This window comes from Salarias fasciatus, chromosome 1 (genome assembly GCF_902148845.1).
Source record: "Salarias fasciatus chromosome 1, fSalaFa1.1, whole genome shotgun sequence".
Taxonomy (NCBI): domain Eukaryota; kingdom Metazoa; phylum Chordata; class Actinopteri; order Blenniiformes; family Blenniidae; genus Salarias; species Salarias fasciatus.
In genome coordinates, this window is record NC_043745.1 from 22,833,600 (window position 1) to 22,970,875 (window position 137,276).

Below are 137,276 nucleotides of genomic sequence, written 5' to 3' on the forward strand. Positions count from 1 at the left end.
TAAAATTTCTGTAATTAATTAATCGTAACTAACGCGTTAAAGTCACAGCCTTAATAATTTTATTTTAATGTGTGCAAAGTACCGTGAGATAATTGTGTTGTAATCATAACGACAGCAGCGCCTGTACACTCAAACAATTCACATGTGGGCAAAACTGTAATATCGCTATAAGTTAATATTCATCAGAAGGCTGAGCAAAAATAGAATAGAACTGACAGACTTTATTTAAGTAGATGATGTTTTTTTTTCCTTTTACATTATACATGTGGGATTAGTAGTTTTCTTTCTTTCTGTTCACGTGGTGCATCAGTGAAGGTGGTGCTCAAAGCCCTTCTGCTCTTGTCTCCACTCTGAACCCGGGATAAAACAGGACAGGACCTGTTGTCTAAACTGGCCCTCTTTAGGCAGTTTGGCTTCCTGCCTGTATCCTACTCTGACCTGGAAATGAAAAGTGTGGATTGAGGGCTCTACAGAGATGACAGAGCCGTGTCCCCGTCTTCCTGACAGAGCTGATCTCTAATGCCGCTGCGCCTCTCCTCAGCTGTCAGTCTGCTCCCCCTCCAGCCGACAGCAGGTTGCTCCTTCCTTCTCTTAATTGTGTCTCTTAAGCTTAAGTTTGTCATAACATATTGGTGCATGGCATCGAGGCGCTTCTGTGCCTGGACAGCTCTGACTGCTCTGACAGGGTGCTGCTTGCCAAGCTTATGCCTCAGATGCCCTGTAGAGAATTTTTTTTTTTTTGCTGGATCCCTGTCCATATTTCACCAGTTTATTCCATAATGCAGCACCGGTCCCTCACCCCCTCACCCCCGCCTCCATTATTCTACACTGTCACAGCAGTCCAGGTTCGTAGCAGTGTCGTGCACAGCAAGGCTGCACTTTGCTGTGGTCTCGGGCTTTCAGGAGTCAGTTATCTCTGGGACATTGTCGAACGAGAGAGGCCTAATGACACATTAAGCTCAGAGGGGAACGGCTGTCATTAGATTGCAGAGGATGAAGCTGGCAACAAACTGCTTGTTAGGTTATTGGTAGGTAAGTAAATCGATTTAAAAAAAAAAAAAAATTGAGAGCAAAGCGTGACATGAAAACTTCAGTCACATTGGTGGCGACCGTACTCAGCTGATTTACTGCAAGCGTCTATGAGTGGAAACTGCATCTCTCAGCCTGACAGAAACTACACATTAAGAGTGAAATAATTAAAGGAACTGGAGCAGTGTTTGTGGTTGCACACAGAATACAAAGCAAGGACCACATGTTAAAACTTAAAAAGATGAAAATGTCTTGCGATGCAGCAAAATCAATGATATTGAACTGTAGAGAAAACTATGGAAGTGATTATGGTGGAATGATGAGCAAAACTGGCAAATTAGGATTCAAACAGAAGAAATTAATTTCAGTGTTGAAAGTAAATACCAAAACTAATTTAATGTTAACAAGCTTTTTAATGTTCTGGGTCTGTACTTCATGGGAAACAGGCTGTCCTTTTAAGAAACATTTTTTAAAAATGTGTTTTAAACAGTTCTATATTATTCCAGGAAAAATCTCAGTTTACAGGTTTGTTTAGTTTAAAGCACTAAAATGAAAGGTTGTATTTTAAAGAGTCATCAACTTTTCAGTTGAAATGAGTAATTGCTGAATAAGTCTTCTGTCCTGGTGATCATTATCTACAGCTGAATCAACATTGTGAAAATGTTGTCAAAATTCAAAAACTATAACAAAAGAAGTGAAATAACATAGTTAGGTATGAATTGTTGCTTCTTATGTTCTTCTAACTCAATCACTGTTGGTATTTTCTTCATCGATTGTTTCAAAATTCTTCAAGGTTTGTCACGTCTTGCAGTAGTTTGAGCTGCTATTTTGATTGCGCTCAGATATTCCCTCAGGATGACAATGAACCCAGGCATACGCATACATATCGAGAGCGATCTCCATCCACGAGAAGTAAAATATTCATGCAGCTGATGGTATGGCGCCCACAGATCACTGATCTGAAGATCATGGAGTCAGTCGAGGATTACATGAAAATATAGAACAAACTGAGACGCACTAAATCCACATAACTCCAGATTTGCTTTGGATAACCTACCTGCCAAGTGCTTCCGCAGTCTATATGCAAACAGATCCCTTCACGGTAACGATCACACTGACGGCTTGTTTGACTTGAAAATAATTTTGTCGTATTTGAAGCTGTTGTTGGTTGGAGCGCTCCACTGTGTGTACGCAGCATTTCCCCTTTACAGTAACTTGGATATAAATCCATAATAAGACATGTAACTCTTCAACCGTGAACTCCAGCATGTCCCTTTGCGCAGGGCGGAAATCTTGTTGCTGGTTTAAAAGATTGTTCTGTGCTTACCGTGCAGAACAGGGCTAGGCCTCGGATATCGCTGGATTTGCGGCGAGGCAGACAACTGAATGAACATTTGATAACACTGTTTGGCCCCCTGTTCCCGCTCGCATATTTTTATTTTTTTTTTATTTTATTTTTTTTTAGGGTGCTTGTGTTTCAGACAACTGTTGTTGTTGAGAGCCTGTTGTATGTACAGTATATTAGTGCTTGAGTGTGATTGGACAACTTTTCTTTTGCTTCACAGCAATTTGTCTGTTTATCTCATGCTATTACATATAAACAAACAAGGTACAACAACAATGAAACAAAAAAACAGGGAAGAACAATATGAAGGATATTTGTTTTCCATAAAGCAATGAGAGAGCATTCTCTGATGACTGGGCAGCTCTGGCTCAGCATGTTGTCCTATAAAACCCGAGGTTGTTGGCTCAATCCCCATTTTAGTCTGTCCATGTGTCGAAGTGTCCTTGGAAAAGACGGAGTCGTGCTGTTAAGCACTCAGTGATTAATTTCATAGACAAAAACACTGCACTGTTCTGTAACCCCTTTATCTTTCCCACAGCACCTCTGTGGAGGTTACAGCTTTGACTTTAAACTCATTGTTTCTGACAGTATGAGTGTGACATTTCTTGAGTATCAGACGAGACACTAAAGTTAAAAATGAGTAAACTTCACTAAAAGCATCACATTCTAAAGTTTTACTTGTTCCACTTTGGACCTTGTATCAATAATATCATTAACTTTGTGCTTGTGTGGACAAAACTCCTATGGCTTTTGTGAAGCTGCAGACTTTAATCTAGTGCCTTCCAAGGTGTAAAATTACATTTTCGCCACTGCTTGGGATAATAAATGAGCAGCAAAGACTTGCAATCTTGCAGGGTGACAGCTTAACCTTGTTGCCTTTCCATCTATACAACATCCAGTGTGGGATTTAGTCATGGTTTCTTACCTATATTTCAAAAACCAAACATGCAATCTGTGGCAAAAACTGCTCATACTTACTCAACAACCGAAACATCCATTTGTCCACAAGTTTTTCAATTTCTTATCTCTGTATTGGATTTTGTTTTTTTATGGTGCGACAGTCTGAAAGCTTTGCCTTATCTGTTCAGACTCACACCCGGTATTAAACTGTGATTTGTACCCTCAAACCTTCAATGGAAGAGGGGAGTCTTGGTAAGGTGAGCTTTAAATATGAGAACACTTTGGGAATGCACTAAAATCAACCCGGCAGCACCAGAGGCGATGCAGATCAAACTGGAAGGATTTTGGAGATCTATATCAAAAATAAAACACGCTTTATAACAATGCACATTTTAGCCAGTCTTTCTGTCTTTGACTACAAATAATTCACGTTTTACAAAAACTACAGCGTTGTGCGTGTATTTCTAATATAAGCATGTGCTCATCTTCTGATTCCAAGGTGAAGAGAGCTGAGAAGGGCTGAACTGATCGGACTGTATTGTTGATTGAAAATTTTTTCAACTACCAGGGAGACTTCTTATCACATGCAAAGCATGAGTCAGGATTAGATGTACTCTGCTGTTCAGTATATTAAAAATGTTCTCACTGCAGCTACGAGTGTTTGGACAGATATGATGACACACTCAAGGATATGATTGCATGCTGTTATTCAAAAAAAGAAAACCTGAAGTTTTCCACACTCGGGGGTGTTTGAGCATCTCATAAATGTGATTTATTCAGTATCAGCTCTGGCTGAGGGTGTGGAGACCAGTGGAGCAACTAGTTGCCCACAATTGTTTTTCATTAAAACCTTTAGGGCTAATTTTGGGTCATGAATTTCTGGTGACATGGAAAATAATCAGTCTGGTTATTACTATTTATGTAGCTCATTAACTTCATCCCCACTGAAGTCACGCTTTTCTACTTAATGTTCATTTTGTGCTGCCAGCTTCACTTGCTATTTTGATTCTATTATTGCTATTTAAAACTGTTCAATTAAATTCTATTGTCGTTCTGATTCTCAATGATAATGTATGCATGCTCAGTAAGCATAAACTAACATCATCGGTATCACATGTATACATGCATGACCTATGTACAGCATTAACTGATTAATTAATCTTGTTAAAAATGTCACTTTACTGTGGTTTAAGCAGGAACAAAGTTTTATTAAGTGAATACAATCAAAATTCAGAGGATAATAGAAGCCATCAGGGTTTAGTTGGTGTTTACATCTTGTATTGATGAGAGTTTGAGTTGGAGAGAACAGATTTACTGTGTGAGTAAGAAAAAATATACAAATCTATTGGTATAATAAGGAAAGTTAGCTGCCTTGTTAGTGAACAGTGTCTTCTTACTCTTTATTACAGTCTAATCTATCCTCATCTGTCATATTGTAATATTGTTTGGGGGAGTACATTTACAACCACTCTTAAAAAAATTTTAATTCTCCAGAATCGTTTGGTTAGACTTGCATCTCGATCTGTTTGGGACGCTACTGCTGCTCCCTTATTTAAAAAGCTCCAGATTCTCACTATTTGTGATATTAACAGTTATCAAACATGCATTTTTATGTACAAGATATTTTCTTCAGCAGAAAAGGTCCCTGAGCTTTTTAGGACATACTTTGCAGCAAAGTCTCATTTTCATTCTTACTCAACACGACAGGCCTCAGCTCTACATCCGCCCAAATGTCTTAAATCTAGGAGCCAATTTTTGTTTAGGTATAGAGGTGTCAAAGTTTGGAACAGTTGGTACCACATTGCCAAAAATTGTAGGTCTCTATCCATCTTCAAAAGTCGCTCAAGAGAGCATCTAATCCGAAAGCGTAGCCAAGAGAGCTCTGTACTTTAGCTTTTCCCTAGACTGCTAATTTGTTTTCTTTTTAGTTTATTTTCAGTGTGCCTATATTTGATCAGCAAAATGCTCATTTTCTTGAGCATGTCCTTATAAGGTCAACAGCGTTTTTCTTTTCTTTTGTCTTTTTTTCTCCTTTCTTTCTTTTAAGTTTAGCATGAAAGTTTATGTTGCTTTTTGTCATGTTTTGTATTTATTTATTTTTTTCATTTTAACGATATCTGTATAATTTTATCAGGTGGGGGCTCTTCATAAGCCTTTTGGCTTGCTCGCTCCTCCCTGCACTGTTTCTTTTAATTTGCACTTGTCTATGTGATATATTTTATTGTATGTGCTAAATAAACTAAACTAAACTAAACTGGGAACAACAAACAAATGCCGCCTGCAGTCTGCTGCATTATTGTCAACTAAACTATATAGGACGAAATGCCGTGAGTGGTTTTCATCTAAATCTGCAATCGGCGGATTAAGAAGACATCCCTGGTAAATATGAAGCTACGAATTTCTTTTTCTTGTCACTTTTAATGTTTTATTATATACCTCTCCTGTCACTGTCAGAAAACTTGGCATGTACAATGACAGAATTGAGTGTTGTGTAGGAGTGGAATGAAAAATATCAAGTGACTTGAGTGAGATTCAGTGCACGCTCATCCCCGTCCCCTCAGACACGTTCCTGCATTTAGAACACAGACCAGAATGATACCAGTTCACCAGCTTGCTCACTTTGCTGAGACAGACTGATCATCCTGCCTTCGGACGATACTGTGATTGCAGCTATGTTTTGGCTTTTGTTGTTATAATTATTGCTGCGACACATTTTTTTTTTCAATGCAACATTGCCTGCATGCGGCGGTGGTTTTGTAACGATGCTGCTGTAGTCTTGAACTCATGCGGTGTGTTAGTAACACATCAGTCATAGATGCACAGCGGGCCTGATCTGGAGCAGGTGGATACATGCACGATATCACAGATCTGAACGCAGCAGCAGATGAAGTCCAAGCAATAATCATTCATCCAGCCACAGGTTTTACAGCCACAGCCAGGAAAAGGAGCTGCAGCTGCACTCACAATAAGCAGCTGGATACTGTCAGATTTTAAAAGTGAGTAATGATCAATAAGTACAACAGCATCACAGCAGTCTTTTCTTCTTTCTGCAGTACAGAGTGTTTCCTTTAACTTAAATAGACAGGAGACATGTGACCTGTTGGCCAAAACCAACCTGCAGGAGAGCTCAGTCAGGATCCATGGGATGAAACTGCAAAAATAAAGGATTAATTACTGTTTTACACTAAAGGTGATCAGTGTTCTTGATTTTTCTACATTATTTCAGTAAGATAAAGGCGCAACACCGAGACCTAGAAGTGAATGTCTGAAGGCAACATCCCTCAGTAATGCTGCAAGGATCCGATCTCCCTGAGAGGAAAATGACATTATCATCAAAGACATGCCATTGTGAGAGTTTGTGAAAATACGAGAGGCCAATCCATCACTGAGCAAACACACACACACACACACACACACACACACACACACACACACACACACACACACACACACATATTGGGGTCATCACTTCAACATAAACTGAAGTTTTGATTGCAGGAGTCTAACCTCCCCAGACAAAAACCCTCAGATGCAAAAGGAGAACATGCAAACTCTCAAAGCACTAACCAGCTCTACATCATGCTGCACCGCAGAAGAATTCTAACCACTTCACCACTGTGAAAACACAAAGAAAGTTATTACATTGAGTGTGTGGAGACTGTGTAGCAATGCAATATTCAGTGTTTTACATGGCTCCATCATCAAATATGTATTGATCAGAAACATCAATAATGTGCTTACTGTAATGCGAATGCGTTTTGTGTTACTGCAGACACATCAGTCAAGCCTTTGTGTAGTTTTGAATGGTTTGAACTTGAATGGGGTTTTCTCCAGATGGCTGCAAACACTGCTAATTTTCACACTATTTCTTAACCAGCCATTTGTTTCCCTAAATTAATTATCTTCATTGAGGTAAATTGCCCAGCCTGAGACACTGTGTGGTGTCTGTTAGGACGCTGTGGGTGAATAGGAAAGGGTTTGAAAGGGAAAAAGCTGGCAGATAACTGAACAATAGAATCCTTGAATGCAATTAAGCAGAAGAATTAGAAGTGTCTGCAGTGAGAAAGAAATGTCCTGCCTCAGTAGATCCTCTCGTTCATGCAAAGAAAACGAACTCCGGTGTACAGATAAAGTAAAGCCTTTGATTCCCCGCACCGGGAGCTCATGGTGTCCAAGAACTGAGGAGAATTTCTGACTTAATTTTCATGCTGTGAGCTCAGTGTGCATGATATTAAGAGCACCTTCGTCACTCTGCAGCTCTATATTTTCCTCTCAAAACAGCAGGCGCTCTTCGAGAGAGAGAGGGAAAAAAGATTTTACAAGATGTTCCACATGACTGGCAGCGTATCGTGACTCGTGTGCCTTTCATGTTTCTGTTAAGTTTTCTCAAGGCAGGACTCGGCTTCCATCTGTCACTAATCAGACTGAAGGTTAAACCATTTGCATGTTTATTGAACCATTCTTGAAAACAGTGATAACTGAAAGGTGTGACATGAGATTTACATTTGAATCAACCATCATATTGGCTAATTAATGAAGATGTTATGATGTGATGAGACATTTAAATGTTCCGCTGCTGCAACCAGATAGATCGGCACAGCGTGAGTAATAAGAACACTGGAAATTGTCAATGTTATGCTTGTGTTGTGTTATGTTATATAATAATATGCATTTAAAATGATTGCACTATGTCGAGAAATTGCCCACAATCTATGGTTTATTATCTATATCTTTTGTCTCGAAAATGTGCCATTACTTCTCTCTCATCCCCCTTTAATTTTAGACCAAATATTTCAATTAAAAGAAAATCAGTGTTTCAACATATGGGGAAAAAAAAATAAAAGAAAACTTTGATGGAAGTCATGTTTTGTACAATTTTTTTTTTAAATTGTCCTCTCAGCCCGTATTGGGATGTAAATGGAAAAACAGACTCATCAGTGAAATGTGAGATATTGTTAATGGCAACACATTTTCCATTCACACTCATCTATCAGTGCTGGCAGCCATCTGGGGTGTCGAGCCAGGGTTTGACAGGATGAGATATTTTAAGCTCAAACCACCAGCACTGGGATTACAATCTAAAAGGCCAAGATTTCAGAGGTTTGCTCACCTATGCTACTATTCAATTATTAAACTTAACAATAACTTTAATTCAGGAGAGATTTATTTGGATGCAGAAACAACAGACTGTGTTTGTGCATATTCATTTTATTAATTCAATCATATACTCAGTTTAGGACTATTTATTTATCCTGTATACATTTCAAGTGCATCACCAGCAAGAGCTAAACTCCATCTCACTTGTTTGAAAGTCCGCTTATTCATTTGCTTATTTAAAACTAAAATGCATAAAACACGATCATAAACCTCAAACTGCTGTAATAAACTGAATATTTCATGGGCAGCGGGTTGCATATTTCAATGAAATCAGCTTCGAATTATTTCGTTTCTAAATATGGAGTAAGCCACTAAAAGTGTGGCCTGAAAGGCAAAAGGAGTGTAAATACCAAATTAAAGATGAAGCAGTGACGCTTTGCTGTGAAGCTTTTTCCACCGCAATGAATTAGCCGACAAGTCTGATTTACTGACATATGAAAGATTCAACTAATTGAAAGTAAGCATGGTCCCATTTATGAAACAATAGCTATTTCCTGCTTCCATAACCACTAGAGACACTAAAACTTTGACTGATTTACTTCAAAGCTTCATCTGTGTTTCATTCATTTGTCGACACCAAGAAGTGGAGGCGTAACTTTCAAAGCGCACTATGTGAGGTTTGGAGGGGAAAAAAAAATCAAAGGAGGGATTTTCGCCTTCACATGTCGCAGTTTCACATCATCATTAATTCTTCGTACTTTCTTTCTCACTTAGCAGATGACACTTTTCAAGCGGAGAAGCAGATGCGGGAGCTGATTGATGTGATTTGCGGAGCAGGAGCCCGTCATGCGTGGAAGATTATATCACACACTTTTTTGCACAGTTAGGTAGTTGGTGGAAGACAGATGCTGGGAGGAAACAGAGGATAGCTTGACTTTTAAATTATCTCGTCATACTTCCAATCTTGTGGGCAGTTTAGAAACAATAATGTCATAATTTGCAAAGTTTCTTTCTTTCTTTCTGAGCAGGAAAACCCTTTAAAAACAGCATTTGTCACTATGGGACTGACACATTTATATTTTAAAGATCCTTCATCCTTCACAGACATTTTTATTTACTGTTGTTGCCACTTTCTCACAACATTTAGATTTTGAGCCATTGTTGATGAGGATCTTGTTAATCTGATTGAGTGCTGCTTCAGAAACATGCAGGAGAAAATTATTTTTCCTTTTCAGCGCAAACAACACGGTCTTGATCGATGTGCTTCTACAAGCCAAACTATATCCTTGTATTGGTCTCTGCATTGTTTGTGTGAGAACTACAATAAACTCTATATCCTTCGCTGTTAACTTTATTGCATTGCAGCAGGCTGTATTGTGGTTCAATATAAATTGTATGTATGAAAAGTTATTAGAGGCCTTCAAAACAAAACCTGAGCTGGATGCTATATTAAACTGGTGCAATAATGTAGTGTTTGCTCTCAATGCTGCGGCGAGAGAATTGGTGAACTTTTCTAGAAGAGGAGTGCACACACAACCTGAATATATGAATAAAAACAGAAGGAAATAATTTGCTGTTTTAATTTACCCATAATTTATTCACACTGGAAGACACACAACATGCCGAAAGACATTTTAACATTAAAAAAAAAAAAAGATTGAAGGGAAATTTGATGGTCACAAGACATCGATGCAAAGTTGATGAAGAAGTAAGAATTAGACTGGAAAAGGGGAGGAACGCCTACATGGATGACCACTAACTTCCTCGGACAGAAGTGTAACCCTGCATACAATTGCAAGAAAAAGAAGTACCAAAGACGTTTTTCTTTGTTGTGGTGTTGAGCATACGCACGTTTTGAAAAAGTCAATGTTTCTTCAAAATATTTGCAAATAGCTAAAAAAAGAAATACTAAAATGTAATTGAAAATGTTCAAAAAACTTCTTCTTGCTGTTGCATTATGCATGTTTTTACAAACTCACCCTCACAACGTTGCTTCAAGGCTCATGCTAGTTTTCTATCGTGCACATCGCCAGTATCTCTGCTCAGGTCTCAGTGTGATGTTAAATCTGCAACTCTTGAGAAATCTGTGCAAAAAAAGTTCTTCGCAGTTTTTGAGCCTCGTGTGTTCCGGTTTCAGCCGACAGGCCTCGTGTTTTACATCCATGATTGAAAGGCTTTATGCCACGGGAAAAGTTCTGAGAAGTTCAGCAAAGTTCAGGTTGTGCTGCGAGCTTCTGTGTTCAGCTGTAGTGATTTTGAAAATGTTAACAAAAGCTATTTATTTTTCATCATGCAGAATGAGCCAATACTGATATGCAATAAAAAAAAAACAAATAATTTAAATTAATTGAAAAACACCTAAAGGATCATATTGAAATTAAATTATTAATAAACTATTTTTCTTTTTTTTTTTTTTAAATAAATCCTACTATCAATTAGAAAACCAGGGTTATTGGATGTCATGATAAGCATATTGTTATACATAGTTTTTCAAAACTGAGCAGGATGAAAGCTGCAGTGAGAAACCTGCAATGGCTGGGGCTCTCTCCCATAAGTCCCCGAGAGATCTGGGAAAGGAGAGAGGAGGAATTAACATGGGGGCTTTTAGCTATGCAGCTATGCTATCTGAAACAAGACCAAACAGGAATACAGGTCAGAATGGGCTGATGCACAACAGGCAGAGCAGTTTTTAAACAGCTACTACACAGAGTCAGAATATCATTTTGTTCACCAGACAGAAATGTCATTTGTAAGTATTTTCTGATCAAAAACCAAAACCAGGTCAACTTCTGCGTTTGCTGCTCCGTCAACTTGGCAACAGTCTCACCGCAGCCTCGCTGAATACATTTCAAGGTACAGCACTGATGCATTTCTGGATTAATAATCCTTCCCTCTCTGTTACTCGTGTTGTGACAACAATGGATGGATGAGCGAAAACATCTGAGCGTCTGAGCGTGTTGTTTGTTGCCTCAATGCTTGACAAAGCCCATTATATGGAGGGTAGCCAGTTGCCAGTGCGGTAATTACCAGGTAGAGAGGCGGCAAATGTGCTTGCTCTACCATCAGATCCAGTGTTCTCCTCTGTGCGCTTGTTTGTTTATCAAAAAGCCTACAAACGGAGGGGTTTATTAGTTTAGCTAAGAGAAAAATCAAGAACTGCACAGCAGAGGACATGCAGTGAGGAGATACAGCAGGTGATCAAGTGCAGACGGCGTAATGCATATGCAAACAGCATTAAAAGAAAAACATTTCCCTGAAGTACTAGATGTAAGCGCTATGCATAATCAATTTTAGTAGCCAGAGGCAACCTTTAAACATGGACCCCATCAGGTTTCGTCAGTACATATCAGGTGATGTGTTTGTTCAGATGTCTGAGGGCTAATACCAGCGTCTGACTTCCAATCACAGTCACACTTTGAAAGTCACATCCTGCACACATCCATTCAGCACAAAGCCTAAAGGACAGCCTTTGTTCAGGTGCTGGGCTTTAATACCCCACACTTAGGGGATTAAAGCGGGTGTGTGGGTGGAGGTGCAGGTAAGCGAGACTGAGTTTCAGAGAGGGCCACACCTGAACAAAGCCCCGTCGGTCAGACGCAGGGTACTGGGCGGAGACACGCCGAATGATCAGTCCTGGAGGGGTATCAGCACTCACTGCCGCACCAGCAGCCGAGGAGGCAGAGAAAGACCCAGTTTGATGGTTCAGTCAGCCTCAACCAAGGAGTCACTTCCTTCTTCATTACGCTTCCATTTTTTAAAAGTGTAACAAATGCATTGAACGAAACTTTTGGAAGCAATCAAACAAATTCCCCTCAATGTTGCTTCAGTCTTGTTATTTTGCAGCCACATGCTCCTCTCTTGAAGAGCTGGTGTATTTTTCCGCTTTATATTTCATGCTTTGTCTTGGCTGAAGCACTGAGGGGTTTCACTGTGACAGTCTGCAGAAGGGAGGCAGCCAAAGTCTCAGACATCCAACACCATCCCGTCTAAGTTTCTCCTCAGTTCTTTTTAGTAAAGTATGTGGATGAAGCACTACTGAGCTTTGAATCATATGGAAAAACTAAGTTTTCTGAAAGGCATGGAGGAATTTTAATCAGTCTTTTTAGATCAGATTGTAGTCTGTGATGGTGTAAATCAATCTACAATCACTTCTCAGCAGATTGCGTTGCTGAAAGAAGCAGAAAACCCTTCTGCTCATCAGGCTCCTGTCAGCCTCAACAACACAACGGCGTTTCGTATCAGCAGTTATACATGAACACAATAGATTGTCCATTGCCCTCTACATCTGTTGCCAGTTGGAGAGTGACAGGCTGATTTATGGGATTTGGAGGAACAGTAATGAATTAATTACAGTGATAAGATGCACTACTCAAGGTCACTGTCCAGTGATTTCCATGCATCAACTCAGTGACTGTGAATATTACTCACAAACTGAGAAATGGTTTTCAGCAAGTGACCATGAAAAGACCTGACGACGGCCAACATCATGGGTCCTTTTCCTGTTGGGTTTAGCCTTTTATCCAGTGTCCATTGATTACCTGATACCCAACTGAGGGTGTGAAAATGTTCCCAGTTATAAAGTCCTTCAACATCATACACTATTCGCTTAAAGAAATTATAAAGTTTTACTCAACTGTACATGAATCCTGATGTAAGAAACATATTTGTAGTTTCTTTGGTATTTCATATTGACATTGTTTATCAAAGTATTGAAACATTACAACCAGTATAAGGAAACACTTGTTAGGAGACTTGAAAATAAGGTAATATATCATTATTAAACTTAATTCCACTCAGTAAGAAAGAGGAAAGTGTGCATACGGTCATGCTTGATTGTGGTTTTCCACTCATCAATGGAGTCACACTCATAATGTTTCTGTTAATGGAATCTGTCCTCAGTTAGAAAATAGACTCATTTCTTTGAAGGCTGTTGAATCAGTCTGTACTTATTGTGATTTAAGGTTGTTTCAAACGTGAGGGAAATGAAAGGTGTGAGATGATGGAGGGTGTTTTGTTTTCGTCATGGCTGGATGGTTTCAACATTGAGCTTTGACTCATTAAAAGGTTTTGTTTCTCCATGTTGAGCCACTGCTGCGCCCTTTTATTAGATTGTGTGTTTTAGCAGATAATGTATTTAACTTATGAAGCCTCTGTTGCTGAAAACAGTTTTTAAAAACAATTCATACATCAAATATTAACATGCTTTACTGTTATGACCATGATGACTTCTGACACATTTACTTATTCAGACTAAGACGAAATGCTTCACGTAGACAAAATATGTACACCATGAATAAATCATGCTTTTTTTATCTTAGTTGTTATGTTTGATTAAACATTATTGTTCTATGAAGCTGTGAGTAATTTCCAGACATTATTGTCAAGGTGAAAATGAGCCGGAGTTCTAAACAACATATAATAGATTTAGACTATCGGTTAAAAAAAGGCTTCAGTTCTCTACCTGTCTGGCAGGTTATTAAAAAGTGAAAGAATTGTTTTGGAGCTCAAGGAAGCTGATCTCTTATAGAGCATCAGCTTTTAAGTTGACGGAGCATGTTTTTCCCCCCTCACATCCAAACTGTAAGGAACAGAATTAGCATTCATCCAGAGCGGTGTTTTCCAGCACCTGGCGGCTCTCTTTCTGCACGTGTTTTCAGTCTTTACAAAGTCCTGAGGGAGATCTCGGGTTCTCAGCCGCTAAATACTCTCCCATGCTCATCAGACACTCACTCGCTGTGACCGTTTGCCTCTTAGCAGGTATCGTACAGTGACTTTTATCAGCGCCTTTATTTCGGCGAACATCTGGCTGCCAGCTGAGCTGCACAGTTGCAGAAAAATAAAAAGCAAAAGAATGCTCATTATTATCAGCTGATCAATGATACCCAACCATTATCAGAGAGGAAGCAAATATTGGCCCTCTTTGCCAAATGGTGAAAAAAACAAAAAAAAAAACAAAGTCAACAAAAAAAAAGGATCAAAGCCATTTCAATTATTTCTCCAGGAAGTGAAAATCTTTCTTGATCGCTGAACAGTTTCTAAAACTTACAGAAAAGACGATGCACAGGCCTCTCTGAGACACACAGGGGATCCTTTTTTTCTCCCCATGGGCTCCTTCAAATGGTTAGTACACTATCCACTTCCTTTATTTCTGCTACCTTGTGAACCGGGAAACCAGATTTAATTTCGTCCCAAAATGAATCTGTCACCTGCCGTCACCAGCCAATTCCTTCAGAGCAGCAGAGGCACAGGAGACCGCGCAGCTCCCACTGTTGGTCACAGGAATTTAAGAACTTCCACTTTGCTGAGCAGAAACACCTCTGACTCTCTCCTGCGGAGGCCATTAGCTCTCTGATCAGAGGGAGTTAAGACGGGCAGGCTCCGCCCGGGCCCAGGCTGCGGCGCAGCGCCGGCCCGCGGGTTGCAGATTTCACTGATGATGCTGCCGAGCGTGCTCGAGCTGCAAGAAACACCCGCAGTGACCCAGCAGGGAGCTCAGAGGGGAGAGACTATTTCGCCAGCTCAGCATGTAAAACCAAGCAGGCACCATTACATCCCATTTGCAAACACAGGAATTGGGTTTGGATGTGGCTGTTTGAGGGAGCGAATTTTAATTTTACTGCTTACAATTCCTCAAGGGCAATATCAGTTAGTCAACACAACGTCTTTATGGGGTTTATGTCGTACTGTCACGTGTGTTTTCATCTCAGTGTTGGTTATTTAGCCATAATAAGCCAGCAGAGAAGAAACGCAGTTTAGAGAGAGGCTTCATCCCACTGAGGCAGGCTGGTGTGAGAGCAGTAACAGTCTGTATTTATTTATTTTTCTACAACTGTCTAAAGAAGGAAGCCAGATGTTGGTATTAATGGTGTCAATGGAAGATAAAACTGTGACATGATTCGTTATAAAAGTGACTCCGTTGAGTAATTGAAAGTATATACAATAGACACAGTATATGACAGTACACCTCCCAGGTTGAAAATCATATCTGAAGTGCAGAACAAGTACGTGATGTAACAGCAAAACACACACATTACATTGGCTGAAGGAAAATGAAAAACAGGTTTGAGTTAAACCTCAGTCTCACCGTGGTTGCATAAGGGTTTTTTTTTTTTCCAGAGTTGAGGAAATGTAACGAAAAAAAGGTATCCTTTCTTCAAAAGGGAAATTTTTCTTTATGTGGCATGAACCTGGCCTTTGTACTTCAAGCATGAAAGATCGGCTCCTTTGTGAATTGCGGGGTTGACTCCTTCCATCCTGTGCAAAGTACAAACAGGAGCAAAAAAAAGCAAACAGGAAGACGTTGCCATGTAACCTCACCGCAGACAAGAGTCTGGGTACGAACCCTTTCTGCATCATCTGATCTGTAAACCCTCCGTATTGCTCCACTTTTCCCTGAGGGCAGTCACAGTAGCTGTGCTGTTTCCCCTCCAGCAGCCAGTGGTGTTTATCACCCTGGAGGCTTATTTAGCTTTTCTAGTTTCAATTTATATGACCAGTGACGTATTTACAGGTGAACAGATGTTTCAATTTGAAGATGCTTGCACACATTAACAGCACATAACACGCCGGTAATAGAGGAGCAGGGTGGTGTGTGTCTCTGTATGAGAGAGAGAGAGGAAAGCAGCACGGTGTTGTTGGTTCTTTGACACTTCCGATGCTGACGCTGCTCCTGCACGTCACAGAGTTGTGTCTGTCGGGTTCAGGTTTATGTGTCCCTGGACACGTGCTTTGCAAAGTTTTACAGCGATCTTGTTCATTATGTCTTCAGACAATAAAAGAATAAAAACAAAGCATGAAGACTTTAAATATTTAGAATATGTAAGGTCTCCATTCGCAGCTACATCACAAGGAAGACTTCCTTTTTTATGTGAAAAACTAAAGAACGATTTTAAATCTCGAGAGATTTACAAAAAGTCAAGACTACCCTCTGTGAAAAGACAATTTAAGGTTTAAATGTTCTACGAAAAATTAAAAGAAATGCTTAGATCATGACAAAAGACTGATCAATGTCGGCGTGAACTCTAAAGATTGGCCGGTTTATCACTGTGTTGGTATGATAGTTTGTCAGATCAGGTTTTGTTTTGTTCTGAAGCCACGTCGGAGGAAAGTGGCCTTCCAGTGATATGAGCACGGTCGAGTGCTGAGGTTCATGATCTACACCTGACTCAGCACGGCATTAAAACAACTTTGATCCCAAAGATCAGAGCTACATTTTTTTTCTTGCTGATATGCCTCTGTCTTGTCTGGGTCCATCCCTCCGTCGTCACAGTGTTAATCCAGCATTAACCCGCACACCAGTGCACACAGGAACATACATGTAACCAATGGATAGATAATAGTGTGTAATTAGATACTATTTTTTCAGTGCGTAGATATGTAATCTGAAATTTGCCTTAATAATGGTGAAGCAACGTTTTTGTGTAATTAAGATGTGTGTTTTTATAACCATTAGGACAATGACACACTGTCTTGACTGAATGTAAGTTTTATAAATGCTCATATTTTCATTAATCTTGATCAATACCAAAGATATTGATTAGTTTTCGTTTCTGCAGATTTCAATATTCTTTCCTTGGCACATGATGCAATAGAGGTTTTCTCTGCTGCTTTTTGAGTTTATCATGTGAATTCATTATTGTTCAGTTTCCACAAAGCCGTGACTGTGAGCCAACATGCACAGTGGAGCAGGCTCAGCTGCAGTCATGTTTATCTGTTACATTAACGTGTTTCCTGCTGACATGTCAAACCGGCTGTTGTGGAAGCGATTTGTCTTTTAATGGACTTAAAAAGGCATTTGGGCCAATAAACAACCCGCTCATACATTGTGCTGTATATGTCCTTCCCCTTTTGATGAATGCCTTGTGGCTTGATGCCTCTGTTATGTGACAACATTGCTTGTCTGAGCTTTGCTAAGATGTTTGAAGTAACAGCTGTCAAAGAAATCTGATGGCTTCAAATAAAAATGACACCACATTTTACATTGTCAAAGAAGATTACCTGACAGCAAACCATTACGATTTGGTAGAAAAATTCCAAATGAGTAATGTTCCTGAAAGTTTTCAGAACTGATCTGAACCTTTTGTGCTCGGGTTACAGTTAAACAATCCTGGTTGGCTGAGTTACAGAGATGGTTTCCTTCAGTCCTCCGTTCCATTCCAATGTACGACCTTCATGTGTTCTTTGTGGCAAAAAATGCGAACTCGCAATGCACTGCTTTGAAATCATAAACCATTTCAACTCCTTCAAACTTTCATCCGACCAAGGACTTTCAGGACTTCATCTCAGTACATACCAGTTTAAGGATTTGAAATTTTTCATTTAGTACACAAAACAAAAAAATCCAAAACATGTTTTTCATAAAATCAAGAGGAGAATAAGACTTCAGTGGTGACTGAAACCTGAAATATGTCCAAGACTAGCAACAAAGTGGATTAGTGTTTTTTCCTGTAGTGTCACATATTCGATCTGGTTACCGCTGAGGCAAAGAAGATGCCACTGACTTCCACTAAAATCATTTTGTATTTTAAAGGAGCCCATATAGATTACTCAAACATGCAGAAATGAAGAGAAACAAAGATTTCACTGAAGTTTTTTATGAGGTAATCTCACACTAACAATGTTAACAGCTCATAAAAATCAATTTTTCAATTCAGCGCAAACTATCAGAGCTGTGCGATTTGCTTACTGAAACTGAAATCTGGGATTTCTCTAGTTACATCTTATACTTAAGACAAATAAAGAATGAAACTTGCTGTTTCAGTGGGGTTTTCTAACCATCTTTCATTCACAGCAACACAAGATTTGCAGTGAGTGAAGTTTAGCAAAAACAAATAAATGAGTGCAAATTGCTTGCTGTCACTTCTGTTTCCTTACAGAGAATAACTTTGCCCATCTATTGTTTTCCAAAATTTGCACTCAATCAAAATGAGTTCTTCTGTATTTTCCTCCTAATTCCGGCAGAAGAAACATCTGTGCATCACTGTAAGCTGAATAGTCAGCATATGGCACCATATTGGTTGTCATGGATGGATGGGTAACTGTAAAATAAAGGCTGTTGCTGACTTAATTAATGAATTTCAAAAGGAGGCGTGACTTTGTGAGTCTGTTGTAATTTGAAAATAAGTGCTTGAGTGTTAACAACAAACTGAAGTGCATTGTCTGTTTGAAAAAAAAAACAATAAGACTCGTGGATTTCACCCTGAAACCGTGAAAAATCTGAATCTCCAGAGACATCGGAGGCTTTTCAGCATCCCGTTAACTCTAAAGTAAATAATGTTTGCTATTTTAAGTTATGAGAATGAGGTCGGAGCTATTTTCAGGACTCGGTGCCGCACCTTGTCTTCTCAGAAGCTACTTCGTTGTCATGTATCAAAAAAAAAAGCAGGCAGTTCACAGAGCTTCGTCTTATAAAAGGAAACCCTCACAGAGGCAAAGGTTAGCAGCTCACGCCCTCCCCGAGCAACAAGGAAACAAGGGAGAGACAGACAGAGCAGCGTGATGGAGGAACTGCAGACCGAGTCGGTAATCAAAGCTGCGCCTGGATCTGAAACTTTCCAGCTGGGCGCAGAGAGAACTTTCCTGGCACTGATAGCAGAGGAGCCCCGACCTGCAGCAACCAGAGGGGACCCAGATTCACGCTTTAATTGACTTTACTTTTATGTTCTCTTGCTTAATGAAAATCAAATCAAAACTCAGCCATGGGCCACTCAGTCTCCCTTTCTTTCTCTTCCTTTTTCCTCCCTCCCCTGTCTTTTCTTCTCTCCCCTATCCTTTGCCGAGTTGCTTTGAAGTGTAAATCAGATTCCACTGATGTATGAAAGTAAAGTGCAGACTGAACACTAGAGACCACTTTGCAGCGCTGAGGGCACGGAGGGTGCAACCAGATGTAAGTATCTCTTTTTCATCAAATGTATAGGTCAATAATGCTTTATCCAACCTGGTGTGCTTGTGTGCGTGTGTGTGTGTGTGTGTGTGTGTGTGTGTGTGTGTGTGTGTGTGTGTGTGTGTGTGTGTGTGTGTTTGTGTGAAGTGACTTTCCAGAAAAGCTGCTCATTAAAATTCAAAAGGCTGCTTGAATGAGTGATTTTTTTTTTTTTTTTTTTAATGTAGAAACTGTACACCTGCAGTTTGTCCTTGATCTTTGTTTCGGCAGTAGAGAAAAATACAGTGAATACCAATTGTCAGGTGCTTTAATAAGGCACATCTATTCTTATTGTGGTCCTGTCATGGAAGTTTTATCTTAAGTTGTTTGTACTGTATTTCCTTTGGGTATTTCAGAATATAATAAATATATCCCTGAATCAGATAAACTCATCAGACAAAAACTATTACAGAAGTGTACTTGTTATTTAGTTTGGTCCTTTTTGTCTGATATCTGGTTCCTTTCTTGTATATCCCCTCCCATTATGTTTGTCAACAGTCAATAAATAAATCTGTTCTGGGTAATTGCTTTCTCAATTTAACTCTCCAGTGCACTTTATGAAAGGAGTCGTGTTTATCGAACATTTCAAGTCATTGTGGCAGGTTCAGATCACATTTTCTAAGCGGCATATGTTTTATATTTCTGTCCTGGTTGGACTGTAGTTTTGGTAAAATCTTTCAATACTTCTCATATGTTAATCTGCTGATGCTGATCTCAGCTTTCATTATGTTGCTGAACCCGAGCTTTTCTGCATTCAGACACTTGATCAGCAATCAGTTGTCAGCTGGTGTTTCATTATCAAGCCAATTCATAAAACCCAAGTACGATAAGGAGTATTTTAATAAAGGTTTTTTATCCATCCATGTCTTATCCACCTCAGAGTGCCATGGAGCATCAGACCCGATCCGAGCTGATTGTGAACAAAGGCGGCGTAGAGTAGACCATGAACAAGTCACCGGTTCGTCACAAGGCAAACAGAGAGGTACAGATAGTTACACACAGATACACACAGATACACAGCTGCACCTCAGAGAAAAGCCCACGCATGCACAGAGAAAACATCCAAACTCTGCAAATAAAGGCTAAAAGTGCGAACCACCACATCAGTATGAGATAACTGGATCATGACCCTTGAACTGGAAAAGCATGTGTCATGTTGTAGCGCTAGATGTTCATTAGTGAGACTCTTCCACCTTAAAAGTTTACGTGCAAACCGGAGTGTAACAAGAACTTGGCCGATGTAACGCCAAACGTTTGCGGTGTCACATCAGACTGAATGTTTGCACACAGTTATTTCATTTTCAAGATTTCAGGGGTTAAAAATAGACGTTTAAGATTCATTAAGATCAGAGAAAGCTTCATCGTGAAACCCGTGCAGTCGTCTCACACAATAGAGTGCTGTCGTCTTCAATATCAGTCAAAAGCTGCTTGAAGGGGATTTGTCGTATGACTTCCTTCTTTTTCTAACTCTTGTTGTATTTTTTATTTTTTCATTCAAAGTTTTCTCAATAAGTGTTAAATGCTGAGTCTTTTCAGAAATGCGACTCATTCCCTGCTTAAAGGCTTACAAACAAAGGGATTTAATCCAGATTAATGCTTTTTACTAAGCTCATAAAATAGGGCTACACTTAAATAGCCCCGGGGTTAAAACATTATAAAAAGAACACACACAATTCACTGATAAAGACGTGCTTAAGAGCACTTAAATGGTTACTTTATTCATCCATTGTGATAATGACAAAAAGAGACCCTTCTGTGGATTATACTGTTCGAACAAATGTGCAACGAATATTCACTTTAGGGTGATTGGATGTGCAGGGAAATGTTTTAATTGACTTTTAAATCATCCAAACCCCTGAGATGCCACACACTGCCTTAAAGAGATTTACTCATCTCCACCGTCATAAAAAATGACGTGCTGCTGAGGCTTTGGGATTCTCACTCTCTGCCATATATCTTTCTGCATAATGTCAAATACTGGGGTCTGTTTAGCTCAGTTTCATCAAATTTACTTCATTCCTGAGAGATGAAAAGTTTCTGAAGCTAAAATGGAGAAAGTAGGGCAAAGAAAGGAGATTTTATTCCGGGCATTAGTCTCCACTATTATAACGGTCACTGATGATGGCTTCATTTCTGCTCAGCAGCCGCTGAATAAAAGGCCACCAGACTTTGAAAAATCCTTCCTAAATACACTTTACTGAAACTTGAAAAGCATGAAGCTGGAAACACGGGGACAGAAATATGAATAGAAATGTGAAGTTTATGTGGCAGGTTCGATTTATTTGATGTTTTTCTTTGACAACACTTTTTTTCTTTTTTTTTTTTAGTTATCAGTGATTACAAGTCACGATTGCATGTTTGTCTGTCATTTTACCTGGATGGAAAAAGCTTATCTGTTATCTACAGTAAATAAAGAGAATGCTTGTAGCCCTGCTGTGTTTTGCTGTAGTTTGGTATTTGACACTTCAAAAACATCCACAAAAATCTTAAAATCTTCATGGTGGTTATATATGTGCACTTGTCCTTGTGCTTAACAGCTTCACTCAGTTTAATAAACAATTTATTTGGTTATTAAAGTATTTATTTGCACAAAGTTAAAAGTAAGGTTGCTTGCACGTGCACTGAAAATCCAATAAAAAGCACAATGCAGTGATTTATCAGATCAGATAATCAGATATCTTATCTGATTATGAGAAATTGGATTAACACACATTTATCATCAGTGCTCGATGTCTCTGAGTGTCTGTACCCGATAATATCCTATGTTTTGTTCTTTCACATGCATACATGTGCTTAAAAGGATTAGATGATATAGGAGTGACTGGGTCAAAACAACAAAAAACAGTAAGCGTGATCTCCAGAAGCGGTCGGTCGACAAGATCTAATTCTGCAGTGAAGAGGAGACACGTTGTGGAAGTCTTCTAGAATCTCAAACCATTAAAATGAGAAAACTGTTAAAGAATTGTTTTCTTATAAAAATTTCCAAGTTGCTTGCAGATTTGTGTGAAAAAAAAATCTTTCTGAAGCATTTCCAAAAAAGAAAATCCTGGTCGTTTAGAGAAATATTCAAAGCCACGGCAAACATTTAGTAGAAAACTGCACACAAAGCTTAAACGTAGGCTCAGGTTTTTCTTTTTGACTGCTGCTATGCACACAGATGGAGATAATCTAACTTGATTCCTCCCTGCTTGCATGGAGAAAGTCCTTTGACTTCACTCTCAGGGCGCCAAACTGAGCCTGTGAACTCTATTTCCTCTGAAAGCCCTGTTGACTTCACCCATTTCTTCCTTCAACATTCTGCCAAGTGAGACTTCTGCTTATCCTCAAGCACACTGACATCGCTGTCTGATACATCAGTTCGTCTTTCTACATCAGAAAAGACTCCGGTGCCTTCATCTGAAAAAAGAAAAAAGAAAAAAAAAAAAAGGTTTCTCCCAAGTTGAGAAAGTTATAACCAGTCAATTAATTTCTTACCCTCTGGATTCGGTTTTTAATATGCAGCCGTAGTCTGAGTCCATTTACTCAGCAAATACTCGTCAAAATTAAAGCTCCACATATTACTTTCTTGGTCGATTAAAGCCGTGCACCTTCTCGAGACCTGTGGCTTCTCATTTTTGGTGGTTTCACTTGAAAAGGCGAGTTGCCTGGTTTTACATGCAGCCTGCAGAGCACAGTGTGTCAATAACACCCAGAGCATCGATCCAAAATGCACCAATAGGTCAGATTATTAAAATCATCCCAAGCAAGATGAAAATACAATTTGAATGAGGCTTTATAAAGTCAATACCAGGCAACATGCACACAGATGAGCTAAACATTAATGCTTGACTCTCTGTGGGACCCTGGAATACAATAGATTCTTACAGATACTTCTGATAATGGACCCACCTCTTGTTAATTATGCGGATGCGGCTACTGTGAGGTGGGTGCTTTGTTTGTTGAGTTGCATTTCAATCGTTTCATCATGTGTTACAACACTTCATTCCGTCACGTGAACGATTGTGATTGGAGAGATCCGGGCAGGTCCACGCGTTCTCTCCCCGGAGTTCTTTGAGATGCACTTGTGATGAAGGGCTCTATAAATAAATGAGCTTGAACTTGATGTGCTTCTCATCTCACATTCCCTCTGTCCACCTCACCAAAAATTGTTTCGCAGCCACTCACCCTGATGTGAAACATTATTTAAAAGTACAAACATTCCTCAGTCTTTAGTGTGGGTAAAATTAGACTACTCTGATCTGTGTTTCTTTTTCTTTTTTTTCTTTTTTTTTTTTTTTTGCTGTTTTGCAGCAGCAAGTGAAAATGAGTAAAATCTCTCAGGTACACTCAAATCTTTTAACAAGGCGGATGATATTAAAAAGTCAGCTGGAGACCAGAAGTATGTCTGCAATGTCTATAAAAAATGCATGTGTCTGCCTGATTCCTGCGAATCTCTCTGGTTGATCCCAGATTGGATTAAGAGTTTAATGCTACACACCTGTACATGGAGATAAATCACTGAGAGACACAGTTTGGTATTCAAACAGAAATTGCTATCAGGTAAGACATACGTGGTTTATTTATCCATATATGTTGTTCAACTTTGATGTGTGTGGGGATTTCCTCCAACACTTTGAAAGCTTTTTTTGTGATCAGTAATGGTTTCGAGCACAAGCAAAGGCCCATTTCTAGTCTCACCTGCGATATTCTGGAATAAAATGCAGCGTTTCTTTAGTAACTTCATGTACACTCCTTTCCCTCTAGTGCAAGGGGATGTGCAGCCTATTTTAGTCATAACCAGGTGCATTGAATCATAAACTGGAGTGTTTACAAGCATCACTGATGTGTTTTTGCACCTTGATTTATGCATGTGTGTTTCTGGATAAATACACAGACATGCCTGAAACAACAATACTGGCCATCTGCTTCATGCCTGCACCAGATTGTTATTACAGCAGGTGACTTCAGAGTAAAAGATTTATTACAAACTGGAGAGTAATTGATTTTTGTTTTTTCAGGATCCTGTACGGCGATTAAAATCCATTAAAATCTCAAAGAGAGCGCATATTTATCATCATTTACAGAAGTGATTTAGAAGACAATATTGCAAAAGGGGAGGTTTTCAAGCAAATGTAAAATTTCACTATTATCTGCTTATCTTTTTGTACCAATTCTTTCATGTCGGACGTGCGGTTTTGTTGATTAATGGCCAATCTCTTCACAGCTAAGGAACTTAACTTGCCTTTGTCTCTGGGACCTCACAGTGATGATTACAGGATAACCTCCTGCGCACTGCAATTAATCAGCCAGGAAGAAGCACATCGGAGCACACTGCATGTGGCAGTTGCCTTGGTGGGATGGATCATTCGGGGGGAGGATCAGAGGTCTCTAATAGTGTCCTCCTGTCCCTGAGCCTGACTCCAGCTCAAAGGAATCAACAGCTGCAAGTTGAGCTCCTGCAGATGCTTGTCATTTATGCACAAGACTTTGAGGTCAGTTATGCCAGGAGATCCAGGAATCGTACTCTCATCCGCCAGCTGAAATGATGCACTTTAAACCGAGAAGTGAAATCGGAGCTGAAACTGTACACTCAGGATACTCGATACCGCCGCGCACCATCAAGTCAGCAGGATAACGCTCTGACTCAGTGTCTTCATCGTGACTTGGTGAAAATATACATTTCCGGAATCATCTTTCAGCTGCACACAGTTTGCAGCCACCCCTCACTTTGATCCAGTGAAATTGTAGTAATCAGAGTAATTAAACACTTCATATTTTAATACATGCCTCAGATACTGACAAAATAGTTAAGATGGTCCACATGTTCAGAGGAAAGGAGCAGTTATTTCATGTGTTGATGGCACAGTCGTCTCAGGAACTGAGGTAATACCGGAAATGGAAAACCTATTGGTGCAGCACGTATTTGGTTTTTTTGTATGTGTTCACAATGCAGTGTCAGAATATTACAATGAATGTAAGATGTGGCTAATTTAAAACAGACTGTTGTCACAATATAGTTTAAATTAAGCCATGATATTAAGCTAACACAGCCTCACACCTAAATATTTATTAGGACTAAATTCTGAATGATTAATTTCTTCTTACAAGTATTAAAGCTCTACATAAAGGTTTTCATTAGAAATTTAGTTTTCAAGTTATCAATCAGCCAAAAAAAAAAAAAAGGAAAAATTGGAAAAAAAAGCTGCATACATTGCAAATAAAACAAAACTCTGAGTGCTGTGGCAGGTCTGTTAGCTGAGACAAATGGGCTGCGTGGTCCTGCATTGATCAACTGACAGCCATAAACGGCTGCTGCTGAGCAGACGGGACCGAGGGGGAGAGTGTCATTGGAGCTGGGTTATCACATCGGAGGCAAAAAAAACACGTTCACTTGTAATGAGTGTTCAAAAAAAACAACTGAATAATCAAATCCTCTACAAATGAATGAAATAAAAGCAGTTTGCCACTTTTCTAGTGTGTCAACAAATGAAAAAGTAAATGAATATTTTACATTTTTGAAATTTTCTTTTTTTTTTAATCAAGCCATGCATGTTGCCTGGATGCTCCTAAATACCACCAAGCTGAACGTGAATTAAACTGCCGAACTCCTTTAACTTTCAAAGCCAGCAATACCCAATGTGAAAAGGTAGCCTACAATTGAGAAGAAACGTTCACATCAAATCTTTTGAATAATGTAAAGTTCAGATGAAAGTATCGTCAGTGAGAGCATTGACCTGCACAACTTAGAGAAAGTGGTTTGGTTTGTCACCAGTAGTTTGTCACAGGTGTGACAAATATAAACTTTTTTTTTTATATAAAACATATTTAGCCTCCATTTGCCAACATAAAGCAAAAGGGAAGACCTGCAATAGCAAATGTTAAAGTTGAAAATAATTGTTATCCAAATGGTGAATGACTCTCAGATTCTAATCTGACTGTAGCAGGTCACAAAAACATCTGTTCAATTCCATTTCGCTGGCAAAGTGAATTATTTTGATATCAATGCAAACAAAGGAATGTGGCAGCATTTGCTCTGTTGTCTTTCCGTATCGCACTGCACAAACATTCTTCAAGGAAAATACAGGGAATCAAGTGTCACAACAGAAGCTGTTTATTCCATTATAAATGTAATTCTCAGATTGATGTGCTTTATTTATTTTTTCATCACTCATCATGATAGTTTCACTCTGGCAGCCCGCTGTGCTCTGGCTGTCAGGCAGATTATGACAAAGCCTGTTATTAACAAATAATCATCTGGCAAAGACGATACTGCAAAGTACTGTCAAAACATGATCAAAAATACAAAAGCCCAACATTCACTCAAACATGAAGTTTTTATGTGCATTCAGATCATGCAGTGCAGGGAAGAACATTGTGTTACAATAATGTGATTTGATCTTCTTACAAAATGACAAAGAAACGACAAATCAACCAACCTTGGCTCCACAGGATAAAAGAAAATAAACCCGATAAAGCTGACAGATCTTCAGAATAATGAAAATGTTCTCGCATGTAGCCGTAACAGTTTTGCAAATTCGGGAATCAGCACACAGAATTATAAGAATAACCACATGGAAAACATTCTGCAGAGGTGGTGTATGTCAGCTTTTTCTGTGCTAAGTGTTATTAAAGAGTCCATGTTTTCATGAGCTGTAAAAAAGGACCTTCGTTATGCCAAAGAAGCACCTGTAAACCCTGGAAGCTGTTCTTGTGCTCACTCTTATTGAATATGAATTCAAATATGTAGCATTCACAAGACAGGCATGACATTACGTGCACGACAAACTGTTACCCCTGAGAAACAACATGAAAAATGGCTGTTAGTGCAGGTCTTGTTTTTTATTCACATTATTTACTTTTTTTGCAATTTAAGAGCTTTTTTGGAATCAAATCATTATTCTGGGAATAAATGATCAAAGCAATGAAATTGCATCTTTAAAAAAAATTGTACGTTAACCACAACACATCAGGGAAAAAATTAAACTTCCTTCAACTGAAACCAAAGAAACACACATGCAAATAATCAATCCATGTACCTGGCTGGCTGAGAAGCAGAGCAGCAGGATATAAACTCCACCTCACTGCTTCTCATGCAAGCATGGGTGATCCCCCTCAACCACCAGTCTGCCAGCAGGTACAGTCAGGTGGGCCAATCAACTGGAGGGCAACTCACTCTTTCAATTGCATTTCACAGTCTATTAGCTGCTCATTAATTGAGAAAAGCACAAATAGAGAACTTTAACTCTCAAACAAGTCCAAACTTGGCCATAAAGCTGTGCTCATAGCTGGTGATTACAGATGTACTTGTCCAGTAAAACAGCAGTAAAACACTGCAGTCATTCTGTGGACAGCCAGCTGGAAAACAAAACTATGGATGCTCAAGGTGCAGTAACGTTTTAAAAGTCATCCTAAAGGATGCAGATCTTTCAAGACTTCAGCTCAGATAACCTCACTGCATTTACAACAACACTAAGTATTTTAATCCTATGATCAATACTGTGTTTCTGCCTGTAACTTGATTACAATGACTTGCTGAAAAGATGCTGCAATTCATCTGAATACTGGAGAAGTTTAAATATCCATGGCGAAAACAATGAAGCTCTAGTTTCGCTGAAATTGAATCCTCTGCCTAATTTCCCGGCCTGATCGGATATTTTTGATCTGATCCATAGTCAACGCAGAATATACAGGTAATGGAGGCGGATGTTGTTGGCGGTGTGTTGGCTGTAGAGATGGAGAGTCTTCCTGTCACAGTGCAGGTAGTGAGGACCCACGCGCAGGCAGCACAGGGTGTGTAGAACTTCTTTTATTCCAAAGGAATGCAGGAACACAGCAACATAGGGACACAGGAACACAGGAACGGCCAGAGCTGACGCAGGCAAGGACACACCAAACAGAACACGTGGACAGACCCACAAGGAGCCGACAAGACACACAAGGGAAACAGGACTTAAATAGATGGGAACACAGGTGTCGTATATTAGGGCGGTAAAGAGGCAGCAGTGACTAGACAGGAGATCAAGAGGAGCAGGCAGGTGACTAGGCAGGAGAACTAAAGGAGCTAACAAACACAGAATCAGCCCTGAGCGCCCCCCTCTGGCCACAGGGGCACTGGGTGTAACACTTCCAGAACCTCCCAAAGCCAGATTGTCTACATTTCAACTATTAACTCACCTCTCAGGAAATGAGATATATGTGAACTTTATCCAAATCTTTGAGTTGCTCTCAGAATTTCCTGCAGTCAGTCTGCCTGCATTGGTTGTTTCTGCTGAGGGGAGCTTTTACAAGTTCTAATTAATAAGAATAAGAATAAGAATAAGAATAAGAATAAGAATAAGAATAAGAATAAGAATTTAAAAAAAAAACTACCTGAGATCATCAATTGCCCAGGAAAGACTCATCAGACGTGCAGTTGTCAGCATTAATAACAAAGCTGGCCAAGAGATAGATTACAAGGACGTCATTGCTGCTTTTGCCTCCAGGAAAGCTTGAAAGATTGTGAGAACATTGAGGCAATTGAGAGGAAGCGGTGATCATAATGTCCAAGTAATGCAGATGTACATTAGTTTTTCTGAAGAATAGCCCAGAGTCTGAAGCCGATGCTGAGAATTCCAAGTATTCTTTTCGTTGTTTTACCCATGGTGTCATTTCAGATTTCTGCCCTAATGTCAGGATTTCAGTACTTTATTTGTATATTTAATGTTAAAACTTAAAGCAACACTAAGGAACTTTCAGTTTTCGTTGATTTTGGCGGCGCCAGTGGACAAAAGCGGTAGTGTTTTGCCTGAAGGAATACTACAGTTCCCATGAGGACTAGCGCGTGACGTTGTAAAATGCTGCTCCCGGTGGCATGCTGTCGGACTGAACTCGCCTACATTTGTTTCCAGTGGCTGTGTGAAGGACGGATAGCGACGAGGTAATGAATCTGTTGGCTAAACAATGTTATATCATGATGTGACGCATGCCGCAAAGCAGTCTGCACATATGGAGTTTTTAGTGTGCAGGGTTCCTACCACCCTCCTCACAGTCGCTTAGTCCAAGTGAAAGCAATACTGACGCCCTCAGCCCGTGACAGAGGGGTCATTCAGCTAGTTGCAAGTCGATGTATCATCACAAAAGATATTAAAATGTTTTATTATGGTTTAAAAGTTCCTTAGTGTAGGTTTAAATAAAAATTGTATTTATTTACTTTGTTTAAATAAATCAATGTTATGTTTGTCAGTTTTCCTACCTATTCAAAAATGTGTCCAAGTATCATGAATATCAAGTTGTTGATTTAATTTTGTGGTTGATGTGTGCTCATTTATGGCACATTCGCACTTAGTTTAGTTTAGCTTATTTGTTCAGCACAACACAATTAAAGCAGTGCAAGGAGGGAACGAAGCCCTTCTGCTTCCATTATACTGGTTCCCAAAATAAAAGCCTTTAAACATGACTCCTGGATCACAGGATGCAATTTCTGCTGTTGTATTTTTACGTTTCCAGAACACTTTCAGAAAATGCCACCCGAGCGCTTTGAAAATGAAGCAAAAATAACACAACTAATGATTCATTTTCTTAATGGTCAAACTCAGATGAGCTCTAGGTGTTGAGAAGGGGCCCCAAAATGAACATTTGTATTTTAGGATCCCTCAGGTTTGGACCTGGTTTTCCTGTGAAGGAATCTGACAGAGGTGGAGCAGACTCCACCCGCCCGCTGTCTCTATCTCGTGGTTTGATTCAGTATTGCAGAAAGTACAATTACTCCTTCAAGCTCCTTTACATAAAAATATTTTCCTTGCGCTCAAAGCATCATCTACTCACGCAGGAAACATTAAAACATCTCCAAACACTCGAGAAGATTCGGCAAAAAAAAAAAAAAAAGCTTCACTTTGGATGGAAGAAGAAACCAGACAGCCGGAACAGACACGCAGCTAAATGACGGGGCGGTGCGGCTTGTCAGTGGAGGTGAAGGGGAGCAGGCGGTAAGGCAGTGTCCCGGAGTGTGGAGGCAGTCCGCTCCTCAGAGATCCGCTTTCACGGTGATCCAGCGCGCAGCGGGGACGCGTGCGGCGCCGCGCGGAGCCCGTCGGTCCTCAGCGTCCCTCCCATTGGCTGCGGCGGGATGCTCGGTTCCTCTCCCGCTCCCACAAGCCTCAAATGCAACCGGAGCCGCCGGAGGTTCACAATGGAGAGAGAGGGAAAGAGAGAGAGGGAGGCTTCACCTGTAGATATTTGACAATCGCCCGTATCTCTCTGAAACTATTTTGAAGCGTAACTCTGCGCGCTCTGGATTTCGCGTCGCTGCGCAGTCACTGGAAATAACATTACTGCGTGTTTTTTTCTTCTTTTCCTTTTATCGTTATTATTATTTTGCGGGCGACGATCGCCACGCGCTCCTGTTTGACGGGATCCTGCAGGCTGTATGGAGGGATGTCGGCATGGCTTGTACCAGGAGAACCAAAACTTTGGTGTCCACATGCGTAATCCTGAGCGGCATGACCAACATCGTGTGCCTGCTCTACGTCGGATGGGTCACGAACTACATCGCCAACATTTACATCAAGGTCCCGATGCCTCTGCCGGAGGGAAAGTTGGAAGGCGACAAGAGGGGTGACACTCTCCGGATCATGGAGAGGCTCGATCGGCTGGAGAACGTGGTCAACCAGCACATACAAGGTACAACCTCTGCTGCCATTAACTTAATGCTGTAAGAAAAAAAACCCACATAATTCCACATACAACTGTCTGATCGTTGTTTTGGAAAGTTTTAGCTTTGAGCAGCGTGCTGCATGTGCAAGGTGCATAGTGTTGCAATGTGTGCTGCAAATGGGAACAGCTGCACGAACTTGTTATTTTTTTTTCCTGCTGGAGATCGGGTTATTTAGAGGGTGTGTGAGGGAAGACAAAGCACGGGAAGACACGCTGCGTGTCCCCCCAGGCTCAGTACAGTGAGGCAGTAACCTGACATTACAGGAGTCAAACAGTGAGCCATAAGCAGGCTGCTGGTCTGCTGTAATCAGATATAATACATTCTGGTGAGCGTTTCTCTTCTCAGTCACACAATTAAGTGATCTGTTCTCATTTATTAGTGTGTTAAACATATGCTGGTCAGCTTGGTTGCACTGAAACCTACACACTATTCTCTGTATTTCTGGAAAAAGAAAAAAAAAACGGCCTCATGCTATGGCCCAACCTTTATTTATCTTGAAAATGTGCAGCAACATGACATAATGACCCCCTTTGAGACCAAAGGTTCCCTACTGGCTGCTAAGAAATCAGAATGAAGTAGAATGTTATCTCCACAGATTCATGGATTTACAGCAGCAGAACGTTTTAGAAGCTTGCAAAGGCAATTTTCTGATTTCCTCTCCCTGTAGATACCTCATCTGAGTGAGATGGACGAATAATTTGATAGAAACTTATTCTCTGCTCCCTGAACACGTTGGACTTGTCCTTATGCTGTTCGGAATGCCAGGAATCCCTTATACTGAGATTCCTAGCTGGTGTGCAGTTACTTTACACATGATCACACACAGTTAATTTCTTTCCACTCTGTTTCTTTAAAAGAGCTATTCTTGTCATCACAGGGGGGGTGGGGTGTGGTGGGGTGGGGGGTGCTCATTTTGGGCAGGTCCCAATTTGAAATGGCACAAGGCTGCTGCAAAAACTGAACTGCAGACAGAAATCTACTCATGCTCCTTTGAGCAATAAGGCTCTGTGCTAAGCCTGGGTAAACATTCCTCCTGGAGGCAGGTCTCTATTTCAGCTTGGCGCCCATCGACATGCGCAGGGCGGAACTTTATTGCAACGCCCCCAGCGACCTGTACCTGCAAGGTGCATGTTTCGGCTTCTTCTGTTACTCCAACAGAAGCGATAATCTCATGCGAGATTTGTGCACCCCCTAAAAAATCGCCAGTTTGCATGGTGACTTCAGTGATATTCCTCTTGAGCAAGCCTTCGCCTGTGACTAAAGAAAAAAGATTTTAGTCTTCAAAAGATCACTTGCAAACATATATAACTGGGACATCTCACTGGTGCTTAATCTTTATTTGCCTTTTCTACATATTTTGAAGTGCCAGCTTTAACAAAAAGTTTGACATCCCCATGAATGTGCTTATTAACTCTCTTGCATTAAAGTTTGATGAAAAGATTGGAAATCCTCTCTTTTCTGTAACTACGAGACTAAAGCCAGCCGCTGCTTAGCTCAGCTCCACAGGAAAGCGAGGAAACAGGGAAACAACTTGGCCGGCTCTATCTAAAGGTTAGAAAAGCCTGCATGCTGTACCTCTGAGGCTCACTAATTAACTTGTTATACCTCAGAAGTTTCTGTGCAGGGGTCTAAAAATACTCCCACATATAACCTTGTTTAAACCATACCATTTTGTCTGTACATTTTGGATTCCTTACAGATTAAATAAAACCAAGCACCGTATATAATCTTAATTGCTAACTTTTTAAGGTGCTGGCCGGTGGATTCTGTACTTTGCCAGAGATGCCGGCTTTTAATGCCTTTAAGCTGAGATATCTGGCTGCTGTCTGTAGCTCCACACTGTGTTCATTAGTTTTGTATCAATCCTCTCTTCGAACTCCACAAAGAGAATAAATGTCTCTCCCAAATGTGAAACTCTTCCTTTAGCAGCTGACTGCAGCTCATTGTCTTTTCAAGCTTCCTTTAAAACTGGGACAGCCATTCTTTAATTAGTTTTAAAAACGTCATGCATATCAAATATTTCCACATGTTCTGCGCTCATTCCGTGCTCAGCTTCTGCACAATCACCCAGCATCATTACAGACTGCTTCGGGAGTTCCCACCCACTTCCGTTTGGGAACCTGTTTTCAGGCCCCCAATATAAACCGTGGGGACATTAAGTCGAATTGCTGGAAGGAGACTATTCATAACATATTATTGAACGTATAGCATCAACATCTTAGATGGATGTTTTGCCAATTTAAGTGCAGTCTATATTTTCATTCTGTTGCCATATAGGTTGATTTCTTTAAAAAATTGCTTTGCAATTATCAAAGGAAGCAAATGCATTCAAATTGCAAAGTAAATAGATTCATATTCTGACTTTTAAAGTGGGTGTTACTGCTCTCAGTTTGAGACGAACCTGAAAGACATTAAAGCATCTTTGATCCCTTAAAAATTTGATGTTCTTCTTATATCTTTGTAGAAGACAAGCCATAAATTAATTTTCAGACTGACGCCTCTTTCAGCTTTGTCCTGGCTCTGCATTTACACATCCTGGTACACAATTCACACAGCCGCAAACAGTGCATGCACTTAGTTTTAGTGCACCGGCGGCCAAGTGGAGCTCCCGAAGCTCCACAGAGCATTACTGCATGTGAGAGTGAAACATTTACTGCGGCTGACTCACTGCGGACGGTCAAGACAGACGTCTCTGGTGTCAGCGTCGGACTCGGGACGGGATAGAGAAGATCAACCAGTGGAACTATATAGAGTAAAGTTTCTTGTTTCCAGCACAAAACAACACTGCAGTAGCACAAAAATCACCAGGAGTCTTTTCATACATGAAGTACAGTCAGCTGCAATGGATTTATTGGTTGGTTGGACTAAGCAGGTTCAAACATGCTCACCACGAGGTTTCCTGCTCACTGCACTCTACGCTTTTTCATCCCAAATTGAGGCTCATTTAGTTCAGTCTTTCAAACTGTAATGATTCATTTCTTTATGAGTGATTTCATCCAGTGTAAACTGAATTGTCAATGCTATAATTAGTTGTTCAAACTACTTGCTATGGTTTTTGCTTTTTTTATGCAAAAAGCAAGTGTCAAAGCCTTATTTCAAATTGTTAAACAAAATAAATGCTATTTTAATCTTATTAAATGCTTATTGAATAAAGAATGTATTTTTTTTTTTATCCTGACTAACAAGGTAATGCACTAAAGATACAATATACTCAACACTGAGCTTAATGCAGTTCTTGGCACATAATTTATGTGGGTAAAGCTAAAATAGTCAAAAGTTTGTTTTTCAGTGGTAATGGTATTGGACACTGGAGCGTTCTCCTGGAGAGGCCTGGAGAACTCAGGTATGGAGGAAATTTAAACTTTGTATAGAAAAGCGCTGCCTGAACTCTCTGAAGCAAGACTGCCCGGCACTACACCGCTCTGCACAACTGATATAATCAACATAAACTAGCATCACATAAAAAGAAAGAACCCAACAACGGCGAGGTTCACCTAAATGTGTGCCATTACAGACATGCCAGTTTAACAAAGTCAAGGTTTTTGTTTTTTACGATGGCATGCATGAAGAGGCAGCTTGTTTCATGGCTCAGTTTGACCTCTGTGATTGCGCAGTAGAAGTGTTCTGCCTGACTGAATGACCGTAAAGCCTGTGAGAGATAGTGATTAACGCGGTGATGATTTAGCTTCAAATGATTGTGACAGCTCCCACGATGGCTGTGAGCAAATCCAGCCGCCAAGTCAGCCGAGGAACTTGGGGAATCAGCATTTCTGTTGACGCTCAGAAGACAGTTGTATCTGGGTATTTATCTGATGTGAGTTTTGCAGAGTGGCACTGACTGCAGCATCGGAATAAATGAGTGAGGGAGTGGAACAGGAGGTGGGATTACGCTGGCCTCCGTGGATGTGTGCAGGTGTTTGTGTGCATGCTTCTGCAGGCTGTGGTATGCAGCTCTGGAAAGTACGCGCTATGCCCACACATACTTGTGAATTCTCATACCCCTGGTGTGGAAGCAAACCAAAGGACCCATTCATCCAGTCTGAGATGAAGGTTGGCTCGTTTACTGCAGTTATTCCTGAAGTTGTACACAGTAATATTGCGCCCGTTCTGCAGATATAATGGAATGCATTACGACTTAAACAAATTACCACACATAATTAACAGATCTGTTTCAATATATCTCCACTACACCACGGAAATATCTTTCTTTTCACGGGCTACATTTTCAGAGGTGCTTACCTCTGGCAGTGGTTGGCCTTTTTCAATTTATCATGTAACTCCTCCTGAAGCAGACTTTCATTTGGAAACTCTGAGCGCTCATTATCGCAGCAGGTGGCAGTGCGGCGCAACGAGCTACACGATTGGTGCTGCCGCGGCGCGGAAGAATAATGCGGCGTTTTTCCCGTTTTCTTAATTTTTCGTGAAGAAGACAGCATGGCGTCAGGCTACGGTGATCATTTTACTTGCAAATGTAAATGCTGGAGGTCTGAGCACATGTTGTGCTGACAGGGGATGCCTAATAAACAGAGCCAGGGATGCCCCCTTGTCTCGGCAGTTCATTATTTGCTTCTTTCCTCTGGAGCAACACAATAACACTGCGGAGGACTAGTGGTCGCGGGCTTAAGCTGAGTGCCTAATTTGGATAATTAAGAGGCAGGTGAGATGAGGTGAGATGAAACTTTACTGTTCCCTCTAGGAATTCCTGTGTTGACCAGGATGGCAGCAACAGACGAGGCTCTGGAGGGGAGGACAGACTCTGAGCGACGGAAAAAAATACAAAGACGTCTTAGTTTGGAAATGTCACCCTGGCAATGACTTCTGTTGTGATTGATTGGTTACGTGTCTGACAGAAATTGTGTATAAATTAGCGCATTTTTAATTTGAGACTTAAACTGTTCAGCTAAGAGGGAGCAGTGCTGACTGTAAGCTGACTGTCAAATGATACGATGGAACAAAGGTGACCGAAAACCTATAGGCTGATATTAAATTTGTTTAGAATGTCCATTATTTTCAACTGATTCATGCATTTTATTGCTGAAAAACACCACAAGTGCTAAATCAGCTTCATAATTTTAGTGATTTCAAGGATTTTATTATTATCAATGATGAAACTGTGGAAAAAATATACACACAGCAGGCTGCTGTACCTGCTCCATTCATAAGGTACCATAAGGATCTGCACCTTAGCACTAATCTCCCTGCTGATGGACTTTAGTAGCACGCCATTGCCCTTCACTGACTGAAAATGAAATTTAGGTTCGAGCTGAAACCAGCAAATGATTCAACAACAACCACATGATAATGAAGTTCATAACCCCGCTAAGCTGCAGAGCAACGCCGCCACATCCAGGAGTCTTAAAACGCCGTTTGGAAATCCTCCAGTCAGTAGAGGGTAAAATGTTGTAGCCCTAAGGTATTCAGACTAGGATGGATATTTTTTGCCAGATTTCCTGCACCGACAACCTGAGGATGCATCTCCAAATGAACTTCCTGTTTGAGCTCCTGTGTTCACAGTGTCCTTACAATACATCCACATTATTTGGGTTTATATGTTTTCGGATTATTTAAGTTTGTACAGCAGTTCTGTAGGGATACTTGACATTTAATACACAAGGATTATCATGTGGCAGTCCACAAATTCTAAGTCGAAATAAATTGATAAAAATCGTAATATTGATCCGCTCTTACACAGATCAGAGTTTTTCCTGAAAAGATGATGTAAATAAAAAAGCTACTCAATTGTTTTGTTCTCTACAAACTTCACAACGTATTCAATAAGCAGTCATGTAGGTCACATTAAGAGAGGCAGAGAGTTGAAAATATGAGTGCTTATAATAGCTCAAGCCCCTTAAAGGTTTTTGTGAATCGATCGTTGTGCAGTTTTACCGCTTCCTGGACCTGAGCATCTGTTGAAATAGAGCAAAGAGAATTTTTACTGTACAACTTCGCTGCGCGGAGCATTACCGTCCTCCGTACAGAAGTAATGCAACTCCGGCTATAAACATTTTGCTGGAGATTTATTATGAGCCAGATTCATCTGTCAGTGCTTACTGTGTCTGCAGCCTGTAGGCAGAGCCGGAGACGGCGTGTGTGAGGGAGAGATTGTGGGGCGAGGAGCAGGGATATAAAGCACAGGAATATTCTGGGTGGTGATTCCAATAAATAGAGAATTTATTGAAATACGGGGTTGGGAATGCACTGGAGGATGTTCGGTAATAAAAACAATTAATTATTATGACTCCAGCGGGCTAAATTGTTGTGAAGAGACAAAATTAGACCGAATAAAACCTTCCTACAAGAGTGTAAATTCAAAGGCCATCCCTTGACAATGCATATTAAATTGATCAATTCCCTATTGCAAATGGTGTGAATGTGTTCTTGTTGGTTTTATCTGCGCAATCATGTGCTGTGATTTATTGATAGGAACTTATATAAACTAACATAATGACTTTTTTCATAATAGACGGACTATTTTTTCGATCAGTATGCAGCAGACAGTCTCCAGAACAAAAGATGTTCCGGGGATTTGTTGACTGACATCCTGTTGTCAAAACAAAAAGTGTCTGCACTCAGCAGACACACACTTCCTATTAAAGTCAACTTTTTCTGTTTTTCCTGGGAACGATATCTGAGTCATTAGCATGCTAATTACTCAACTCTCCAAAACCAGCTTCATGAAAATTGCATTCATATACATATTCTAATTCGGCTTATTAAATGCAGCATGTTCTGTGAAAAACATAATACTTCACCAGCAAAAAGAAAAAAAGAAAAAAAAAAGAACAACAAGAAAAAAATAGCATTGTGTTATAGCGTTCACAAAATGCTCAGAGCCAAAACAAAATTGAGTGCAGCTGAAAAAGCATTCCCATTGAACCCACTGATGGAAACTAAATGATGTGAAATATGGTGGCTATATTTGTGGATCTCAAGCCACTCAGGAGAAAGGTTGTTTTAGGTACAATATGTTACTTTGGATAAATTGAATGAATGAATAAATGCACTAACAAATAACAAACAAACAGAATACCATCTGGATCTGGATGGGCGGTGTGTATGAGACAAGAGGTCCCACATCATGTTTGAGCTGAATTGGGTCAGATCAGTAAAATAACCTGTAAGTAACAGTTTAAACTGTTGATCTTTGTTTTTAGTGTAAAGAAAGTTTCATTAAAGATTGTTTTTGTTGTGATTTTTAATCACTGCAGCGTCGTCTCACGGGCTGGGTTGAACCTTGTGGTGATCCACAGTGGAGTGTATGTTTGACACTCCTGGTCTAGACAGAGGGTTCTCATGCTGGGGTGGAGGTCCAGGGCCACAGGGCTGACTGAAGAATTTGCCGCTGACGAATGTGCCGGGCCCGCCACACTTTGGCTTCAAACCAGAGATCAGGTTAGGGTCCACAGCCATTTTTAGAGGGACCGAGGGAGGGAAAAAAAGTTTAAAAAACAATGGTCCAGACTGCCCCTCATCACCGGTGTCTGCTAACTCACTGTGACGGTTTTACACCTTTGAGCTGCAAAGGCATGCTGAAGCAAAATACTTTGTCACTACATGCTTTCAGGCGTTGTCAGCTGTGGGTTTTTTCCCCTCCTCTGCACTTTTTCATAATTAATGGAGCTAAATGAGGAAAGTGTGCTGCGGTTGAAGCACGCCCATGACATTATGTACAAAACATTTTCATCTACTCTTTGACCAAGTGTGATCTGGCATTCTCTTACGCAGTTTCATCTTTGCTGAACTTGAACCTGGAACAGCCTGATCTCAGTCAGCACTTTCAAATTTCTGAAGTTACTTTAGGATTGGACAGGAAATGCTTTTCCTGTAAAATGGTCAAATGTTTCATTGAGAACTTATTTCATGCCCATTTTTTTTTTTCCCTTGAGATGTCCGTGCACATTTGTGGAGTGTTTCTACTGCACCAGCAGCAGTGCCAGCATCAAATAACAAACCCGGATATTTGATATGTTTCATTCAGCTCTAATGGCTTTTGAAAGTCAGCATGCTCCGTCCTTCTCTTGTTTCATTAGCCAGCCGCTATATGGGATCAAATCTCTCTGATGTCCATTTTACAAAGTCTTCCAACAAACAGTTAGTGTAAAATGGATGAGTGAATTAAAAAAAAAAATAACAATAATTTTATTTTACTATAAGAAAACAGTGATAATGGCAATTCATGGCATTTAAGGTTGAAATGCTATACCTTGTTGGGCCATATAGTCAGAAATTCTGAGGGTATAATCAGGTTGTAATGTATAATTCCAGTTTTTTGCTATGATCTATAATGTTTTTGCATAGTTGGTCAGACTCCATTGTGAACAGGGAACATGAGCTGGGGGTTAGGCTGCCATGAGACAGGTTAGCTTTACCCTACTGACGATGTGTTGTTGCAACAGTGATCCTGAAATGGTAAGCCTTAAAGCGAGATGCATGTGAAGAAGCAAACTTGATGCAGCATGTTGGGGAAGGTGATGTCAAATCTGAGTACAAAACTGGATTTTTCATGTTAATAGGTCTGAAAAAGTGGAGTCATTTTATATTCAACTCCTCCAGAGTCCTGCACGCTGCCAGCAACAGTAAACCCCAAAAACAGGAGGAACATATTGGATCCGATCTGCAGACTCTCTGACTCAGCCGGTCAGATCAGACTGAGGATGCTGCATGTGCTGGACACTGTTGTGAACAAGTCGTTCAAAGCTGGAGCAACACTGGCGAGGAAGGAGATCTGTCAAGTTACATTGTGGCATAAAAACTGGATTTGGGTTGGAAAACCTCGTCTGTTGAAAAATTATGATTCATTAAAGGCCATTGGGGGATAATGTGCTATCTCGCCATTCAGACTGAGTTTTCATTGAGAAAAACATCAGATTTTTAGCCAGTAGCTTCAATTTTATTTGAAAAAAATAATCTAATTCGCGCTGTACAGATGGTCATTTTAGAAAGATAAATTTAACAAACAGCCAAAACGACACGCTAATTCACCGTAAACTGCCACGCAATGCATATTAAAAATATAAGTTCTTGTTCTCAGTGAGATGATGTTTGTTTTTCTTATTATTAGTGTTAAAGATGAATTTTTCTGCTGATCAGTGAAGATTTTAATTTCCTCATGTTCCGATGAAAGCGAGGTCGATCATGGAGAAAACAGTCTTGCGCTGCTGGTGGTGCATTCAGTGTCAGTCTGGTGCTTTGTGTTCCCATGCCAGTGCCTCGACTGCCAGCTGCTCGGGTCTGCTGTCATGTACCATGTGGACCTGCGGCACGGTAAATGTGTAATGCGGAGTGCATATGTGCAGTCGGTACACAAAGCCAGCCTGCTCACCATTCGACTGAAACTTTCAGCAAACGGAACGAAGCTCTTTCAACTAAACTCCCCAGCTGTGTTTGAGGGAACCGTCATTTTCACGCATTGACTGAAGAGATGCATTTCTGCCACTTAGCTGGTCTGTCTGCAAGACGGTGGACTTCTTCTGTCGGGGTTCGATTTGTCTTTATTGGGTCAGCTGCGGTGATGGCGATGGTGGAGATGGATTACTGGATGACGCTCCACAAGAAAGAAGTGAATTACTGTAGCTTCGAAATGAGATTCATCATACCAAGCTGTAATTGAGATCTTCCATCAAAACACATTTTCCCAGCCTTCACTTCTAATTTATCCATCACACACACAGAAAAAGCTGCAGTTAGTGCCACAGAAATGTCACACCATTCACAGCCAGAGAACATTAAATTACAGTAATTCAAAAAATCAGAGTTTTATCTTTGCTTCCATTAAAAACATAGCAATTCGACAGCTCTCTTGCCGTGATTGTATCTATAAAAGCACTTCAAATCTAAGCCTTGTTAGGATTTCTCTATACGAGTGAACTGAATGATGATTTGTTTTTTTTTTTTTTTTGGTAGTTGAGCAGCATTATAGCTTTTATATTTCTACTTGGAGCCAATTAATATCTTGTGACTGAATTACAAAGTTTGTTTGAAAATATATACATTCACGTTTGTTTCATGTTTCCATTTGAAAAAGAAAAGAACAAAAACCCTCAAAAATCAGTCTTCTAATCACTCCACCCTGATCTGATGTTTTTTTGCCCCGGTTCATTAATTTTGCATTCAGTTATTCAGGGCTTTTTTTTTTTTTCCCCCCTCACGTCTTTTTCGTTCCTTCACAAACTGCGGTGTTTTTTCAGGTCCAGAAGCTCCAATCTGCCCCTCAGTAACCCCGACCCCTCCCTCCTCTCCTGATCACCTGTTCTCTTTTCCCTCATTAGCTCTCAGAGTCCTGGTCCACTTCCACTTGCCCTCTGCCAGATTGTCTATTGTGCTTTACCGGCTTGCAGCTCTCAAGCCGCTCTCCCTCTTTCTCTGGGCTCCAGCCTGTGTTCTGCTCTGCCTCTTGCCTTCCCCCTTTCTGCCTTCGGTCACCTGATACTTTTGCCTGCTTGCTGACTTCGCCCCTCACCCAATCCCCTCTGCTTCTGGATGCATCACCTTAAATAAAGGGTGAGCTGCTTGAGCCTGTGAGTCTTGTGTTGTCTGAACTGCGGCAGTCGGTGTGCGCTCTTAAAGTTTATCTCTTCTGTGGATTTTGAACTTGCATGCTTGAGTATTTATCCACCTGGAGACCCAGTGCCTCACGCGCTTCAGATGTCTCCCTGCTCCAGCACGTCCGATTCAGATGAATGGGTCATTAACAAGCAGAGCTTAATAATGACCCATTCATTTCAGTCAGGAGCACTGAAGCAAAAAAACATCTCACAGATGTAGTACAGTTGTCTTCTTTGCTACAGACGTCTCGTTTGTACAAAGACCATGAGGTTCGACATGTAATCTACACAATTTGCTTCAAACACAAGTCAGCCTCTATCATTTTAATTCCTCCGTGAAATATTCTTGAGGAGAAGGCAAACATAAGCAATTCTGAGCGAATGGTCTGCTGTATGTTTTTTTCTTAAATCACTATAAACCTCTGATGATCTGTCATTTTCTCTTAATAAAACAGGTTCAAATGTTTTTCATGCATATTGCATGACAATAACTTGTCGATATGGACTGCATATCAAGAGGAGAGTTTAATCCTCATCTGTTGCCATACATTCAATAAAAGCTAATGCATGTAGGACTATTAATATGCAAATAAAATCTGACGCTTAGGAGAATATCCCATCAGAAAGGTTTTTCTGTAGCGATGCATCTGCAGTCGGTTTTTCCTTTAGCCCTGCTGCACGTCTGGTCGTCCTTAAATAAGCATTCAAAGACAGATCCAGAACGATGTTCTGAAGTTTTTATTGCTCCATTGAGGTATAAATCAGCGACAAAAACTTCCTGTCATGTTCATGAAATAGAGACGTTATAAAGGTGTCTTTTATTCCCAAGTTGTCAACCACTCAACCTTTACCACACATCACTCTGGATGACATTTAAGGCTCTGGATGAAAGCTCTGAGAAGATCATTTTAGTACCTGGAAGTGGTGAAAAGAAGTTCTCCTGTCTTGTCTGCTATTTCTGGCACGTGGAATGCCACATTTCTCATGTTCATACCAAAGTGAACGATCTGAAAGCCAGTCGTGTTTTCCTTCAGCTGAGAGAAACTTGCTCACTGTGGTGAACAGATCTGATCCAAACGATTCATCAAACATTAAATCTGCAGACAAATGAAATTCTTAGCAGTTTTGTAACTTGTACATCATGCACATCACACGTGATGAAAAAAAAAATCTTCAGAATGATTAGGTTTTTGCCTCTGTTGTTAAGATTTCCTGTTTGTTATTAGTCTTTTCTGATGGTAACATTTTGTATACTTGTTTTTTTGGGTCAACGTCTGTGAACAGAAAGATTTTTATGAAGATGTTGCACCGAGTTGCTGACAGCTTAAAGCATTATCTGGTGTTATATTGGCCACATGGTTTTCATCTAACGAAAATAATCACTTATTGAAGGATTCATTGAACTATTGACACAGTTTTTTATGCGAACTGCAGAGAATTTTCACATTATTGAAGCCACACAGGTGAATGATCAGTGCCATTATGCTCTGTAAATAAAGTCAAACTGCTGTATATTCAGAGTTCACAAGATTCCTTGAATAAATAAGAAACATAAAGTCTTTGCTGTGCATGAGGCTTTTGTGTGAGAACTTCTCAAAAGCAAATGCTAAGTATGATAACAATAAAACCAAGTGATTTTTTTTGTTGTTGTTGTTGAAGTGGCTCCTCAAAATGACTGTTTCCCTGAAGCAGCCATATTCTAAAGAAAACTGCATACCTGCAGAAATTCAGCTCTGTCATCTAAACTCTGACGCCCTGATGCAGAGAATACAAATAAAAATTTAGTAACATATTAATAATTGATCCCACAGTAAACAAAAGTGTGTTTACTTCAAGTTCCCAAAGACGGGATTCACAGTCATGAAACTGAATGCATGAAATAAATATAACAGGGGGAAACGGTGGAATAGAAAGGCTGCATTGAAAAAAAAAAAAAAAGGAGAAAAAAGAGCACACATGCCTCTGTTTGTACAGCTACTGAATCCCTCTTTGCATTTCATTAACAATAACATGAGCATGTAACAGATTTTGGTCACACTGATGCCTAAAGCGCTGCACCGGCATCCCCAGCATGTCTGAGCCGCTTCCTGGTGCAAGTGCAAAGCTATAAAATATTCACAAATGCCTCTTGAATGCAAATGCTTTGCATAAAAATAGACCCAATTCTTTTAAGGAGGTAATTCGGTGCAGAAATGAAGTCATTACATATTCTCCCAAAAGATAATACCCGGGAACTTGGTTGATATTTGCACGGGCACGTCTCTTCTGAGTTGTACACTGAGGAGAACAACAGTTGGTGCATCACAGCCACAGAGTTGTTTCTTTACGGCATGTTTGGTTGCCATCTGTACTTGTATGAAGGATCTGCTCTGGGCTGCAGTTAAAAAAAGGAGAAGTGGAAGGTTTGTGAATTCAGCCTTAAACCGTGATCACAGTTTAACTTGTCATATGTTGCATCTGCACATTTTCGCAAAAATGCAAGAAATGGAAGATATTACAACTTTTTCCACTGAATCCCAGAGAATCTGAGGACTTACAGACGAGGTGTGTCTGCTGACATTAAGCAATAACTGTTAACCTTTTTCAGAGGGCGGCGCTCTGGAAGGCTTTTGATCTTCTGACTCGACATGATAGGACGGGTGCGGCGTTTTGTCAGCCTGTCTCAGAGGGCAGCGGCTGCCATCAGCAACAAGCCGGCAGCCGTTCACTGAGCCTGGCCTGAGGTGCAACCCGGCACTGTGCAAAAACTCCCCTGTTGTGTGCTTTTCTGGGGCATCTGCTGCGTGGCGATAAGGGCTCGGCTGCTTCACTTTTTTTTCCCCCCCAACAAAGCGCAGAGTTTCGGAGCTAATTATATATCTCATTGTATTGTGGGTAGAATTAATGCTCAACCTATACACCCGGCAGCAGAGTCATGACTCGTGATAGTGCGACGACAGACACGGACGTGAAGCTTTTTTTTTTTTCCTTCTTCTCCTTCTTCAAAATGACGTGTGAAACATAAGAGCAAGTCTGCTCCGCTGCGATTACTGAGCTGAAACACAAAGCAGCTAAACCTCCGTATTTCTCGGGTAGTTCGTGTGAATCAGCAGCCTCGGGTTCCTCACATGGACTCGCCGGACTTCTCCAAGACCGCCGTGGCGCCGCACGCCGAAACACTGTTTAATAGCTCCTGGGACAGATTACTGGCGCGCTGAAACAATACATCCATCCCCTGCCTGAAGCCTCCAAAACATTTAGATATGTTTTTAGCTGTTGTGAAGACAATAGAGGCTTTGTGTGTTTGTTGGTGTTTTTGCAGGTCCTTAAATGACTTCCCTTTGCCTCGTCTGCTCATTTAGTTTTCGCATATGTGGTGTTTATTTTGCAGCCATGCACTGTGGTACTTTTGTTTCTGAGCAATACTTTTTTTTGTGTGTTTGTAATGTCTGCATCAGCGGGAAACAAGGGAATTTTTCATGTTACTTAAGAGAGAACTGCCACCCGGGCAGCGAACAAACTGAGAAATGTTGTGTTAACTGTTGCTTATTTCCTTCAGGACCTTGGACATTACTCAGTGTCGCGGTTCGTATTACTGAATAATGAGCAACCGAGTAAAGATTTTCTGGTTATTGGCTCTCTCTATTACTGGAGCTGTGAAAAAGAGGCTGTGAACGCTTCTTTGTATAATCCAGGACAAACACAACACTTGGTGTGTGAGAGCTGCCAGTGAGTCAACATGTGCTAAAACGACATGCACTGCAAACTAGCCTCATACGGGACGTTTAACAGGTTCGGCTAACCAGCGGCAAAATGACACTCTCTCCAGCCGCATGAGCTCCCAGATGTTGTGAAAGACTCCATATTCTGAAGTGTTTGTCTACTGACAGGCGGTGGTGGGATGAGCCTTGTTCCAGTTCTGTCACAGGTACAGTGTATCTAACAGTGTCAGGTCAAACGTGTCTGGAGTATTTCTAAAGCTCTTCTTTAACTTTAAAGAAACAGTGTCTCTTTAGTTTCTTCCTCGCATGAGGAGACTTGGAGCTTCAATGTGTGATTTTCCTCCTTTGAATAACAAACTGTTTGCAGATGAGTCACAGCTGATGAGATATTGTTGCTGTTTTACTTGTTTGCTTGTCACTGGAAACCCACTTGAGGCTTGACAAACCTCAATATGGGGCTTTTCTTCACCCTGAATAGAGGATGTGAAAGGTGCCACACATTTATCCAGCTGGTTTTGCAAAAGAAAGACAGCCTGAGGCTGTTTTCCTCTCCGCGGGCCTGACAGTTCATGTTTATATCTGGACTGTGAAGGTTTTAAGTATCTGAGGTTAATGACACCTGTGATTATAACATTTATTCATCTTGATGTGATGTTTATTCCTACTTTCTTTCACTTCCTCCCTTGTGTTTTTATCATCTTTTGTTTATTGTTGACGGCAGCTTTCACTAATCAAACGTTTGTATGAAACCGCTGAATCACTGCATCAATCTTTTTGTCCTCTTTCCTTTGGGATGTGCAGCCCCTCAGATTCTTTCTTTCTTTTTTTTTTTTTCCATTTTGTAATCTTTGTTGTTTTTGTGACCTCTGTCTCACCTTCATTCATCAACAGATCAGAAATGCATGGTTATTCAGACTGTGTCGCATCCTTCCGCCGTGCAGCAGAAAATTGTTCCGTACGGAGTATAATCAAAGCTCCACACAGCCTGGACGTTTTTTTTTTTTTTTCTTTCTTTCCAGCCAATCACTGCAACATCTGATTTATTGATCTTTCACCTCCCCTCAAAACATGACAAGTAGCAGAACAGAGTGCAGCCAGTATAGCAAGTCTATTGTTTAGCTTTCACGCAGCGAACACACTTTTCATTGGTTCTGTGCGGCGCGTAGCAACACTAAGTCCTCAGTCCATGATTTTGGATGCTGTTAAATTTCACAACCCCTAAGTAACAGGATGCCATTTTTATTCCTACATGAAAGCTGTAAAACTGAGGCGAGGGGAGAAAAACAAATCCTGACGAGGCACAAAAAAGAAAAGACACTTTACTGGGCTTTTATTTATTTATTTATTTTTTTTCCCCGAAAAAAATCTCCCCAATAAAAGCAAGGGCAAAAAAATAACAGAACACAGATTGAACTGAAAGCAAGGCTTGTGGAAGATAACAGCAGATCACACTGGTCCACACTAACTGTTGACCATCAGACCGTACCATTCAAAAATGGCCTCAAATCAGAGAGTTGAACTCAAAGCAGAAGTGATTATCGTTACATTTTCTTATCATCAACATTTCGAAAGATTCTCTGCACATTTGGGGTGTTGTTTTCAGGAATACTGAGGGGTGATGGTGCCAAATTCATATCTGAAGCAAAGACCACCCTGGCTGATGGGCGAGATTGGCAGTGATATACTGACCACATCTGACCCTTTTCTGAAAGCAGATCAAAGTCTGTGTGATTTAAAATGATCTGTTTCCTCGTGATCAAAGCTGACGCGCCTAATTCCAGTCATTCATCAACAGTGTGAAGTGGAGACCGAGGCACGGTCAGAGGAAATAAGCTGACCACTTTAGTCCGTGAGTAAATTAGAGCGGAACAACAGCATTAAAGGGGAAAATAAACAGTGGAAAAACCCAAGGGTGTCCTCTGATGGAATTTGGAGCTCCTGGGTTTGACAATAACATCTGAGCGTTTCGGCCTGCTTTTATTCCTCCTGCACCAGCAGCTCTGCAGCCTGACCTCAAATCTGCTCTCCTCTCAACAGAGAGAGAGAAATCTTGATTGAGATCATTGTCCAGGTCTTCAGCCTGCTTGCAGATGTTGGGAATGGATGGTCAGTGATCAAACTTTAAGAGCTGGACCATTACCGGTCTGAGCCAATCTACCCTGCGAGCCCATTTTCTATTTCCCAGAATTTGTCTCAATCTATTTCCTCTCACGTTCTTGTCACTATTTTCACCCACAATAATGTTGCTGTTACTCATTTCAAGGCTGACGTTTTCTGCATTCACTTTTGGTGTGAAAACGTCTCATTCATATTAATATTTTCCAAAAAAGCACATCCATCTTCCTTTTTTTTTTAACAGTAACAATTTATCATTCACAATTATGCTGCATTTTGTGCTGAAAGACCATAAAAATAATTGGATTACAACATAAATTACACCTGGTCAACATAGCAGCCATTAAAAAAGCCTCAAAACTAACTGAAACATTTAAAACAGGCATATGCAAGTGCCAAGTTGTTCAATATCCCATAATATTAAATATACGTATTTGTCATTGTTACTTTTGTCTTACGGTGAAATGGACTTTTTCCCCTCTGCCAAATGATCGTAAAACAACAGCAGTGTTTTTATTGTCACCTGCTTATTTTGGAGACATGGTTATTTTCTAGTACATATAATAAATATGATGAAGATTTAAGACAGTTGGCCTAACGGCATTGCTCTTCCTGCAGCTGCCTCCACTCTGACGCTGCACAGGCTTCATCTGATGCCAACTAGTAAGTTTTTCTGTAAATTTTGTCCTCTGTTGTTTTGGTGGAATTGTTGTCTGTTGGGATCCATAGTCAGTAGGAGGCATCATTTCAAATATCTTGGATGTTCTTATACACAGTTGTAGCTGTGTTATGCTTTTGTAGTAAATCTTATTTTAATCGTTTAATTGTTTTCTAAACTACTCAAAAAGATACAAGAAGAAAATGTGTGTTCAATGGCTAATTGGTTCACCCTCCATATGTTCCTTTCCAGAAGAAACTATGACAAAAGATTTGTGCTGGGAAAAGACATCCTGACTTTTGAGACTTTCCCTGGTGTGACAGAAACTCTCAGGTGTGTTTTAGGAGAGAAGCGGCTCACGCTGTGAATACCTGTGATGCAGGACAATGCCTCCTGGGTTATTCTTTTACTCAGAGTTCAGTTTTTTCAGTACTGGTTAGTACAGCGTTTTGATAGAGGGCACTAAATTTCTTCAAAAACTGCCTTTGCAGTTGCAGATTTTGAGTATAATGACTCTGATTGGAGAGTGCTGATGGAGCGATTAGAAAACATTCTCTGGTAGAGAGTCCAGTCGTATTTACAGTTTGGTTGATCCTGAATTCTGCACAGAGTAGACTGTTCCGTGGTGGAGGCTGACGTACCAGGATGCCTGGAGGACACTTTTTGTTTTTGAGTCATTTTTTCTGGAATGATCTGACTCACGAGGCTGTGTGTCCTGCTGCGCTGCCGTCACACTCATGAACAAGTGTACATTTAAAAATCTGATTAGAGGTCTGCTTACATGGTTGGAAAAACTGATCTGGCATAGTTACATTTCTCTATTTCCCCAGACTGATTACTGTAGGGCTTTTTACCAATGTGTTATTTCAGAATCCAGGCTACTGAAGTATTATCGCTTTATATGCTTATTCAAATATAGCAGCTCTGACAGTAACGCCAGAGAAGTCATCACACGTTTCTATTCAAGCCGCTTTGGAGAGTGCGAACGGCACATTTTTAGACGCCGTGTACTATTCACCGGCTCTTTCATTTGAGAGGAATCATAACACAAACCGCTGCGCGGGCCTCTGGAGACGAGCAGCAGTTTGAATAGCGATCGCACAACGCTCCAGCTGTTAAGTGACCTGTGCCTTGTTTCCCTCAGAACGCCCCTGAGTGGAAAATCAAGGAACCGGTCACCTGAATTATTGATACGGACTTCTCACCAGCCGTCAACAGAGGCCCTGATCAAAAATTAAAGATGAAATGAAATACGGGATGTCTGTATCTGGCGTCTAAATCCGCGCAGGATTCATTAATGCGGTGCGGAGATTTCCAGGCGACGGTTAAGAAAGGGACGAGCTCAAAACTCAGGCCGATTCTGCCACGATACTCAGCAGTGAAATATTAAATACGGTGTGTCGCAGTCCCTAGAACTCTTTGTATTCATTAAAAAATATCTTTTTGTGGAGCTATGTGAGGTGGACATTTTTGTACATGCAGTCGAGATTAATTTTCATAGCTAGAAAAATATAAAAACGTTACAAAACAAGAACTGCGATTCTCTGAGGAGCTTCTATTGAACAAGAAAAACCTTTTTGTTGTACAAGTAGCACAGCAGTTGATGACAGAGCGACGATTCACTGTACAACAAAAGAAAAACTACTTTTAATGAGATGACGACACTAAAGTTTTGTCTGTGATTCAATGTCATCAATTTGAATAAAGGACCACCATGGAAAACTCAATCATGTCTTTATTGGTGGTGATATTTTGGTACTTCAGCCTCATTCTGTCCTTCAGCAGGCTTTCAAACTTTTTCTCTATTTGGTTGGAATTTGCGATGATTCAGAGACTAACCTGCCTCTTATAGACACCAGTGACTCAATACATTTTCTGGTTCAAACTTGTATTGCACCAGTTTTTTTTTTGTTTTGTTTTTTTCATTTTTACTGTTTCTGTGTGTGATCAGGCTTGAATTTTGGTTTTTTGTTGTTTATTTTTTCCTGTTTTGTGCGTATGGATGGATCAAATTTATCTGATCAGACTCAAATCATATGCCCCCCAATCAAATCTGTGCAATTGTCTCATTCATCTGATTGTTTTTTTAGGAGATATTGGTTCACAGAAAACTAAACTATTACTTGTGGTGCCTTTAAAAAGCAATTTCAAAAATCTATTCGTGTAGTAATTTGACATTTTCCATGTATCACACAATCACAAATTGTTTTTTTCTTTTCTTTTTTAACTCATCTTGTGGCTGTGAGTCCATGAATGAGACATCTGTTAACAGCCGCTGTATTGTTTGTTGTGAAATTTGTAGCACATGAAGGCGGGATTGTAAAAACTTCGCTGAAAACCTGACATTTCCGCTGCAGTGACATTTGAAGGAAGTGTCTCAAATGTTTCACAAAGATTACATCTGAGACGGTACCTCCGCTACTGCGCCACAATCCTGAAGAAAATAAACAAACAAGCAAAGATCTCCAGTCGTCCACTGATTTGAGATCAGTCTAATAACCCATCCATGTATATTTTAAAGATTTGGTATTTCCTAGAAGCATGCAGTTTCAATAACTGAGCGATAACGTCGTCTTTTCTGGAGGTTTCATCATGTTAGTTTCAGGAGTGACTTTTCCAATTAAACTTTTTCGTGTGATGTCGCGCCGCTTGTGAAATTCAGCCCCGTCAAACATACTATTTCTCACTTCAGAATTAACTTCAGAAGGATCAGATCAAACAGGATGGTGGTGTAAACACACTGCGCTGAAGGAATAAACCTTGACCAATCATGTGCTGCCAATCGATAACATGCATCCGTGTGTCTGCTGAGCTCGTTTCAGTCTGAGCTGAGACTGGCGCCGCCTCACACTGCAGAAAATTGTGTTTTTATTTCTAGTTGTTATTAGCCGTGCTCCACAGGGATCTTGCCTATTTTGCTGTAGTCACTCGGGGATGCTGAAACATTTAATTTATTAAAATTTTATTCCATTTGAAAACTCTGATGAAATTTTTATTTGTATTTTAATGTTCCCTCTCGGAACAAATGTCATCAGATGTAATTAATTTATCAGTTTATCTTGTATTTGTTAGGGCGTGCAGCCCTTTTTGTGTGCGACTTTTTTTAATATACTCGGAAAATTCCCCAAAAGCAGCAAATCATTTTGATGGAGAGTTGTCTGAATGGTAGATCTTATTTTGATAATTCCATGGGTTATACTTTAAAACTTGGTTGGCAGTGAATGATTGGTATTGGCTCAGAAAGATAGATGTCCTTTGTCAGAGATTAATACGATTCTTCACCCTGTACTTTTCCGTGCCTTGGGCCAGATCAGTTTATTTTTCTGCTTTCAGCTCTCCGAAATATTTGTGATTTATATCCAGGGCCGATGAGAGTCTTTCCACGCCCCAGACTCCCAGAAAACATCTCACTGTAAAGGACAAATGGTGTTAAATGCAAGGTGCAGATAAGAATTGGAAAATAAAATGTAAAAAGATAAAGAGAAGAACCTTTTCTCTCACAGCTTCAGTGCCGAGGATGTGAAATCTGATTGGAGGTTCTAGAACAAGCACCACAAATTACTGAATTTAAAAGAACGAACAGCAAGAATGAGAAATGCATCTAAGAAGCAAAATGTCCAGAGCTTGAAATCAAACAATGCCGACACTGCTTCGTAGTATCTGCATTTCTTCAGAGGAGGGAAAATATTGCAGCTAGTTGCTCAGAATTTTTTGGCGTTAATGACGTTGAATATCTGGAGGAGAATCCATTTCATGAGGGATGAGGAGGCACAGAGAAAGCCTTTGTAGCCTTCTGAAGGGCATGGGTGATTTCAGCGCTTTAATGAGGAGAAATGAACAAAAGGGGGAGAAATGACAAAGGCTGCTCCGAGTAAACATGACCCTCCTCCTAAATTCTGCCACTGCATACCGCCTCTCGGGAATAAACAAAGAAACAGACAAAGCCAAACTCCCCTCCACTCTTTGGGAGAGGAAAATGTCAGCGTGACGTGCCAGCTACTGATGCGTCCTAATGAGAGAGTTTCCCCTTCCTCAAGACACGGGGGCCCATACTGCACCTATACGGCGGTGGGCTCAGCCGCACGCCCGGCAAACAGACTAATTGCTTATTATCTTTATGAACTGTCAGGAACAAGAGGCTGTCCAGTGAGAGCTGAGTTCTAGCAGTAGTTAAGTGTAGCTGTGTTGTATATACATGCCGAGCTGATGGTACTCTATAAGAGCTGCTGTGTTCTGCAGACATGAGCAAATTTCTCATAACAGGCTTATGCTGGTACGACATTTTGCAAGCAACACATACATACTAAGTTTTAAACAGAGTATTATTTGACCAAAAATGCATTTCCAGTTCAAGAACATCCAATTATATTGAGCTGTATTATTCTATATTTCAACCCCGGTGATAGAGGACAGGGGTTTACAGCAGTCTTGTTCTCCTCCCACAGCTGAGAGAAGTATCAGCTGGCGTTTCAGCAGCTGAACCTTGAGGGAGATGCAGCTTCAAGCATTTTTTTCAGTGTGTGTAACCGACACCATTTACATGGCACTTGTTCCTCGACCTAATCCATCCATCCATCTGCTGCACTGCTTGCCACACACACTCACACACCTGGGGCCAGTTCAACACCACCAATTAGCCCCACATACATGTCACATGCAGCTGTGCCTCCTGAAATGTCCAAACCTGAGACAGAATCCTGAACCCAACTCAAACCCTGATTTCCTTGAACAGAAGCATATTCCACATTTTAAGAAGATTTAAAGTAAAAAAAAAAAAAAAAAAAAGGAAAGTACCAGATTTAGGGCCAGAAATGTGCTTCTTTCCAGAGGGCAGTGCCACACAGTTAAGGTCAGTGTTGGCTTGAGCCGATCCGAGCCGACTGGGTGGACAGCGGGTCACATCCTGGTCACCACTCTGTTACACAGAGAGACAAACACATTCACACCTGTGGGCAATTTAGAGTCACAAGTTAACATCAAATGCATGGTTTTAAGCTGTGGGAGCAAACCAGGGTACATGCAAACTTCATCCTACGACATGCAAAGTCAACGGTACTAGAAACCACATGACTGAGCAAGTCTTTTCAACCACACATTACTCCTAAAACATCGATGAGTGAGTGCCATCTCTTCAAACCAAAACCTGTGAACAGCATATTGTGCAAGTTACCAAAACAATTGACCACAGTTTGTAGTTACTCATATGAGTAGTGGTGAGGTTACTTCACTTGTGAAAAATAAAAACATACACACATTTGTCTTCTTCCATTAGGTGTGTCCATTTAATGGCAAAGTCGCTGTATTAGTGAAGTGTTTCTGTGACTCAGTAGAGGAACTATCGGAAGTCATTAAGCTCAGCTGAATTCGGCCTGCGGACAATGCTCCTTGAACTGGACATTAGCAGTTGTTTAAAGACAAAGATTTAGAGAATAATGATGTAGAAAATCATCAAGAAAACAGCTGAGATAAACTACTGATCAGCAGTCGACAGATAAACTGTTGTCTTAAATGCAGCTTGATTGAAGATGTGTTTCTGGCAGTCGGAGGTCCTACCTGTTTCTGTCAAGAGAAACAAGGCAGTGCTCTGACAAACAGGAGTATATTGAAATAGTAACATTGCTATCATCACATTTGTGTTCCTAAACAAAGAATTGCAAACCATCATGTAACCAAAAGTGTGAGATTGACGTGGTACTTTACACGTTGTTCCACTCAGTGATTATTATGAGCCTTTGTTTAGTTGTTTTTCCAATAATGAATGATTATCTGGCGTGTTTCATTGTTCTCTTGTGTAACAGCAAGCCTTGGAAAAAAAATGAAAAATTAAATTTGTGACCCTTGGTTCAGTTAATAATGATCCCAAAACAAAACCACTCTGGTTGTCAAACTGAATCCTTGTAAATGCAAAAAAAAAAAAAAATTCCAAGTCCCAATTATAAACTCAATTCTGTGTTTTTCCACTTATTTTTTTCTGTTTGCATGTTTTGACATGTAAGGCACTGATTTCAGGCTACTAATTGGAGTAGCCTGAAATCGTCGGCAGGCAGAATTTTTTTAAATTTTAGCAGGACTGACAGCCTGCACAAATCTTTCTTTTGTTTCTCCTGATTCAAGGAGCCTTTTTCCTTTCAAGTGTGCTCACATCCAATCAACATGCGAACCAGAGAGAGTTTGAGAACAATAATTGCCACATTGCTGATTAAAAGCAGAGGTCTGTGTAGGAGAAAGATCTGACACTGAAGGCCAAGTTAATCTTCAGTCGAGACTGTGGACACGTTTTGCAGTTATTTCCCAAAGATCTGAGGCCCATGGGCCCGGCTCTTTAGAGACCTGCGAAATGGTTTTGAACCAGGCAACGTCAGAATCAATTACCTCGTTAAACTCACCCTAAACCTCAGAGACAGAAAGTGCAATGATGATAAAACTGAAGTAATACGGCTGTGCCATTTGGGTTCTGCTAAAGATCGAGCAGAAATATTTCCTGCGACTCACAGCTGAAGCAGCGAAGACGGCAACCGAGCGAGTTACAAAGAGATGAAAGTCTCAGGGTGACCTTCTATATGTCACTGTAAGATAAGAGCAGTCTTATCTTAACTGTATTTATATGCTGGAATACAGATTACACAGTTCTCTATTCATCTACTGATATGTCAAGTCAGGAATAGAAAAAAACCGGACTTCTTTGGAAATCGTATATTTCGCCTACAGTGTTAGAAAAATGTGTGAAGGACATCATCGGAGTCAAGCTGTTATAAAATCCTCGCTGGCGTCCATAATGCGAGTCCCTGTTATATTAGTACTTACATGTTGAAGGGGTATCTGTGATTTGCTTTCGGGAGAGAAGATAAAGATGAGCAGACCAAGAAAACGTGCCTCAGCCTTGGATAATCTTGTGCTGCATATGCGAGCACACAGTCCTGGTAGATTACTTGGCGATATAGACGTTGTATTCCTGTTTAGTTTGCAAATTTTAAGGCGAAAGATACACAGAGATAACCTTTACGTCTTGGATGACGTGTCTGCCGTGTGTTGTTTGGACAAGAAGCTCATCAATCTTCGACTCCGTCTGGATTTCCTGGTTCTATTGTTTAACTTTACAACATTGAATGTTTAACTGCCTATTGGAGTGTTGCTCGTTTCACTCATTTATGTTGGAATTCTGATTATTCAGAGGAATTTACACCTCTTCTCGCTTGAGAATCAGGTGTTTAATTAGTGAAATCTATAGTCCCTCATTAGTATTCAGTGTTTGTCTTTTGTGCTCACTTATGGATGTGGAAGTTCATCTTAGATAGCCCACTCTGAGTCATGGAGATTATTTAATAGAAGAAAAAAACATCTTGTAATTTTCCACAAAAACCCCCACATCAAAACAACAACAAAAAAAAAATACAGCTGTTTATAACATATTTGTTGGTAGATCAGGAGTGGGCTGTTAGTTTCCCAGGGTAGATTTGAAGGGTTGAGTCAGTTGAATTCAATTCTGTTCAATATTGATAAATAATTTCATTAATCTCAGTACATTACATGGTTTACTTTTAATTGACTACATTTCCAGCTCTGCATCTGTCAAGTTCTTGTATTTCTTTAGATGTTATTTATAATAATATTAATTCAGACTTGAATTTGAAAGATCCTTGAAGTTTCAATATACTTCTGTAGAAATTCAGAAAATGGTTTTACCTCTGACTTCTCTTAATAAGTACTTAGAGGCTCACATCATGCTTAGAATACTAAAATATTGGGTCCCAATTCTTTGTTTTGCTTGCCACCAATTTAAAGATGTGTAGAAGTGTTACGACAAATTACATCCCTGAAATCATTTTGATGATTTAAAACTGAAGGCAGAGCAGCTAAATTTCCATTACTTTCATAATTTTGCGTTTTTCCCTGCAGTGACGTTTAGCTGGAGCTGTGTTTTCTTATCTTAATTGTTTAAACCTTCTCCCCTGTATGTTCCAGCCTTCTCAATACACCTGATTCATGGATTACTACAGAGATCTGCAGAAAGCGAGTATTGATCCAATTGTGTGAACTGGCTTTTCGCTGCAGCAGGAAGACATTATAATTTTGTCCTGGAGCAGAGGTGAGCTCTTCTGGCTCGGCAGGGGAAACGGTCCTGGACGCTTTTAATACATCGACACATGTAATTGTAATGAGCGGCATGTAATCAGTCATTCTGCAGAGCTTAATGACGACTGCATTCATTACATTTTCATTTCGGAGCAGGTTGACACTGGAAACATGGACGACTGTGCCCTTCTGCTTGAGAGTTTTAGTCTTATTTACTTATTTATTTTTGACCGAACTGCAGGTTTTAGAAGCAGGTAAACCGTTTAAGGCTGCTTCATTTATGACTGTAGCAAAGATACCGTTTTTATGGCTACAGTGTTATTTCCATAAACTCTATCTGAACCATGTGAACAATGGGAATCATAACAGTAGGATCCTCAGTGAAACGTGGAATAAATGCTGCAAATGATCATAATATTAGGTATTATAACCAGTGCTTAGCCACGTGCTGTGTGCCTTCCCACGTGCTTCAGTAAGTGTGACTAATACCGGGCAATATTTAAAACTGGAAATACAACAGTGGGAACATGCTGTGATTTTTTTTTTTTTTTTTTTAACTTTGAACTTCAGTCAAAATCGTCTTTAATGTTGAAAGTTTAAAGGTGCTTGTTCTCTTTTATTTGACAGCTTCTTTGATATCAACTTGTATGAGTGTCAGTGTAACCTAAAATTTTCATGAGGATGATGAGACCTCCTTTTTTCTTTTCAACAAACTGTAGTTTACGTCAAGATCTTCTCCTTCCTCTCATTTGCGATCGTAATGAATATACAGCAAATGTTTCTGACTGCAACACGGCGTTTGATGTTCTGGCTTCGCACTCTACTCTCATTATGTCAGATGTAAAATGACACAATGACTGAGGATAAATTGCACGCTGTCTATTTTAATTGGATGGTATTTACAGACGGTGAATTCACGAGAGCAGACAAAGAGCCGCGGAGCGGTTTTGAAACGCCTGTCTGGTGTCGTGGCTGGACAGGGATCTCAAACTGATTAAAGCATTATGCGCTTGTTCATTTTAGTTTGAAGTTAAAAACTCGTGACTTCATCTATAGCTGCTTTTGAGTAACTCTTCTTGCCATATTGAGGATTGTGATGCTCTGTATCTCGGTGAGAGCTCAGTCAGGATGCAGGGGTTTATTAAATTATTGAGGCGGCGCTCAGATGTGAACTGTTCTTCATGGTGGACTCAGAAACACTTACAGTAAACGGAATAGTGTAACAGTGTATGCCCGATGGAAGTGTACCGCAAACCTTTAAATCACACTTAAATAGCATTAATAGCACTAATAAACAAAAAGATATTCTTTCCAGTAAATTGACTCATTCAATCAGAGTTAAATATTCATGATTGCTTTATACGCCAGTTAACATCATACCACATTAGCATCCATGAGAGGATCTGAACATTAGAAACATGAAAGTGGTGAACCTCAAACTACACTTTAAATCCCCCCAAAAAAACCTTTTTTTTGATAAATGCCATCACTGGGTTATGCTTAATTTTGCACATCCATCCATCTTTTTTTTTTCTGTTTTATCTAACTGAGGGTTGCGGGGCTCTGTAGCAGGTCCAAACAAAGGCATGATTCACTCTGGACTCGGTCCATCACAGGGTGAACACAGAACGACGGAAGATCACACACTCAAATATTCAGACGTAGGAGCAAATTCAAAGTGACCAGTTATTGTATTTTATGGACTAAGAGCCTCTCATTTCTTTCTCTATTTACGTGACTTGTATGTAATAAGTCGCTTACTAAAGCAACATATAAATCAAAATACACCTGTACTTACTATCCGGGATCCAGATATTAATGCGTAGGAAACGTCCCTCAAAGTTGTACCACCTCAATTATTCCCATATCTGACTGACGACAGCAGAATTTAAACTGAAGGCTATAAAATATGAAGCAGAAAATGGAAACAGGGCAGCACAAAGAGAGTTCACTGTCTTAAAAAGTTGAGAGAGAAGAGTGCTAGGCTCGCCAAAAGCAGAGAAAACCAGTGTTCCAGTGATGAAGTAAACAGAAACAGCTCAATGATGGCTTGAAGCACAATGGCCAGAGTCCGAGGAATGAATTCTCACGTGGTTCTTTAACAGCAGCTGCTGGCCAAGAGTTATCAATGGTGCAGTAACATCTGGGCATGGAGAAATAAATGTGTCTTGTACATCAGGGTGACCGGGGAGGTTTTTTGTCTCTCCTCATGGTGTATTTTTTTGATCGATGCCACTCATATTCAGTGTGATTTATAGGTGTGGTTGATATTGTGGAACATACCTTATACTCATAAATGAATGTTTCTAGACTGTGGGAGGAAACCGCACTTTGGAAACTGGGCTCTATATATTTTCAGTACGTTACAGAACTTTTAGGCGGGTGTGATATAGTGATACTGATTCATCACGTTGTACCGGGAAGAAGGCATCTGATTGGCCGCAAAGGAAAAACAACCACAAACACACAGCCACTGATTATTAGGAACTACCGTCAGGTGAAGGAGTCCTGAAAACGACGGCCTGGCCCCCGCAGAGCCCTGATCTCAACTTAATAATGTCTGTGTGGACTTGAAGAGATGGAAGAAACTGATCCAGAGAACATCCACAAAATATCTGTGCTTACATCTCCAAGAAGTTTTTTAAACAACCTCAGTGCAAGGTCCTTTGAAAACTGTGTGCAAGTGTGTAGCAACAAACTAATGCTTTGAAGATGAAGCATGGGAACACCAGATAATGATTTCTTTCCTCATATTTCACTGTGCAGTTTTCATTTAGTGATAAAAAACTGAACTTTAGCCACATCATTTCTGAATCCTCTCACAGTTTATTGCACAAATACTTATTGACACAAATGTCAGTTTACACCATTATTCTTTATTTAGATGTCGTTTGAAGAGACTGGAAACAGTTTTGTTGGTTAATATCAGATTGTATCAGTGGACCTAATGGAGTGGTGGTCATTTGAAATGGTTGTAATCGGGCTCGTGTTTTGGGGCCGGTGGGCTCTGCTCATGTGTTCAGCACATCAGCACTGGTCAGTATCTGAAATGCTCATAAGAGTCCCACAAACACAATACAAACCAAAACATTTCAACCTCTTTGACATATTGACTGTAAGCATATCGATGTTGATGCCGACTTTCCAAGGTTAATGAGGATGATCTATGTCGCCGCTCCACTGACTCTCATTGTGCGTTTGACAATTTGCTGGCCGCGTGGTACAGTAAGGATTTATTGACTGAGATTTTACCCTTTCATTGATGTTCACTAAATCACTTACAACAGCCAAATGTTCTCCCTCTACTTTTACCTTAGAGTTTTTCGAGGCATGTGATAAAAAAAAAAAATCTAACTGCCTGCAGCGGTTTTATCAAATGCCTACATCCATACCGCTGTGAGTTAGCATTTCATGGAATTGCTTTATCTCGAAGGTGTCAGAAATGATAATGGCTTGCATTTGAAATTCAAAACGTTTTCCTCTGCACAGGCCAGGATGGAGTGTATAAATATAATTTGATAGTCTTTGTGCATTGTGGTACGGTTTCATCATGAGGAAGTATCTTTCATGAGATCAGAATTAATAATTCAACATGTTGAGCTCCGTTTCTGAAAAGTCAGCTCATGCAGGACCTGGAGGTTTAAGGTCCTCTTCATGTTTCTGTTGAACATCGCTTGTTCTTTGGTTCTTGTTTTGTAGTTGGGTTAATCATAAGCAGGTTTTGGTTGCCTGTGCATTTCCCTTTTCTCCGCTGACCACTGGGAGCAGGCAGCCATACAAGTGATGCAGCACACCCAGTGAAAGTGCACTTAGTGTTGCACTCCACACTCGCCTGGAGTGATGCTGTGAAGCCTGGGGAATACTTTCTCTGTCTGCACACACACACACACACACACACACACACACGTGTCCATACGCTTTCACGTGCGCTCTGCGCCTTCCCTCAGGTGCTTGGCTCTGCTTTACTTGAGTTAGCACCAAGGTTAGTTGACTGAATGTCTCCTCAAGAGAAAATCACTCTGCAAACACAAGGTTAAAGTACATCACATGATCTCCTCAATCAGAAAACAATTCGTCTGGCACGCTGTGATGCTGCCGTTGTGGCTTTTTATGTGATTTGTTTGAACCTCGGCGATGAGGATGTGCCAGCATGTCAAACATCTGCTTTATGTTCACGTGTAAAACAGAGCAATTTTCCAAACTTTGCCCTGTCTAAACAAAACCAACTTGCCTTCGCTGCTGCTTCTGGGATTCACCACTGAGAAAGCTCTCCGTAGACTTAATTAATCACCACCACAAGCTGTCAGAGGAACGGGCCTGCAGGCGTACTCGCCTGGATTGAAAGACTCACAGAACTTTTATCGTGTCCTCAGTCTAATCACAGTGTTGTCTTATCAAGAGCAGAAACTCTCCCCCTCTGCTTCACAGCAGTGGAAGTTTGACTGTGAATGTTGAACGCTGACGTTTTCTTGCCTCAGGCTCGTATCAGTCATTCCGCTCCATCATCTCGACTTAAATTTTGGTTCACATTTTGATTTGGTGAGGTTCACAGAACTTTTTTTTCCCCTAAATCGTGCTACGCAGGAAAGATAAATGCAGTCAGCTAATACCTTTCTATGCACTTAAAATAAATACATTATAACCTGAGATTATTATATTATAATACACTAAATTACATAATTTAAAGGTTCCTATTATCAAAGTTTTAAACATAAGTAAAAATTAAGATAAAGGTAACATAAATATAAATTGCTCAGGTAGTAAATTATAGAGACAAGGAACAGAAGGCACATAGCAGAATTATAAATGCTTTAAGTGCAGTGAAAATAAATGAGTTTATACAATTAAAATGTCAATTGTTTAGAAAAATTGTTCAATTCTTTAAAAATGTAATCAACATTATTATGGCCTCTAGCAAACAATTAAAAAAAAATTTAAAAGTCTGGCCTTATGAAATATTTTATTTTTTTAATAAATGGAAAGGAAACAGCAGGAGAATTTTACCTGAATTAAGTTTTTATTTACACCCTTTTTTGTTTATTAAATAAATCCATATTTGTTTATTTAGACTTTTGACTTTTGAAGTGAGAATTTACAATGTAAATAGCGAAGAAAATTAAGAAAAAAAAATTGAAGGAGAAGGCATGTACAAACATTTGACTGATAGTGTATTTTAGGGCTGAACGATATGGGCAAAATTTCATATCTCGATATCCATGCCAGATATCTCGATATTGATACAATATATTACAATGGATTCAGTGAAAGTTAAGCATTTTTCAGAAAAATAAAAACATCATAATACGGATGTAAAAAAAAATGCAGTTTTATTTATGAGAACTCACTGCCACTACCACCAAACTCGTTTGTGCAGATTCTGCAGCCGCCCTCTGCCATCAGCTGTCAACCAGTAAAGGAGGTTTGTGGTTGGCTGGCCTTACCTGTGCATGGGCAAGCTTACATGCAGGGCAAGCAGGGGAAATCTTGATATCATTGATTTTGAGAAACTAATGTCCTGAATGCTCATATCGCGATATCGATATGATAACGATATATCGTTCAGCCCTAGTGTATTTTATATATCACTTTATACAGCTTAACCATAATAATCAAAATTGACACAAGAGCCTATATATATTTTATATATAAAAATTTGAGTGTATGAATTAAATTGTGAATATAATAATCGTTATTTGTTTGTGATGTGTCAGGATAAGGTCTACAGCTATCAATCTTGACCTTTTTACAGATCATGGCCAGTTGCTTTAACACCCCAGTTTTAATGCACATTAAAAGAAGAAGAAATAACATTTCATCATTACACTACTGTTAGCAAAAACTTTGTTGACCAAGGAGAGCGCCAGGCCATGTTTCCACTCTTTATTTTAAGTTGTTCCCTGGTTGTAAGTTTGCATTTAGTGACTGTGACATGAGGCGCGAGGCTGGTGCTGATCCCCTCATATAATTCTGTAGAAGCAAAACAATATTTTTCTCCACAGTTCAATATTTACGATGAATCCAAACATGCGCACAGTGCTGTCAAATCACTAGCGTTCAGTGCTGCCATTGGTATCAATCTTTTAAACACTATGTATTTTTTTGCTTTTCAGTCTGCTGGTGAAAGAACTTTAATTACTGTGAAAGAGGTGGATGCATGTTTCCCCCTGAGGTGAGAATAATTGTGCAGAAGTGGGGATGTATCAGGTTGATCCCTTTATCCCAACCAGCAAATTGCTCCTTTTGTATGCAATGTTGTATTCACTGGGAGAGACACCGTTTTCCTCACCATTCTAGTTAAAGAAAGTGTGATATTAACTTGGACTATTCTATTCTATTCTATTCTATTCTATTCTATTCTGTTCTGTTCTGTTCTGTTCTGTTCTGTTCTGTTCTGTTCTGTTCTGTTCTATTCTATTCTGTTCATGCTCTGCATATCATCATTCTTATCCAACCATTCATTGTCATACCTGGGACCTGTACTATGAAACTAGATTTTCTCTTGTCCAGGTACCTTTAGGAATCAAGCTAGTTTCCCATACTGTGACACTGGTTCTCTTCTCACCAGGGTAAATCACCATGGTAACTTACGCTGAACAGAGTACCACCTCCTGACTAATCAGTTCTCATGAACGATGGCCTGCCCATTCTTGTCGCTGAGCAGAATGTTTTAGAGGAATGTTTTTGTACTTGTTCTTTACTTGTTCTCAAGTCCGTTTCGCTCCACTAAGATTGCATCTGAAACAGTGATGTAAATAATAATTGTCACACATGGCGTAGCTGCAGAAACATGAATTTATGAACACACAACTGTTCATGCTGTCATGGTGAGGAATTAATATTCCAACACAAAATGCACTCACATGAGGAGCTGAGCCTCAAAAGAACTCAATGGAATATTTAAATGAAAGGAAGGCCACTGAGGAAGCTCTCTGCCTGAAATATCTGTGCTGTAGTAAAGTGAAATTGAGTGATCACAGTGTTGTCTCTTGAATTAGCATCGTATAATTTCACGAAGCTATGCAATGACAGAGTCTGCCAGCACTTGTTCCTTGCTTTGGCTGCGGGGACTATGGTGGAGTTGTGTATGGTTGAATTGAGTAAGAAAAGAAATAATTACCTCTTTTTTGAAAGTGCAAATCAGAAATTACATCTTAATCTTATATTGTTTGTTTATTTAAAGTGATACAGACATACTCACCAACAAATTGCATGCAACTTTGCATTAAGTGTACTTAAATGCTTTACTGTGTTTACCTGCTCTGTGTTTGCTGAGTATTTGAAAAAGAAAAAAACAAAGTTTACATGCTTTTGAAGATTACTGAGTGTTTTGTACTTATTCTCTTATATAGAAATATAGGAGAAAATGTGGAGAATGTGGGACGAATGGTTGCTTAGAAACCCCATATGTATACTGATGTATACTGAGTAAAAAACAACTACTCTCACTCAGTACTGAAATATCCTAAGGAGAAAACTACTGTCACAGGTGGAGATTGATGAGGAAAAGTGTGCCTTGTCCACGGTACAAATATGCTACAGCAAGGAGGAGTCAGGATGCTAGGTCAATATGGTGAATGGTGAGTTCGTCATCACCCCCAAACGGCGAATATGGGTACCAAACTCCAATAGGAGAACTGCTCAAGGGGAGAGCAGCTGACCTGAAAGAGAAGTTAGTCATGCTCCCCTCGTCGGGGAACATGACTAACTGCTTGCCAAGACTAAAGAACAAAGTAGCAGAAAGAACTCTATTAAACGATGTAAAGAAAGCACTGCTAAGTATCCCTACCTAGAAAATCACTGAGGCCAACCTGATGATCTACACTATGGCATCAGTCATCCCTGAGATACTTGGCTACAAGGTGAACAGCATGAGTAGCCAGAAGTCAGAGTATCCATGGAAAAGAAGGCTAGAGGCAAAAAATCAAGGCAAGACGGAAATAAGTTAGCCTCCTGACAGAACTGAACAGAGGTATGAAGTTTAAAAAGGAACTGCAGCATTCTGCCCACAGCTGAGGCACTGGAGACTGCTATAAGCAAAGATTCACAGCCCGAGCGACCCACCTAAAGAGATATACAAGAAAGGTGTAATCCAACAATCCTGTAAAGGTATGCTCTCAATGGCAGGGCGGTAAGACCACAGCAGACCCACCCAGGACAGAGACTGAGCAATACTGGGAGAGTATCTTGGAGAAAGAGGTGCCACACAACACTAGTGGACAGTGTCTGGCAGACCTGCTAGCAGAACATTGTAACCTCTCAGAACAAGGACCAGTAGTCATCACAACAGCAGACATCCAGAAAAGAGTGGCAAAAATGAAGAACTGGACAGCTCCAGGTCCTAACAGGATTCACACTTACTGGCTGAAGAAGCTAACTGCACCCCATGAACGCCTGGCAGCCCAAATGACCCAGCTGGTAAGAGAAGGGAACCACCCACAGTGGTTGACACAAAGTCAAACTGTCCTCATCATGAAGGGCCCCTTACAAGGGAACAATATCATCCAACTATCGGCCTATAACCTACGTCACTACTACATGGAAGCTCCTATCTGGCATCACAGCAGCTAAGATGAACAGGCACATGGAGCAATACATGAGCAGAGCCTAGAAAGGAATTGGCAGTAACAGCAAAGGAGCCAAGCCCCCATTACTGGTTGACATGTTGCTTTGCACAAGACTATAAGACCAGAAACACCAGCCTGTGCACTGTCTGGATTGATTACAAGAAAACCTATGACTCAATGCTGCGCACTTGGATGCTGGATTGATTGAAACATGGAACTGAGAACTCTCCTGGGAAACTTAAGAAAGCTACGGACGACAACTCTGGAAGCCAACTTGAAGCCAGTGGCAGAGGTGAGCAGAGGTGAGCATCAAATGTGGCATATACCAAGGAGATGCTCTGTCCCCATTCTGTTCTGCGTAGGCCTGAACCCCCACTGCCAGATCATTACCAAGAGTGGATACGGCTACCAATTCCGCAGTGGAACAATCGTCAGTCACCTCCTCTACATAGATGGAATCAAGCTGTATGCCAAGAGTGAGCAGGACATTGACTCCATGATTCACCTCAACAGGATATTGGTGACATTGGGATGTCATTTGGACTAGATAAGTGTGTGTGGATGGTATCATGGAGATGGAAGGTGATCACAACTGAAGGGGTTGAAGTACCTGAAGGCAACATAAGAGATGTGGAAGACAGCGACAAATACCTGGGGGTTCCACAGGCAATTGGCAACCACAATGAAGGAGCCCAAAGGTCAGCCACAGCCAAATACCAAAAGAGGATGAGGCAAGTCCTGAACAGTCAACTAAATGGCAAGAATAAAATCCAGGTCATTGACATGTATGCCCTTACCAGTAATCAGATACCCAGCTGTAGACAAACCCCTACCCGGCATGTACCACCGACAAATTGAAGAAGTAGCTGCGGACATAGAAAGAGCATACCAGTGGCAGGACTAAATAAAGCCATCATCAAACAGAAGATTAATAGAGGCTGGGGTGTATTACACTAGACAAGACCCCAGGTGCAGACTGTGCAAGGGAGACCATGAAACAGTACAGCACATCACAGCAGGGTGCAAGATGCTGGCAGAAAAGGCAGCCATGGAAAGCCATAACCAGGTTGTGGGCATAGTATACAGAAACATCTCTGCTGAGTACAGACTGGAGACCCCAGAGTCTAGATAGAGCACAACCCCGGAAGAAGTGGAGAACAACCAAGAAAAGATCCTGTGTGACTTCAAGATTCAGACTGACTGACAAACTGGTGATGGCCAATCAGCTTGCCATAGTGGTGGTGGATAAACATGAGAAAAGAGCAGTAGTGATCGATGTAGCGATCCCCAGTGACAGCAACATCAGAAAGAAAGAACATGAAAAGCTGGAGAAATACCAAGGGGCTGAAAGAACAGCTAGAGAAGATGTGGAGTGTGAAGGCAACCGTGGTGCCAGTAGTGACCCGTGCACTATAGGAGCAGTAACCCCCAAGCTGGATGCTTGGCTCCAGGAAATAACAAGGACAACATCTGAGATCTCTGTCCAGAAGAGTGCAGAACCCTCAAGCTCCCAGGCCTCTGGTAGAGGACTACAGCTTGAAGGAGATACAGCCCAGGAATGGCAAGAACAGAGGGATTTTTTTTTTCTTCAGTTTTTTAGATGTATATATTACTTTTCTGTGATATTTAGTGTAATCTGGTGCTGTGAGATTAAGTTTTTGGGGCTTGGCTCATGATGTAATCCTATTACACCTGCCTCCTCGCTGTATTGTTGTTTCAGCTCTTACTTGGCTGACACGGTTTGTCACTCCAATGTTAAAACAATCTGCTCATGAATATTAACCATTCTCAATCTGCTTAAAGCACACACATACACACACACAAACCTAACCTTGTAATTTCTGTGCAGTGTCACTAAAGATTCAAAGCTTCTTGTCTTTCTGTATATCTGAGGCCTCTGATAGTTCACATCGTCAACTCTCACTCGTTAAAGTTTTATGTCACTTTAAAATGTGTCTTGGTCTTCATTAATTTGGGTAAACTAGGTCATTCGTCTGTCCCGGAGGTTGACATTTTAGACACGTTTATTAATATACTCCTAATCCACAAAAACAAAAAAACTGCTGAAAACACCACAATGTTAATTAAAAGAAGAAATTATTCTTGCCATTCTCGTTTGCCTTTCAGTTTTTCTGGGAAAAAGAAAACAAAACCATTTATTATATCTGGCAGGATGTGAATTATTCTTGATAACCTTAATCTGTCTGCAGCAACTTGAAAGACTGAAGGTTTTTAATGAAATGTGTCTGTTTTTGTTGTTCTTTGGCCTCAATATGCTGCAGGGAATCTATGCCTTTTCTCTTAATGAAATTATTAACTCGTGATATCAGAATTAGTCTTCATTAGGTTTCATTTCCTGCTGGTTTAGAGATTTTAATTAACAGTATACCATCATTATCTGTGACATGGAGGCAAATTATTATGATGTCAATTAGTTTCCAGTTTATTATCTGAGACTGGGTTTGCTGTACTGATACACTCTACTAAGAAATAGGCTACATGATGGCCACACAGCCTTATAGTGGCTTCTTTCCTGTTTGTAGTCAATGCAACACATTTCTATCCACGTAACATCTTATGTCTTCTTTGGCAATGCACTGTGGGTGGAACCTTTCTGAAATGTTTGATCCACCCCTTAGCAGGCTTCGGGAGAACTCTCTCCACACCCAACATTCACTGCGTGATCACTGAGAGATCATGAACTTTCAACCTGCATGCTGAAAAAAAATCTTCAGCGGGGTTCAACAAGGGCGGGCATGGAAGTAAAAACAGCACAGACGTCCTGGGATGTTCAGTGAACCACGTACTCACTGCAGCAGAGTGGTGGAATGCCACATTGTCCCACACAACAACAGATGTTGTATTTCTTGCCCTTTGACCAATCTCTCCTGCTGCCACAACTAGAATATGGAGGTTGTATAATGAAGACACGGGACGCCGTGGACTCTTGTTAGCAACGTGCTTTCGCTTTAGTAAACAGGAAGTAAAACCACACACATAGAAGCATTGCACTATGGGACATGGAGTCCACTATGCCTACTACTACAGAGGTCATCTAAAAGAGAAACGAGCCTCTCTGTGCTCTATGGGCCAATGAGAGGTTTATGTGAAAGCAAACCATCAATGTAGAGAGCAACACTCATCGTAATTTTTGCACCTCTCTGGCCTGGTACATCAACCGTTACCTGCTGCTCAATGACAGTCCATACTTCCAAAAGACAAAGAATCCAAAGCCACCCTTTTTTTTATGGTTTCTGATGAGGCCAACGACAAATGACCTGAATTGGTTTCACTGACAGCTACCCTCACCTTGGAATTACATTTTTTTTAAAGATTTATTTTTATTATCAATATTTTGATTTTCTGTAGATTTCAACGTGGCTGCAGGAGAACTTTCACATATTTCCCCCCATCATTCTTCTTCAACGGTCGTTTAGCTGTTTTGAACAAAGTGTGTTAGCATTTGAAAAACGTGCTGCAAAAGTACAGTATAGTGTTTTGCAGGTGGTGAACTCGTAACTGAGAAAAGAGTTAATTAATTTTGGTGATTGTAGTCACTGAATGCATGAAAAGCAGTGTCATCTGTTTTCTACACAACTTTGTCTAACTTAAGGTCATGTGATGCTGGGGCTAATTCCAGCTTTCTATTGACTTTGGTAAAATACACCAAGGAGAGATCACAAGTACATCTCATAGTCAAACGCAGGCATTTTCATACACCCACATTTCTGCCATCAGGAAACACTATTAAAACTCAAACATGCTTTTGGACTGTGGGAACCAAGAGAAAGAAAATCACCAATACATTTGAATAACGTGCAAACACTACACAGTTTAGTCCCTTGTCCACACAAAAAATAAAAAAATAATAGCATTAATGAAGTTTAGATGTCGAACAATTGGAGAATAAATTTGTTTTAACAACAAAACATAGGTGGTGGTTCAGTGCCTCATCTAATTACGTCTGTGTTCTTTCGCAAGGCACTGACCTCCCCTTTGCTGCCTGGTTACAGAGCACATTGCATTGCATTTCACCGTGTGTGTGTCTGTGTGTGTGTGTGTGAGAGAGAGATTGGGTGAATGAACACTTTGAAACTGCTGAAGCAGTGGAAATGCTTCATCATTGATCACCAGTCCATTTGTCATAGTTGTAGTTCAAGTTAAAAAGTATTTGACAAGTCAAGAGATAATGACCCCCGTCAGCAAAATGGACTGTATGCAAAGAACAACATTTAAAGTCCTCTCTTTAAAGGGGACATATAATGCTTAGTGCTGTCATGCGATCAAAAAAATTACTCTGATTAATTACAGGATTTGTAATTAATTAATCTAATTAATCACATTTTAATCTCATATCTGCTTTAGGTCCCCAAGTAAAGAATTCAAATTCAGGGACGTTACAGAATTGACTCATCAAATGAATATACTGAGAAGAGAAGATCTTAAATCCACATTTTTGTTAATGATGAATGAAAGGTAAGTCAGGACGTCTTGTCCAAAATAAATTCAAAGCCCAATCAGGCAACCTGAATAACACTTTCAGTGTGTTTCATTAAAGAAATTCAAAAGAAGAAAAAGGCCTGGTGCACTATTCAAAAATGCACTACAAATATTGATGAAAAAATTCTGAAATAAAATAAGGCAGAGTCTCAAATAGTCACTTAAGCAAACTAAATTCAAAATGAATACTAAAGCTAACTTAATACAGCAATTTAAAATGAATACTACAAGTATAACATGCCTCTAAATAAGACAACAGTTTCATTCACATTGAATTGCCAGTCAAGTGTGCCAAGTGTGTCAACGGTGTAGCAAGACAGGGAGGAGACAGTGTTCAAATTTGAACGTCATAATGAGGCTATGGCAACACATACTACTATAAGAAACTCTTCACAAAGTGAAAAAAGCATAATATGTCCCCTTTAAGACAAAGTCAGTGCAAATCAGCAGGGGAATGCGTTGTTTTCTTGTCAGGGAAAAAGAAGTTTTAAACCTGACATCTTCATGACATCTTCAAGCGAAAGCAACAGCTTCATTTTTCATGAGATTCTAATTTGGAATAATCTGGCTTCAAACATTTTATGTGTTTCATTTTATTATCTTGGTGGTCAGACTTGAAATGAATATGTTAAATAACACCCTGGTTTTTCCACTTGGGGTTTGTAATATTGGGCTATATTACTACTCACATATTCATAACCTGCATGTTGCTGGTTATTGAGCTTCTGTAAAATGCCCTACTGGGACTCAAAAACAAAACTGTTTTCAATAAAGGTCCAAGGAAAGCATTTTTTAACACTGAGATTTTTTTTTTTTAATCCAGAAATTGTAATCATGCAACTATTGTTGAAAAACTTCTTCCTGTTGATGACGTTGCGTGTTTCTACAGTTTTTTTGTTTATAAAACTGCTGTCCATTTGGATCAAGCTCCTTAACTGTTAAGGACATAGAAGTTTGCCCCTGAATTGCTTTAAAACCTCTTGGAAGAAATTCAGAATGCTTAACAGATGCCACCGATGTTTTATTAACTCTGGACATGAAGCGAGCCAATCAACAAGCTGTAATGGAGAGTAACTCAACATGTTTTTATTCAGTGTTTCTCTGATCTCAGTGCTGTTGCTCTCTCATACTATTCGGCTTTGGACTCCTTAGAAAACAAGACAAGTCCTCATGCAGCCCTAAGAGCACACACAGTGAGAGAATTGACCCCTCCAAAAGTGATCACACATTACCACTCAATTAGATATTAAAGGAGTCTTGTGTGCTTCACAGCAGCGATACCTTGAGGGAACTGAGATTCACTGTGCAGGTCAAAGAGCAGTGTCAGCTACATCTCAGTCGAGCAGCTGCAGGTGAGAACTGAGCACTTTGTTCAAGGACGTCATGCATATGAACTCCTGATGTTTGCGCTGAAGGACAGACACTCAGTCTCTTTAAATATCAGGCCAGCCTTCACCTGCTAAAATACATTACAGCACAAGGAAAACCTCATTCATCACGCTGATTATATCAGCGCGCTCATTTTTTCACGTTCTTTAAATGTCACCTGACAAACAGCGTCTCCGGCAGGTTACAGTTGTGTGGCCTGTGCAAATATTAATGTCTTCCTCTTCTTGTTCTTCTCACAGAGACCCCAGGCAGGGGCGAGGACGGCCAGCCGGACACGTCATTTTCCGACTCGTCACTGTTTGCTCACTGGGGTCAGGAGCTCGGTCCAGACAACCGGCGGGTGGCTCTGAAGATGTTCCAGTACTATGGATATAACGCCTACCTCAGCGATCGCCTCTCCCTAGACAGATCAATACCAGACCTCAGGCCTGAGGGGTGAGTATATCTGTATATCTATTCTTAGTCACTGCTATTTACAAGAAATCACAACTGTTAAACTAATACTGACTTTAGTACAGTGTCTATTTTAAACCCAAAAGTTATTTAGATGTAATGAAAGCAACTTTTGAATTTAAAATAGGATTTAGTGAACAACCAGAGTCTAACATGTGCAACAACTGCAGCCTATATAAAACTTCCACTTTCATATTGAAAGTCTCTTTCTAGCACACATGTCTGCTTTCTTTCCTTTGGATCCATACTGCTGTTACCATGAAAATCTTTCGGTTCGAAAATATGTACGAAATGTGCTGCTGAGTGTGAAAATACATGCCGTGCATGATCTAAGAGTTAGTAGAGTGAGATTCTCTCTTGATGTGTTAGTTCGCAGCTCGGCTTTACTTGGATTCTCAGATACAATTATCACCCTTCAATTAATTTTAATCTCAAGAAGAGGAAATGTGTGGGCCAGAAGGGGGGTAGATCCCCCCATCTGTCTACCAAACAGTTCACTCCCAGTCAGCCTGGAATATGTGCCGTTGTGCACGACAGTATGAAAACTATTGGTGGCTTAAAGTCACTTTGGAATTAGCTTTTTTTTTTAGGTTTTCTTGTTACCTTATTAACTTAAAAACAACTATTTTATTGTAGAATATTTACATAATGTATATTAAAGTATTACGTGGTGTAAATTCACACTTGATTAAAAAAAACATAATAAATACACAATACAGCTGACTGACAATATTACAATATTAGTGCTTATAGAAAGTATAAATATAGTTTTTATCAATATAAGGTGAGCAAAGTAACACATCTAAGGAACAACTCCTGTATATTCTTCTCTCAGTCGTAAATACACCTTGAAAAACGGGCTAATCGTATCAGAGGTTTGTATTGTCACTACAGTAAGGTGGCATTTTGCTGCAAATACCACAGTTTTACCCAGTTTTTCAGCTGTTTGATGGAGGTGGCAGCAAATGAAATGGCCCTTTTAAAAATATATAGATAGAAGACGACATTTTAATGGAAGTAATAGCTGTTTCTGGCACTCTTAGGTAATAGTGGCTGTCATAAAAGTAACCACTCTGATTGCTCTTCACAGTGCGCATTAGTACACTGTGAGGGTGACTTTGTACAAACATTCAGGCTGAAGGCTGCAGAAATTGTGTTTTTTGAGAAGTATCGGGGTTTTTTTCCAACATCATCCAGAAAGACGGAGAGTTGGTTACACTAAGTCATTTGTTTCATTTTCAGTTGTGTATTTTTTCATTTTCAGATGCATTTTTTTAGCAACAGTCCCTCGTTGTTGTCCAGTATGTCTGACTGGCAGCATTGTACTGTTGTAGGTTACTGTGTGTCAACACATGGCACCACCAGAGGGTCTATTCAGAGCTTAATTTTTATACAATGGTATGTTTTGTTTCTGACCTATTCACTTTGGATTGCACTGTTTCAGTAGGCGTAAGGTTCACAACATTCGAATGAGCTTGCAAACTAGTGAAGTTGCATTAGCATCAGAGCCACACTGTGAGGGTGAATTTGTGAGAACATGCTTGCTGAAAGTTGCAAACGTCATGCGCTGCGAGAAGCGCACAGTGTGGCTGATAGCAACGGAGAGCTTTCAGCAGATTTGCAAAACAAAGCTTAAAGTCAGGTCATTAGTTTGATTTCTGAATGCAGAAAAACATTCGAGGCAAAACGTGTGAGAAATGCTGCTGGATTTTAAAACAGCAGGCATAAAAAAAATGGCATTTTGCCAAAGCTACATTTATTTTTCTTCAACAAAATTCAACTTGTTTAGGTTTCGTAAAGAGGCACCTCAGTAAGCGAGTTGTTTTCACGTCGTATTTATACTCTTTCACAAAGGGGAACTTTGAGAGTTGTTGCTTGGAGGTTGTGATGCTCATTTCATCAGGTTCGCCCACGCAACGGCGAACTGGGAGGAGCTTGGCCCCTGAACTCAGGTGGCTAGTTTGTTCTAAACAAAAGCACTTAAGTCAATGAATGTAAAAGTTTGTGTAGTGAGTAGAAATTCAATGAATTGGATTTGTGGAGCACACACATTTTTCCAGAGGTGCAGATGTACTAATCGATGGTCAGAAACCAGCTGGTATCATCAACTCACCCACAGAAACAGTGAAAACCGCATGCCTGATCCACAACATCTTATATTTGAATGTAGAATGTGGGTATGACGGTCATTCTCCTCTCCCCCCCCAAAAAAAAGCATCTCATCACGGCTTCGTGCACAATAACATTTTGGTTTCTGTCCCAAACACTGAGTGCCTGTAATTGAAAAGCAGTGAGGAGTTTACTTTAGCCTGCAGCGTTCAATGTCACTTACCTGCTCTCCAGTTAATCATGATATAGAGCTCTGGGAAAACTGTGGGTTGCGCGGGACTCGGAAAGAAATCATTTTTTAATAAACCGTCACAGGTCAGCCATGTGAAGGTGGACGGACAGCTGCAAATTAATGGACACAACACGAGCATTTTCAAGGCCGTGCGCAGGCATTTGTGGTCTATAATCAAACTGCAACGCAGCTCTGCAATATCAAGGCGTCAACATCTTTTCAGAGAGTTATTGACATCGTGCCATGTTGGTTGTGATTCAGTTTTCAGCAGAGCTTTTATGTTCACATCACCAAGGTTACAGGAGATTGTGAAGTTGACATTTGGGTGCAAAAGTTTACACAGCTCAAGGATCTCCAGGGCATTTAATCGCTGCACATCAGTCGACTCCCAGCAGACCATTCATTCCCACTAATACTGACTCTGTACGCTCACTCGAATCTGTTCTGGGGCAGACATTAATAATGTGCAGTTTGCGTCTTTGATTCGCATCGGCTGAACATAGTGCCACCGCAACTCTGTAAATACAGCAGAACAGGAGAGCTGTTATCTTTAACAGGAAACTAAGATTTGATTACAATATTGTAAAATTAACTATGAAGAGGTGTATTTTGTGAGCGCGGTCTACTGCTGTCACTGTGAAAACAATTCTGTCACAATTGTGCGAACAAAAACACAGAAAACTCCATTAAAACGAGAAAAAAATTACCTGGAGCTTTACGGTGACATTGGTACGCCGTGCTCGGACTATATTTCTTGAAAACAGACATCGGTTTCCTCTGGGGAGAAGACGCGGGACTCCTCATCCACAATCCACAATGGAAATGTCAACATGTGGCGACAGAGTCAGTGTTCTCAAAGGAAAAGGGAGCTTGACTGATGACAGAGCTTGCCACATCGCCAATTATTTGTGCATCCTAAAACAATTTATTTTATAGCTGCATTGCAGAAGCATCACTATTGCAATGCGACTCTAGTTGTTAGATTTCCAACAGTCCTCTGGCTATAAATCAGTACTGGGCCAACTTTTTACACGGTGATTAATGAATGTTGGGTACAGGTAGTCGGCCAGAACAGGCTGGGTTGGCATGAACACTGATTATAGCCAGCGCTCTAGGATCCAGGTATGTTTGCTGAATTTAAAGGTGCGTTGGTTTACATAAAATCTGCCTCGTGTCGTCCACAGGTGCAGAAACATCACCTATCCTTTAAATCTCCCTCAAGTGAGCATCGTGTTCATTTTTGTGAACGAAGCCTTGTCTGTCATCCTGCGGTCCATTCACTCGGCCATCAACAGGACGCCCTCCCAGCTCCTCAAAGAGATAATCCTGGTGGATGACAACAGCAATAACAGTAAGTGTCGAAATGAGATGGAGAATTGATTGAAACTTTTTTGAAGCCTTTATTCCCCACAACGTTGGTCCAACTGTGACAAATGAATGGCTCTGAAAAGCTGTGACTTTGTAGAAAATGAGGAACAAATGAAAGGTTGTTCATTTAAATGACCATTTTAGAAAGGATTAATACAGAGGCAGTAGTTCAGATGATGAAAGCAGAACTATTTTAGGTTTTGTTAGAACACCTGTTTAATGCATTAGTTTTAAGTAGTTTTTACACAGCGCGCTTAACCTTGAAGACTTTCTTACATTGATTGAACGTATTTTAGAAATTTGTTTTTTTTAAAGGAACAAAGATTGTCAATGTATAATGTGTTAGGTACAACCATGTGATAATCTGCTCTGCCCTCATTTGCAGAGAAGATGTTTTGTGTTTTCAAGTATTTATCAAAACAGATTTATATGCAATACTAGAATAAAAGAAAAGATAAAATAAACCGTTTTGATGATCAATAAGTCATACTGTAATTCTCAGTGTGTCGTATTTCCACACTTCCCAAAATGGTCTTGATGCTTTTGAAATGTTTCAGATAATAACCTTAAATTCACCAGAAAGCTTTGTTTTCTTTGCACGTTGAATTTAAAACACTAATATAACCTGTGCAAAAAGACAGTTACTGAAATGAGTAAATCCACATGTCCTTGCGAAGTCATCTCAAAAAAATAATTCACTACAGTATTTCTTTATGCTAAACAATAGAAAGAATAGAAGGAGATTTGTTTTATTTTGTCCTGTTGGGTAAAATTAAATTGTGTTTGCTACACAGCAACAGTGCACCGACAGAAACAAAGAATAAAAATGAACACAGAAGGCAGTGCTGTCCTTCTTTAGGATTTGTTGTTTTAATTCTCAATATTTTATTCAGATGAAATGAATTTAAGTGAGTAGTATTGAAGCAGCACAAAATACATTTCACATCCTCCAAAGGAATTACTTATCAGACATTACTGAAACAGAGCAACAGAGATGTTGGGTAAATTACCAAAGGGCTTGGCAAGATAAGACTCCTCTCTGCGGGATATGAGAGAAATTAGCCAGCCGGTCAGAAGCGCGGCTGCTACCTGCAAGAATGATCGTCTGATCTGACCGAGCTGCAGACGAACATTTCTGAAGATTGTATGGAGTTTGGTAAAACACATCTGGATATGTCGGAACACGGGTTTGTACATGTCGGTGTTTACATGTGTGGAGAAATCAGAACTGCGGGGTTTCGCTGTTCTGGTCTCCATCCTCTTTTATGTTAATTGGGAGGATGTTTTCACTGGAATTAACTGATAGATTAATAACACTAATTAGCTTCAAAGCCTGGAAATGCACCACGGGGCAGATAATAATCCAGCTAGTTGATGAAGTGTTTGTACATACATCCAGCTTGCATTTGCATCTCTGATTCTTAAATCTGCATACACTGAATGTGAAGTAAACAGCACAGGGTCAAAACTATATTGAGTGTGTTGACGGCGTGTTATTTCGAGCGCCGTTCGTCTGGTGCCGTTATCACCGCGATGACTCACGTGTTAGATCGCTGATAGTCTTCAGTCTTCAGTCTGCCGTGCAAGGCACAAGAAATAGACTCCGAGTCGCCAGTGAAAAGTGGATCCGGTAATTTACTGTGTGAGGCTTAACTACATTACAAAAGCAGAAAGCAGGCCATAAAAAGGTAACGATACAATACCAAGGTCATTTATTGGCTTGGCAATTTTAAATGGGCTGAGCAGCTTGCAGCAAGGACTGACACAACCATTAGACACAAGCGACGTGGGAATTAAAGCAGAGGAACGAGTACGTTCACCAAGGTCTGTTTAACAGTGAATATATTTGGTGTGTCGTGATGTCTTTTCCTAACATGCAGAAATAAGCGTGATCAGTTTCCTCACCCGAATCTTGACTTTGCCCAAAGAAAAACCTTTTAAATCATAAGAATTGAAATCCCAAAATGTTCCCCGGCCTCTCTGCGATTATCACATCACAACTTCCATATTTCATCACATGATTGAGAGTTTGAGGGCAGTTTGCCTTTAGCTTCTTCGGATACCCAAGTCACGCCTTGACATTTCGCTGATGGCATTTCACCCTGTTTGCTTGAGCACTCTGTCAGGCTGTGCCTGATAGGCCTGCTGTTATCATTATCACCATGACTGTGAATCTTATCTGTGCTAAATGTTGTTAGCCTGTTGACCCGTGATGCTGCTGAGATTGCTGGGGGAGGTCACCATCCAGAGCTAACCTCCCGGCGTCCACGACTTTACATTAGTTATCCGCCACTGTCACGGCCCACCTGTGAGAGGCATTAGCATGCGGGAGAATGTGTAGCCATCAAGGGAGAAAAGGGCAAATTGACCTAGCTGATTCCTCTTTAATTGGATAATGTCCTAAGCTGTGGCCCGAGAAAGGCTGGTTTGTGTAAGAGGAGGATTTTTGAGGGGAGTTCACTTATTAGACAGACAGTGAGAAGACTGATGATTCGATCTTTTACTTTAATAGCCCTCTCCACTCAAAAATATGTTTTTGTCCTGTTCCTGCTGTTGAGAGTTTGGCCTCCATGGTGCAGAGTGATGAATGTACGGAGTCGTTTTACAGGCAGAAGTTCGAACTTTCACTCTGTTCAGTGAATCATAGTTTTTAATGGTGAAGATGATTTTTGACTAATAGCTTAAAAGCCACTTGAAACTGTGAAATACAGAAATTTGCAGGCTGGGCTGAGCTTCATAAATACTGAGGGTCCATCAGGTAAACAGAGTTTACTGAGGGAAAAATACATGTAAAAATATCAGAACAATGAACTTTTCTCAGTGGGAAGAAACACAGTTTAAAAATGTGTGCATGGATGAAATAAGTAACTAGTAAGTCCTGTGACCTTCTGCACCATTCACAGTTGAGTTGTTGTAAATAGAAAGATAGATAGATAAATAGATGGATGTATAGATAGTAGGGATTCAAACAATTAATCGATTATTGATTAATTGTCAATAAGAAATTACTCGATTAAAATGAATTAATTGCAATTAATCGTTACCTTCATTTTTGTTCTGTTAATGAACGTACTATTTGACAAGTTTGTTTTGCTTCTAACAGACAGTGCACTTTTTTATTTTCATGTTTCTAGTAGCATTAAAGTAGCCTTGTCATTGCGTTGTTTCATGTGTGAATGTGTTGTTCCCTGCTGTTAAGAATAAATCTTATAATAATAAATGCATTTTCTCTATAATTAGAAAGACAGCATTTTCGTAGAAAGGAACCTATTGATTCAGAGGGAAATTCAGCTTCTCAGAAAACTTGCCGCTGATCAATTAATCGATAATCGATCAATAAGATGAAACAACTATCGATTAATGAATTGCTCGATAATTTGCATCCCTAATAGATAGATACTGATTATTAAAACTGAGCCATCAAACTTACTGTACTGTCATGCAAAAAAGAATTAAAAAAAAAGAATTAATTACAGCAACCGAGGGTCTAATTGGCTTTTCCTTTTTACAATGGATCACGCAAGAAGTGGTTCAAACTTACATTGTAGACTTTTTAAGTTGTCACACCACATGCATTTCCTCCTATAACCTCACAGTTGAGGTAAAATAATTCAAATAGAATAGTACATTGAAGCTTTGTTGCAAAACTATCATTAATACATTAAAAATGCCTGTTTTCACTGCTAAGATTAAACACTAAAATAACACCAGCAAACCAGTATTAACTAAAACACAGAATAAATCATAATAACAAGAGCAAAGATAAATAACAATGAAACTAAATCATAATTGAATACCTCTGTCTTGTTTTGTTTTCTCGGTCTCTGTTAATAGTCTGATGGATGTTCTGTCCTCCGTCCTGATTTCCTCACCAGTGAGAACATTGGCATTCAGTGAAGTTCAGTGTTATTATAAACAAGCTCTTGGTGTCTGACTGAGTACATTTGGATTTCATTATATCCGGACTACTAATGCTTGTTGCAGTATTTCCATATAGTGCCATATTCCTGTGTCAGAGACGTATCATTGTATCATCATATGTCTAAGGGTTCACTCTCTTCTCTCCCACAACACAGACAGCAGGTAGACTTTATTGGAAAGAGAGTTTTTTTTTGACAAGAAGAAATGTGTACATTGTCTTAGCTCTCTTTTAAAAGTTGTGATTAAAAAAAAAAACACTCAATGTGTCATTAGGCACTTTAGGTTTGCAAAAAAGTCGCAACTGCTCTTGAAAATGAGTTGGACTGCCATCCAGCCGTTGCTGCAGGCCTGGGCAGTGGAAGCTGCGGGGCATTCAAACGCTGGGCTGATATCAGCCACAAAAAAAGAAGCCAAATCTGGAGTCTGTGCACTTCTGCCAGCTGTAATAAATATACAAGCAGGGTCCATTTGTGCTTTACCAACATGTGCCCACAGTGTTTTGAGCAAACTGCCAGTGGACCCATAATCTGATCATGGAGCAAAAGCTACTATCAGTAGGATATTTTAAAGTGACTTTAATTTTAAGTTTGGGTTTGTTTGTTTTTTTTCACAAACACCAAGTTGCAGGGTAAAAAAAGACAGAATGCGCAGTGCAAATTGCACAAGAACTGTGAGACTTGCATCCATGCAGATTGACCATCTGCTGTGCTAATAGAACGGCCTGCTGGGTAATGAACAATATTTAGTTCGAACATGCATGAAGAGAATACACAGCAATTGACACGCAGACAACCATCTCAGGTTACACAAGCAGTGTTGTCAATCAGTGATCAGTGAAATACGTGTTGCCTGGTGACAGACACGTCGTACATACGTATAACTTCACTGTGAATTCTCTAAATAAAAAGGTAAAGAAAATGTTAGTCAGCTATAACTAAAGAAAGTATTTATTGTTTGCTGTTGAGCGCAGGTTCCTTCAGTGGTATAATAGAAGGAAATGAAACGATGCCTTCACAATAAGGTTGGCTCTTTATTTAATGAGCAAAGAAAAAAAAAAACAACCTTGAAAGTCTGAATATGAAGGATTTACTGAACGGCTGCACAACGTTGTTAAAGACCTGTTAGCTGTTTGTTGCTGTTCAACACCATTCCAAAGACCATTGCTTTCCTCTGTAGCCTCAGCAGGCGGCGAGTCCCAAGAGACTGATGATAGTTGACTGTCAGCCCTTTTGTGGCATAATAAACTATATTATGATTTGTTATGAATCATGGTGGCACCTCATCATCAATTGATACGCTCATGAAGATATCTAAATAATTGATGAATTAGGAATTATTACTGATTTGTAGCAGCTGTTTGCATGAGTAACTACGGTAACTGTTGTTTTGTTAGTCCAAAGTAAAAGAATTATGAGAGCAATCTCTTTGATAAATGTATGGAAACTTGAACTTGTAGAAGAAATACTTTGCTGTAACTTTATGTCAGACAGTATAAAAGTTGGGACAAATTACTCATATTATTGGACTGCAGGAACTCGCAGAGGGCTCTATCTTACAAAGCAGGACCAAGTGTTGCTGGTGTCAAACTGATACATTCATAAATTTACCAACCATCAGCAGCACTGTTTAAATAATAGATGCGCTTACGTATCTTTCCGAGCAGCCTTGGTCATATTGTCCTTCAAAGGGTGGAGCTGTCACGCCCAGTGATGGTGCATTGCTACCATGAGACGGCTTAAAAGTAGATTAACCACAGAAAACTCAGTCTCGAGTCAGTGGTTCAGCGTTCTAGTGCTACTTCAGGGGCATGTTATTAAAGTAACCCTCATGTTGCCAAGGAAGGATGCAGCACAACAGCAAACAAGCATGCGGCGTTAGAAATCAGTCTGTACAATAACAGTCTGTGAGGGGATTGGTCCTGTGGCTTTTAAAGGGACGTTCTGTCAACTCTAGTTTATTTTTTCAGTTCTGTTCTTTATCATATCTATTATTAATAAGATAACATAAGATAACACAAGATGACATTGCACCTTCACCCTATATATACTTTATGGTCTATATACAGCACACATGTGAGTAAGACACATGATAAAGCACCATATTCACCAGGCCGGGCTCGGTGTTCTGGAGGACTCTGCGGGAATGAAGCACTAGAGGTAGAGCCCTCTTTCACATGAAGAGTCCAGCAGTCTGCTGCTGAATGAGCTCTCTTCACTGAAAACTCCTCTCATGCAGGGTGTAGGAAGAGTTGTCCATAGTAGATGGCTGACTTACTTATCATCCTCTTCTTTCCCACTTCTGTTCCGTCTTATCCGGGGAAAGCCCAGGACCACGTACGCCCCCACCAACACTACCCCAGTACTGCAGAAAAGATGGATGGTCTCAGAGTGTTACGCTGTTATGTTGTCTACCTGTGGACTCCAGTTGTTTACCTTTAAACAAGTGGATTTGGGGAGACGCTAAATGCACTTCAGTTGTGTGTTTCAGATCATTAAAAGAAAATGAATCATTTCGCTCTGTATCAAGCTCTTGCCTATAATATATTCTTTCAGTATTCATTGTGGTGAGAATTATTCTGCCTCAGATGGGTTTATTGCCTTGTGGGAAATATTTCAGTGTCTCAAGAACCAAGATGCACAGAAAAAAAACTTTCTGAATCTCTGACTCTAATGTGTCTCTATGTATTTCTTGTTAATATTTTTATTTTCTCAGCTGACTCTTGCGGCCACCACTAAGTTTCTCTTCATTATGAAGTTTCATTGTGCCATTACACACTACCAGCCTCTCCGTACAGGTGACTTAACTGGTGTTTCCTGGGGACGTTTCCTCTCAGGACAGTTTGTTTGCTCCAGCTCTTGTATTGAAGGCGTGTTAGATCTGTTTAGGAGGGTCAGCTTATCCTTGTTATTATTCTCTCTGGACTGTAGATATCACATTCGCATTCAAGGTCAACCTGAGCAAACACCCACTTGGGGAGAAAAGTGGAATACCCATGAGGTTGTGCAGTTTTAAAGAAAACAAACTTCTAGTTTTTTCATTAGCATTAACTATTACTGCATTTCTTTAATTATAATCTTCAATTGTGACGTTTAAATTTTCATGATTTTAACCACCTCTGCAGGACTTCTTCTCATGGACACTTGTCTGTATATGAAGACTGAAAATCTAGCTCTCCACATATAGTTAAAAAAATAATCACTTCTTTTTTCCAACCTCTGAAGGGGTTGCTGATGAAAAGATTAAGATCCAGGTACATACTCCAGCTTTACCTATTGATATTCAGTATTGTAGATGTGCTCAGTGTTGAGCTGTGAGACTTGTTTTCTAACAGGTGCCAAACTATCAAACCAAATCGGGAGAGAGAAAAAAAACTGCTGAAAAGATATTTTAACAATTATTTCACATATTCAGATGAGTCAGTACTGAAACAGCTTCCAGTGTTGCTGTGGGATTGGGATAAATGTGAATATATGAAGAAAATGCTCTCCTTTTATTTGTATTTCTAACGAGGCAGCTTATTACAAGGTAGCAGACCAAACAGAACCCTTTTGTTGTGAATATCAGACTTGTTTTAACTTCATGAACCTGCCTCTAAAAAAGCCCCTCACAGCATGATTTCACAGCAGTCACCTTTTATCTACTCGCTGCTGCTTTCCTTTAAACTCTAAAGGTACCACTGGTTAAAAGCGAAACAGTGAAAACACAGCCTAAGGTGATTTACATAAAAAAATTATGCAACATGCCTTTTTTTTATACTTATGTGCTCGATAGTACAGTATGAAGTTGTGTGATGATTTCGTTTTGCCCGAAGTCCTTTTGAGATATTGACTGCAGTTTCAGAATGTTGACAGTCTGAGTTGGAAAGGCTGCTGACCCCTCATCGCGTTATTATGATTGCCCTTAACATGTGCATATCTGATTTTGACAGTGTCAGAGTCGATGAAGCCCCAGGTCGCCTTTGTGATCTCTGGCACCCCCTTAAGGAGTTCCAGACTCTAATCCAGACTCCAGGCTGAGAAATACTGCATCGATATTTCTACACGTGTCTGTTTATTTCTTGCTTTTTGAGAATAATTGTTGAATCTGTGTAACCGCTTACGACTTGAAAGGAAAATAATGATCCGCCGTCATGTCAGAGATGACCATCATCCTTCAGGGCGGGCTTAATCGGACAGTATACGGCTCAGGTAATAATGGAGATAAACCTTTAAGCCAAACATCAAGCTGCACGGACTTCCCTCATCTCCTCGCTCTGTGTTCTGAAAAGCACTGCAGGACGAGTACTCAATATTGCAATATCCCGTTATGATTGGTAAGCCCCACGCGGGTCTGCAGTGTCGGCTCAAGCTGCTGTCTACGTGGTTCAATGATCAAAGCAGCGAAGCGTGAGAACTTCTGGCCTCCTACCAAGAAAACACTTCCCACTGGAGGACGACACGATGACGTTTTTGCGGGTGAAAGTTTGCTCACAAGCGTGTCCCGCTCATTTAGATGACCTCTAAAGGGATCTTCGGATGTTTGAAACAGCGATGTGAATTTCTGGTGTGTGTCTTTGTGTTTTGCAGATGAGCTGAAGGAGAAGCTGCAGGACTTTGTGTCTGAGACAAACAGCCAGCGTCCAGGTTTCATCAAGATGGTGCGGCATACCAAGCAGGAGGGTTTGATCCGGTCCAGAGTGAGTGGGTGGAGAGCCGCCACTGCCCCAGTTGTTGCCCTGTTTGATGCCCACGTCGAGTTCAGTGTCGGCTGGTGAGTCACTCGCCACAAGTGCAGCGTGAGATTAGCTCAGCTCAACAGAAGAGCACAGGTTCACGAGTCCAACCACTCTGCGTGGGTTTACAGAAAATCATTTCATTTAAAAACAAAAGCCTGCAGCTTTGCTCTTTTTCTACCGCTGTGTTCCCATCATAGACAGAAACTCTCTCTTACACCCAAAACTGCCTACACATAACAAGCATTGTCCAGGCTAATGGAAGCTATGGTATTAACTGAGAGCGTGCTACATTTTGTGTGCTTTGGTTACAGTTTATATTTCGAAAGGTGGTGATAAAGAATCTATAGGTTTCTTTTCACTGCTCCATCCATGACAGTGGTATAAATCAGAGCATCTCACCCTCTGGTGAGACTTGCTTACTAACAAGAGCCAAACTAACTTTCCAGCCAAAGACGCAAGAAAAACGAAGTCTGCTGAAAAGATATTCAAACATTACTGCACCGATTCAGATGAGTAGGTGCTGCTTGGATCGACTTCAAATGATGTTGGCAGATCATTTCAAATATGCGTGTGTTACAAAATATACTGAATTAGCTGATAAAACACAGCTTTACCAGACAGTGTGAGAAAAAAAATATTTCCATTCAGCGGAACTTCATAAACCTGTCTCTAAGAAAGGAAAATCTGCAGCATTATTCAATTTAAAAACAAAGCCTGCAGGTTTGCTTTTTATCTAGTGTTGTATTTCCACCCTTGAAAAAAAGCCTCTATCAGGCCTAAATCTGCCTACTCCAAACAACCAGTGTACAGTGTAATATATCCTACAGGGAGATTCAGGGGTTTTGGTTGGCGAATGTTGCTTTCTTTGGCTTTAGTTTATGTTAAGCTAAGCTGAGATAAGATGCTTCTGGCTATAGCTTCAGATTTTACTGCAGCCACAACATGACGGTGGTATAAAACAGAGCGTTCCAGCCTCAGTCCTGGGGGCCCGGTGGCCTCGCCATCTTGGATGTCACCTTGATTCAGATGAATGTGTCATCAAGCCCTGCAGAAGCCCGATAATGACCCATTCATTTGAATGAGGAGCAGAGGAAGATGGAGACATTTAAAACACTTACAGCTGCGAGGCCTCTCAGTCAGGACTGGATGAAGCAGGTAGAAAGCTCTTTTTAATGAAGCTATTTTTGACTCGCAGCATAAATCTAAATCGGAATCTTCCACAAAATTCATAACTTATGATTTAGATATTAACTCTGCATTTCTTTTTCTTTTTTTTTTTCCCTAAGCAATTTCCCAACATCAAGAAGGTCACTTTGTTGTGCCTGGTGCAGACTACAGTAGAAAAACTGTTGGACTAGTCATCAGCTGGCGGATTTTACTGGGACCATAAAGACCTTGAATCTTTTTCAAAAAAAAAAAAACAAAACTTTAAAGCTCATTCAGTCTCTGACCTTATTCGCCAATAAAAGGAGAAGATATGGAGACTATAAGATTGTTTTCTGCCACTGTTTACTGTAAATGTTTGCTCACAATGGAGAAGGATATCTAATCTCTTCACATTCTGATAAGAATACCCGTTTAATAAAAAGTTATAAAATGGGTGGAAATGCCTTGTCAGAATAATAAATTGAAGTGAATTCCTCCTGTGAAATTGTTCTTTTTCAAGTCCCCTACATGACAAGCGTGATCACAGCAGTAATGAAGAAAGCCAGTCAAACCTAACACTCACAGTGAAATGACATTCTCTCCCCGTGTTTGCAGGGCTGAACCCATTCTGCAGAGAATTAAAGAGGACAGAACTCGCATAATCTCTCCGTCATTCGATAACATCAAGTATGACACATTCGAGATTGAAGAATACCCGCTGTCGGCCCAGGGCTTCGACTGGGAGCTTTGGTGCCGCTACCTCAATCCGCCCAAGTCCTGGTGGCACCAGGGCAACAGGAGTGCACCAATCCAGTGAGTGAACGCAGCGCTGACTCCATTCCCACAATCACTTTACGTATGTTTCTTGAATCAAAAAAAAAAAAAAAAAAAACAGTCGTCAACCCAGCTAAAACAGCAATTGATACAGCACTCATGAGTGAATTATATCTTCAACAAGGTCACTCATCTTTTCTCCTCATTGCTGTAGCTATAGCAACTGTGCCCTCCTAACATTACCTGTGGAACCAGAAAACAAAGCTCATCTGCATCTTTTTATATCCCCTCAGGAGCCCGGCACTGATTGGCTGCTTTGTGGTGGATCGGCTGTACTTTGAGGAGATTGGTCTGCTGGATGAAGGGATGGAGGTGTACGGGGGAGAAAATGTCGAGCTGGGCATCAGGGTGAGTGTAAAGTCCCTCCTCTGACCACTGGCAACTGTTCATCCAGGTAAAGTGTGGAGAACACGCTGCGATGTCGACAGTTAATGTCCTCAGTCTGGTCTTCAGATCTCATTTTTCTCTGAGGGCATATGACTCATGGGTTTAAAGATGGCTCTTGAGGTAGTGAAGGTTTGAAGGGGATTTTGAAGCAGGGTTGTCGTAAGTGGTCAACACCGTCATCTCACAGTGAGAATGTTCCCGGTGTGATTCTGGACTGCTCAGGTCTTTTCTGTGGTGAGTTTGATTGATGTGCCTGGGCGTTCATTGGCTTTTTCCAAGCACTCCTGCAGTTCCTACATTCGTGTTTGGTTCACTTAATTGATCTGTAAGAAAATGCATCTGTGTCTGTGTTGCTATGAGTCTTTCTGGTTTTCCCTGTGATCACCTGGTGACCTGTCCAGGGGTCACCTAACTTTCGAACTGGGATCGACGTCGGCACAATAAGTTGTATGGAGCGGGTTTAAAGGGGCTGAATAAAGTCAGTTAAAATGTTTCTATACTCCTGAGTTGTATTTGACAAAGTCACATTTCTGTAGGTTGGATTTTGTAGATTATGACTGAAAAAATATGCAATCATCACAAAAAACATTAAAATTATGCAATGACTTTCATTTAAATTACCATTTGATGTATCAGCAGTGTGCCCATATCATCACCAGCGTGTGTGTTCTTACCTGATTTGTTCAAAATAAAAATAAAAGAGTCAGTATGCCAAATCCCACCCTCTGCAACAAATGTGAAGCGATGCCAATGCTCAGAAGGAAGTGAATAGAGAGAAAATTAATCCCTTTGCTCTCCTTCTTTCTCTCTCTCTCTCTCTCTCTCTCGCTTGTGTAGTTTTAGTTAGAACAAATGATCATTGCTAATTAATTCTGAAGTCTGAATGATCGCCTCCGTCCCTGGTTGATCTGCCGGGAGCGCACGTGAGACTCGCAGGGCTCAAAGTCATTGTTACTGTTCTCGCTGAGGTGTGAACCGAATGCTAACATTGTTCACAGTAGAGAGACGCGCTGCCTCCGCCGCCGCCGCGCGTCTTCGTTGCAGTGCTATAATTAATTCGTACAGCATCATCAGCTCTCGCTGGGAGCTGGAAATCATTTGGTGTGCTTTCAGTTCAGCAGCACGGCACACAGATGGGCAACGGACAGAACTGCCCTCCTTAGGAATGGCTAATGATACCACACATGTACTGTACCTCGGCCATTAACGCAGCTATCAGGGTGTTCAATAGCAGCACGGAGCGGGGGATGGCTCTTCCTTAGCTGCACTCGCGCTAGATTGCTTTGTGAGGAAGGAAATGGAGACAAGTTTATCACAGAATGGCGAGTGTGGAAATATCCATCCTCGCTAATGGCAGAGATGCAATCATCGCTGAGAAAGAGAGATTAGTCTTGTAAAGTAATTTTCTGCAGAAATTGCATACTTTCAGAATTTTTTATCCCGATAATAGGCCAACTGACTGTTTTAAAACTGGTCGCAGTGATGATTTAATCTCATACAATCATTTGAAGCCATCCTTCTGCTTCGTTGCTTCATGTCTTAGACTCCGGTTTAATTTTGCCCCACTGTGTTGTTTACTTAGTTGGCTCCAGTGTGTTTGGAAAAAAAAGTGCCCTTGCCTGGAGGTGAGTGTAGTTTATAGTTATGTAGCGTTTTTGAAACAGAGGGTGACACAGGGAGCTGGGAGCTCCGGCACTGGAGGACCTTGGCTTAGCCTCAGATTAGCAATCCCTCAGCTGGGGCCGTCTGTATCTGCCTGTCTGTCTGTGGGTCTGGCTGCCTGTCTGCCTGCCTGCCGATGTGTCAGGGCAGCATTGGTTATGCCTCCAGACCACCTGCCAGTGCACGGACTGGCTGCTGACGGATCCTCAGAGACGCTCACAAACCAGGCCAACAGGCTACAGGCTTTGGCTGGGCTTTGAAAGGGCTGTCCTTGGTAATGTCAGGGTGGAATGAACTGCAGCTCGCTGCCCATACTTAGTCATAAAGTGGAAGTGTAACGTTCGGTCTTTCTATTTATTTCTATCCAGTGTTCTGTTTTTTTTAAAACCATTGAACTATAGATGAGAGTGTAGTAATTTATGAGACTGAGATTTTCAGCTGGTTAAAGTAGGATCATCTCAATGCAATATTATGTGATTGTTTCAGTTTAAAGCTAAGCAAGGTCATCCTTGTCTGTGAAAACTGTCATACCGTAATCATTCAAGAGGCTTCATCAGATTGAAGATACTTTGAAAGAACATCCAGAAAAATTTTACGCATTGTTGGACAGAACAGATCAGGCCTCTGCGATGAGATGGGAAGCATCTTTAGAACAAGAAATTATCGTTTGTATTTGGTGTTGTATTGTTTTCACCTCAAACTATTGTGAAACCGTGGCGCTTCCACCCAGATGGACCCTAACCCAGCTCTTATTAATTCACATCTTTCAGTTATCATGTTTACCTTTGGCGTCAGGCAGGCTCAACGGCCATGTGAGTTCAGGGAAGTGGCAGTAATGCTGTCTCTGGCGTCTTCCAGTAAACCTTTGAAGAGTGGCTGTTGGAGCTGGGAAGTGTGTTCTCTGTATATTTCAGTGCAGCGCGAGAACCACAACAGCTGTCTCCCTGCGTTGGCTGCCCAGTCGCGCTTCAAGGAAACAATGTGTTGATTAGTTTTTCTGGAAACCCGAATATGAATTCTGGTGGAAAAAAAACATATAGTTTTTGTGAGGCGATCCTTCAAGGAAGAATATACGAAACAACATACAGAAAATTGCCTCAGGACCTTGAAACGGAATTATAATACAAATGATTTCCCAAAACACCTGTGAGTTCTGGGTGTTGCGCCAAATGCAGCCGGCTTGGGACGATACATCACAAGAAGACCTGAGCCCTCACCATCACTCTCAGCCACTGCCAACAAGGTTGTGTTGAGGGATGGGTATCATTGAGGGCGATGAAAAACAATTATGCAGCGGGCTTTGTGCACAGTATTTATGGAAGTGGCAATAAAATACCATTACTGTCAGAACAATGATATACTCAGTAGATTCCATCCAAATACTCCGCATACAATTTATATTCCGTATAAGGAAGAGCGTTATCTATATGAGCGTTTTAAATAGTAATTTCAACAGGACACTTAGGATGTAGAATAAATCAAAGTCAGAGAAATGTAAAACCAAGGCTGTGTCCTCCCTGTGACATTTTATTCTTCTATAATATGTTAAATTACAGACATCATTGATCAGACCTCGAAAGCTTGCACAGTGTGATCAACTACCAAACACAGGACGCTCTGACCTGTTGCTCCGAACAAATAAATCACACAGGCTGCCCTTTTGATGAATGGCTTATGAAGGGATGTAATAATAACTGTATGGCAAGGCTGCAGCACGTCTGTTTTACACCTACAACAGCAGTACACAGCAGAGCAATTTGATGTAAAACTCTTATTTGAATAAAGTTTGACTGAATATGCTGAATGAGTCTACTCTTTCTTATTCTTACCATAATCTATATTTTGCATTCTTGTGAAAGGCAGATTTTGGTTGATTCATGCCGTTATGACTATTTCAGGACACAGCAATTAATTTTGGCTCTATGACTGTCGAATTTTCACAGAATATGCAGTGAGTGAGCGCGTGTGTGCTTTTTCCCCAGACAACCTCTGGCAGTTCTTTCATGTGTTTTGTTGATGGACTGTCAGCCTGGGAGCCGTCGTAATCAAGAGTGTTTTGGAGCAAAGTTCTGTTTCTTTCAGTTTTCAAGTTGTCATAAAAGTCATGTTCTAAGAAGTACACATGACAAATGTGATCACTGGTGACGGGACAGAAATCAAATGGTCAAAACTAAACCACTGCATTCAGGTTCAAGTGAACTGGGAGAAAATAAATCAGACTGGTGCCAGTATTCACTCTCTGCTTTACTGTTTTTGCCTTTTCCTGATCATATGAAAAATGCAAAAAATTGATTTCTGTACAGGATGAATAGCAAAACACTCTCCCACTCTGTCTGTAATTGTAGAGGAGCAGTGATTACGTTTCATGACCTCTGCGCTGCTCAAAATCTATTCAACCCTACTGTGAAATCTCAGACCAACAGGACAATCAATGAGAAAGTCTTTTGTGTAACAGAGCTAATGTGGAGAGTGATTCACTCCTCCGGTACGAAAATCACGGCTTCGTGGACCACAGTAGCTTTCTGGTTGTTCAGTAATTGAAGCTAAACAGTACTAAATCTAACTCAGCTATTTTAATATATTGATATATTCTCTGTAGCCAACTATCTTTCTCAAGAACTTTTAAATATTTACCACTATCGTGGCCCTATTAAAATTTTTCATTCATTCATGATGTTATTATTAATGACTTAAGAACTATAAGCAAGTAAATAACAGCTCACCTCCAATTAGCAACACGCCTTTTCTTTTTGAATATCTGGTAAGTCTAAATGTTCCCTGAAGCCAAGTGCAAACACAAACTCTGAGCCAGTAAATTCAGAGAAGTGGTGCCGGGGCTTGGGTTGGTGGAGGTGCTCAAGGTTCACGTGGAAGTCCAGGTGGCGGTGAAAGCGTGGTGAGCCCAATAAATGCAGCAGGGGAGCTGGCACTTCCTGTTGGCCCTCAGACAAGGGAAAAAAGGTCAGGGGGGGATTTAAAAAAAAATCTGAAAGGTACACTGACTGCAACGCGGGTTTATGAGCTGGCAGGGCTCTAAAGGACGAACATAAAGGTGTGGTGAATGTCCTAAACACACACACACACACACACACACACACACACACACACATTGATGACACTGCTGGATGGGAGGAGGCCTGACCAGAAGGTGTAACATTAAACCCAAAATGTAACTGATACACTTTTGATTTTGCACTAAAGCTTTTTTCTGCTTGCTCACTTAAACTAACAACAAATTTCACTTTTTATAATAGTATTTAATAGTTATATTTTTTAATCATCTATTCTTAAAAAGAAAAAGAAATGCTCGTTGTACAGGGGAAAGCCATCTCTCTGCAATGTTAACTAGAGATTGTTTTCTATTAGAGCTGATTCCGCGCTATACTTCATGCTCTATTATTGAATGCTGTTGTTATTAATGTTGTTGTGCAGCCGTCTAAAAGTGGATTCGATGTCATTTCCGTCCAGCCACGCTGTGCTGATCAGTGCTCAGAACATATGCTCATATTTTGTAATATCGCCTCTGTGGTTGCGGGTTGAACCTGTCCTGTACAGACCAGCAAAGAGATTCTGGGGCCACAAGAGGTCGACTGAGACCACAGGGCTATAATAACAGAGGACACTGTGGGCCTGATTTACTACAAATCCTGTATAATTTTTGTTAAATGCCACTCTCAAGCAAATAGATTCGATTTGCCTGTTTGCAGGTGTTGGTGATCAACAAAGATTATTACTTATTAGTAGGGGTGTGACGAGATACTCAGCTCACGAGACGAGACGCGATATTCGTGTCACAATCACGAGACGAGATTTCCAGTTTACTTTTAAGAAAACTAAAATGACAAAATATCTGACTGGAAAAAACAACTTTCACAAAACAATACAGGTTCATTTTGTGCACAGATACCCTAAAATCCAGGCGGTAGTGTCCCCTGGAGACAGGCGTCTTTAGACGGACAGGCTATGAGGACTAAATGGAGGATATGTTGAAAACAAAAAAGTTGGAGTTCATTGCTGAACATGAATTGTCAAAATTGCCAGTGCAGACATACAAACAGCTGCTCAGTGATTATATAAAGAGATCGATTGCTGTAATAGCTATTGAAGGCTTTTCTATTAATTTTTGAGAAGTGTGTGAATAATTTTGGACATGCCACTTTTTGTTCAAATGTAAATAAAAGCTGATAATGTTTGGAAAATTCCTGCATCATTTCTGGTAAATATAATTAAAAAAATCTTTTTGGTTGAATTAAAGTACCTTCGAGGCTAAATTTGCCTGAAATCGAATTAACTTTGGGCTTAAAGCAGAACTATGCAAATTTTACTCTCGCGCTCCCCCTACTGGTCTCCTGTGAAAGCGCTCTCCACGTCACCCCACCGCCCCCACCCTCGCCCTGGCATGCAGAGAGCGTCTCACTCCTGTTTCCTTTTTTTTCTGCTCGTCAGTCGTTTTTTATGTCTTTTGGTTCTGCCATCCATGAGCACCTAAGGGTGGCGTTGCTAACATTAGCGAGGGTTTCATGTTTGTTTTACGCACTTTTATCCTTGTACTCCCGTATGAGCGCCGTAAAGCAGGTTTGTTCTCGCGAGATGCAGTCGGGTCCGCTCCTCTGAAAGTTGCAGGTGCTGCTTTCAGGACACAGACCCCGGGGGGAGTGGAGGGACCGGCAAATCACCGCGCTACAAGTTAAGGTTTTGCATAAATCGCCCTATCACAGTGCCTCCTCTGTCCACGTGATGTGATCACGTGACAGGCTGGACCAATCTCATTTCCATCCGGTTTCAAATGTTCAATATGGAGACGTCCTGCTGAACTCCCAGAAATCTTCAGAACGGGATTTTGGAACGCTATGGGTGACGTCACGAAAGGTTCATATTTCTTTATACTATCAATGGTCTGCACCCACAAGTCAAAACGATGTAGTTCATATGCTAGACCTTTTGGTGGCGTTGCCACAGACACTTTAAGGACTTAATAATTGTATTTTGACCGCTTTTTAACCATTTTCCTGTCTGCTTGGACTGGAATTTGCCAGACAAACTAGTCCACAGTCTGATAGTCTTCTGCACTGCGCCCGCGAGACAGCTTTTCATTTATATGAGAAATCTCTTCATGAGTTCATCTCGTGAGATCTCGTCACACCCCTACTTATTAGTGATAATATGCAGAACTTTTTATTTCATTTCTAGTATTTAATGATGCGTTTGTGTGCATTAATGCTTGTGGAGTGACTCGATGGAGCACTGAGCCCCACCAACACAAAATGACTTGAGCTATCACTGAAATGAAAGTGTTGGTGGAAGCTATCAGCCATAGCAGAGCGCTGCAGCAAATAAATCTTAATTTGGCAATAAATAAATAAAAATACAGGATGTGATCTGTCGCAAAGTCAAAAACTGTGAGAAAGGAAAAGAGCAAGAATATAAAAATAAGAAAAAGGGAAAGAAAAAGAAGACAAAGCCTCTCGTAATAAACGCTGTATCCCTGCTGAAAACGGAGCAGATTTGCACTCAATACTTTATTTTATCTGATTACATCTTTTGTGTTAGGTGGATGATTCATATATTTGCACTTTTGCTGTTATACTCCAGCACAGATTAACACTTCAGTGACTTCCTGTCTGACTAGCCAGCATCTATAACCCCCTCAGAGGAGTCCATGCTATAGACGGGATCTGATGGTCGGCTGTACATTAATTATTCAAGGCTATGAATCTTCACATAGCTGTCTGTATGGATTACTTTGGCCCCGTCTACTACAAATTACATTTATATGCATTTATTCTTCATTAGCAATTTATTTTCAAGGGCAACATCCACAGCCAAGTTAGGATCAGCAGAAATATCAAAGGATACGGTGGTGGATAGCCGATAGCCGTGGGAGACACGGACACACAGCCGGTTTCGAACCCCCATTTTCTTTTTTCTCTTTTTCATTTCAAAAGTTTTTTTTTTCTTTCTTCTTTAAATAAAATTCTTATACACACTGCAGAAATAGTTCCATAAAGAGAGGGAACCTGAGTGAACTCCAAACAGCAACAGTTCCCATTGGCTCCCTTGTCAAAGTCTTTTAAACACAGTGGACAGGTCGGTCATTCAGAACATTTTCACGCAGCTGGATTCAGGCTTTCTCTGTGTCCTCAGTCCCTCATGTGATCCCAAAGGGCCCCGGCCATCTGTTGCAGGACTCTGCAGAGAGTTCTTACTGATTGTCCAGCTGCAGAATAAATTGGGATTTGATCAAATTCCTCCTTGAAGAGATTGAAGTTAGAAGATAGCTGATTTTAGATAAATTGCCAGCAGGTGACCCTGGCTGTTTTTGTTCCTCAGAACACAAAAAGTGTTCTTTATGTTGTTGTTGTTGTTGTTGTTTTTTTGTTGTTTGTTTTTTCATTCATTCATTCATTCATTTTCTGCCGCTTTATCCCTTTTGGGGTCGCGGGTGGCTGGAGCCGATCCCAGCTGCTGTGGGCGAAGGCGGGGTACACCCTGGACAGATCGCCAGTCTGTTGCAGGGCTGACATGTAGAGACAGACAACCATTCACTCACACATTCATACCTAGGGACAATTTTAGGGTGACCAATTAACCTACCATGCATGTTTTTGGACTGTGGGAGGAAGCCGGAGTACCCGGAGGGAACCCACGCACACACGGGGAGAACATGCAAACTCCACACAGAAAGGCCCCGAGCCCCGGCCGGTATTTGAACCCAGGACCTTCTTGCTGTGAGGCAAGAGCGCTAACCACCGCGCCACCGTGCGGCCATGTTTGTTTTTTGTTTTTCCCAAATGTGCTAGATATATCTGGACAAACATATTGGATAGAAGAACTACATGGCATCTCTTCACTGAAAGCAGGATCCAACCTGGACACGTCAATCACAGAGCAAACGCAGGAAGACACATGATCACACACACACACACACACACACACACACACACACACACACACACACACACACACACACACACACACACACACACACACACACACACACACACCAGCGGGAGACGTCAGAGTCACCAGTTATGCTCAAATGCATGTTTCTGGTGTGTGGTGGGGGAAAAAGCAGTTGCTGGAGAAAAGCCATGAGCGCACAAGGAGAAATTCCACACGGAAAATGTCCCAATGCTCAACTTTGGACTCAAACCAGAGACATTCTCACTGTGTGACAAGAGCCTGCCTGGAACTGAATATTACATTTCAGTTTCCAATATCCACATGTTCTTGACAGTCCGCCGAAGAAAAAAATAAAATAAAATGGAGCTTTCACCTTTGGAAAGATGAATTTAGCATGAACTGATGCACTAAATGAATAAAATAGATTTCATTTCCATAAAGGTGCATTTCAGATTTCATAAATGCCGATGTTCTGCTTCGATAAAGCAGATAAACACTAAAAAAAGTGAACACTCAGACATGTAATCTGTACAATAGTCTTAAAAATAGGACTTTCTCTGCGCATGAAGCTGCTCTGCACGTCTAATTGGACTGCCTTGCAAAGCTTGGGCTGCTAATCGGTGCGCTCGCCCTGCAAAGACAAAACAACAAATATGCCACGTAAACAAATTGTTTTTAAAATTTATTCTGTACTCGAGTGTTTATCTCTGCAGTTGAATTAACAATGGTGGTAAGTAAGTGGCGCGCTCACCCCCTCCCCTCTCCGCTCTTATCAAGCCTCAGCATTCCCTAATAATTTTCTCATCAATGTCATTATTCATGCGATGGAATATAGAATTCAGTTGCTGCTTTCATTGCCCATGATGTTGCTCACTGTGTCTGCTGACAAGCTCACGGAGCATCACTCTTAGAGATTTTAATATCTTTAGGTTATTCTTTAAACAGGTGTGACGATGAGGCAGAGAACATGATAAAACATTCATTAGCAAATTTTCTGTACTAAAGGAAGATATTCACATCATAGAAAAAGCAGGTTTACTGCATTTTACATGGATTCTGGTAAATGAACATGCATTTAGCGCTATTCAGGTTCAAAGATAGTTCTGATCTGTGTTTTCACACACTGGCTTTAAATTAGCCTTTCACATTTTGATGAAGGCTACTCTCTGGTGAGGCAATCAGCGGCAGAAAGCGAGGCGACACAAGATAAATGCTTGACTGCTAAGTGATGGGAGTCAGTCGTCATGTAAAAAAGGTTCATTAAATCACATGTCGGTCCAAGTCAGGATCAGGATCTTCTATTCCCAGAGAGCAGTGGGGAGACTCTTGTAGATTTTTAACATTGTGACATTGTGAGATTGATATAAAAAGAAAAAATTAAATAATGAAGTTCAAACGCAATTCAGTTACATGCACAGTTTTCATTTACTAAACATGAAAAAAAACTGGACCAGGCTTGGTGAAGTGGTCATGGGTAGGAGGACTGGCTAGACCTTGGGGTTGTGGGCTTTCTGCGAGACGGTGCACAATACAGTATATTGCAAATTTATGGTTATTGCTCGTATCATAAATCAACATGTGCAATATACATATCATAAAAGACCGAGTGAACTGCAATAAATAATGTTTACATGCACTGCACTTTCACTTTCTTCAAATTCAAAATGACAGAATTTTAATATGAATGAAAATTGTGATGAATCCCTTTTAATCCCAAAAAGTGTCTGTGATTGGCTTATTTAAAAATATATACTTATTACATTTTTAGCACCATATATATCATTTCATATCTGGTCACTACATGGCAGAAGTGCACAAAATTCAAGGAAAACTGTCAAAAACAAGAAAGTCAACAAAATGCTCTTTTTCAGAAACGTTGCTTGTCTGAACTGCAGAAAACATATGATGGAATGGAAAATAGAAGGATGAACTGTAGCCCAGTCAGAGCTATAGTGGATTAATTATTTGGAATTAAGTGCCTACATTTATCCCAACTCACATCATTATCACAGTAACATATTAATGCATGTTTATGTGCCGAGCGGTCCGATCCTGGAACTGCCTCGGTTCTCTCTCAGCAGTTCCTTATCCTCCCACAATCCATAGACATGTTTATTAGGTTAATTGGTGACTCGGCATTGATTTTAGGTTTAAATGGATTTGTTTTTGCCCGTGTTTGCCTTGGATTGACTGGAAACCTGTGCAACATGCCTGCAAAGTGTCAACTGAGATGAGCCTTATTGCCACTGCTGCGAGCAGCAGTTTACTTACGAGGATAAACACCTTGAGATCTATTATCTAATTTCCAAAGGGGCCCAAACGTAATACGACGAAGTAAGTAACAACAAAGGTCAAAATGACAGTAATCATTATGATGACAGATGGAGGAGGAATAAAAAGCAACACATTACAACCGCAGTGTCCCGAAGGATTTTCTCAATTACATTTAAGAGACATAACAGATAAGTGCTGCGCGTGAACAGAGGCGGTTTTATTCTCAGCAACAACAGTTCATCATCGGGTAAAAAGATAAGCTGCCTAAATGATGGAGTGGATCTACCGTTGTTGGGTGAATTATTCCAGTGAAATTGGGGGTTGAACCGAACCGTCGAACAGAGTTTCAGGTTCGGTAGTTGAAAGTAAGGAGTATCAGGAGGTAAAGATGCAGAGAGGATAGACATAGATATTTTTCGAGCCACACAAACTCGGCTTCCATCTGGAAATACTCAGCCTCACTCCATTGTCTTTGTCTGTAAATAGTTGGGTCTGTAAATAGTTTCTGTGGCGAGGATGGGAGACATATTCACCCTTTTAAGCAACAGGCAGCACGAGCTGACGTGCATCCAGCACAAACTCTATACTGTTACTCTACTTTAACTCCCTGCTCTGGGCAGCTAAAGAGGAACCTAAGCTTTACCTTTAAAGCAAGTCTGTGCTTTGATGTGCGGGGTTTTATCACCAACTACTGAGGAAATGTAAAATGAATGCAGCGGGAAATTTTAGGGTGTTTTTTTTTTTCGAGCCAGTTAAGGTTTCTGGAGGGACAGAAGAGGTGGTGCAGCGAGATGAAAGCAGATAGCTTCAGATGCAGAGACAAGTCTAAAATGAAAAGAGAGAAATCCTGAAGTTGCATAGAGAATCACAGGAATATTTAGGGCGGAAACTTCCCGTGGTTCTGCTCGTCTTGTCAGGAGTGCGGCTGTTGCCTTTGGTGTTGCGTTCCTTTTCAAGTTTGATGCGTCGTATCGACAAGGTGTCACCGTATTTTCTTATCAAAAACTAAGCTTGTAACATCAGTGCTACGCATGTTTCACTCTAAATTAACAAGAAAGGATTTGCTCATTTCTATGTTAGGACTCCAGATTGTGGATGTTTGCCAAAGATTGATTTCTGCATTGTTTTTACTAAAGGTAACCCGTGAGCTTGTCCTTTTGATAATGTTGCTGAACATCTCTTGAGATGGATCGCGTACTTACACCCACAGGCTTTCCAGAGTGACAGTTTTCACCAAGAGGCTTGATATTTAACAGGAAAAATGTACCACACCTCCAGCGTGCTTGCCGTAGTGACTCATGGCAGGAGTGATGCATGCATTCGTGCTTCTCCAGATATCAGTCCTCCAGATATTGTAAATTCTCCGGTGACTCCATTCTGCTCCTCATGCACACTGACACAGAGGACGCCAGAATGCACAATGAGCAAAGCCCGATTTACAGTAAACCGTACGGACATGCTGCAAAATCATTTCCACGGAGCCATTCGGAGCATGGTTCAGTGGCCTAATGGAAAACGTAAAGACTACACCTCTGTGAAATCTAATTATATCATATTATGTAGTATTATTGTTCGATGAAATGTCAAGGATTCATCTACAATATAAAAATGATGGTTTATGCAGGTCTGAATGTGACTGTTTTTTACCGTCTTGCTTGTGATGAACTGGTGACCTGTTCAGAGTTTACAATGCCCAAAGTCAGCTCAGATCAATTCCACCGCCACTCGGCCGTGAACTGGATAAATATGAATACATTAATGTACACTAGCTGATAAATATGGCTTCTCATTTACGAGTTTCATAAACTTCTTGAGCATCTTCTTCTGCAGCAGTCAGGCGATGGTTTTCAGGTGTGTTTGAAAACAATGGATGAATAGAATAAATCTTTAACTGAAAATTAAAACATTATGATTTCTAACAGAATGTATCAAAAATAACTTTTCTTTTCCTCAAAATGACCTTTAACTTTAGGTTTAAGCTGAAATCATTTTTAGTGAGTTATTCAAAATTACAGTTAGTGTTATCCAAGCTAAAGAAAACTAGTAACAAGTCAATACTTTTTTTTAGAATTCTCAATAGCAAGAATATCTGATGAAGTTGCAGGCGACAATGAAAAGCTTTTACTGCCGTTACAATATTGGCTGTATTTAGTACATTACTTTGAAATTATTCTTTTGAAATGCTACTCTTTCATGTAACCTGTTAGATTACTGTCAAAATGTTATTAGAATAATGGCTCCAATATTCTATTGCACTGTTGACAAACAATTACTTCAATGGCTTTGTTTTTATACGACATGGCCAATATCAATATATTATTGGAACACATTTTGTTATATTATCATTGGTTTTATCATGTATCTGGTAACTCTTTCTCGTATTTAACACTAACACTGAGATCAATGAGACAGATATTACTTGTCTGGATTTCTGTCACATAATGTAAATTCAAGGTTTACACTCATCATAGGAAGCTTGCAGATCTGATCTGCCCACATGTTGACGTGTCCTTGAGCAAGGCACTGAACCCCAAATTGCTCCCCATCAGACGAACTGAGCACCGTGCATGGCAGCCGCCTCCATTGGTGTGTGAATGTGTGTGTGAAAGGTGAATGTGATTACCGTAACAATGTAAAGCGCTTTGGGGACTGCTCAAGTGGTGGAAAAACACTCTATAAGTGCCCACATGTTATAACTATTTACCACAGCAACATTTTTTTTTTATTCACCGTTCATTTTAGTTCAGACCCGGTTTAAAAAGGAAACCTTCTTTAGCTTATGCTAAGCCCGTGAATGCGAGCTGCAGAAGATGCTTCATGCTACAGGACTTTGATCCTTTTTTTGTTTTTGTCTGTAAAAGCGTTTCAAATCTGTTGTTGCAAACAACTTCAAGCGGCTGCTGTTCTGAGTGAAGAAGAAAAACTCAAACATGCTCCAGCTGCCTTTCAAGCCTGCAGGGGAGCCTGTTTGACACTCTGAAGATACATTTTTTTTTGGGGGGGGGCAGGATGGAGCACATTCAGGCTGTGCACCATGAAACCACAAGACAGTGCTAAAAGATGAATAAATGACTAATTGACGAAGCAATTATGAATCTTTAACTTGTAGACATGTGCAGTTTGAAGCAGTCGATCCTTGTTGTGCTCAAAGATCCACTAAAATAACCTTGTGAGTGCTCCCTTCAAAATCCACTTTAAACCCTGAGACACTCCAACTGACTGGCACCGCTTTATGAATAAAGCACCTCCACTCACGTCATGTTCGCATTAAAGGTATTTAACTCTGCTTTTATCCCAAACAAATTACAGTGAGGGCAGTAGTAGAATTAGCGTAGACTCAGGCTGATAGTGCCCTGATAAAAAGATCTAAGCAAACGTGGCTGTGATATGAGACGGCTCTTCTAGCCAGAAGTCTTCTATAGAAATAAATTAGAGGTAGCACAGCAAGTGGGCAAAGAAAGTGAGATTTAGCCAGACGTATATTTGGAAGAGGACACAGCGGAGCGGGGTTTGATGCAGGCGGGAGTGACGGACGTGAGGTATTTCTTGAGTCTAAAGTTTACAATGAGCAGGGGTGGGATTGTTCCTTTGCCGCGAAGTGAGGACCTGACTGTTAATGACACAAAGTGAAACACGGACTGTAAGCGGTGGAGCCGTGATTTATTTGCGCCACGGCGTGGGCGCAGCACGCCCCCGCCCCCTGAATGGCCCGAGCGTCAGCAGTCACTGTTACAAAGCTTCTCTCTGACAGCAGGTAGGCGGAGCGCCGCCTCCCGTCCAGGTCCGCGCGTCAACCTCAGAGCGAAGTGAGGTGTAATCGTTTACTGCAGTGCTGTTGATTCGTGCTTTTCGCCTCAGCAGCACGCTGGAAAAACAGATTGCGTGAGTCAACATGTAAATTAGTCGGTGGGTTTGATCGTTCGAGAGGATCCCACTGTACAGAGCTGTTGTGTTTTGAAAGGAAGAACAATACAGCCGTCCGTACTAATAGCAGACTCTGACTCCCATCTTGACAGTAATGGCCCGTTTCTTGTAATGAATTTGGAAAAAAGGCAGCAGACAATTAGTGGTTAACTGCAGGGGCGCCACGCTGGCACACACTCGGAGGCGCACGGTTCGTCGTCACGGAGGAAAGTCGACGCCGGAGAATGAAAGGAAAATTATTTTCAGGCAGAGGCGGCATTCAAGTTGTAATTGACTGTGTTTTTGCAAAGCGCTGGTACAGCCGCTGGGGCTATAAGCAGAGCAGTAAAACGCCTCAACGCATCTTCAAAGTCGTACATTATCCGTTGATCTGTACCAAGCGCTGCTCGAGGAGCGACAGTGTCAGCTCGTCCATCACTTTGGTGGAGACTGAAATATCTCAGAAACTCTTTGATAGATTACCGTGAAATTTGGTAGAGATAGCAGCGGGGCCCGGAGGATGAGTCCCGCAGACCTTTCCTGCAGCTCCGCAGTGATTGTGATAGTTTTCTTTAAAAAAAATAAAATAACATTTTTTGACCCACTTAAATTGGAATTTTAGAAATATTTCTTTCAAATAATGATGCGCAGCGTCCCCTCAGGAATGAGTGCAACAATCTTCAGGGAAACAAAGTTGTTTTTAGCACTTTGAGGTTCTCACAAATGTGAAGTACACTACAAATTAAGCGCATTAAAATTATTATTCATCCATCCAATAAGAGGCTGAAAGCAATGTATGTCCCATGTAAAATCACTGGAGCAAGTTGGAGAAACGCGAGGAAAACCCAGGCAGCTGTTGTGAGAATATGCAAACTCTGCTGTAGACAAAAAAAAAATAACTCTCAACCTGTGATATCTACTGTGATGAAACTGTGAAACTTGCACATTTACAAACTAAATACTATTAAATAAGTCCCAGATATTGAAAATTTAACTTGTCTTGGATAAAGGGACAGAAGCATCCACTTTGTGGAAATGTTCTGACCATTCTGAATCTATAAAATGAGTTGTAAACTTTGCGTAATGTGAAAATATGTACTTTACATTCAAGTTACTATCTGCTTCAATGACTAAATCCAAAAATCTCCATAATGTTCATGAATTTGTTAAACAAACAATATGATAAAGCACCTTTAGAAGTGAAAAACCGGCCTATGAAAACGATGGGAGCAGTTGTTTTTCATATTTGTCAGTGATATTAACATACTGACAAAGTCATGGTCAGATCTGTTGGACGAACGGTTTAAAGCCTCCAGAGAGGGTCCTGCCATCAGAGGCCCACTCATACCCACAGTCTGGATCATAACTCATGTTTGTTCGACGTCCTTGACGATGCTCATTTGCATCAAATTCTTCTTTTTTTTTTGTGGAAAATAAGAGGAAGGATGTCAGCTGCGCTATTTGGTCTTCTCATCAAAGCACAGTGTGACGATTTCAACCTCATTCACACTGAATCGCCGGGTGTCCTGAGCAGATCTCATGCTCGGCTCGTGCTTAAAGCGTTTCTGAGTGTCCTTAACTGGCTCTGCTGGTGACGTCTTCTTTGATGACCCCGCATCAATGAGAGCGTGTAAACAGAGGAGCAGAGGAGTGTGTCCTCATCGCTTGTGTGTGCTTTAAGGTCTCGTTTAAATTCTGAAGATACTAATCAGCAGCTTTGTACAGCATGATCTGTTTTCTCATTTATTTCTTTGATTTTTATGACGGTTTTCAGTTTCCTTACTTCAGAAATTCAAATCGTTTTTCTTGGGTTAATGTTGTCTGAATGAGTTAAGATGTTTACACAGGGCGTCATGTGTCTAGTCAGGCTCTTAAATAATATCGGAAAGTATTAAAATAATGATTAATATTGGAAACATACAGTGTGTTATAACAGTTTTTCCTCAAAGCACAATCCCAGTGTGAAGTGTTTTCATGCCCACATATTACAGATTAGAAAAAAAACTGTCCCTCAGCCTGCACGAGGAAACATGCTTTCCGTCGCCAGTCACTGTTTTCTGGATCAAGATATTACATTTGGCAAAACTTTCCGGGGTCCTGAGCCTCCCAGTGGTCTTCATTATGGAAGGAGTTAGTGCCACCGGCTTCTAGTCATGGAGGAGTCGTGCTTTCCCTCCTGGGCAGCAGGACTATTCTCAGTCTCCACCGCAGGGACTTCATCTTCACAGTCTGAGATGCAGTGGGCGGCAGAGGTGACGGGCCGCCTCGGCTTGTCATGCAGTACATGCTTTAAGCTGCCATCGCGGCCCGCCGCATCGACTGCGCGGAGTTCAGCAGTCCGCCCTCCTTCCTCAAGAACAGCCTTTTCTTTAAGTTGAAGAGTGGCTTCAAAAGAGAAACTTGGACTAAGAAGCAAAGGAGAAAAAAAAAAAAAAACTCCAGAAATTTAAAATTAAACAACGGAGGGTAATAAGAGTTCACATTTCAACACAGGAAAAAAAAAAACAATTTCATGAACTTTAATGAAATGACCCAACAGTTAAATTGTATTTTCTGTGACATCTTTGTTCCCTGGTGGGATGAAGAATTGAGCTCTTTGGGAAAAACTTTACTTTTTCAAGTAAACTTCAAACAACTTTTCCTCAGTCGTCTTCTCTCTGGATATCTGCAGGGCCAGTAATAGACTTTTCCAAATGAACTCTTCCAAACAAAGCAGACTCTTTTTCAGACTATTACTTCTGTTGAATGACAATTTTCCCTCTCTTTGACTTTTTACCGTTCAAACCCAGGTGTGGCAGTGTGGGGGCAGCGTGGAGGTGCTGCCGTGCGCTCGCATCGCCCACATAGAGCGCGCTCACAAACCCTACACCGAGGACCTGACGTCTCACGTGCGCCGCAACGCCCTCCGAGTGGCGGAAGTCTGGATGGACGAGTTCAAGAGTCACGTGTACATGGCCTGGAACATTCCTGTGGAGGTTAGTGGGTGTGTGTGTGTGTGTGTGTGTGTGTGTGTTTTACTGTCGGTGTGCATAATGTTGAAAAAAGGTCTTAATGCAGATCCATCTTATCTGGAAAATGCAACTTGAGGAGCGTCTCAGATAATTGCAAAAACACTAAACGAGAAAATCATTACATGTAAACATTTACATAGGACTGTACACAACTTTCTAGCTTGTGTGTGTGTGTGTGTGTGTGTGTGTGTGTGCGTGCGTGCGTGCGTGCGTGCGTGCGTGCGTGCGTGCGTGCGTGCGTGCGTGCGTGCGTGCGTGTGTGTGAGTGAGTGAGTTCTTGGGGGGGAAAGAGTGCTTTCGGAACGGGAGTGTTAATGGTTTATTTGTCAGCACTTCATGCAAATTGCAAACTGAATTAGCAGGAGAGTAATCACAATTTTTGTGTGACAACAGTTTGCTTTCAGAGCAGCATCAGTTGTTCTCAACACACCTGCGCATTTTTTTGAAAACAAATGTTGGAGAATGAAGCAGAGATTTATTGTGGAGGAAGCCTGGTTCATATCCTTCTGTCTGTTCATGTAAACCCAAACCGACTTGTTTATGTTAAGATTCAGGCTCTGAATAAACGCTGGCTGTGTGTCCGGGGTTGTCTCACACTGCCGCAGCATAAATTGAGTCAATCAGACATTAAACCAGCCTGAAGAACTGCAGTAGTGGAGATCTGTACATGTACGGTATATACTCGTGCACACACACTGAGCAACAACACTAGATATGGAGACGGGGTCCATTCAAACAGTTGAATCAATGAAAAATGATCAATGATGGGAAAAAAAATAATGTGCAAATAAACTTCAGTTAAGGGAAAGTTTCTTTTTTTTTTCTTTTTTTTTTTGCAATCACTTCATGAAAAAACATGTCATGTTGAGCTTTGATCTTGAGTGAGAGTCCCTTGGGTTTCAATCCCCATTTTCAACCAGATGGACATCTGAGAAAAAATCTAGCCGAGCCTACGGGGGCAGGCTGCAGTGGCTTGCTGTGGTGACCCTGTAAAAGGGAGCAGCAGAAACGACACTTACTATTCATGAAAAGTCTCTGTAGATTTGATGTCTTCTGGAAAAGTAAGTACACCTTTGTTAAAAAACACATGTTGCCTGCTTTAGCAGAAATAACTTCTTGTAGGCATTTTCCATGATTGTCTTTCACTCTTCAACTTCAATTTGCTGAGATTTTTGACCATTTTTACAGGCGAAGTTCCTTCTATTATCAAACATAAAAGTCTGATTTTTTTATTCCAAAGCTCTGCCTATTTCGAAATGACAGTGAATGGGACTCAGTTCTGAGCTTTGACTCGACCATTCATAACTGTTTGATTTTTTTTTTCCTCCCTTCTTTTTGAGTCTTCTGATGGTTTTTTGATTGCTGCTTTAACTTTTAGACTGATGGCCTCACGTTACCTTCAAGCTCTCTTTGATAAAATGCTGAATTCGTTGCTGGCGGCAAGCTGTCCCGTCCCTGAGGCAGCACAACAACCCCACACTGAAAACATTTCCGTCTTTGAGCTTCACGGTTCTCCCGATGCTTCATCTTTGGTCTGCAGCGAGCATGTCCTCTCAGTGCGGAGGAACAACTGTGACGTGGGATTGTCTGTCAAGAACACATTACTCTGAGCCGCTATGGTCACTGCCAAGTTGTACATGATCCATTACTCTACAGTGAAGGCCTTTTCTTGGCACGGCTTATATTATGCAGGTCCTAGTTGTTTAATTGAAGACGTGCACAGTTTGGCAGGATCGTCATCCTGTGATCAAACTTTAGGGCTGCAGACGTTTTCCGACACGTTGTTCCTGGACTGAGTCTGGTGGAGCTGTCAACTCTGGACAAACTGAGACTTCTATGAATTATATACCATTTCTACATTATTTTATTACAGTTTCTGATAGTCTGTGGTGATACAGGCCCCACTTCTTATTCCATCTTGAAGCTCCTAATGTTGGCTTAGAATGTGCGCCTCATTTGGTTTGTTTAATTAATTTGTCATTTACATGGCACTTTTCTTGACAGAGTTCCAAATTGCTTAGCAAAGAATAAATGATAGCATTATTAAAATAAGTATTAGATAGTATTAGATGATAAGTATCTATATTCTGTTCCACTTTATTCTCGTTAGGATTGCAGGGATCTTGAACTACAGCAAACAACGACAAGCAAAACCATAGCTGACGCCTCTGGGCAATTTAGAGTCAGTGGTTATTATAATGTGCATTTTGGACTATGGAAGGACACTGGAATGGATGAATTAAGCTCATGCTGAGTGAGAAAATGCAAACTGGAAACAGAAACTCAGGCTCAAACTAAAGGCTTCGGTCAGGTTGTTAACCACAAGTTCACAAGTTTTTATTACCTACATCAAATTGAGGTAATATATTTGGCTTTATCAGAGTCTATATATGAACTTAAAAATCTTGTGTAAGAGCTTCCAGGACGCAGACTTTCCCCGATTTTCTTCATTTTAATCTTCTTGCTACATTATTTCAAAGGGGTTCTGACAAGAACAATACTTTCTGAACTTGTTGTTCTCAGAGTAGAGGATATAATAATATTTTGACATCCAGGGACATAAAACCTTGATTAAAAAAATAATGAAAAATTACATAACGCTAATCAATCTGTGTATCTCATGAAGCAGAAACTTATTACGGTACTTCATTAAACTGACCTACTTGAGGAAATACTTTCAGTTTCGCAGACAGAGATAGAGCTGTGTGCTAGACTGCATGGATTGAAGTTCTTGTGCCATTTTCAAATGTCAGATGTCAGCTATGAACTGGCCAAAGGCTACAGAAGGCGCCGCCGCCGCCTTTTGAATGTTTGCAGAACAGGAAAAAAGCAGACAATATTCTGTCAATTCCTACTTTACAAAGTCGCTCTATCAACAAAGAAAAAGAGTTTTATTCAGCTTAGATTGTCATAATCTCATTAATGTAGAGGTGTGAGTCTCGGTCCTTCACACTGCAGGACTGAGTGTCGTCCGTCCCCCGTCGCTCTCTTTCCACTGCAGGTGTGGAGCTGAACAAGACCCCCGACACCTCCTGTAGGCTCCAATGAAACGATTTTCTCATCTCGCACTGAATGGCCTGATTTCAATATGTGCGGCTGAATAAATAAATACTTAATATGATTCAATAAAATGGTCTAAACGGAGACATTAGTAGCAAGGAAATCCATTGTAGAGGCTGACAATGAAAAGCTCAAAGTTTAATTAAAAGCACTAACTGGATTACGGCTGTGACTTGGGACCCAAATGATTCATAATACATAAAGAATAAAACCAAATCCAGAGATAAAAAATGTGCGTAATTTACTTCAATTCAGTTTTGTGGTTTTTCAGCAGAAATTCCATTCATTGATTCCCTGTTTGAAATCTGAGGATTTAGAATGTTATCAGAAATGTTAAATGAAGAGATCTGCAGTGTCAAGGACTCGCACAGTAAATATTATTACTCACAGAAGAGCCATGAATCCGATGCAGTCTTGTGTTTTTCTTTTTCCTTTCAAAGCTCTGTCCCTTTATTTTCTAAACATGCCATCTTCTTCTTGATGCTAAACTGGATTCTCTTAATTAAAGTAGATAATCATACTATGTGATGTTAAATGGAGTATCCCTCAAAGGCTAAGTCAAATGTTTGTTCACTGAAGCTGTTTTTTCTTGTCCTGCATAATCTGTTTGAATATGTAAATCCACGTTATGAATAGATGAACATCTGCAGGCAATTCATTCAGTCAATAATGAGGCGTTTAACTGGGTCTCTACTCAAGAAGCATGAAATTTAGACCCAGCTTTAGCCCCATGAATGAACTACACAGCAAAATCATCGACTGTAATTTACCTCAGAGAGTAGGAAAACCAACAGCAGTGTACGACTTACGTAAGTTTGCAGACGTCTGAGCTCACTGTGTGTGTTTGAGCAGCGTTAAGCACCCGGTTTGTTTAGATCTTGCTTCAGAATAATTGACTTAAAGTGTTTGTAGTTCATGAACCTTGACTGGTGGATAATGAATCTAAAACCCACCTCTTTATTGTTTTGTAAAATCTGATTTTTATAACTTTATTCCATGAATTCCATTAGTCTGTAAATCTTTAAACTCTATGTTAGCTTTTTTTTTATTACCTGACTAACTTTGACTTTGCACTATAGAAAAAATATTTACAAGCACCTATACTTTCCTATATTTAGCATGCATTAGAAATCATTTTTGAGTTACATTTAATTGTCTGAAAGGAGACAAGGTCACGAGATTGTTTGATACTCTGTTAAGGAAAATCAATCAAACTCATTTTATAAAATACATTCAGAAATAAATTAGTACACAAAAATATATATTTTAAATCAAAATAAACAGAAGAGGAAGCATTTAGGTCTTTGGTGCAGTTCTTCAGCACTTTATTTTCCCCGTGATTCAGACGTAGCTGCTACAGGACGCCTCACCGAACATCTTGCTTTGTATTTTGAGATCACAGTATTTGAGCAAATGTGTTATTTTCCCAAACTGGTAGCATGGGGCTTTGTATCCTTGAATGATTTTTTTTTTTCATGCGGCAGCTGCATAGTCAATGATTCTGTGGTGAGAACAAGTGAAAAATCAAAATCTTATGGGGGCCATTCAAATACACAGCAAATCATCGCGCGGTGCTGCTCAATCGCTCGTATCTGATTTCCTTCTTTACAAGCCACAGTTAATCAATGTTCCGTTTTGTGTGTGTGCGTGTGTGTGTGTGTGCATCTGCTTGATTCCAGGATGCAGGGATTGATATTGGCGACATCTCTGAGAGGAAGGCTCTGAGGAAGCGGCTGCAGTGTAAAACCTTCCGCTGGTACCTGGTCAACATTTACCCTGAGATGAGGATGTACAGCGACACCATCGCATACGGAGTAGTAAGCTGCCGCCTTCCTTTTCAGCCAAAATTCAATTCAGTGTCTGGAAAAAAAAAAAAAAAAACCCAAACAAGGCAAAAAATGTGTCCGGGCAAATCAGTTTAATCCCAGTGTTGGGATCCGCATGGCTGCGTTCAGGAGCACAAACAGTTCACAAAGACAAGGTTTTCTGAAGCAGGTCTGACTTTTTCATTTTTTTTAAAAAACTTCCTGAAAATATTTTTTTTCTTTACCTCATCGCAGTCGGCTTTGTTACATATATGCATGAACATACAGATCATTTGGAGCTTAAAATAAAATAAAAATGAAGCGTTGTTCACTAGAGGGCTTTGCAGCTGAATTTTATTAGTCAGAGACGCCGGAAAAACTGACAGCCAGCAGGGCTTGCCGGCACCGTATCTTTTTGCCCGTTCCTAGTTGTTCTCACAGAGCTTTATTTCCACGGTCCTCCCACCTCACATCAGCGTGATGCATCCTAATGCACGGTGACATGCCGACCGCAGGATTACCACACTGCTCCGTCTTGTATGAATTTAATTTTTTTTTTTTCTCTCTCTCTCAATGATGCACGGATATGCGAAGGAAATCCCCTCATCCTCATTACATTAATTTCTATGAGATAGCTGACCTTATTATTTACGTTTGTGGCATGCGTTTCATGACCTCGTCAGTCAGTGTGGTTCGAGGATTCATTCTATGCAGAAGATTCTCGTCATTTTCCCACAGTAGTAACAGAAATGGCACGGCCACAACAAGCTGTTAAACTTAAGTTCAGTTTGTTTTTATGATTGCTGAAAGTATGCATTATGCATTTGTGTATGAAGCTCAGCATGTATACACTGAACATTGTCTGATGTTTGCAGTAACAAAGCTGACTCGGTCTAATTTAATTTCACTTCATGCCATTTGGTCTGGTCTGCTCTGGTTTGTTCTGATGAGATCTGATTTGATCCCTTATGACTTCATTAAATTTGATTTTGTTCATTTTATCCCAAAAATGTAGACCGTTTCACAGTCCAGTTGCTGGCATTACAACATATATTAATGTATAATCAACTGCTCTTTTATTCACATAAAAAAAAATACAAAAATTCCGTGTCCGTCCTCCTAAATACCCTTGTTTAATTGCAGGCATTTGCTGATTAGCTTTAAACAACGTCCAAAGTGACTGATAGTGATGTTACTGCTGCAGGCAGCTGTTCACAAACAGTTTTTCCAAAATAGATTGAGGATCAATTTGTTTTCATGGCTGCCTGTGCTTGAAGTTTTGCGGCTGAATGAATTTGGAAGCTGTCACATCTCCTCTTGATGATACTGAGTGATGGATGGAAAACATCCCGGGCCTAAAGGTGTCGTATGGCGCTGTAATGCAGTGTGAGTCGAAGTGGTGGACTCAGCAAGTGACCTCCTAAAGTGAACGGCTGGTATCTTTTCTCTATAGAAAAAAACCTTCCAGAGACCATTCTTCAGGTCTGTGGGTCTCCTTCATTTCCGTCCCCCTCGTCTAAAAGTTCTGGGCGAAGGCCAGCCGTCTTCACTACTGCACTTTGTATTTGATAAGCCAAGCACACAATGCCGCCGCCCGACCGCATCTGAGGGATTAGGTTTGATTCCCTCCTGCACCCACACTCCACACACATATTTCACTCAGTAATACAAGGAGCTCACACTGATTTGGATGCTGTATGGCAGTGACGGTGTCCCCCACAGGTGTCGCTCGGTGTTGCATATTCACTATTTTTTCAACTGTACTCAAGATGTGTAGACTTAATCTGTTGACGGGAACATGCTCTGCCTGTGGATTCGCTGATTATCAGATAGGAGTACACATCTCTGGAGTCGATGGGGGAGCGGAAATCATCCCCGGCTGTGTTCTTCGGATCTCGCGTCTCTTTTTTTTTTTTTTTTTTTTTTTCTAATTCACTCCTCACACAATCCACTGTCCCTGATACTCCCTGCGGTGCAGTTTGTATCTTGTAATCAGTCAGACCTTTGTCATGACATGCATGAATACCCCTCTGGGCCTCAAACACTGAGTCATGTTCACGAAGCGGAACGCTCCTGATTTACATTTTCATAAAGCACAAACGAGCTAAAGAGGATTTAGATTATCCTTCACTTTTTTGCTTCTTTGACCCCGTTAAGGTTTTAGCGTTTCTCTGTTTTCTCTAACTATACTAGGCTTTTCATGTTTTCCTCTTCTTGATCCCGGGGAAAACGCTTGGCTCATGCACAATGGCGAGAGACAGTCACAGTGGTATTTAAGTGTTTTCCTACGATCTATTTTTTTATTTGAAACTGCAGCCTTAACTCTCACAGTTCTGCAGAGACAGTTTGTAATAAAAGCAAATACCGCAGAAAAAAAAAAAAAATCTGTATTTCAAGTTTGGATCATCGTTCCCTCTTCCAGTAGAAATGATGTTGCACTAGAGAGCACAGCCCAGCAGGCGATATGCAGCTTTTTCTCTCTCTCTCTTTTTTACCTGATGACTTTTTGGCCACAGATTTTATCTGCAAACTGGGCAGCACACATAATCAGAAATTATCTCTCACAATTTGTTATAATCCATGATGAAAATAAAAGGCAACACCAGCCCTCCACAGCTCATTTCGACATGATTTTAGCAGTTTTTCACTTCATCTGGGTAAGATGTGACTTACTGATCAATGGATGAACTAAAGAAAGCGTCTTCATATTACTCCTATTTTTGAAATGAAACTCATAAAAACACATTTGATGGAATTAGGAACAATTTTTGATAAAAGATCGTTGGGTATTCAGAGCCAGCCGAAAGTCTCTTCTAACAGCAGGACCACTCCACAGTGCCACCTGATTCATCAGTGGTTGCCTTTACTAGTAAATGTTAGCCGATGAGTCACAAATTGGCAATAAAATGATAGATTAACTACAAGAAGAAGAAGCAGCACCAAAACAGATGAGGAAAAACTTATAACATGCGGTCAGCAGCAGACAGCTCTATAAAGGTAGCCAGTGTAACACAAATTATTAAATTCAATTAAATATTTAGAAACTCTAAGGATTCCCTTGGGGAATGTTTTTTTACCTGCTTTTAACCAGTCCTGTTCATAGTCCATTCATTCGTTCATCCATTCATTTTTTAATGCCTTTCTTTCAAGAAAAGGAAATGGGAATATTCGTTATCCGAAGACTCATTCCAGTTAATCTGAACCAGTTCATCCTGAGATATCTGCCTCTTACCTGGACGAATGAGAGTCGCCATAAACATATTTCAGAACAGGTCTTGTGCAGAGTGCGTGACGACTGAAAACTGAGCGTCACCCTGCAGAGCCCATGCAGTTAACTGATTATTATTAAAGTCTGGGGTTATTTATGTACAGTATGTAAACACTGTTAGACTACTGACTTATCGTAACGCTTTCTTGTTTGTTGTTATTTGCGTCTTTCTTCACTTGTCAGCTGAAAAACTCCCTGAAGAATGAGCTGTGCCTGGACCAGGGGCCGGACAACGACAACGTGCCCATCCTCTATCTCTGCCATGGGATGACTCCACAGGTTAGAACTCTCTCTCTCTCTCTCTCTCTCTCTCTCTCTCTCTCTCTCTCTCTCTCTCTCTCTCTCTCTCTCTCTCTCTCTCTCTCTCCCCCTCCCATATCACTGGGTTTGATATACGTCTATATTTTTATTTCCGTTTTAGGGATTTGTCACTCAATAAAACCTACTCCATCATGAAGGAAAATAACTCCCCTTTTTTCTGCTTCACACACCAGCATCAGGTTTTCTATTTTCTCTTCAGCTGTCCTTGATGTTTTTAAATGTTTATCATCTCATATAAACCTCAGCTTAGAGGTGGCACATGCTGAAATAGCACAATATCAACAAAACTGTATAAAATTCTGCTTGTGATAAAGTTATATTGTTCCCGCACGCTGCCTCAAGCTTTCCATCTTTTAATGAAAAGGGATTTTCTATTTTGTGAAAGAACAAAAACAGTTAAAGCCAGATAAATCCCGACTACTTTCTCCTTTTTTAACCTCACTTTTGCTTCATTGTTGCCTTTCTAACTCTTGACTACTGGTTCAGGATGTCTCTAAGCTAGAATAGCAGAGCGTTTAAGTGTCTCCAAATGTTAGCGGAGCTTGATTATCATTTGCTTTCTCCCCCCTCGTCCAGCTCTTATCGATCTCTCAATTCCATTACGTCTGAGCTGATTGTAGTCAGAGATTGTTTAACCTTGCTGTGGCAGTGGTAAACTCATCCTATTGAGTGCAGTTTGATCTCACACTATTCTCATCCAATTCAAAGGAAACTACTGGAGTATTCTACACTAATTATATGTGGACTGATGTTTACACCAAAGGCCAAATCAGAAGGAATTCAGAAGTAATCCTGTGTGACGAATGTGCGCACGTCAGCCAAAATATTGTAGCAGGTTGGACGATTTAACCGTCAGAAGTGTCTTCGTTCTTTCACACACCAGCGCCGTTTGGTCTGCCGTGGACTCATTACAACTGCAAGTCTCAGTCTCAGCTCATTTCCAGTTCATTTCCAGTGGGAAATGTCAGCAGGCTATCCAGCTGAGGAAACACAGGAAGTGAACCGTAGACTGTGGCAAAGTCATTGATGCAAACCTGAGCGAAACAAACAAACAAAAAAAAAAGTTTGGAAAAAGTCTCACAGCAGAGGTGGAGTAATAGCAAGGTCTAGGAACTTATCGATAGATGGTCAGATAACTGTGGATAATCAGGTATTCTTTAGCATTGAAATGATGCTCAGTTATTATAGGTGAAAGAAAATATCCCCACATCAGTAGCATCACCAGCAGTGGCGTGAAATACTGTTGGAAGGCCGACTGGTTGTATGATTTCATTTATTTTAACATGAACTCTGTCCCTACAATCCAAATGTAGCAGCGCAAATCGAGACTCAATAGAAAAGGCAACATTTTTCCAATCCTCTGCGGTCTGTTCGGTTTGCCTGTGTGAACTGTACCCTCAGTGTTCTGTTCTTAGTTGATGATAATGGTCTTCTGCTGCTGTGGCCCAAATTTCATTGTGTAAACTCATAAATGTTCTTCGTAATTTCGCTTTAATATGTGGTTATTTCAGTAACTGCTACCTCCCAATCATCTTGAAACAGTCTGGCCACTCTCCGCTAACCTCTGGCATCGACTAGGGCAGCTGTAGGCAACTCCGGCCCTCGAGGACCACAGTCCTGCATGTTTTAGGTCTCTCCCAGTTGCATCACTGCTGATTCCATTGAGTGGTTCATTATCAGGCTTTTTAAAAGCTTGATGGCAACATCAACATCAGAATGTTGCTGCAGCAGGGAGAGGTCTAAAACAGGCAGCACATCGGCCCTCGAGGCCCAGAGCCGCCTACCTGCCACTCACTGGATAGTTTCTCTTTTTGGGACTCTGTAATCCAAGTACATCAGCGGTTTCTGAAATATTCAGACCAGCCCATCTGGCACCAACAACCACGCCATGTACTCAAATCACTTTGCTTCCCTGCTCCCATGCTTGGTTTGAACTTCAGCAGGTCATCCTGCCCGTGTCTACATGTGGTAACAGACTGAGCTCTCAATATGTGAATGGCTGATTTAAGGTAATGAGTATTTTATCAGGTGTGCCCAGAGATGATCTAATCTAGTATTCAGACAGCACCTGATTGCAAAACCAACACATTACTGAAGTTTATTAAGTTTTGGAGAAGACTGCAGTTTGATTGGTGACTGTTTTCTGACTTTATCTCAACATTGCTGTTCAGCAAATAGCAGTATGTTTGAGTCGGTTATTTTTAGGCGGCAGGGCTAAGATTGATGAGGCCGTAATGACAGTCAAGCTCAAGCTCAGTGAACAGGTTCGCATTGAGTTAAATCAGAGATCACTTTACTGTTTGACCTGTTTGCTTCTCAGGGCTCTGTTTTTGCTGTATAGAGCCTCTGTTTTTCTAATGCGAAGAAAGGGCTGCATTTCAATGTATCAAAAGTGCTTCTTCTACTGTGCAAAGTTTTTTCGATTTGTTAAGTTCCATGTGCTTGGTACAGAATCTCAGGACCAAATCTTTGGTCTCGATCATTTTGATTTCTGTGTGTTCTCACAGAAAACTGCATGATCTGATGAGCTCCAAGCAGCACGTCTCGTCTCTGAGAAATGGACAAAAAACACACACAGCGCTCACATTTAACACATCTTTAACACACACAACTCTGCAAAACTAAGGCAAAATAATCTTAACGCCAAACAAAATCACCCACAACACTTTACACTCGAGACACAAGTAACTTTTTAAAAGTTCTCTCAGGGGAGCGTGCTCAAAGTGGCTGCAGGTTACAGCTTTGTCCAGAGTACGCATGCAAGGAATACATCTCCTAGATGGATTAAAAATAGCATATACAAACATTAAATGCAATGATTGTAGTTTCTTTTAGTGAAAGACAAGTGTTTTACACAACAGAGTGTTAAACACAAACCCTCCAACCAGGAAAAACACCTGGTAGTACAGTGACAATAAAAGCAGTGAAACAATCAGGGAGAGAAAATATAGCTACGGTGTTATTATTTCTGTGAAAGCAGAGTTGGTTATTAGAACGTGCTATTATGACATGACTCATAATTCCAAAATGTGTTTCATTAATCTTGCTTTTCTTTGTCGATGCGATTTTTCATTGTATGAGGCTCTCCAGAGTTCAGTGTTGCGCTGAAAAAAATATTGCATTAAAAAATAGCTTTCTCTGTTCTACCTGAGATGTTGACTTCACACAGTGCAGAGCTTGATAAAATGACAATACTTCTTCGATATATATTTCTACTTCTTCATATATAAAAAAAATGATCATCTCAAGTAAACATGAAGAAACTGACCCGACCATCCATCTACTAGTTCCTTTGCCAGACTGTTTGCCACCTCAACAACTCTTTTTGAGACCAAGATGACTTCAAAACTAGTTGATTCTAAATTTGTTATGTGCTATAAATCCAAGCATATCAAACAAAGGGATTGGAGTAGCACCAGCATTCCTAATGAGATTAGGGATCTCCTCTGCAAGACAAATCTTGTCTGCTCTATTTTTATGTTTCAGCGTTATATCATCAAGAGGAATTGGATTCTGAATTTCCTCTATAAAGACACATAGACCGCTGCAAATGTTTGCTACCATTAGTCAAAATGTGCATGTAGAATGAGGATCCCCGAGGGCCTCATACGGTGGTGTAGTGATTAACACTCTGGACTCGTTGAATTTCACATTCTCCCTGTATGTGAAGGCTTTAACTGCTGCGGTTCAAAGACTTGAGTCTTATTGGTGACTCTAAGGCCATGAGTTACTAAGATTATGTATCAACCATTAAATAAACGTTGCTCACACAGATATATTGTGTTCACAGGTTGTGTACTTTGTTGGTGATCAATTAAGTCTAATAGGAGCGTTCAAAGGAGTGTTTTGCATGTATTTATGCTTAATTTTGCCATTGCCAACAAGCACATTATGATAGTGTGATATCCTGGTGTTGGACATGTTGGTGGAGGAAGTTAGCAAACAGATTGGAGCTTGACAGGAAATAAATCTAAATTCGAAAAAGAAAACTCTTATTGGGAAATTAGTCAAAGTCTTTAGAAAAAATGAGGCAGACAAAACAGATTTGGGAGAGACTTCAAGGCCAAATAAGGATACAACAAAGAAATAGAATAAGAAATAAGAACTGTGAGCGTGTCCCATGGGTAGATCAGTTCCCATATGTGTTTGCATGCAAAATCAAGTCTGTGCCAATTTTTATACATACAAAGATGTACATGTTGTTTGCAAATGACAAGTACAGCACTTCCAGATTACACTGTAATGAAGTCTCCAGTGATGAAGTACAGTGTCAGTAGAAACCACAACCTCTTTACAGGATGTCAGTCTGCAAAGCTCCAAAACTGAGCAACGTTGCAGGAAAAAAATCACACTTTAGGCAGTTTAATGTCTGGTGTGAACGAGGTGGGAGGCAGTTTGGGCATTTTCAACAAAATAAGGGGAGAGTAAAGCAATGACAACACAGTTAAATACAAGCAGGAAAATGAGCAAACATGGTCTTGGGTTTCTACCAGCTGAGATTCTGGGTAATTTTCTGCTCACAGCCCAATTTTACTCTGATATAATTTCCCTTCCTCACCCTCTACTTGCAGCTCTTTATCGTTTGGATTCTGCCACCCAATTAACATGCTCTCTTTTGGCTTTTTTTTTTTTTTTTTCCTATTTGGCAGCTATGTTTAAATAAATCACAGACTTTTCAAATAAAACATATGTTCCAAAAGAAAAAAATTGGACCAAGCCACTTTCTTAGATAGTTGGAATTGATGCACTACTGTCTGAGAGCATTTGAATATTTGGGCCTCACTTTCATTATTTTGTGAAACACTCATTATGTAAGTTTTGCATTGGTTTTAAAATGATTGCTTTTTATATTAGTTTCATTAGCTGAGAGCGTATGAAGGCATGATCTGTTTTATTGCTGCAGAGGGTTGTCAATGACAGTAAACTTAACTAGAAGTATTTTCTTGCCATTCCAATTAATCATCCAGGGGATGTAGGCTTATGAGTTGTTTGCAGTACTTCTTTCTTTCTTTGTTTGTTCATTATTTTCTTGACTTTTAGAATGATAAAGCTGATAAAGCTGTCATTAAATACCTAAGGACCTCCTAGTGAGTGTTGTTCATTCAGGAGTCACAGTTTGAACAGATGGGGATGGACTTTTTTAAACACTAAACCAGCTGTCAGAATGATTTAAGAAATGTACCTTTTTGTGTTATTGTAGATTTAAAAAAAAATAAAATAAGACCTTGAATTTCACATATATATTAAAAAAGAATGCAGGTATTGCTGAAGTAACTCCACTTCTGCAGTGATGCACAGGGGAAGCCTTTCATAGCGTGATTACCCAGCATACAGTGCAGTGCAAAACACCTTGTTTATCGCTTTGTGTGCACTGCGCCAAACTAATTCCAGCTTTGTGCTGCTGAATACATAACATGCTTCCCCTGTTTCATTCCTGCGACTGATTTTCAGCTTTTTGTCAGCTTAATGTGAGCAAACAGTTGCCCTTGAAGAATGCAGTTGGGAAGCCTTCTATCAGAGAGAGCACAATTATTCGGGTTTTCTCCCCGATCCTGAATCATTAATGAGCTGCTTTTGTTTGTCTTCCCTGGTCTCTCCTCGTTCCCCCTTCAGTTTGGAAAGTCATATAAATATTCATAATTTGTATATGTAAATCAAACACATAGGAGTCACTTTCATATTCGTTTAATACCTGTATGATCATTCATGGCTTTGTTGGGGGTCGTCACGTAAATGTTCGAAGCAGCACAGCACTGTGACCTTCCTTGACAGCGCGGCATGCCGTGTCTTTCAGAACGTGTACTACACCAGTACGCAGCACCTCCACATCGGGCTTCTCAGTCCCACCGTGGACGACGACGACAACAAGTGCCTGGTGGACGTGAACGGCAGGCCGCGGCTCATCGAGTGCAGCTACGCCGCGGCCAAACGCATGAAGCTCCACTGGCTCTTCACTCAGGTGACGCACAGATCAGACGCTGCAGGCCACACGGTGCACAACTCACACTGTTGTCCGCTCTCGCTCAGCCAAAGTTTAAATAAGCTGCTGAAAGTGAGAAAACGGCAAATGCTGTTTGTTGCTTTTAATGATAGAAGTGGTTTCATTTTCTGTCTCTGCTGCTGTGACGTTGTTAATTTCCCCCTTAATTTTCACCTTTCCCGGAAAGTTGTTGAAACTTAATGATTGTCTTTTAGAGTCATCAGCTCTGTGATTGCAGAACGTACCTCTGCAGCACAAGCAGCTGCTTCACTTCAGCCTGCCAGCTCGGCGCTGTGTCACATCTGTGTCAGTGTAATGGTGAAAACTTTTTACATGCTCAAACTCATGTGTCAGATGTGCTTACGTTCATCTTTACATGGCGACTTTAGATAACTCTGGATAATTCATGGAGTGGAACGGGGACGCGTCAGCGAGGCAGAAGCATATCATGTCTGTGAAATGTGACATCAATTATTGACACAGTTTTGACTGCACTTGAGCGAAGTGTCAAGCTCAAACAGAAATAGATCGCCTTGATCCGGTCGAGGCAACGATGGGGGAACAGGGGCGCTCTACAAACAAAAGATAGAAAGTTGATATTTTAATACGGCGCCATCCCGCATGAAGTCTGGCTCACTCTAGATATTTTTAATCTCCCTGTGATGAAATGCAAAATCGTGCTTCACCTGTTCCAATCTTTGTGACAGTATCTCATTAAGCACCGAAGATCTCATTTGTGAAATGTGTGTGTGTGTGTGTGTGTGTGTGTGTGTGTGTGTGTGTGTGTGTGTGTGTGTGTGTGTGTGTGTGTGTGTGTGTGTGTGTGTGTGTGTTCAAATGAAAAGATCAGGGATATGTTGGCAAATTAGAGAAGAAACATATGTGCAGTGGGTGGCTCTGCATTGCCGAGTTTTCCTGTGTGATTTGTAGGGATGAGTGGGTGAGGACGCCTTTTCCATCCGTCTCTAACAAGGACCTTTTGTTCTGTATGTGGTGTAGTGACATGAGTGCAACCCCCTCTTCAACAAACACGCATCCTAAATCAAATCTCCATGCATGATGTATGCTCATAAATACATTCATTACAGAAATCCTGCAGGCTTTTTTTTTTAAAGAAGCAACACCGACACTTAATATAGAAAACTTGCTGTAGATGTAGTTCCAGTGTTCCAGGGAACCCGGGTATTAATTACAAGCTGGTGAATCGCCGCCCACTGCTGAACTGTGTTCAGGATGTCAGGAGCCGGAGAGCCGCAGAGAGGCTGCACACTTCACTACAGCTGTACCAATTTTCAATTCAAGCAACACAAATTACAGATGCTATCTGCAGTTGTTAAATTCTTTAAGCTGTGTTTGGAAAGAAATACTCATGTTTTTTTTAAGTACGACTTGGTCTAGTTTTTGCACATCATTTTTTTACACTCTGGTCTTAACCTTATTAATAAAAGCTAACATTTTTCGGTGTTCGAGCCAAACCAGCACAGCCGAGTTCAGCAGCTGACTTTACATTGTTGTGAAGACCTGCGTGTCCTTCTGCTGCCCTTCACCCACCACAACAGCTTTGCCTCACGTCTCATCCTCCAAACCACCTTTTCACCTCCCCCGACTCCCCCCAGGGAGGAACGCCACGCGTTTTCAAAGTGTCTGCTCTAATTTAAACAATCAATGGTGCCGTCTTTGGTCGTTTGACAGCCTACCGCTCCACTTGTTAGTGATGAAGTCGTCTTGTTTCCCAACAGATCGCACTTCAAGACGATGTTAAGAAGATGTCATTAGTTCAACCTTCATACATTCAGCCTTTTTAGAGCACTGCAGTGAACTGGTGAGGTTGAAGCAAAGACAATTCACACTTTATATTCTTGAAAGTTGACAGAAAAACTTCAAATACAGATAATCCAGAAGTCCATACATTGATGTTAATGCTTACTTTCAAATTCACTCACAGCATCTAAAGGCATGTATGTAATACGTATTATTATTTATTCAGACCTGTTTGTAAAAGCTCCCAAAATTAACTCTAAACTTTATTTTTATTTAATTGTCCAATTTCATACTGATTACATTTTAACCATTCATTGCCAGATAGATAAATATCAGAAAAAAATCTTTTCAGGAGATTAACTTTCACTTTTTCCTCACAATTTCTTTTTTTGTTTGTTTGCGGGGAGGAAAATAACAGTTTCAGTCAAAAAGACTGTGACTCCCTGTCCTCGGCTTATCAGTTATCGAAGTTGTTCCGATTTGTAAATCATCATTAAAATGACGAGTTAGCCTATAAAATATGATCGTTATTTCCTCGTGCTTTGGCCAAGCTTCTTTATGAGGATTCATACTAACGGGATCTGAGGCATTTCTCCATCTGCACCGCTGTCGTCAATATGCTCTGTGGTTTAATCCCCTTTTCCACTCTGCACCATCAGCTGGCTCCAGCCACCCCTACATAATGCTTCATAAATGCCCCCTTCCAGCAGTTACTGCCAATCTGTTACCTATAAAAACGTCTTTGGACCTCACACACAGGCCAAACTCTCATGGAAATATTGAAAGAATAATTTACCACACAGATTGTACAACCTGTCCGGGTTCTTGGGTCTATTTCCTCCCACATTCCTCTCATCTTGCTGAAAAGAGCTCTCGCTCCTCTCTGCTCTCTTGACGCCGTATCGACTGCTGAAGGTCTCCTCTTCAGATACTTGCCCTTTGTCAGCCCCTGACATCGTAATGAGAAAGTCCTGCTTCGTTTCATGAGGACATGGCGCAATATTTTTTGCTCAGCTGACGCGCTCAACAGCTGTCATATTAAAGATAATAAATTGTCAGGCCTTTATTTCCTTTCACTCCAAACGTTTTGCTCCTCCCCTGGCCCTCATATATCTCATTTGCATAAATCAAGTTCTTCTGTCCTATCAAATATTTGATTTTAGATTCTAACAATGATGTCAGATCCATTCTGTTTTCCTGACCATATTGTTGCTGCTTGCTTTGCTGAGGGAAACAGTCAATGTGCCAAAAAAGCCCATCTTGAGGCACTCGAGGAGCTCGCGCACACACTCACTGCAGCACAGGGTGTAAAGGACGCCAGCTATATTGTGCACACAAATTGTGCTTCTGAAGTCCAGCAGAGTTTTAACCAGCATGCTTTTTTATCTTTTCAGGGAGGATCCATTCAGAACAAGAAATCAAAGCGATGCCTCGAGCTGGTAGTCAGCAGTGACAATGAGTTCGGCTACCAACTGGCTCTGCAGAAATGCACCGGACAGAAATGGTTCATTTCAAACGTGCTGTTTAGCAGTTCTCTATGATCGACCGCTGAAAGAAGCGCCGGACTGAATGGGAACCGGGCCGGAGCTGTTTCTATTGTGTGCACTGGCGTTTGTGAGCGTGAGGAAGCAGGAAAACACTGAAAAAAGTTCACTTGGAGGACCGGGACGTCCTCCGACCAGAGGTCGGCGTCACATCGCAAATGTTAAACATTTTATTTTGCCTACAGGATCAGCCATAACTGGCTGATATTTTACAGATTTAACAAGGTAGGGAATTTAGTATATTTTGTGGTAAATACCGTGCAGTCAAGATTTTTGTTTGACTCAAAATATATAACAAGTCTGAAATGTTTTTGTACATTGTTCACATTTGCTACTGTGTAGCAAGCTTTTCCACCATGTCCCTGCTGTAATTATTTAATTTTAGTGTCTCAGGTTCCTAGGTTTATTATGCGATTCAACTGTAACATTGTTGGAAATGTTGGAATAAATCTTGATATTTTCTATATGTAAATATTTTGAATATTTGTAATATATAACAGTAAAATTACAGATGTTAACAAGAAAGCACAGGTGTTGTTTTTTTTTTTATTAACAAAGATACAATCACTGTGTGACACACCTCATTTCACAGAAATTATGAAGATAAACATCAAAGGTGATTCCCATTTCACACATGCACCGTAAAAATGGTACATCAAATCAAAAAACAAAAACAAATATAGAACAAAACACAAAGGTTTCCAGGGCGCCATAAAAAGACTGATGAACGGCCTGCAGCATGCTAAGTTGTGTGATTTACAGACTCTGTCAGCTCTATGAATCTTTACATTCTGCTATATTTACTCCACAAGATGACTGAGAAAAACAAAATAATTAGATTTAACTCTGGAGACCCAACAAGTTGAATCATCTTGTTTTTTTGTACCTGTGCTTAAAAAATGTTTTGATATCCGTCGGGGTCTTTTTTTTTTTTTTTTTTTTGCGCTTTTTCCTTTTATTTCTTCACGTCAGGTTTGATTCTCGTTAGACGCAGTGCGTTTCTTAGCGGGGATGTTCTATTGAACACCTCACACAGGGAGACAATATGTGCAGACGCGGCAGTCAGAAAGCGCCGTGTCATGGACGCGATGTTGTCGGTTTGTCGTGACAAATAAAGGGGCAGAAACCGAGAAACAGAGCAGCCTTCTGCTGTGGCTGTTGTTTGCACCTGGGGAGGAGACGAGTTGTGCAGCCTGTTTTCAACTTGCCAGTTCTCATTACCATCCACATTCAAGCGGAGCTCGGCAAATCATGGCATTAAATATACATGGGAACCCACTTTCATCAAAAGGACCTCCCAACTAACCCGTCTTAATATATGCAATAAGAGCGCCTCTGCATGCACAAGTTTCTGAATAAAGGCATACCAAAACACAACTCTCAGGAGCTTTACTTACATTTTTTTTTTTTTTTTTTTTGGGGAACTGACATCTTGTCCTGATTGCCTGCTTTCCAAGCATTAGCCTCAGCTTCAAATTAGACTGCAGAACGGCAATATGTGCATGCGTTTGTGTTTGATATTTGATTATGAAATCTCCATTTTTTCAGGCTTGTTGGTCCAACACATTCAGTAAACTAAGTGATACAACAAAGTTTTTCTGTTTTTGTTTTTTTTTATTAAGTTGGCCTGGATTACACTTTAGAGAATTAAACACTTGTAAATGAGGGGAAAGAGAAACCGTATCCCGCAGTGATGGAGCCGTGGAGCCGTCTCTGTCTGAGCATGAGTCACACGCGGTATCTCAGAAAAGTGCTGGCCTGATTTCGATGAAGCCTGGATGATAATGTCTCTCTCCCCTTTGAGATCTAGCATTTGCAAAATTACTGCCATTTGCCTTGCTATGGGAATTAAATCCTGGCTCTTGTCGGGGCATGTACATGTCCTGCTCTTCTAAGTAACTGTCATGAAAATTGTATTGCTCCCGTGAGAATACGTGAAAGTGTTTTTCTTTTTCATGGAGATTTCAGCTTCAATTTAATCTGTGCAGAGGTAAACAGATTTTTTTTTTTTCCATTGGTATATCACAGATATTTATAATAGCTACATGAAGTGGATGGGAAACGCAACGGTTACTGTCGAGTGGAGAAAGTGGAAAACATAAATACTGATTCCCAAAAACGTTATCAAAATGATTTATTGTTCATTTGCCACAAGGAGTTCTTTGAATGGCTTTTTCAGTTTTAAGAAAAACATACTGTCAAAGCACTTGGCTCTGAAGAGCATTTTTGCGTGAAGGTATGTGTGCATGTCACAATGTAACTACCAAGGAATATAACCCATGTTTAGGCGGAAACAGTTTATGTGTATGATGAAGAGGTGGTAATGAGGAGAGGAATGTGCAAAACAGCTATATTGTTATGAAATCATTGATTTTAAATACTAATCCCCTTGATCCAACTTAGCATCACTGGAACACAGTGCAACTCCTTACTCAGTGTCTCCTAATTCTTGTACAATATTTTTGTCATCTTGGGATATTCTGGAAATGTTTTCTTCTTCTTACTGAAGGTCAGATGAGATGTTTGATGCCTTGGAGCCAGCAGCAGGCTGCCACCCAGCAGAGCATCAAGACTGGAAGCGTGAGGAAGCTGGAAAGACTTTCCAAAGTGACAAAATCCATCCAGCAGCAGGTCCAAAGCTCAGTCCACAACACATTGTGCTTCCTACAAATACTAAAGCTTAAAACTATTTGGGGTTTTTTTTCATGGGTTTATGTTTCAAACTGCTTCTGAGAGACTCTATAAAGCCTCAACCACGAATCAGACATATGTTTTATTTATTTATACAAGTTGTTTGAGTTTATGAACTTTTCATTTTTTTGGTTTTGGCGTCATATATTGTTATTGAAAAATGCTTGTAGGTTATGGAAATCCATCGTTGCTGTTCATAGTCCAGGATCAGCACTGTATTGACCTCATATCAGGTTTGAAGCCAGTGTTTTACAGCACACACACACTGGAATAACACAGACCACTTTTTGTGTTCTCATGTTTGCTGCCTCCCTGTGTTTCCTGCGGATTGACGTTTCACTGCGTTCTTGTGTTATATAACTCAGTTTTGGACTATTTTCTACTTTCTACAACGAATCCTGGATTTTGGACATTGGCCTAAGTATTGACTCCTCGGGTTCTGGACTCTGCCTGACTTGACATTGCTTTCGGGCAACTTCTGACAGTGTTACTGGTCAGCTCACAAATCAAACCAACACCTGACTGACTTTGGCAGCCAGCGACTGGATTCCACTTTCCACAAAAAGAAACCAACATTCATCCCAAAATGTAAAACTGTTCCTTAAAACGAATTTGAAGTCATCCTCTTGCTCTCGCTCCCACCTCTGTATATTTATCTCTGTGTCTCTATAATTCATGATTTTGCCCCCTGCGGAAGCTCTGAGAAACAACCTATCACGACTTGTCATTATTTTCTGCCCCTGACACGGAAACATAAAACATTGAGGAATACATTCCTGGCAGAGGCTGTGGCGTGATCAAGGGAGTCGGCTGAGTTTTTGAATACCATATGGCAAAAGGGAAGCAGCTTGTCAGAAGTGAGAATACGCGAACGCCCCCCAGGATCCGGCGAGGAGCTTCTCTCTGTTGTCTCTCCTGCAGGTGAGCTACAGGTAGCAGAAGGGGAAGCTGTCAGTGCCGCCGGGCGTATGGGACATCACACACGCTGCAAAACAGAAACGGAGAAAAGCAGCTCTCTGTTAAAAATAAACATTCGTGCTGCCAAAAGATGAAATGACTTTTCACTACTGCAGCGGCGGCGCTGTGGAGGATGCTTAGGCAGGAAAACACGTTCACCAGGACAATACATGTGGGTGTGAAATCTGTGTTCACCACACAGCCGAAAACGCTCCACGTGTGGATAAATGTCACTGTTTAATTGTTTTCTCTGAGAGGGAATTTGAGTTTTTACTGCGTCGCTATGGTTACAAGTACTAAGCTGCATGTCAGACCAGGGGCGAGCATATTAACTGAGCGGACCTGGTGGGATGAAATCACCTTCAGATGCAGATATAACTTTAATCTCTGAGCTTTTTTCATGCTGCGACCTACACAAAGGAGCCAGCTGACAACTGCGTCTGTTTTTGTTCATATCTGTCTTTGTTGTACGTGAAGTAGACGGAGCATAATGGCGGGATTTGCTGTAAGCAGAAAGGCTGCTCTCCACATGGATGAAACGAAGGAGTGCTCCGCAGTGGTAATGAAAAGGATGAACTCAACAGTCCGCCCCTTCTTTAGTCTGTCAGGAAGATCTATTGAGCTACAGGAGACTTTCAGCAATGAATGGTATTAGCAATGCAAAGTCCTGGAAAATTGCAGAATGTGAAAATCAGAAATAGACCAATGAACCCTTGAATAATGGAAATTTGTCCAATCAAAAATATAAATATTTAAATCCTGTTTTAATTTAGTTGTGATGAGTATTTATCATCTTCATATGAAAGCAGTAGTTTTAACACGTCTGTTTCCCTCAAACTGGCTTGACAGGACACGTCTTTGAGCGTCAAGCGACATTAGTTTAAATCATCCTATCATCTCTGCATGCTTCTTCCAGACCAAAATAAAAGGGGACATTGTATATCACTGAATATATACATGTCAATATACAAGATCATATCCAGAGGTAATTTCCAGGTCGATGCCAGAAACCTGAAATGAGACAAAAACAACAATAGCAGCAGCAGCAGGTTGAAACTGAAATGGAATATATTCATAGGAAATATGGTTGATTTCAGACCACGAAAGGCATCACCTCAAGCATGAACTGAGACGACAAAGTGCATCGCATGATTTAATACTGAAGAGAATTAATCTATGATTAGTCTATGAGTATGATGTTGATTGAATGTTTTGATCAGACAGATGAATATCAAAATAATAATTGCTATCATGTAAATAATTGAGTGTAACTGTCAGATGTCCCAGTTGTTCTCAGGTGATGGCTGCAGATCACTCATACACTCATATGAGGTTTCTCCGTTTTTTCAATCTGCCAGTGAATCATCAACCGAGCTGAACGCTCACTCCACTATCTGATCCACTCCTGTTACACTTAATAAATATTAACACGTGTGGAGATGTGGTGACATTTTATCCATTACAATTAAACTGACTTTTGACAGTGATGGATGAGATTCCTTTCACAAGGCCATAAATCTGATTAATCTTTGAAAATGGAAATTGACTACAAAATTTACGCTTTACTTTTTACATGTTAGTTACTTCAGACTGGAGTTAAATCTGCTTTCATTTTTAGAAAGACTTTCAAGGTGCCCAGAAATGACTGTGTCGTATTTGATACCATATAAATAAAGCTGAATTTTATTAAATGTAGTCCAGTGTCCGTCTTTATGTCGACTAAAATCTAAATGCACCCTGACTAGGGGGTATTGGCATGATATTTGATTGTGAGAGAAATCCCACAGAGACGCCGGGATCCAGTGTGGAGAGACGTTGCAGTAGTCTGGGCCGAGCGTCCTGGCGGAGGGAGGGGTGGAGAACTGAGGAGAGACATGATCCCGGGTTTCTGTTTCAGTGTCCAGTTATTGGATTATTCACATGACTCACATGACCAGCATCATGGCTGTGTGGGCCATGGCAGTGATCATGTGGAAAGAGAAATGTCTAAACTCAAACAGACCCCAGGCCCTATGTTTGAACTCTACTAGCTAAAAGCAAGCATTTACTGTAATTGCATCTGTTGTAGTTTTCTCTCAAATCAGTTTATTAATGATCTTCATCCCAAAATTTATCAGATGGAGCATTAATTAAAGGCACGAAAATAAAAGCACTAACAGGGAACTGAAACACACATTATTAATCAAATCCTTGTAATTTCCACCCACAGTCATCGAGAAGTATTAACAAAAAGTTTGCTATGAATGATTAATTGAAGATCTTTTCCTCAGGTTTTTAAGTTTTATTCAACTTTTGTAGGAGGTTTAAAAGTTTTTGTTTTTTTTTTTTTTGTTTTTAATAAATGCTTAAAGGCGTCGTGTGACATTTGGAGGAACAGGGCTCATTTGCATTCTTGGTGAAACTCAGATGAGGAGATTGATACCTCTCTCACATCAGCCGGTCTCATTCCCGGGGCATCAAATGCTACCGTTTTGTCAAAGTGGCTGATGTCTCACACAAGGTGCCCTTTCGCATCAGAGACAGGAGCTAAAGAGACGGAGAATAAAGGGATAAAGTCTGCACAGGGAGGAGTTCAAGACTCGTTGGATGGATCAAACACACAACTTTCACCCAGGAGTCCAAAGTTTGTGTCTGTGAGGAGAACAGTGTGTAGTTCTTTCAGGAAATGATATAGCATAACCCTCAATAAACAAAAAGTATTTAATTCAACCCTAACAATGGTTCATTTCTTGAGACTCAGAGACTCGTGCCCAAAGATCTGAATATACTTGATTTAATGAAACAATGAATGGAAAAATGGCATTTTTCAATTGTGGAGCAAATATGAAGCTATTTCCAGGAAGCAGTTAGTCTTTATGGGGCACTTATTAAAACACTTTTGAGAATACCCTCAGCCTTTGCAGAAGGATAATTAACTTAATCTCACTTCAGGGACTTTTTAAAGTGTGTGAAAATGGTCTTTCAGACTATAATGTGTAAGAAAGGAAATTTAAAAAGATGAAAATCAAACTTATTTTGGAATTTACGGCCAGAAATTAAAATGTCAAGGAGTAACATTTTTCACTGGGTGAACTGTAAATGTTAGCATATTTGCTCTGCATTTGATTTTTTTTGTCTACTCAGTACTGTAGTTAATCAAATACCTGGATGTGGTAGACTTTTGACATTTTTTATAGAGTAAAAGATCAGTAAGTAATAAGTAAGCGAGGCTTATTCAAAGTAAAGGGGAGGAAATAAAACAGTTTCTGTGTTATTATGAGGAGTTTGAAGCAGATGTTGCCATGTTTGGTTGCATAGCCTTCTTTGCTCACAGGTTCTCCACTATAGCATTCACCATCCGACCCTATTTTCTATATTATCTGCTGCCTCGCGTCACATAAGCTGAAACTCAAACACTTGATGTTGTCAAAAGTTCCAATTGTTCTCAAAATATTAACCAAGCTACACCTTTTCTCCATTGTAATGGACAAAGATTTAAATATGCATTCACTGATTGTTCTAAAATTTGTATTTTTAGTTTGGAATAAATGTGAAAAAAATCCACCATCAGCAGCCCGAAAAGTCAGTAATTTAGACCTAATGTACATCTACTACATCTCCTTTGTTTTAATTCTTTTCAGGATAAATTTAGGATTTGCTGAGAGGAATAGAAGGAATAGATCGTAGCTCTGGTCAATGCATCTCCATTTCTGCTGGATTATTATTTTCTTTACTACACCTTGGGATAGAATGTATCTCCCCTATTAAAGGTATTTTACTAGTCCATATAAGATTTAACATTGAAGCAGAACAGTAAAATCACGCACTGAGGGTCAAAATGACACTATGTTATGAAAGTTATACTCTCACTGCACATCCTTTTCCTCACACCCAGCTGGAAATTTTGGTGGAATGCAAGATATGATTACTGCTGACATGTTCGGGGTGTTTTCTGCCCTCCAGCAGCCCACGACCCTGAACAGGATTAGGTGCTATGGAAGATGGATGAACGGATGGATGGAAGATATTATTTTCAGCAGCTGGTCAATAAGCAGTAAATGATATCTGATAACAGGTGGCAGGTGGAGACTTTTATTTTGAAAGTTGAAGCTATGGTAAGTCTGCAACCAGAGCATCTATACCTTTTATTCTATATTCAGACCTTAGATTTTTTTTTTTTTCTGGACGCCATTTTTTTAAGGGTTTTTTTTTTTAAATAAAGTTGCTCTGCTCTGCTATTTCAAAATGACATCCTCCCCAGTGAGGCTGTGCCTGTCAAAGCACCTCAGAAACAGAGTGTGAGAGACAACATGGACTCATCAAAATGTTCTCATATCACAGTCTGTGCCAGTTGCCACACATGCAGAACTTTAACTGGACCAGACGCACACTGATCCCTCACTGTCTGCGGCCATCCCTGACACCGCTGACCTGAGGACCCTCAGCCAGCCTCATTCAGGGCTGCGAGGCTGAAAAAGGCTGCAGTCCATGAGCTCACATCCTCGACACTCCCTGACAATGTCTAATCACTGCAATCTGGATTTAAACTCTGCCCCGTCACTCCCACTGCTCTGTTGAGAAAGACATCTTGTGCGTGTTGCAGCAAAACTCCATTTCTATTCTTGTCCTCCTGCACACCGAGCTGCTTTTGATTTGAGCTCCACCCCAAACAGACAGAGTGATAATGGTTATCCGGGAGTTGCTCCTCTGTTGGATTCAGATCTCTCCCTCCTAGATTTTCAGTTTGTCAAAGCAAACACAAAATGATCACAGATCATAATATTAAAGATATGTGGTTTTGTCCAGATTAAACTCGTTGGAGAGGATTTTTTTTTTTTTTTGAAGTCACATGAATCCTGAACACTATATTCTGAAACTGCACTGGGTGCTGAATGCAAATAAATCAGAGGACATGCAATTTTCTCTGCAATTTACTTGCAGATTATTTATATGTCTATCTACCTTGTCCGTGTAAGTGATGAGTGGTAATTAAATGGATTTATTCACCATTGAAATTTGTGTACTTCAACATTTCTACAGTTCTACCCTGATTTACTTGTGGAATAAATTCAATCTGAAATGGTGTAGCGTTTTGCTACATGCAAGGCAGCAATCTACCAGCTAAAAAGCAAAACACATTACAAACTTATGAGAAATATTATAAGAAAGATACGTATTTTAATTTAAATCTTCAACAAACAGCTGTGACCTGTGCATAACCTGGTACATAAATATTTGTAGAATGGATGGATGAATAGAACTCATTGTGTTTGACATCTCTGGGATCATGAAGTAAACTCTACAATGCAAGTATGAGAAATAAAGAATCAAAATTAAGCTTACAAACAATACTGCACTTTATCAGTGGCATTTGGTCTATGAAGTTTTTGAAAATTTGTTTTATGTTTGAATCCTCTTTGAAATCCATTTTGGTGTTATCGTGTGTTTGATGTTCAAAGCTCCAAATATTCTGACCTAGATGCAAAATTAATCATTTCTAGCAAACAGCATCTGTCAAGCAGATGGAGAGCAGTGATCTGATGGTATGTGCTTTACCGGGAGAGGAGCTCATTTCTGCGGCCACCTGACTCTGAACTTATCCCGAATACACACAATACAATAAGCTGTAATCCTCCGTATATTGCAGGAGAAAATCCATCAATAGGCTTTTTCTGAATGTCTTTACAGAACTCAATTAGAGGAGCTTGGGAAAACAGATTGCCTGCCATATTGGAACTCAGAAATAAGCATCTCTCTAACAATGTGTTGGTATTTATGATTTGCACCACTCCTCACTTCACTCTGCTATACCGTCACCAAAAAAACAACCCCTGACCAGATGGTGTATAGATTGCTGTGTCTCTCAAAGGCACTGAAACGTGGAAATAAGAGTCCTCTTACAATTGCACAGGGAAGCAGATGATACAGTGAAGAACATCTTTTGGAGAGGTGGAATGAGCCGTGCCGATCTGCTATCAGAAGAAAAGTTTTAAATTTCTGGGGTGTGTGTGGTTTGTTCTGCCAAGAGTTGGAGGCTAAAGACTCGATCTTCCTTTGGCAACTTAATTATTTGAATCTGTATTGTTATCCATTGTTGTTCACACATTTAAAAAATGCAATATGGTCATTTGCTAGATTTAGTAAGCGCTTGACGACAAGACAACGGTCGGCAATTTCCAGCAACAAACAGACACAACAACACATTTAGCTTGATGCAGACAACTTGACCTATTTCCTCTCAGACAAATTTGCTTACATTATGAGAGAGAGCGGACTGCATTTATCACTTCAGAGGCGTTAAGTGGGATAAATCTAATCATTCCTGTTAAAGGTGAAACCGTGTTGTCTTTGATTGGCCACTTAAAAACGCTCGCTCCCAGCTGTGGATCATTGAGGAGCTAATTTGTGAACATAAAGGCTTGCAGGGGAGTCAGCAGGAGACTCGCAGGTGACAGCTGATGGGTCTGAGTCAATGACTGGAACAAGTGAAGATCTATTAGCTAAAGCCGGAGCTGGGATGAGGTCAGACGCAGCTCTTTTAGTGAAGGGAATCGGGTGAGAGGTGGAAAATGAGCTTGGCCCAGTCAGTGTTTTCATACTGCTGACTTAAGGTTTGCGTTAATTGGAAAGTGACTGGTGATGTGTCAGAAAAGGGTTTGTCAGCACATCGCTGAGATGAGACATGTTTCTTTGAATAAAAAGAGCAGACGGAGTGTAGGACGTGCGCCTGCAGGGCTCAGACAGAGATTAGCTCTTGACAACAGATTAGATCAGATGCCACCAACACTTCTGAGATGAAGCCATGTTTTTTATGCCATTAATCTCTTTTTCACTCACTTTGAACTTCGGTCACTGACTCCCACTGCATTAGTTTTACAACCGCTGTTGTTTTTTAATGAGCAAAAGGTGCTTTGGTGAGTGCTCAGAGCCGATACCTATTTCTGTTTCATAATCAGTGGCCCACTTTTAATTTATTTTCTCGAGTTGCTGATTTCACACAAACCCACTGGTGAAATGTGCCTTTGAGCTCTCCTTCATCTGCCAAGGGTAGTGCCAGGCACTAATTGCATAATTAGCCAATGCTTTTGTGAAGCAGACACCACATAATTGCCAACAGCAGCCAGAAAGTGAAGACGAAGGTTTCATGTCTTCAAAGTCAGCCTTTAGTCTTAATTTCTGTTGACCGGAGAGAAAACAAATAGGTTTTTTTTTTAGATCCCTTTTACCACTAAATCCAATTTTCAGTTTTGATCACAGAAATACTAATTATGAGTAAGAAAAAGGCTGAAAACAAAAGGACAGAGGAGCATGTAGCTGAAAACAGTCTGATTACTTGTTCAGCATATTTGGCTGCTGTAATTATTCAGCCTTAAAAGCTACAAAATGTTGACTTTAAAGTACTACATGTTACATCAAATAGTGTGTGCAAGCAAAAGCCTACATTGCATCAATAATGAGAGAGCTAAAATTCAGCAACAGTTAAGTGAGTTATTATCAGTGTGGCTACCTGCACATACAATACATGAAACAAAACCTCATTATAAAACAGGAGTGTAAAAGTCAAACATTTTCAAAATACTAAAAGTAAAGTTATGGGTGCACCCCCTCCGATCATTACCTAGAAAGAAGACCATTTATAAAAAGGACGGAGGATGCAAATCAGCAAAGCCAAAGTGTGGTCTGTTAACAATTGCTTCTTTAATATGCTCCTCACTGCCTTCCTCAATGAAAACAAATGACCGGAGCAGCCAGAGACTCGGGGTTGGCAACTTTCATCTTGTTATCCCAACAGGAAAGATGTGACAGATTTTCAGATGCTGATATTATTTGCTAATGACCTGAAGTAAAAAAATAAATAAATAAATATAGATGAAGGGACGCCCACAGACAGCCAGAAACCGCTGGCCGTCACAGGTTGGCACAAAGACAGCAGAGAACAAACACATGCAGAGATAAATACGATCCACTGGTACAGGCAACAAAATATATATATATTCTATTTATTGTACAAAGCAGTATTTTTGAATGCATGAAGGGGTTTTTTTTGCATGGAGTTTTATTACAACTGAACTACAATTCAGGCCATGTAATTTACTTTTAAAATCCCAAGTAGCCACTGAGGGCGGCGTGGTGGAGCAGTGGTCAGCTCCTCTCCCCTCACAGGCAGAGAAGCTGTTTTCAATTGTCGGTGGGTTTTCTCCAGCTACGTTTCCTCCTACAGTACAAAAACATGTGGGGTTAATTGATGAGATGCGGGTGTGTGTGTGTGTGTGTGTGTGTGTGTGTGTGTGTGTGTGTGTGTGTGTGTGTGTGTGTGTGTGTGTGTGTGTGTGGGTGGGGTTGTCTACATTTAGCCTTGACTGGCTCCACCTCCCCACAACCGGTAGATGAAGCAGTAAAGACGATGGATGGTGTACACCCACTATTTCAAATATTATTCAAATCTTTTGATCTGTATTTTAGAACTCAATAAGTTTATTTCCAGATTCGTATCTATGCAAATAATTACGAGGCTGGATAATTTTATTGTTTATCTGAACCTGAACCATTTAAACATATAGATTAAATTAGGGCTGTCAAAAAGAACGCGTTAACGGCGTTATTTAATTTATGTAATCAATCTAATTAAAATTTTTAACGCAGTTTAACGCATGCGCATCATGACAAGCCTCACCTCTACCAGCGGATGGCGGTAGTGCACCCGCATGGAATGCAAGCTGCTGTTAAGCACAAGAAGAAGAAGAAGCCTCACCTCACCAGAAGAAGAAAGCAATATGGAGGGAGATAAGCCGGCTGGCCCCATGGATTCTACTTGTTTGATCAAAAAAATGTTGAAGCAGTTTTCTGTTTTCTACTCAAAAGGAACACTGGCTAAGAATGCTCTGTTTAATTGTGTAAGAAAAAAGTGTGATATTTCTTAGTTTTACTTTTCTTGCAGTACTACATTTGTTACAGACCTGAAAATGTAACTCCTGCCAAAAGCCAACATTAGAGGGACTGCAGAGGGAGCACTACACACACACACACACACACACACATTATGTTATGGTGTGCATGTTTTAGTTTTTTGAATATTTATTTTATTTGGAGCCTTAAATAAAAAACACATCTTGTGCTGAATATATATAATCATGTCCTGTTGTTTTTTTGTTAATGCAATACTGGAAAAAAGGGTATATTTCAGACATAGTTGGAAATTGCGATTATTTGTGATTAATCATGATTAATTAATTTGTAAGCTGTGATTAATCTGATTAAAAATTTTAATCATTTGAAAGCCCTAGATTAAATATGTTATGATATTATCTCCATTTATATTGTAAGAAATGCTTTTCATTCTCCAGCACAGTACCTTGAACTTTCATTTATTTGCATTTTAACTTGTAACAGTCATTTTGAATAGATAGTGCTGGATAGTCCTTGACGTCTTTGCTCCTGTGAAACTTGACTGATTCTGGGCTTCTAGTCTTCTTTTTGTCAGTGGAAACCTGCTCTTTGACTTACAGGTTATTAGCCTGCTAACGTAAGCTATTTTTGGTCCAGCTGTAACGGTTACCTGCAGTGATTTATAGCCTGGGCGTATGACACTTTTGCTATTCCAGCATTGCCCACTTCGGTATCAGACCTTGGTCGTAAAGACAAGCCTTAACCACAAATCAAAGTTCTTGGTAAACTACACTGTCTTCGTCGCAACCATCGCTTGTTCAAGCACCTCAAATGAGATGCCTGTGAGAGTGAAGCCGTCACACTCCAAGTGGCACGATGAGGAATTTGCAATTTCAGGAGAATCTGGTATCAAGCTAGTGCTCCTCCGCGCTGACATGAGCCCCCGAAAGTGGCTCAAGCTCCAGATAAGAAAGCACCACTGGTTGAAGGAAACAATAGGGCAATTTCTGCCAGTCTGTAGGGATAAAATATGACCGTTCTCCTCTCTTCACTGCAGCCCTGACCTGAATACATGGCCAGAAATGAAAGATATTTCCAGTCACTTTTCTGTAGCAACGTTCCTCTGATTGGTCCAGTCCTCTTCAGCATTGCTGGGTTACTGAAAGCTGCAACAAGAGAGATTTTGGTTCACAAATGAGCCTCTTTCTTGTCATTTTTCAGTCTTGAAAATATGAAATATTTAAATATTGAACTTTTGGAGTATTTAAATGAAACTTCAAGTATGTAAAGTGCAGTCAAGTAGAAGATTTACAGCACATACAGCAGCAAGTGCAGCGAGGCAGTTTGGCCACTTGCTGAATTCCCATGTGATCCATTCTGACAGTCTCCCTGCAACATCTGTGCAGAAATGTGGCACCTACAGCTGTTTGCTTCCTCTGTGCAATCAAAGCAAGTTTGCCTTAAAAAAACATCTCAGAAATAAATTGAGATGAGATAAATGTCACTTATGAAAAGAAAAAAAAGTAGCAAAGTGACGTTGTGGTCATATTACAAATGAGGATGCCATATTTATGATCAATAAACTCACTGTCCAGGGTCTTAAAATGGCCTCAAGCTCAAATCCCAGGATAAGTGTGAAGACAACAAAGAAAATGATGAATGAATTTTAAATTAAAGCAACTGCTGTTTGTAATCGACGCATCACGGTGTTTTAGTAAGAGGGGTAGAGGAGGCACAACACCGAGACTGGAGCAGAGAGGGCAGCGACGCCGCTGAGAAAGCAGCCCGCCTTGAAGAATCATCAGCGTCACAGCCCAGCAGTGAGGCGAATACGCAACAGCATGCATAAAGGCTGTGAAAAATTATTTATAGAGCACCATTCACGGTGCTTCACAAAGAAATAAAAGATTATACATTAAAGCAAAGAATCTTAATGTTAAGCCAGTAAGATTATGAAATACATTAAAAACTCTCTCTTTCTCTCACACACTTCCAAAGGCTACAAAATACTGCAAGTAGAGCAGTCTTCACTTCATCTTCAACCAGGATGCATCAATGAAGATGGAAAATTGTTCAAATTCTACCTTTTTTTATATCTGAATTCTCAAATCAAAAGTAAACTTTTTCTCAGTGTAGTTCAGTTGTTGTTCGGTTGTTCAGATGTGAGTCGGGCCCTCTTGTGGTTCAGTTGATAAATATGAAGGTTTCAGGTAAAAAAAAGAGTGATAAAAAAAAGTAAAACTTAAAGCTCAAAAATGTATTTTTGCGTTTATCGTTTGTCATTTATGTATTTGTGATTGAATGTTCAGTCGTTTTACCTCTTTTGGCTTTTGATGTTTGCTTAGCTGATTCAGTAGATAATTATAGCCCTCGCCAAACTGGTAGAGAGAGACTTTATTAATCTCGAAGGATATGAAGACAAATACAATAATCTTCAAACAGTACATTGTACACACTTAGAAATGCATAAATGGTTTTCCACAACCAATAAATGCACGAATTAACAGCCTGAGGGAGGAAATCTATAAACTGGGAAACCTCAGAATAATGCTGGAGTGTATATATTTACATAAGTTGGAGAAGTTTCTTTCTATTGCTGCTGCTTAATAGAACTTATCAGTTCTTCTCCTGCTTTCCTCACTCGGTATCATGCAGATAAGCATCTGTTTTTGACACTTATATTGGATTCTTAATGCAAACTGAATAGGATCATTAAACATTTAATGAAGCACAGCAGACTCGGGGGAGGCCAGAGAGTTCCTAATCGAAGGAGGGTGATTCAGTCACAGCAGCAAAACGAGTGGGAGGTGCTGAACCAGTTGGAGAGCGGGTCGCAGCTTTTGACCTAACAGCTCGCAAATCATGTACATAAGGCTCGAGTAGAACAGTGAAAAAGAAAAACACCGAGGTTCCACGAAGCTTTGAATGCCAAGGACGCCTGCAGACATCTCCGGACAGCCGGTGCGAATACTGTGAGGTTGTTAAGTTACTGTGGAGCTCATGGCCTTGAGCCCACATCTACTGTAAATATCTCCTGGAGGGCAAAACAGTTTCTATGGCTATTTAACTGTCCTTATTACAAAGAGATATCTGCATGTTATTGATTATTCATGAGTAAATAGAGCAAGTAATTAGCTTTTCTGTTGTGACACGATGGAATAAAATTAGAGTTCAGATAAAGGTTAGAAGGAGGTAGGAATTTAACACCAGTCATCAGTTTAATTACTCTGATCGCAAATTCATTCTTGATATTCAGTTCTTCATTACGTTTGTTAAAAGAAATAGTTTCGTTGTGTAGACTGCATGCTACTGCAATATGAATAAGATGTCCTAGTTTATTGAAACATATGGAATTGCCATATGAATCCCAACAGAGATCAAACATTCGCTGGATGATTCATTTTATCTTGAGCAAAATAAATAAATAAATAAATAGAATCACTTCAAAAACAAGAGAACATCAAATGTCACTCAGCTGTCTGCTTGTCAAACAAGATCCACATAAACTGTCATCAGCACTCGGTAACCGAGATCTCCATTTGCAGCTTTCCCTGTACTTTGCAGCACCTGCTGATGTTTTAAAGGCTCAAACACAGAGGA

The 137,276-nt window shown here is 40.4% G+C and overlaps 1 protein-coding gene across 1 annotated transcript; it reads left to right on the forward strand.

Annotated features, from left to right (window-relative positions):
• The first annotated feature begins 30,335 nt into the window (after positions 1-30,335).
• Positions 30,336-121,681, forward strand: galnt18b (UDP-N-acetyl-alpha-D-galactosamine:polypeptide N-acetylgalactosaminyltransferase 18b). Its single transcript, XM_030089506.1, has 11 exons — positions 30,336-30,929; positions 70,747-70,942; positions 74,486-74,652; positions 83,156-83,339; positions 85,066-85,263; positions 85,518-85,632; positions 103,203-103,388; positions 108,164-108,301; positions 111,741-111,836; positions 117,673-117,837; positions 121,014-121,681. The coding sequence occupies exons 1-11, from the start codon at positions 30,692-30,694 to the stop codon at positions 121,158-121,160; spliced, it is 1,830 nt and encodes a 609-aa protein (XP_029945366.1). The 5' UTR covers positions 30,336-30,691; the 3' UTR covers positions 121,161-121,681.
• The last annotated feature ends 15,595 nt before the right edge of the window (positions 121,682-137,276 follow it).

Excerpts from the sequence above, each read along its gene's own strand:
- galnt18b (XM_030089506.1), top strand. The coding sequence starts at position 30,692 with ATGGCTTGTACCAGGAGAACCAAAACTTTGGTGTCCACATGCGTAATC. Across the intron at positions 70,943-74,485 it reads CCAGACCTCAGGCCTGAGGG|GTGCAGAAACATCACCTATC; the intron begins GTGAGTATATCT and ends TGTCGTCCACAG. Across the intron at positions 85,633-103,202 it reads ATGTCGAGCTGGGCATCAGG|GTGTGGCAGTGTGGGGGCAG; the intron begins GTGAGTGTAAAG and ends GTTCAAACCCAG.